The sequence below is a fragment of the Sebastes fasciatus genome, chromosome 12, assembly GCF_043250625.1.
Source record: "Sebastes fasciatus isolate fSebFas1 chromosome 12, fSebFas1.pri, whole genome shotgun sequence".
Classification (NCBI taxonomy): domain Eukaryota; kingdom Metazoa; phylum Chordata; class Actinopteri; order Perciformes; family Sebastidae; genus Sebastes; species Sebastes fasciatus.
The window spans coordinates 23,829,390-23,951,285 of record NC_133806.1 but is presented as its reverse complement, the minus strand read 5'-3'; the positions used below and the strand labels follow the sequence as shown (position 1 = coordinate 23,951,285).

At 40.9% G+C, this 121,896-nt stretch overlaps 3 protein-coding genes and 1 non-coding gene across 4 annotated transcripts; 1 reads left to right on the top strand and 3 right to left on the bottom strand.

The window, feature by feature from the left end:
• Nucleotides 1-739: 739 nt before the first annotated feature.
• On the bottom strand, nucleotides 740-13,489 carry LOC141779415 (terminal nucleotidyltransferase 4A-like). Its single transcript, XM_074654225.1, has 12 exons — nucleotides 12,464-13,489; nucleotides 10,384-10,507; nucleotides 8,311-8,357; nucleotides 7,250-7,370; nucleotides 6,976-7,083; nucleotides 6,762-6,890; nucleotides 5,969-6,182; nucleotides 5,345-5,471; nucleotides 5,122-5,225; nucleotides 3,904-4,088; nucleotides 3,496-3,633; nucleotides 740-3,241 (listed from the first exon to the last, which is right to left on the bottom strand). The coding sequence occupies exons 1-12, from the start codon at nucleotides 13,210-13,212 to the stop codon at nucleotides 2,792-2,794; spliced, it is 2,496 nt and encodes an 831-aa protein (XP_074510326.1). The 5' UTR covers nucleotides 13,213-13,489; the 3' UTR covers nucleotides 740-2,791.
• Nucleotides 13,490-15,449: 1,960 nt separating this feature from the next.
• ice1 (KIAA0947-like (H. sapiens)) lies at nucleotides 15,450-26,869 on the bottom strand. Its single transcript, XM_074654224.1, has 20 exons — nucleotides 26,650-26,869; nucleotides 26,474-26,532; nucleotides 24,924-25,026; nucleotides 24,686-24,762; nucleotides 24,555-24,592; nucleotides 24,342-24,424; nucleotides 24,078-24,154; nucleotides 23,803-23,840; nucleotides 23,627-23,709; nucleotides 23,490-23,526; nucleotides 23,182-23,238; nucleotides 22,974-23,057; nucleotides 22,495-22,859; nucleotides 19,484-22,042; nucleotides 18,851-19,019; nucleotides 18,472-18,632; nucleotides 17,971-18,161; nucleotides 17,371-17,471; nucleotides 17,158-17,256; nucleotides 15,450-16,250 (listed from the first exon to the last, which is right to left on the bottom strand). The coding sequence occupies exons 1-20, from the start codon at nucleotides 26,737-26,739 to the stop codon at nucleotides 16,069-16,071; spliced, it is 4,653 nt and encodes a 1,550-aa protein (XP_074510325.1). The 5' UTR covers nucleotides 26,740-26,869; the 3' UTR covers nucleotides 15,450-16,068.
• A 342-nt stretch (nucleotides 26,870-27,211) lies between these two features.
• trnae-cuc (transfer RNA glutamic acid (anticodon CUC)) lies at nucleotides 27,212-27,283 on the top strand. Its single transcript has one exon. It is a non-coding gene; the product is annotated as a tRNA-Glu (tRNA).
• A 3,813-nt stretch (nucleotides 27,284-31,096) lies between these two features.
• adamts16 (ADAM metallopeptidase with thrombospondin type 1 motif, 16) lies at nucleotides 31,097-88,642 on the bottom strand. Its single transcript, XM_074654223.1, has 24 exons — nucleotides 88,032-88,642; nucleotides 87,774-87,861; nucleotides 84,694-85,052; nucleotides 74,104-74,509; nucleotides 71,144-71,346; nucleotides 68,336-68,419; nucleotides 67,201-67,360; nucleotides 65,345-65,450; nucleotides 64,400-64,537; nucleotides 60,559-60,712; nucleotides 57,409-57,504; nucleotides 53,585-53,733; nucleotides 51,485-51,657; nucleotides 51,197-51,327; nucleotides 50,774-50,897; nucleotides 50,393-50,637; nucleotides 50,058-50,193; nucleotides 48,361-48,487; nucleotides 35,992-36,196; nucleotides 34,613-34,807; nucleotides 34,378-34,434; nucleotides 33,949-34,167; nucleotides 32,678-32,825; nucleotides 31,097-32,579 (listed from the first exon to the last, which is right to left on the bottom strand). Exons 1-24 carry the CDS (start codon nucleotides 88,116-88,118, stop codon nucleotides 32,464-32,466), a joined length of 3,906 nt encoding a protein of 1,301 aa, XP_074510324.1. The 5' UTR covers nucleotides 88,119-88,642; the 3' UTR covers nucleotides 31,097-32,463.
• Nucleotides 88,643-121,896: the final 33,254 nt, after the last annotated feature.

Here is a 121,896-nt window from a genome sequence, read left to right as displayed (position 1 = left end):
AAACTTACTCCCATGCTTCTGTGATGGCATTTCTTTTTTTTTGTAAACATCTTCTCGTTTTTAACTCTGATGCTAAATGAGCTACTTGTTTTTTTGCAACAGTCCCTGTACAACACTTTACAATCAAATGAACATGTCTACCCTTTTTTAGACTATAGACAAGGGTAGATTTCATCTGAAATACAATGAAACCTTAAGCTGGTAAATGCCCATTTAGTTTGAGCAGTTGACGTTTGTACGGGTAGTAGCTCAGAAGTTACAGTATTTGTGCGTAGCGTGTTCCACGAGGAACACAAAATGCCGCTGTATGTGGTCAGTAAGTCAGCATCAATGCAGGCTCGCTATTGGAGGGTTATATTGCCCAATTCCACCCCACCGCTAATTGATTTGGGATGGCACTTCATATGGCGGACCCTCCATGCAAACGGAGCCATGACACCATGAGTTCATTATGATCAAGAGTGCCAACTCCTTGTGGGGTTGAATTAGAAAAACTCTCATCAAAGTGCAAACAAGACTGTAAGAGACAACCAAGTGGAAACTGTATAATCAAAAAACCAAAAGTACAAAGTTCGCCTCTCAAACTTTGGAACCGTAGCATTATTCATGCTTTGCATTGATATACCTCTTTTGCATTTAACCATATAAAAATATCCCTTTCATCATGAAGCCACAATGTACCGGCCAGCACAAGAGTGACCGTAACACATTACAAAACTCTTCACACTAAAACTGGAAATGGAGTTTTAAAATGTTTATTAAAAAAATAGAAAAACTTAAAAAAAACAAGGTATACATCTATACGTCAGTCCTTTAAACTACCCATCCTTAATTACACACATTTGAGCTGGGAGATTTGGTTTGTGGCAATATGACGTAACAAACACATCGCTCACCCCTCCAGACGGCTTGGTAAAAGCAGCACTGAAAACTAGGGTATAATGCTAACAGTATCGTGTTGAGTCCATCGGATCGGTGTGCAGGGTGTTACAATAATCACAGACTTTTAAAACGTACAACCGTCACCTAATTTTGGTTTTGTTAATGGCTCTACCAAAACTCCAGTGACGGTGAAATCTGTGACATCCCCAGCTCAAGTCTTATCATGGTAAATTATTAAACCTTGTCTTACAAGATTTAGAAATACTGACTTTAAATATGGGAGAGGAACATCTCTGAAATGTAAAGACCTCTTGCCCTTTTTATAATTATGAAATTTGAATTTTTAAAAAAAAAATATGCTGTGACATGATGTTAATGTTAACAATCATTGACTGCAGTAGGAAGTCTACTCCCGGAGCAAACACCTACAAGTAAAAATAAAAGCCAAGTTAAACCTGGCAGTGCATATAGAAACAAATAGGAGAACAGAAAGCTGGCTACGTACAGGACACAAGGGCAAATTTGGTCATTTAAGAAGGCAGTTAACCTGTTGCTTTAACAGAATCAAAGGAGATATAAGGCAGAAAAAAAGCACTTTGCTGGTAATAAGTAGCACCAACTATTGTAGAAATGACATGAGTAAACACTGCTGAAGGTGTATTTCCCCCACAAGAGGAAATGCACCCAAATAAAAGTCAAACTACAGAAAAAAAAATACGAGTAGTGGTGGAAAAACATCTGGACAGGCAATTGGCAAAATTTCAAGTGATCATAATGTAATGGTAAATCATGTCATTTTTGGCACATTTCTCATGTTGCTTTACCACAGCTCCCCCTTCTGCTGGAAAGCTGCACACACACACACACACACAGACACACACACACACACACACATTCCTTCAAGGCCCTTAAATCCATCTATTGCACAGATCAATGTTGTCTAGAAATAAAAAAAAAAAAGCAAACTTACAGTGGGGAGAACCCCTAAAATAAAACTAAAAATGTGAAATAAATTAAATAAAAGCAATTATTGCACATGAACGCAACAAACATAAAATAAGGTGGCAATGTTTACAATACAAAAACAAAAATAGTGCCAATGTGAACAAAAGAAAAGCCCTCAGTGACAAAAACAAGAGAACAAATGACCGACACACACACACACAAAAAAAAAGAAAAACACTTGGTACATTCAAACAAGTCATCACAGTTTAAGCACTTTGAGACAAGGTCCGTTTTGTGCTGTCACACCAAAAACATCAAGTCAGCGTTGCGCTGCATAGGTAGAAAGGTAGTGCTTCGCTTCGGTCCAGAGTACAATTCGTAGGTGATAGCCGAGAGGGGAGTTGCATTCAGAAAACCAGAAGAGGCCAAAACCTGATCAAAAAGGCCCAATAAGAGTCAAAGCTTCAAGAGAGACCAGGTTTGATAAACCACTTCAGTACTATGGCACATGATGTTGCTTTTCTAAAAAGGTGTTCAAGTTGCATGGGAACTCAATACTTGACCAAACTCTTCAGCCAACCAGTCGGGGTCTTTAGCTGCTGGAGAGTGACACTGGTGAGAAGAAAATTCCTTGCAAAGTCTGCGCTGGTGTGCATCAAATTTAGAGACAGACCGATGTAACAAAATGAGCACAGTTAAGACTTTAGGCTGTCTTCCGTCACCTGCAAGAGCCTTTGTAGCATCACTTGCACAGTGCTAGCAGAGACCAATCATTCGACACCTTTGGAGACAACTTCAATTGACTTGTGAATTCCAGGACAAAGTAGGTGCGTTTTTCAGAGCCTCCAACGAAAAAAAAACAGGTGTATCATGAATGTTTCAGTTTCTTCAACACCCAAGACTCATGTTGGGGCTAAGTGAGGCCTTCAAAAAACCCAGTGCCAGTCAAAGTCATGCATGTCTTTCATCTGCTCTGGGTAACAACAGGAAGATTGTCCCTCTTCCTGCGCCGCCAGGTGTTACGGGTGTACTGCTGCTGGTTCCTGAAGCCCGGTGTCGTGTTGTGACCCTGGGGAACAAACCGCTGCTGGGGAGTGAAGTTACCTTGAGTGTGATTTTGACCTTGGAGGCCGCCGCCTTGGTTGTGCTTGAAGCCAACTTTGTGCGGCTCGAGCGAGCCTTGGGAATTGGATCTCACGGTGTAAGCGGCGCCATGAGGCCCTCCTCCCATGTGAGGATGCTGGAGCTGGTGGAGCGGGCTGGGGAGAGGGCTCGTGGAGTTGGCGTGCTGGGAGATGTGCGCGGCTTGCGTCATGTGGCGGTGCACGACGTTGATCGAAGGCGGATTCTCGTGGTAGAACCGGCAATCAGCGAGCGAGGGGATGGTTAGGTTTTCTGGGAGCGACATCTGGACCTAGAAAATATAAAAGAAGCAGAATATGCAATGAGAATTATACCAACAGTACGTTTTTGCATTGTTGAAACACAGAGACACACTTTAAATTTTGTTTGAATATTCAATATAGAGTGAAATGCAATGATCTACATGATCTAAAAACGGTGTACTGAGTTAAAAGGTTTAGACTGTCTGAATTGAAAAAAAAAAATTAATGGAGGTTCATGTTTTTTCTGCAACCCATAAAGAGAAGGAGAAAGAATGAAACTGACCTGAGGTGTAGTGTGGATAAAGCCTGCTGGATGTGCGGCCCTCAGGTCAGTAGCCATCTGGATTACTGAATGGACTGAAGCCAGGGTGATGGGGTGCAGTTGGATAGTCGTATTACTGCTCGGGGGAGAATCGGACTCCTGGAAAAAGACAAACACGCAGTTTAACAAAGTTGCACAGACACGAAAAAAATGAAAAATATGGACAAGCAGAAGGTATCATAGCTGCTATGATCACGTTATTCTGACAATGATCTTTGTGAATGCATGAAAACTAATTCAATACACAGGTAGAGGTTAAACACTTTGTGTTGCTGAAGTGGTTGTGAACCACTGTGAACTATGACCTGTGACCAATGAGTCACCTGATCTAGTAAATGTTTGTATGGACAAAATCTCCTTAGGCCTTACTATGTCACTTCCGGACGAGGAGGAGAGTGAGCACGCAGAGGACGATGAGGAGTGGTGTTGAGGGCTGGGGAGGAAGACTGGAGAAGGTGAGGGGGAGTCAGCGCTGAGGGGGGAGGAAGTGTCTCTCTGATCCTCCACAGAAACCAGCATCAGCGTGGCGAGGTCCCGCTCACAGGTCTCCACATCTGTAAGGAGCAAACAAGAATACTACTGTTGGAAAAAAGTCCGAACTCATTTGACAGCATCAGGTACATTATCACATCATTTGACTCTTAAGATGGGAAAACATATTGTCACTTTTCTGGAGCCGTCACAAAAAATTGCTTTGTATTTCGGCACCCATGTCAACAGGTTAGAGGAGCGAGGCTCAGGCGCCGCTCGGCTGCATGTCAGCTGCGTCTCTTCTAGAGATTTAAGGTCTCGCCTATTTTTTTCTGCGTGTCGCATGCGGTTCACAGCAACAACAGACACTGACAACAACATATATTGACATCATTACTACAGTTTTGATGTCCATATCTGTAGAATATGTCACAAACATGAAAAAAACGTTTTATTTTTTTATTTTTAACTCACTTCTTGTTTCCGTTTCAAAATAAAAGCCCTCTAACACCAGAATTCCTTCATTTGTTAACACAAAGCTTTTATTCTGAAGTATTTGCAGGACAGTGTTGGGTAAAATGCAGTGACTTACCAGCATTTAATTGTGGATTATTACTATTATTTACAAATGAGCACATGCGTCTTAACCTTTTTTCTGGCCATTATGAAAGGTAAACTATGTCGAAGGAAACGTCTGGCAGTAGCAGCGCAGAAGTAGAAAACACTGCTGGTGTGGACACCATATGAGAGAGAGACGCAGCAGTTCAGCGAGGTAGCTGTGACGCGCTGCTCATGCGTCCAGTAAGGTAACCCGTGAGAGTGCTTTCACACCTAACCCGTTTGGTTTGGTTAAAACGAACTTGGGTCTGGTTGCCGCAGTTACTACAATTCATTTGGCTGGTGTGAAAGCTGTCAATCAAACCTGATGATGCAGGATGACTGTCCAACCAACGAGTTATCTGTCAGTCTGTGTAACATCATGTTCACTCCTCTTGGTTCAGTTGTAAAAAAGTCAGTTAAAACAGGAAACAGACCAGAACTAAAATGCAACAACAAACATTGTTTCCCCTTAGTCCAGACCAAATTAACTGAACCCCAAGATCCCCACAACATTACCATGATTCTCTAACTTGGGGTACTGCTTGGCTCCCCACTTCTTAATCGTCCATTCCCTGTAGGCCAACACCTCTGGGCTGACTTTGATGATGCGTCCTAAAGTACTGCAACACAGAGAGAGAGAGGAGTAGTCCGTAATGCTGTCAGGACAAACTCAAAACTAGTGCTGAGAAAAACATTTAAAAAAAAGTTAAGAAATCATTTCATTCATTCAGAAACCAACCTGTCGTACTCTTTGTTGGGGTAAGCGCGTGCAAGAGTCGACACTCCGTGACTCAGCACCATGTAGGCAAAGTCAAACACCTGCTTGACTTGAAGGACGCCGTATGAACTCCTGCCCACGTCGTTTCCTGTGAAAAATCACAAAATAAAAAATGATATATGGAGATTAATTTGGACAATACAATATATAAAAGACTGCAACCTGGGTATGCAACTATAAACTCCAGTGAAATGTGCAACAGCGCTAACCATGTAGGCATAAAAGATCCTGATCCTATTCTAGAGGAGTTTGTCAGTCAATTCAAGATTAATTAGGCATAATTTGACTCACAAATGTAACATTACTTGACACAACAGCAACTATGCATCTACATTTTGAAACCAGAACTCAACAATGAAATACAGTGATCCATTTGTCTTCTTTTCTCCACTTTGTTTAGTCTGAATTTGTTTACGCAGTTCATTGCACTACAGCTCTACCACTTTAACACCATTTGCCATGTAAATGCACTAATGTCAGATGCTAAATGGTTTGCTACTACATTGACCCATAACCCTCTATATGGATGTGTGTATTGATCAGGTCACTCTCTCATGTATTCATCAATTCAAATCCCAGTCTGACCTGGCTGTATTGGGTCCTCTATGCAGAGCATGGACGGCCTGTTTTCACTCCCCATGGCTTTGAGCATCTCCTCCTTGGACATGTAAGCCCCTCCATTCTTCACCCGGACGCCGGTCTTCATGTAGTTGAAATCGCGGCCGTACAGCTCGAAGAACTCGATCAGCAGGATGCCCAGGTTGATGTTGGCGCGTCGCGTGTCGATTCGAGGGTGTAACTGTGATTAGAAGAAGTCGTTACCTACACTTTGAAACTAAATCCAGCCAGGTTGAATCGGTTCCCTGATGGACAGCACAGCAGGAGGTATTTAACTCGTTGTAGTGTCACTTGATACGCCAACAAAATATTACATGTTGGCAATAACATCGAACATCATCAATCTGATGCGTCACACATAAAATGATGTGACTGAAATTTTGCAACCACATGAACACAAAACAGTAAACCACAAGTAATTACTTTTTTTGATTTACTTCTATCAAACTTATCCAAAATACATGTTAATATTGCACCACTGAACTCTTCGTGTTATTTCAGTTATTCATTCAGATACTGAGGTGCTATGTACAAAAATTCAGTTTCTAAACACTGAAATTAACTCAACAAAAGTACAAAGGGAAAGTAATTACGTGGTAAATGTACATATCTAGACCAGCACAAAATCCATAATCTGCTATTTTTTTTTTTTTTTAAATTACAATTATATAAATACAAAATTGCAGTGTTTTAAATAGACAAATAGAATAGAAAAGAAGATTTTTTTTTTGGTAGATATAGCATGCATATGTTTGTGTACCTGCAGGAAGCTGATAGCCATTAGTATTAGGCTGTAAGAGCTGATGCCTCCGGTGAAGACTTCATTCAGATCTCTCTGCAGTAAGAACTGCTTCAGGACGAAGATCAGCGGCGGCAGGACAGTGTACTTCTACAAGACGGAAAGACAAACAAACATGAGGAACAACCAAACAAGGCCACATTTGTGTTGAAAGGGTCAAGTATTCAAAGTTTACCTTAAGATAGCTTTTGATGAACTGTGCCGCTTTAACAGCAGTCTCTACGTTGAAGCTGATGTCCACTTTCACCTCTGTTTCATGGTCAGTAAGCTTGATAATTGGCACCTGAGGACAGGTCAAAGAGTCAATAGGAATCAATCCAAAAGGTAGATGCACCATGAACCAATTGACACAAGCTCTTCTGTTAAATCCTTGGTTAGGACAAGACATTGGTTTTGAACCTGTACAAACAAGTAAAAAAGACACTCTCAGCTCTCTCCTGGTGACTTACTGTAGCTTTGTCGAGGACCTTGATGGGATATGGGCCAGCCACATTGTGTTTCTTCAGGGCTTGTTCCAGTTCCTGCAGTGGTGGATGGTCCCACTTTCCAAACACTACCAGGTCAATGTCACTGAAAAACCCCCCCAAAAAAAACAACTTTGTACATTAAAAAGTTTATTTTCCCCAAGTATTCTGTCTACTCGCAGCGCACACTGATGCAGAGGTCACTGAAAGCACAACATACGGCCTAGTTTTATGTTGGGTAACTAATTCCGGCTTTTGGGAAAGGTTGTGCAAGCACAATGTGATAATTTGACAGATTAAGACTTTTGGAAGAACAAGAAACAAAAGAAGAAAAAGGTAATGATAACTGCAGGTTGCAGTCAGGAAATATCCCTTTGTCTCTTTTAACTGAACGAAAGGTTCTCAACAGTTTCTTCTCAAAGATTGTGTAATTATACAAAGAATCTTGATAAATTAACATAGAAAGAAGAAGTCATTTCAGGAAATGAGTTCAAGATGTGGTCATCTTTAAGACCTGGTCCTAATCAATGTTGTTGATCATGGAGTTCAGCCCAAATGAATGAGTGAGTATTAAGTGAATACTTTGGTGTGAAAACAAGCATAACAGCTAACTTATTTCACAACTCCAAAGATCCCTGTAATGACCTCTACACTGATGAATCATTTCAACAGCTGCATTTGGAAATGATTTGCACATCAAATATGTTGAAATCAACTTTTCCCAGTATTGATCAGCTCTAATAATAATAATAATAAATTCGACTTATATAGCACTTTTCAGGGACTCAGCAATTCTCATAACATACTGTAACTATATACAAATGAATTCCAAGCCATGTGGTATTAGTTTTGCTCCTGAACAGTGATACTGAATAATATGGCGTCATATTACTGAAGCCCTCTGACAAAAATGTACATAAACATATTCTACCAAACATAGTGCTCCCACTTCCTAAAAACTAGCATTTTAAATGACACATTTCAAAATTGGCCCGTATATAAAAAGGTCAGACCGTACAAGAAACATATACACAAACAAATCTTACCTCGTTGGAAGATAAAGTCCTGTGCTGAAGCTGCCAAATATCTCCACCTGCAGGGTACAAGACACATTAGTACAAGCCCGATGGAAGACGCAACACATTATCGTACCCATTATTCATTTGACAGCTCATGTCTTAGCTAGTTTGACCTTTGTGTGTGTGTGTTGGCAGCAGTTTAGCTATACTGCTCCAACTTTTCCCAACATGCTGTGGTCCAACCTCTTTTGAAAAGGTGCTACATAAATAAAGTTATTATTATTAAAAGTCCTCACTTATGATTAGCAATAAGCGAATAGTTTGAGTAGTTGTTACTAAGCTTACTAAATGGCCAACTTCATAAATAAATAGTTCACAAAATAATACAAAACTACAGATTAAATACTGCAGATGGCTACGAGAAAGAAACGCATCATACTGAATTGACTTTGATAAGGTCAATCCCAGTTTGGATGGGAAGTTTAATTCTGCACATTAGTTTGAAGTCTCTGAAATACTACGAAAAGCCTAATACAGGCAGTGTTATTTCTGTGTAGTGGTATTACACATTATTTCTGGCTGTGGTCTTATGTCAACTTTAATGTTAAATGACTATTTTCTGTCAGGGAAAGCAAAGCCCACTACAAAAATTAAACATTTTGTACCGCCACAGCTTGGTCTTTAGAGAAAAGTGAAGCCCGGTGGGACTTCTCTGGGCTATGCTTAGCTCAAAATGTTTATAATGTTAACCCCAAAAAATGCTATTTGTTACAAAGTGCACGCTGTCTAACATTCTGTTGGCAACATACAATGGAAAATAATTCACTAATGTTACTTTGAGAGTGCAAGTGACATGAATAATGATTACATCTGGCCGACTCTGTTAGGACGTGCAGTGTAAACTAGGCTGTTGACGGCCTACAGCGTGGCCAAACAGGATACGGGACGTGCAGTAAACCCCCAGACACACTGTCTGCGGAGTATATAAGACAATAACATTGATTTAAACAGCCCATAACAGCTTTGCGAAGCAATAAACTGAAGTCAATAAAATAAATAAAATGTTGTGTTAAAAACACAGTTACATAATGACAAAACCTGCGAATCAAAGAGAATACGCTAACTGTAAATACAACTTAATGAAAGATCCTGATGTAGACATGTATTCCAAAATGTGTTTTAAAGTAAAAAACATGAGTCCTGGGTGAGGACCGGGGCAGTAGAGGCACTGCGCTCCTGTGTACTGTCTCGTTACACGCCGGCTCATTAGGGGTTAAACATCTGATCCAGCACAAGTAAAACCCAGAGGTCATCAGTAAAATCAGATTTTTTTTTTTTTTATAAATGGTAATTCTGCATGCATTTTTAAAGCATTGATTATTTGAAATGAATGTCTACGCTATGTTCCTTGGCCAGTGGTGGCTCAGTTAATTGACAGAGAAGGGAGAACAATTTACTTAAGAAAAAAAAGAAAAAGGTACCATTTTATCAGGTACGTCTGTACATTTTGAAATAATCCGATAAAATAGCCCTCTGATGAGTCTGTAAGGCTGTAATGCTCAGTCTGATTAGACAGCGTGTCAGAGAAGTCGTGATTCAACTCAATATTCTGTCTAACTCATGTATGTAAATAGAAGTTAACGCTACATCAGACACATTAAACACCTCAATATGAAGCAGTCCACTACAACTCCAACACTTGACCAGGGTTGAATGATCACCTCTGACACAGCATCAGCAAACACTTATTTAAACTGATGAAAGTGTCTGAATCATCTATTTTACTGTTACTCAGCTAATGTGTGTTGCTATAGAAAATGTAAGGACCGTGCCCCACTCAACTACACCACCTTGTCCAACTTTGGTAAAGGAGGTTCTGAGTTCTTGATGTAGTAGGAAGCTGGAACTTCCTGAGATTGTTTGGTTTTGAAGGATGATTAACAGCACATCAGAAAAATGCTATTGAATAGGGCAAAAAAATGTCTAGAGACTAGAACGGCCTCGAGAACAGAGCATTGTGGTACACCTCAATCAACCAATCAACAAAAAAAAACCAAAAGAGGTCATAGACTTCACCCCTCCAGGCCTACTGACACTCACCCGTGCTGTGGGCCACAAGTCCTTGATGACACTTTCTATTCTGTTCACAACATCTCTCCTCATGGCCTCCTCCTCTGGTCGCGGCGACATGAAGTTGAAGAAGTCCATGATTTCTTCATGAAGACTGTAAGGAATCAAAGGAGACAGGACACCTGGGATCAAGGACTGAACATGGGGAGTGCTGGACAGTATGACTGTGGACAGTATTGCCGGATGTATTTAAGCAAAATAAAAAGTAAGTATTAGGCCTGGGCCTACTTAAGACTATACCGCTGGTAATACACAAAAATAGTGCTGCAACTAACGATTATTTTCATTGTCGATTAATCGGTTGATTATTTTCTTGATTATCAATGGGTCGTTTGGTCTATAAAATGTCAGAAAATGGTGAAAAACGTTGATCAGTGTTTCCCAAAGCCCAAGATGATGTCCTCAAATGTCTTGTTTTGTCCACAACTCAAAGATATTTAGTTTACTGTCATAGAGAAGTAAAGAAACTAGAAAAATATTCACATTTAAGAAGCTGGAATCAGAGAATTTTTATATATTTTTTCTTTAAAAAAAATGACTTGAATAATCGATTATTGATTATAGTTGGCAATTCATTTAATAGTGGACGACTAATCGAGTAATTGTTGCAGCTCTACACAAAAGGAAATGTTTGCAGCACTGGAAAAACTGAAAATGGATTTGTGCCTCAAATACACCTGTGCTCACAGAAACGTAAGTATTTTGCAAACTACTTTAAATCGGTAAAAAACTAAAATATCTGACTGACATGCAAATTAAATAAATTCAAGTACATACATTAGGGCAAATACATTTAGACCAGAACTGATGATTTTACTGTTTTATGTGATCTGTTAAGAACTAGATGCATATATTCCAACGTACTGAAAGAAAAGACATAAATTCATATGCTCTGTGGTGGATTAATGCACAGGTTGGCCTAGACTGCAGCCTAGGGGGCCCTCATGTTTGCAAGGGCCCCAGATTGGCAGGATTATATTTTAAATTATTTAAATGTACTTCAGAGAAAAAAAACAAAAAACATTACCTCTATTGGCCCATAAAAAAACACAAAAAAAAATTAAGCAGCAATCGGCTGACCTTATGAACCTGGCCCCATGATGTGACCAGGTTCATAAGGTCAATTTGGTTTTCAAATAATAATAATACCTCATCTACCGGACAGAATAGTGGACAAAATGTAAGAAAAAAAAATGTGAGCACAACGGCTGAAAGAACACCAAGATCTACTAAAGAAAATCCCTAATTTGACTAGATATTCCAAGGCTTAGATTAAAGGTTGTCTCAGCGTCTGTGTGTGTGTATATATATATATGCCAGTGCTTCCTCCGATTGGTCAGCTGGTCCGCTGTTAGGATTGGTCAACCGAACCAAATTCTTCGGAGTAGCTCGAACTAGCTTTGAGGGCGTGCCAAAACTAGCCACTCAGCAAATGTGTTACTTGGTGACATCACCATGTTACGGAAGAAAAGGCAGGACTTCAGGCAAGGTGTTTCAGGCAGTTCAGGAGCAGTATTTCGGTAACTCCTTTTGGCGTGGACTTTGAGCTTTGTAACTTTGCAGATCTTTTACATGCACAAAAAACTATATAACGCACTAAATTAAAAGGGAAAAAGCATAAAAGCATAGTAGGTCCCCTTTAAAAAAAAAGAAAAAAAAAAGAATTATAATGGTCTGACATCCTGATGGGAAATAGAAAAGGCCATCCAGCAGCGAGTGTGTACGTGTGGGCCGTGTAATATTCCTAGCACTCTTTTATATATGGCACTAAATTACTTTTTTCCAGTAACGTTAAAGCATGATGAGTAAGGGTGGGTGGGCCCATACATAAAGCGTTGCCTAAGGGCCCCTAACCACCTTACTCCACCACTGCACATGCCCTGACAGTGCATGAAACAGTGTACATTAACCACTGCACATTTTGTAGGGTGACCTGGTGGAATTCCTTTAAAAAAGACTTCTTTTTTAAGACCTCACTTTGGGAACCCTTCTTCCATGATTATAAAAAAAAAAAAAAAAAAAAACTCTCCTCCTATCCTTCCTTCCTTACCCATTGATCCCCGGGCTGTACCTCCTGGTCTTCCACAGGCTACATGATGAAGAGTCTACAAGGTGTCCACTGTAGGACAGCAGCGGGTTGATGCCGTGGAAAGTGTTGGCCCTGTTCAGATGCCTCCTGCTGCGGGTTGACTGTGACTGATAGTGGTGGAGGTGGTGGTGCTTGCTCCCATGCTGATTATTTTTCATCCCAGTGGGGGTGTGGCCGCCAGATTGTTGCATGCTGCGACAGTGTTGCTGCTGAACAGTGTGAAACGGCGGAGGCAGAGGAAGAGGAGGAAGAGGAGGATGCCGTCTGAGGTTGTTCTCGTTTAACTCGTGTTCACCGTAGTAGTGTAAAAACCGGTCGGCCTCTTCTTCTGCGACGTTCAAATTATCGATTTGCAGAGATGAGCCGGAAGGCGAGGAGCTCTCCGAGGCCTCCGAGTCCAGCGAGGAGGAGGACGGTGACAAGGAGCCCTTCCTCCGGACATTCACCCTCTCTAAGCCGCCTCCGACGTCTCGCTTCGGCAGCTCCCCGAACACACAGCCCGGCGGCGGCGTGACGTTCTTGCAATACTCGCCGTGGTTCGACTCCGCGGTGGAGTTTGCATTTTTCTGCGCTGCAAAGTTGCGCTGGTGATAGAGGTGGAGGTGGTTGTCAAATCCCTGATGGGTTTCCCAGAAGTGCATCCACAAGGGAGAAGTGGCAGGTCCCTTCTGCTGCTGCTGCTGGATCCACACGGTCCTGCTGGGATCCATTGGGACTAGTCGAGTGAAGTCGAGAGAAGAAGCGCTTCACGGTGTGCGGTGGGGGATAATAATGGAGAGCAAATGCTGCAGAATTTAAAGACTTTGCACGCACGGAAACAAATAAATTTCTATCGCGGTAATTTACTTGTTATCACCCGAAATGCTTCATGTCCAGAAACTGGCTTTGGTTTTTTTCTGCAAGCGGCTTGTTCCAACAACTCCACTCCCCATGTACAGACAGCCAATATGGCGCACCCAGCAGCACGGATCAGAGACTGCGCATGTGTGAGGGATTTAAATCTGTGAACACACCCATCAGAGACGGAGAGGGGCGGCAAGTTAACCATGCACAGGCCGCACACACACCGGAAGATACACTAGTTAATTATTATTTATTTTATTGAATTTTTTTTTTGCTGAAAGATCATATCAAAAACACACAACAGACACAATTATTACAATTGCACTATACTCATTTTTAACAGTCCCTTCTGCACTTTTTAATAGTCGTGTATCACAGCTGTTACTCTGCAATATATTCAGTTTTAACAGATTTTTTCTTCATCTCCTTGTATTTTTATATCTGGTATATTTTTTTGTACTTTGTACTTCTAACTTTTTTATTGCCTTTTTACTATCATGTTTTGCACTATGGAACTGTGATGCTGGAAACTTGAATTTCCCTCGGGATCAATAAAGTTACTATCTATCTATCTATAAGAACCTCTCAAAACATTTTGAAAAAGACATACTAACAACGATTGAGATATTACTCACATTTAGAAAATCCCAGTTTTTCGGGAAGATGGAATTTACATAATTAATTTGATTAAATATTATATCTATAAAATAATATGGCTTAAAAGAATACCCTCCTTTTATACTTTTAAATATATCGATTTTAAAACATATTTGACTATGATTGAAAACTTAAAACTCAAAAATTCTAAATTGGCAAAAACTTAGATTAAAATGAGATTTTTTTTAGACATTTCAAATTTATTACAATTGTTTAACAGACTCCGATTGTATTTTTATATTTCATCTCTTCCTTTCCTTACATTTTATTTTTTGTATAATTTCTTTTATTTTTACATTATTTTTATACTGTAAAATATATTTGCTGATTTTTCTAGGTATTGACAATTCTGTTGTTTGTATATATATATAAAAATAATAAGGTGAATAAGTAATGGTTGCAAATTGCCATTAAACTAAAAGAAGAAGAAAAAAAACATACACAGGCCGAACAAATGGGAAACTAAACTATTGAATTAACTATTGAATTAATTATTTTTTTCTGAAAGATCATGTACAAAAATACACCAGAGACACAATTACAAAGGAGTACAAATATATTTGTGCAAATACATTATTCACAAACTATTGCTATTTTCCCTTTCTTTTCACATTATGTGCATTTGTCTCAATGTGTGTTAATTTGTAAATTTTTTAAAGCTTTTGCCATAAACAGAGGTTACCACCACCAGCATCTTTACAAACATTATCTCACTAATAACAACCACTAATAATATGCCATTTTAGATGAATACTGTATATAGTCTATTACTAATATCTGTCAAAAAGATTCTTGCATAATCACAATTAAAGAAAAGAAAAAAACAATTGAGAAGCACTTTCTACCTCTGCAATATAACTAGAAATTGCTGATAGAGGTTGTTGAAAAGAAGTGCAACCCTCCCAGTTTGAGGACTTATTTCAAACTCCCTCTCATTACCGTGTTTCTTTTAAATATTAACTAAATTATTATTAATTAATTAACAATTGTTATTAATTTATTTTAATGAAAATGTATTCATATAATTTTACATGTCAGTAACATAGTGTATTAGGTAGAATAGTTCAAATGTAATGTTTCAAATGCGTTTTGGGATTTTATTTTGAAGGCCAGCTAGCCCCGGAAATTGTAGCTTTAATGTGTTAGACCACTTTTCACCATCAGACCGGATAGGAGGATAAAACGGGATAGTTGGGGCAATTTGGCTGGATCGTTAGTCGCTGCTGCTTTATCAACACTTTTTTTTGTGGCTGTTGATATTGTGGTAAATGACTGTGAGCTGTAAGGCATAAATAATCAATTTTCTTTCCAGAAATAGCGGTTTGTAAATGACTTATTCTCATATAGCTGAAAGATGCATATTATTAGTTCAGTATAATTAATTCGTAACCCCTGAGGGCAATTTCATTAAGGCAGATGAGGAGAGAATGCACCAAAACAGACATGATTAGGTTCAATATGTAGAAATTTTAATTTGAAAAAGTTAAATAACCTCTGAAACTTTAAACTGTACAAAACATTTACTGTGGCAATCTTATTTTGCGCTTTCGTACAAACACAGATACCTCATATTTACAAACACTTGAATGAAGAAACATATACAGCAGCGCCACAGTTAAACCAGAACACATGTACATATTTTTACAATATTTCAGAACAATACCTGAGTACAGCAACAAAAAGGCAAGGGAGTTATGCCAGTACATTTATTACAGGGTCTGGACAGCTTAAAATTTTAGAAAAAACAAATTTTCCATGTCTCTAACAATAATAATTGTGGAAACATTTGCTACAAAATCAGAGCACATTTAAATGATGTATTCATTTTAAAGTAGAAGTGCACATAAAAGAACAAAACAAACAACTAAAATGTTTGACTCTCTTAAACCGTCTTTGACACAAAACCCATTTGTAACTGTTCATGTGCCCAAACGGTAAACAGTGCCAGTCAGTAAGGTCAAATTAACTTTGAGGTGCATTGTGGGATTTTCCTTCACCCCGGTCTTTAAAATAGGTACAGACCGACATGCATGTTCATGGGGATTTGTACAGCATGCGTGTCACAATTAGCTCTTGACCTGCCTGCAGACAGAAGCTAACTGGTTGATGCAGCTAGTAATGGCAGGAGGGACGCTCTGAGACGTTTCTCCTCTCCATCCTGCCAGGGCGTCCAGGGCTTGTTTGGGGTTGCAGGGAGACAGGTCGTAGACGCAGTAGATGGCTGCTAACTGGACCTCCCATGGCACGCCTGGGGAGAGAAGACATGACGAGATTAGACCTCTTAATGGAAATACACCTGCTGGATGTCCTTTTCTATTTCACATCAGGATGTCAGACCATTCTAATTTTTTTTTTTTTTTAAAAGGGGACCTACTATGCTTTTGGGCTTTTTCCCTTTCATTTAGTGCGTTATATAGTTTTTTGTGCATGTAAAAGATCTGCAAAGTTACAAAGCACATAATCCACGCCAAAAGGAGTTACTCCCCCCACAGAAACACTGCTCCTGAACTGCCTGAAACACCTTGCCTGAGGTCCCGCCTTTTCTTCCGTAACATGGTGATGTCACCAAGTAACACATTTTGCTGAGCGGCTAGTTGGCATGCCCTCAAAGCTAGTTTCGAGCTAGTCCGAAGAATTTGGTTCGGTTGACCAATCATAACAGCAGACCAGCTGACCAATCAGAGCGGATTGGGCTTTTGGAGAGGGCGGGGTTAATGAGCTCAAACACAGCGTTTCAGACAGAGGGTGAAAAGAGGTGCTGCAGCACAGCCGGTATGAGAAAAGTAAAGCGTTTTTTGAACATTAAAACATGTTCTAGTAGGAACCCCAAATACAAGTTTGAACCTGAAAATAAGCATAATAGGTCCCCTTTAATTTATTTGGCACAATTATGACAAATAAATACAAACACTCAAATACACTTTAAAATGCCAGGGTGAGATGTAAACACTGGAATCTGCTTAAATACACAGGTACGTAGTTGTGTCCCCACACATGAAAAAGATAAACATCCGATTTGTGTTTCAAAAGTCATAATCAATGAAAGGCATGTCTGGGGGAAATTGGCAGCACTCTCCGCCCACAATAGAGGATGTGTATTAGTTACAGACAAACTGAATCGTTCTGTATTCACCAGTGTTTCTCATATTTCATACCTTCAGTCTGTCCATGCCTGCCAAACGCGTTGATGACGTTGGCAACCGTTACCGCACCTGAAACACACCTCTCTTTGATTCCCAGTTGACCGAGGCGTCCTATTTAAAACAAAAAGACGATGACATTCTCAACTGTTCCTTGGTGGCAATCATTTAATTACACATCACTTCAGGTTATGTTTAACACTTAAGCAAATGAACAAACCAACTGACCTATGAGTCGGAGTACAGTGGCGACGGTCACATCAGAGACCGGGGCTTGTTGATCTCTGGGCTGCATCACCCAAGTGTTCATTAATGGCCACAATTCCTTGCTGTCAAAGCAAAATGAACAGATTAGCAGAGGATTAGACAGGATGCTTGCTTACAAAAATGGGTAATTTCTTTAACCAAACTTTACAAAGATTATGACGTCCACCAAGGCCAAAGGCCTAGGAAGGAGGTTATGTTTTCACTAGAGCTGGTTTGTTGGTTTGATGGTTTGTTGGTTTGGAGAATTACTCCAAAAGTCTGTTATGGATTTGAATGACATTTTTTGGAGGGGTGGGGTGTGGCACAATGAACAATCCATTCGATTTTGGTGGCGATCCGGCTTCGGGGATTTTTTTTTAATAACTCCGGTCAACCTGTGCATTAAAACCACAGGCTTTAGGACATGCGCAGTGTAACTGATGCCGCTTATCTTACTCGGGCAGCTTGGCGGAGGTCTGCGCTCTCCGAGTGCCATTCCAGTTTAGATTTAGTTTGGATGACAACTGTGAATTAAATGACATCATTAAGCACCGTAGCTTGAAGTTAGAAAAAGTAACATACCTCAAGAAATAGTCAAAGGTCCATTTCCACGTCTTGTGTGTACAAAGGAGTTGCAGTGTTGAGACATGCTGCCAAGCCTCAGTCCCCAGGTCATGCCCGTACCGACTGTGTTTGTTGAACGACAGGCTCGACCCGGACCGGATATCAGACAGTGATCTGGAGATCAGCTCGTCGATGTCACAGGGAGGACTCTGCAACGATATAGGGAGATGAGGTGTTAGAGGGCTCATTCTACTTCATTTGAGAGGATACAAATGGGAAAGAAGAGATGATGTGATAAAGCCAATGAACTTACTCTAAACTAAGGTCACACAGGTTAGAAATAAAACAGTATATAAAGCAAAAATGACATCAAAAGTGTTTAAAATTCAAAGGGAATTAATAAAAAGGCAATGTCACTGCCATTGAAAGTCAGAGGATGTGCACTAGACAAGCTAGATTTGAGTAAAATAAGAAATGCAGCATAACAAATGCAGAACCCCATCTCTACAAATACTTCACCTTCTCCCAACCGAGGAATGCTGAAAGACAGCCGAGGACGCTTTCTTCTGCTTTCAGTTTGGTGACAGTATGTATTGCCTGGCACAGAGAACTACTGTGTGAGAGAACACTGGGCCATGTTGTCACCATGAACAAAATCAGCTTAGCAGCGTCTGGAAAATCTACAGGGAAGACACAATAAGAAAGAAAAAGCATTAAACAAATTAAAGCTTAAGTGGTGCCTTATGTGGTAAGTACAATGGCTTTGGATGAAAATGAAAATGTATGTGCAACAAAGAGTCTTCGCAGTTCAGGTAAAAGGCGTAAATAACCTCAACAAGTTAAAATACTTGTGCGGTTGAGGCCTTTAAGAAATACAGTTATGACACAAATGTCTAACCTTCAGTGAGGAGGCTGTGGGCCAGGATGTGAGCCTTCTCCCAGTCTCTCTTCTGTCTACAGATCCCTGTGTGAACTCTACAGAGGGCCTGCATGTAGTTTATGCCGAGATCTCCTTTCTCTGCTTTCAGCTTGTTCAGGATGGCCAAAATCATATCATCTGCGTTAAGCTGAAAAGTGAGAAAACATGCACATAAGTTCATTGCACATGGACACACAGACTTTTGAAAACAACACACTTCATCTTATGAGTTATTGGCAGACGTTTGTCTTTACATATAGACCTTTTCATTACCCATTCTTTGGTCCAAGTTTACTTCATGTCAGCTACTGCATTAATGATTGGAGCAGGAAAAACGAAGGAGCCCATTTAAAATCTTCATGTTGTCCAAGTTTGAAAAGGTCTATATACTTTTTTTTGTCAGGAAGCTACAAAAGAGTCGCTTGCTTTATTTGAACCATTGTTGTTACATTAACATCTTTACTTCCTTCATACAAAGACCGCCTGCTGATATATGGGTCTCTCTTTTCTTTATTAAACCATAAGCGAGTTACCAAAGAGGGGTATTCACAACATAAGTACTAATGGGAAAGAGCCATTCAAAACATAAGCCCAATAAACTAGTATACTCACCAAGCTGCTTTGGCAGATCTCGGAGATAACCTCCTTCTCCTCGTCTCTCAAGACAGGCTTTTTAGGCAGGTTACCAACAAACAGGTGGCTCTTGATCACAGGCAACAGATCAAAACACTGGTTTTCAACCTTCTTTAAATAGCCAACTATGAGATTTTGCTCTGCAGGCTCTCCACTTTCCATGGATGGACAGGTTGTCTCATTTTCGAGCAGTCTGGGCCTCGGAGTCTGGGGTGAGAAGGCCTCCTCTCCGCTGTTTGAGGAGGAGGAAGGCATCTGTTTGCGACTGACAGTAGGAGAGCAGTTATCAAGCCTGAGAAATTTGCTGCTTTTAGGCTGAGGCGAACTGTAGGGCAATCTTTTTTTCCCTCTCTTCTCAGTCTTGGTGAAGGCCGTTGGAGTGGAGTTAATAGTTTTAAAGCAAGACGTCTGGCTGTCAGTTGTTGTGGGTAATGTTCCGCTCTCCGACGAACAGATGCCGAGGCCGAAGTTGCCTCGGAGAATGCTCAGAGTTCGGGCGTTGGCAGAGAGCTCTGGGTACATGGTGTCAAGGATCCTCATGGAGTTTTCCTGAGATGGACTGGAGGAAGACGACGGGGAAGGATGCATCGCCGTCGGGGGCAAGCGACCTGGGACGGGCACGGCGTGTTTTGGAGTGGCAGAGCCGAACTGGAGTGGTGATGAGGGGACTCCGTTTGGAGGGAGCGGACTGTTTAGAGATGAGGAACTCAGCTGCTGGGCATCGACAGGCGTGGTAGGCGAAGCCAGTCTCTCCATGGGCGAGGGAAATGAGAGTTTCCCAATAGCCTGCCTTGGATTGATCGATTTGCCCGCCTTTGGAGGTGTCCTCAGCGGGGTTAGGAGACGAGGAAGTGGTGGGCCCATTTCAGAGAAAACTTGGCCTATGCAATTTGGTGGTTGAGCTGTAGTTGGACCTGCCACTGGGCTAGCTTCTTCCTCTACGATCACATGTGGGCTTAGTTTTTCAAGCACTACTGTACATGACTCCACATGTTTATTTTGCCCATTTGTGGCAGCAGCGCTCTTTAATGAGGTAGCAGACCTAACAGAGCGAAAGTTATAATTGCTCCCTTTACGGTTACTTGCGTCTATGCTGTCCTGAAGCACGTCTTCGACAACATCCTTTTCAATGGCACGTTCTTCCTCTAAATTGGGTACAGGCTGTAGAGTTTCTTTGTTCGTTGAAATGTGTTCAATGTTAGCGTCGATGTTACATTTTTCTGGGCTTCGGTGTGTTACCAAAGCCTGCAATTCTAAACTGGGTAATAGACATGAAGGACTCAACTGCCTGCACACAGAATGCATATTTTCTTTCATAGATTCCCAGTTAACAGTCTCTGGGGAGCCAGAAAGGGAAGTCCCAGGATCTGCTGGTATTTCACTGTTCAATGTCTCCATGTCAACATCCTTTTTTGAAGGCGTTTCGACATTTGCTTGACCAGATTCCTGGTCAGCGTGACATTCGTCGTGATCCATCTTCAACAGTGGAGACTTGTGAGGAGACGCGGGTCTATTGTCACCATTTGACTCTGAGGGAGAGTCTGCTACATCAACTCCTTCAGTTCCTTGCGCTTCATTCCCATCTTCCTCCCCGCGAGGTTTTATGGCTGCATCACTTTCAAGTTTCTCTTCAACTTTTTCATTTGAGACACTACTGATGCCGTCACCGATGACGGCGTCAGACAAACAGGGGTTATCGTCTGGCACATCCGTGTCCTTGCCGAGACAGCCTTTATTCTCCTGGGGTTTAAGTACTGCAGCATCTTGACTGGCCTGTCCCAGACCACAAGAGTCCTTATGACTTTTTCCCACTTCTGAACCATTTTCCGTATTTGTAACCTCAGCATCTCTGACAGAGTCAATGAATGTTGAGGAAGTAGCGGAGAAAGTAACTTGCTGTACATCGCCTGTTTCTCCAGAGATTACAGTTGCATCAGTCCCTCTGGGTGACTCTCCACCATCGGGAGTGACTGTTTTAGCACCAGTAACATCACTGGGGCTTGTGTCGACATCCATCTTTGTAACAGTCGCCGACTGATCTTCCTTCGTCTTTTCACTTTCAGAGATGCTGTTGGCACCACCGCTACCGGGATTCACACTGCAGGATGGCTCTTGACTTTCAGTAGTTAACGAGACGACCTCAACCAAAATTGTTATGTCTGATGTGGAAGAAGTAGATGATGTTGACACTAAATGCACAGTTGCTGGCTCTTGCTGAGTCTGCACGTCTTGTTGAAGATGCAGTTCCTCACCGTCTGTGCTGCTTTTGCCCTTCATTTCAGTATCGCCGCTCGACTCATTTTGTCCCAAGTCTTTGGATTCATTTTCATTGGAAACGGGTTCCACTTCCTGCGTTGTGACCACTGGCAAGTCCACCTTCTCCTTTATTGGTAGTGCAGAAGATTTTGGACAGTGGCTTGTTACTGATGTTGTGATGGGTAAGGACTCTTCTTGTTGATGAAGAACAGAGTCATCACAGATTTTGGGATGGTTTTCCTTTTCCCCATCGCTGGTCTCCATCGGTTCCATCTCTGTGTACTGAAAGACAGAAAGAAGAAAGCACAGATTTAAGTGCTTAATTGACCACTTTGGAATTACATTACAGGAGCTTTGGTGTGACAAAGTTGTGCTGTACTAAAAAAGACCCAATCTGTAATTTTTTAAAACACTAAATCACATGTATATTCACAAACAAGTTATACAAGGAAAATCAAGTTTTGTGTGTTCTCAATTAATCATAATTCAATTCACAATCACACTATCCATAGAGTACTTTGTTCAGTTTTGAATTAAAAAATACTATCAAATGAAGTAAATATTTTAGGATAAACAAACTAACTAACAGCATCTTGATCTACATCTATTATTTAAAGAGATAGCAACACAGTAACTTGCACTATCTTAACATCATAAAGAAAAACAGGGAAGGCTGCATATTAGTCAGTAATTTAAAAAAAAGCATTTGCATGACACATAACGTGAATTCTCACCAAATCTAGTAGTGGTGAAATGCAGGGAAGCATTGGTTTGAATAACGCCATTATATCCCCAACAGATACTTTAGAGCTGCCCACGTCAGTAGATGACTCTTCAGTTTTGAGTTCCTTGAACAATTGCTTGCTCATTTTGGGAGTGTTCGTTTGCTTCTTGGCACCTGTCGACTGTGGCGATGCTTGCCGCTTGATGGCTTTCTGCCCATGAGGAGGAGGTTTTAACTGTGTAAAAGGGGCTTTTGTCTGCATGGGGTAGCTGTGGGATTCACTGATGTTGGGAGAGGCAGACTGAGAGGCGTTGTTCAGATGAGAGTGCAGTCTGTTTTGCGGGGAGGAGGGTAAAACCTGCTTAAACCTGGACTCTGAAATTACAAAAATAAAAGAGAGGATTGATATAAATGCGCAAAATGGTGAAAGAAATACACACAAAATTAGAAAAAGTATTCAAAAGACAAGACAGCTTTTTGATGCCTCACCAGGTGAATGCAGCAGGTTTGCAGAGTGCTGCTGCTGAGGTTCCACACATGCCCACAAATCCTGTAGCAGCACCTGGAACCTTTCTGAAAAACAGACACAAACAATCACATGCTGCAGAAGTAAAACCTATAACAGTCTGCTTTTAGGGTGCATGTGATTAGCTCCTCAAATTAATGTAATACAGAATAAATGAAGCTGACTGCATACCTTTGTCAACTTTAGGCTCCTCAGGTGCACTTGCTTGACTTGATGTGCTCCTAAATTCTGTCAAGACAAAATTCAGAAATCGATTAAATTTGAACCTAAGTGTAATTTTATGTCAGAACGAGTCGCTGCTGTTTCATTGATCAAATGAACTTCCTTTATGTTAGGGCCTTTGAAACTTAAGGCTAAAATGTTTGGACATTTGGAAGAAAGTTTACTGAAAAGCTAACTGCTTGAGGAAAGATCTGACCACAGCAAATAAGCATTCTTTGTAACACTGTATTTATAAATGAAGCTGTTAACTTGTTTACCTTTATTCCTTTCTCTTTCCAGTTTCATCAGTCTCACCTGCAAATGAATTGAAGTTACACACAAAGAAAGGTCAGTTCATCATTATTTAAAAAAATACTTCCACCAGTTTGTCGTCTATAAAAGGTCATTACTGCACCTGGAGGTCATCGATATTTCTCTCTAGCATGAACTTCTCTTTGGTCAGTTGCGATATTCGATGAGTCTGTTTGCAAACTGAGTCTGAAATAAGGACAAAAAAATATGTATAACTAAACCAACAAACAAGTGTTGTCATCCTTTTACGTTGTGGGAAATCCAATTTTCAATACCAACCTTCGAGCAGTCTGACTTTATTTTCAAGGTTGTCCTTACTGTTGATGACAAAACAACATAGGACCTTTTATTTTATTTTCCTTAAATTTGTTTTACATGATTTTCTCACAAACATGATGATAATGATAAACAATGAATAATCATTATGTAACATAAAGTTCACCACGGTTTCAAAACAAATAACATAAAAAGACGCACCAGGAGAGAGAAAGACATGACCCTCATTAATGTCGCATTTAAGAAACCACATCTGTAGAGCAAGTGTAAGTTCTTACATGCTTGTTGTCCTGGTGTTCTCCTCTATCAGTCTTTCAACTTGATCTGCTTGTGCCTGAGATTTCTTCAAAGATGTCTGAAGAGGTGAAAATTAAAATTTACAAAGATTATGAAGTTTCCTGAGCTACATTTAGGCTAAATATATAAAAAGCCTCTCCTGAGACCAATGGTTCTCATTCATTGTCAGTTATGAGATTATAGCAAATTCAAATGACTCAAGTGTATTCAGAGAGCACTTTTCTTCTTTTTTTTTTTTTACTTACCTGTGTTTCCAGCAAATCATTTTCTACTGCGGCCTTTTCCCTCTTCAGCTTGGCATTTTCAAGTGACTGTGTTACCGTCAGTTCTAAGACGTTGAAAAAACAAATTGCAAACAAATCAGGGGTGCATTTATCACATGTTTAACAGACTATTATTTACAAGTTATGCAACTCTTCACTGGTAAAAGTTACAGCATGTAAATGAATGCTAAGTACCTTTCACATCCCTTAGCTTGTCTTCAAGCTTGTTATTCCTGACGGATGTGAAAAAAACAATAGTTAACATTTTACCATAAAGATGATAGCATTATAATATCATTATCTGCTCCGTCATAATTATCTCTTACTCTGCCATCGTCCTACTGTTTTGCAGCTTCAATTTTTCCATCTCTTCAGACATCTGTCCATAGCTCTTAAGAGCATCCTATAAAAGAAAAAAAAACACAGTGGGAATATTATGAAAAGGTCAGGGAAACTTAGTCAGAGTTGGGCAGATTTGATGTTGTAGCACCATTAGGAGAGAGATACATGATTGCAATCAGAAGGAATATCCTTTAAATGAGAGTCTACAGAAAATGGGCAAACCTTCTTTTCTTCCAGTTCTGCTTGCACAGATTCATAATCTGCCGTCTTTTTCTCCAATCTGATCTGCAGCTCTTCCAGCTGTTGTTGAAACCTGATTGAGTCACTGCAAAAGAAAACATGAACATGGACAGGAATGTGTTAAATCCAGTTGCATGCAACATGAAAGAACATATTGTCTGTGTGCATGTATTCTTCATAAACTGCATACTACATAAACTAAAGATAATGAACATAGCACCATGGAGTCACTCTGTTGAGCCAGGGTCAATTTCAGTTGTTAAATATTCCCTTTAAAATATTTAGAAACTACAAACACAGTGATTTGAGGATTTTTTCATTGATGAAATGAAACTTTAATTTATGTTATAAATGTATATACAGCTAGCCAGTTGGGGGAAAAAAGAGTAACTAGCTTCCAGTCACATAATAGTCTTGATATTGATGTGTTACTACTATGCTATATTTAGTAAAGAATTTCAAATTCACATGGTTATAAGGTTAAAACTTAGCAGTTTATCTCTTCAATTAGTTTTTTAGTGTTTCACTAAGACATATTCCCATATGTTAAGAAACGTTAGGGAACAAATAACAATAATTAGTAAGCACAGATTATTAGTATTAAAGGTCCCATATTAGGTGTCCAGAAAGGCGCCACCAAATAAAATGTATTATTATTATTATATTGCAACAAGTGAGATTTTCACGTCTTTTATATTATAAAGCAGGTTTAAGTGCTATATAAATACTGTTAAACTATCAAAACGCTCAATATACTGAGAACGACACACAGCCCGTATACAAAAATTGTGCGTCTGAAACAAGCCGTTAGGATTTCTGTCCATTTGTGATGTCACAAATATACAGTATTTACACCATTACACAGTTTTAATCATAAACATTCTAAATGTGTTCCAGTGTATGTGAATAACATCAGCTGACAAGGAAGTAAACATGGACCCAAACTGTTGCCTAGCGACGCAATGCTATTGCAATGCACTAAAACGGAGCGTTTCAAACAACAACGTTTTTTTTTAACATTAAAATATGTAAAAATGTTCTAGTAGAAACAAAAAATACAAGTATGAACCTGAAAATTAGCATAATATGGGACCTTTAAATTGAGCTAGTTTACACCGGTTACCTGCGGGCTCTGCAGAGATGTGGCGCACTTTACACTTACTTTACACTATATACTACTTTATAGACTGCACATATGTACATATTACATTTATTTATTGACATACTGTACACACTATGCTCACCCATTCACTCTGTATCTTTGATATCTCTATTATTGTTTTTATAATTGTTGTATACCTTTACCTCTCCAGTGTTTCACTCTGTTTGCTGATGTTGCTGCTTTGACACCTGAATTTCCCTCTGGGATTAATAAAGGTTAATTTATCTTACCTTATCTTATCTTAAAAGGTGTTTGTTTCCTGAGCGGTGTTATGATATTATGATATTTCTGGTGTCTAGGGGCTAGCTAACTGTTATTTGTAGACCATGTTACCATGGCTACTATTATTATTTCACTATAAGTTACTCACTCAGAGACCGTTATCTTCTGTTTCAGTGCCAGAAACGACGCCACATATTCGGCCAAGTTCTGTAATAAATAAAGAGACGGGAAGAAACAAAACAACAACAAACATATCAGTGTACAAAGACGCTAAAACACGCTGCTTGTTGTTAGTTGACAGTCTGTGTAGAAGCAGTCACTGACCTGGTGCAGAACAGAGCAGTTGTGACAGTTTCCCACCGTCGCCTCCGCGGCTATCGCTGCCGTCTTAGACAGACTGTCCCCCGGCATCATGATAACACAGACTCCACCGAGACACTCACTGCGGTTATGTTATGTTAAATCAATAGCCGGACCATGTCCCGGGGACACTAACTCCTCAGGTTCAAAATAAACCTCACTGTTTTTCGTGTCTCCCACGTTGGACCAAGGACCCCAGCTAGGACCCCACAGGGGTAGCTTAGTGAAATGCCTGTTGACTTAAAATTAAATATTTCTCTCCACTTTATAAGCATTTCCATATTCTGGTAATGCATTCAATTTATTGTGATTAAAACAGATATTCAGTTGCATATTTGATATTTTTTGTCAGCCGAAATACGCTGGATTTTGCTTCAGGCAACTCTTCAGGCAGCTCTTTATGACAAATGGGGGCGTTGCCATGATACAGAATGCGCTACATCGTATACCCGCCAGTAGGGGGCAGTGTCACCTTCACCCCCATATACAATTATAAATACATAAGATTTTGCTCGCTCTGTATCAGTCCCTGGTGGTCTAGTGGTTAGGATTCGGCGCTCTCACCGCCGCGGCCCGGGTTCGATTCCCGGTCAGGGAACTCGTCTTTTGAAACCTGAAAGAGACCTTTCAATCGGGAAGGTGAGCTGTCCCACTAACGTTACCTGTTACCTTCTGAATGAAACAGGGTTGTGTATTGTGTGTCAAATTTCTGTATGCAGTCAGCAGAGGGTACTGTTGTACAGTGTTATCTCTCTCTCTCTCTCTCTCTCTCTCTCTCTCTCTCTCTCTCTCTCACACACACACACACACACACACACACACACACACACACACACACACTGGCTGCTTCCCATTTGGTTTACAATTAGACAAAAACATATAAATATGGGAATGTCAAGTTCCAGATATGAAATCAAAGAGTGTCTACACATAAAAAAAAACAACAAAAACAAAAAAAGTTTTCAAATTGACACTTTTGATGTAATTTAGTCATGAATGTGAAAAGCTTTTACAATAAATAAATAAATAAATGGATTGTGAGATAAATGCCCCAGTTTGCTGTGCTCCACAATGATCCCTATATTACTGTGGCAGCAAGTCATCCACAGCCTGATGATTCTGAATAGCTGAGAGGAAACAACTACACATGCAGGGATTGTTGTAGGTGCATCCTGATGGAAAGATAATAACCCTGTAACTTCAGATGAACCTTCCGAGCGTAGCCTCGAGGCTAAAGAGCCAAATCTCTCCAAACAGATGCAGTCAGAGATAGCATAGTTTCTTTAAAGTGGAAAGGGGAGTGTCGGGCATGCTTTCTCTCTTCCTGTCTCTCTCTGACAGATAATCTCCACTGTTACCTGACGTGGGTTAGGTAACACTTTGGATGTTGCCAGATTTGTCTCGATTCACCTTTGTTATCTACAGGAAGCCTTTGTCTAATCCCTATCTTTGCATAAACAAAATGCTTCATCCTCTTAATCCCTTACTTCTTGTGTGATTTTTTCCTCTTCTTTTTTTCTTTGTTAAGATGCTGTAGCAAATTATACAGAGTGATACATTTGCTGTCTAAGTATAAGTCACTAAAGCAATAAATTATTATTTTAAAGCCTAGGTAGTGAAATAAGATATTAATATTTGAAGAGTAATACAAAAACTATTTATCACAGGGCTAACTCACATTTCCAGGTAATAGTAATGACAATAAAACAGTACTGTACGATACTTCATCATTTCATTATTTCATAGTAGGGCTGTCAATCGATTAAAACATTTAGTCGCGATTAATTGCACGATTGTTCACAGTTAATCGCGATTAATCGCAAATTATCCGCACATTTTTATCTGTTCAAAGGGAGATTTGTCAAGTATTTAACACTCTTATCAACATGGGAGTGGGCAAATATGCTTGCTTTATGCAAATGTATATATATTTATTACTGGAAATCAATTAACGACACAAAACAATGACAAATATTGTCCAAAAACTCTCACAGGTACTGCATTTAGCATAAAAAATATATGCTCAAATCATAACATGCCGTGTCAGTGTGTTGACTTGACTATGACTTGCCCCCAAACTGCATGTGATTATCATAAAGTGGGCATGTCTGTAAAGGGGAGACTCGTGGGTACACATAGAACCCATTTTCATTCAGAAATCTTGAGGTCAGAGGTCAAGGGACCCCTTTGAAAATGGTCATGACAGTTTTTCTCGCCAAAAATTTGCGTAAGTTTGGAGCATTAATTACACGACAACCTTTAAAATCGAAAGTTATGTTAATGACAAAGAAATTAACACTGGAGTATCGCGTTAACTTTGACAGCCCCGTTTCATAGAGAATCTTTTTTCACTACACATTCATATGTGTCTTCCTGCCCCGCAGTCATTAATATTAAATGTTGACACAACAGTGAAACCCACTGATCGCTGTCAGGGTTCAGTTACATGATGCAAATCTTTCTTCTCCAAAAGATTGAGTTTTAACTTGACAGGGGTGCAAAGTGGCTGATGACAGTGCATTCCAGAAACTTGGAAGAGTAATCTGACTCTGTGTGTGTTTGTGGTGTTGCTTTTGTCAGCAAACTGGCATTAATTAATATTAATAAAACTGTTTTGCATCTCTGAACGTCTTGCAGACAATTGCTTGTGAAAAAAACAAAAAAACTGCTGAGGTGGCCAACATTTATTCAGTAATACAGTGTCTACACACACAAACTCAAGCAGACAGACTAACACAGTGCCCACAGCTGACCAACTATAAATCAACTACAGAGAGGTGGTTGACATGGAGGAGGAAAACCCCTTTTTCTCTCTCTCTATATCCACACCTCTCCCTCTGGCTCACTCCCTCTCTTTCTCACAGCATTTTTCTATGACAGCACCAAATACATAGATGCCCTCCCTCCTCCCTACTTTTAACTCTATATATCTCTCTCTTCTCACACTCTTCTTCTCCTCCCTCCCTCTCTCTCTCTGAAGCCCCGAGGATTATGACCATGGTGATTTTGTTTTGGGACTTGTTGAGAAATGACTTAAGAGTAAAGCCCAGACACAAGATGTCATAGGTGTTGAAATGCTGTTATAGCCTTGGTGCTGGTAGCAGTTTATGTGCTGCACTCCGTTGCAGACTGAGCTCAGACGGGAGGTTAGGATTAGGCTATTTCTTAAATCCTATTTTTCTTTTTGTTTCATCATGTTATGATATGACATATAATGCTAATAATAATAATGAATACAAATAATTGATAGAAAAAAGGTGTTTGTTATTGCAGCACACAAGTCAAGTTTACTTGTATACCTCATTATCAGATAGAATGCCCTAATGCTTAAAGGTCCCATATTATGCTCATTTTCAGGTTCATACTTTTTCAGAATTTTGTGTTTCTACTAGAACATGTTTACATGCTGTAATGTTAAAAAAAAACTTTATTTTCCTCATACTGTCTGCCTGAATATGCCTGTATTTACCCTCTGTCTTAAAACGCTCCGTTTTAGCGCATTTTGACGGAATTGCAACAGAATTGCGTTGCTAGGCAACAGCTTGGGTCCATGTGTACTTCCTGTCAGCTGATGACATTCACACACACAGCAACCAGGAATAAACTGGGACACATTTAGAATGTTTACCTTTAAAATTGTGTCAAGGGTCTAAATATTGTATATTCGTGACATCACAAATGGGCAGAAATCCTGACGGCTTGTTTCAAATGCAGAGTTTCTGAATACGGGCTGTGTGTATCTCCCTGTGGATTGAGTGTTTCAATACTTTCAGAGTATTTATATAGGACTCAAGCCTGCTTTATAATAAAAAAAACATGAAAATCTCACTTTTTTATAATATAGGACCTTTAACTTTAGAACCCCTGACTGAGCATCTCAGGAGAAAGAGAAAACATATAAGGAGGGCACATACAAATGCCAGTTTAAACCTGCTCTAATCACTATTTTTATGTTAAAGTGAAAGGTGTCATGGCCCACACAACTTCAAACAAATGCTGGCCCCTGACTGCTGCATGTGTAAACAGGCAGCTGTTTGCTCACACACCTGCTATATCAACTTTTAATGGTGATAAGATGTCATTGTTGGTAATTCTAACTAAACTTGCACCAAGGCTAAACTGTACTACTCCCCTTCATTTTTGAGATAGTGTTACCCTGTGCAGTTTGTTGTTTGCAGTTTGTTGAAAGACCAATCCTTTGTCAGGGCATGATGACAATATCGTGCCCAGTTGCCAAGACTTCAGCCAAAAAAGTATGATTGAAGGGATCAAGTTCCCTTCCTGAACTTGTTTCCAGTTTGAAAGAATATATTTAGACTTTTAAAGTTTCACACCGCCCTGGTAAGATCGAATTCACTCAAACTGACAGCTGAGAAGAATGAATCAAATAAATGAAAATCAGGACTCGAGCCACAGTTGAGATGCTGACGTGACACACATTTGTTTATTGTTATTTAATTTACATGGTAAAAAAATCACATTGAAATAGCCATCGCCTGTCTATCAGTGCTTTTAACCATAACCGATGCATTATCGTTTGTGCCATATCAATGCATGCAATACATGAGTTGTCTATTAAATGTATGTAATGGAAAGATGGAGCAGTGACTCGTCAAACAGCACGTTCATACAATTTTGTGATTAATAAAAGATTTGTACTTGGCAGCGGTTGTAAAATGATCTCTAATAATTGACATTGATGAATTGGGCTTTTGACAACACATTTTCTTAAAAATAAAATAAATGTTTTTGAATAAAAAAAAGGTGCAGTTTGTCAGCATGAAATCCTATGAAACATGATACAAAATGTAAAGGTAATGGGTTTAGGGTTTAGAGTAATACAATGACACATTTATACTGCTTATTAATACAGTCTTCCAGCAACGCTGTATCGTAAAGCCAATAAATAAAACAAACAATACTGTACATGGGTCACACAAATTCATTTGCTCTTTCCTGAAACTTGAGGATTTCACGTTGATTTGGTGACGGAAGACAACGTTGTAGCACCGCTGAGTATGAAAGTCAGTTCACGCAGCCTTGACCCATCTCAGAATAGCTCTCATGTAGGATGCATTTCGTTTTGTTCTTTCCTTTTTTCTTTTATTTCGTGACAGCCAAAGCTTCCTGCTATTGTCCAGCTATTGAGGAAGCCCACTTTGATTATTCCCAGTCTGTTTTTTATCAAGCCGTACGTAGAGTAAAGTTATGTTCTCTTACTTGCTTCTTTGAAACATCCCTTTTCATTATCAGATCCCAGACCGGGGCGTATCATCGCGTGTTGTTGCGTGGCAGTGCCTGAAACCTCGTCAACTGTTTTATTTCTCTGTTGGCCTGCCATCGATGGCCTTCGGTTGACTGGGAGATGTTGGGTGTCCTGGGCACAGATCTCTTCAGTTACATACAGTATATAAACAAAGCTGGGACTTCTCAGGTTTTCAGTTTCTTTTGGATATGTCAGTCCTATTCGCTTTAATCAAGATTCCCATGTTGCTAGCTCCTCCTCATGACTTCTCTCCTTTTTATTTGTACTGTCCTGATCACATTCCTGTGTAGTGAATCAAGTTCTTGTATCCAGATGTCCGGCATCGCAAGGGAGAAGAAAGAAAGGAACCCTCTTTTTTGCACTTCCATTGAAGTGTCCTTTTTGTTTTCAGTGCTCGCCACACGCTTAAAGCAAAAAAACACAGTCTTTTCAAGCATGGACGTCAAATATAGTCTTTTTTGTCTATCTAGCTACCTATCTGTCTGTGTCACAGACAGAGTCACTCTGTAGGATTATAGGTTTGAATTGGAACATGACTGACAGCACTGCTTGCCATAGAACTTGTGGTTGCAGACTCCGTGCTGGGGCACCAGGTGACACCAGTTGAAGTAATCCCGACATGCAAGGTCTGTTGAAAAAAAGCGAGAAAGATAGATAAATGTTCAGACTACAGATTACAAGAGTTTGTATACGAACATCAAAGTAGTACTACATTATGTTCAGTACCTTTCTTCTCAGGTTGCGGGCAGAAGTTGGTGTTGCAGGCCTGGGACATTGCAGGTTTAAGATGAAGGGCACAGCCAGGAGAGGGCTTCCCTTGGACCAGACATTGGACTGTCCTGGCCTGCACTCCTCCTCCGCATGTCACTGTGCACTGTAGAGTATAAAGGGACAAAAACCTTGATGATGGATACTATGAATGTTATGAGCCGCGCTATAATTATCGACTGTGACTGTGACGTCATCCATTGGTTTGTGGACTGGCGTTTTGAAGCCTCAAGTTCAGCATTTTGGCTGTTTGTTTTTGCAACCAGGAGACACTAGAGAGAGGGTGGAGCTAAGTACAACCGAACGCTGAATAAGACATTTATTAGGCGACCAAAAATGTTATAATTAACTTCCGTGAACTGAAAACACATTGTGAAAGGGTTAAAGACCAAAACACAGACAACTCCCAGACCAGACAACGCCGTGGTAGCGACCTGTCAATCACAAGGTAGCCACGCCCCGAAGCATCCCCTGCTTTATGGTCTATTTGACTCTAAATGGGGTCATAATTTACTAAATGAACATCATAATGTATTGTAGAAGACTTGAAACTAGCGATTGAGACCATAAACTCATGTTTACAATGTTTACTGAGGTAATAAATCAAGTGAGAAGTAGGCTCATTTTTCTCATAGACTTCTGTACAATCTGAATTATTTTTGCAACCAGAGGAGTCGCCCCCTGCTGGCTATTAGAAAGAATGCAAGTTTAAGGCACTTCTGCACTGGCTTCACTTTCCAGACCTTGAGGTTGTCTACTGGATATAGCTAGGGCTGTCAAAGTTAACGCAATAACACGTTAACACAATTTTGTTTTAACGCCTCTAATTTCTTTAAAGCATTAACGCGATCGATCTTCCGGTGGTTGCACCCGGCTCAGTTTTAAAGCACCATACGAAACCAGAAGACCTGAGGATTCCATTGGTACCAACCATGTCATGCTAGCTCGTCAGGAAAGAGAGTAAATAACGCTACCAACTTGCGCTAAATTTTGTCAAATCTGCCTTTAAGGTACATTTTGAATAGATAAAAAAAATTTGCGATTAAATATTTGTAGCGAATGACAGCCCTAGTTATAACACATTCAATTCCTCTTCTCTTGTCAATCACACAAGCGTTGATGAGCTTACAAAGTAACCATCAACAAAGCAGAAAGTCTGCAAACATAAAATGTAACACGTTGCTCCTTACATGGTTCAGCTAAAGTAATCCTGCTCTATGTTAACGTACCTGAGACCAAGGTGATGAGTGCCATTCTGCACGAGGCGGCGGAGGTTGAGGGAGAGGTTGAGGTGGATGGGTGCGATGGTGCGTGCTCCATCGGTGGACGGGTGGGGTAGTGCGGACGGGGCACTCGGACAGGATGCAGGGCCTCTGGAGCTCCACTGTGGGCTTGGGGACATGGTGGCACTTTTTGGCAGCAAGCTCTCTGTACTTTCCTGCAGTGTCCTGTATTATGAAAAACACAAAATATTCATGTAAAGCCAAAAGATGCCATTGTGTAACATGACACCCTGAAGAAAACTACTCTTTATTGAAGAGGTGAGAATTTAAAACTGTGATTTTTGTCTCAATTAATGCCTAAAGTTACTAATTTAATAATTAGGAATGAATATTTTGCTATATTTGAGTAAACATCTTCACATTTGCAATACACACCTTCTCTGCACACTTGATGAAGCGTGCCTGAGAGCCACGACCGCATGTCACCGTACACTGGACGATCAAAGAAGGAAAGGAACAGAGAAGAAGTGGAGAGAGAGAGAGAGAGAGAGAGAGAGAGAACGTATTAACATTAGCTAAACAATTATAATTTGACATACTGTATCACTAATACTGTGTTTATCTTTGTTACATATTGTTTCATCAGTCTTTATTACTGAAGTTGACTCACCTCTTGCCATGTGGAGACAAACCACTGGACTTTACGTTGTTTCGGGCAGCGTTTGATGAAACAGGATTCTTGACTGGCGGGTTTCGACAGGCCCGTGCACAAACTGTCCGCCAGCGTGTGCGTCCGGGCACCCGGGTCGGTGCTCGTACACTGCACCGTCCTCTTCTTCAGGCCGCTGCCACACTTACGAGAACACTGGCAAATACATGGAAAACGTGACGATGATTTTCAAAGTGTGAGGCAGGCCTCCCCAGGGGAGCTGAGTTTCAGGGGAGGTTCATTAGGTATTATATTAGTTATCAAAAGAAGATCACACAGAATATCCTGAATGTGTGTGATTTGGTTGAAGAGATATTTCAGAGATACAGTAGTTTTAGGGAATTTTACTGTGTTTTTTCAGTAACTAATAAATGCCGTAGGACAGACCTTTTTTTTATGTATTCGGTGTAGTCCGAAGTTATGTTAATATTAGGCTTTCTTGGTTCAATAGTTGAGTGTCTATGGGATCAAATAACATATTTATGATCCCATAGGCATCCAGGAATTGAGTGGAACTAATCAAGTAAATTAAGGGGGGGTGAAGGGGCATCTTTTTCCAAGCTTTGTCTATGAGGAGGACCACAGTCTCAGACTTTGTAAACCCCTGCTTTAAGCTATACCTTTCTCTTTATGACTGGTAGATCACAGTGACAATAAGCTTTCTTTTAGTACATTCATCATTTTAGAGGTAGCCGGGCCACCTTCTTTTTGTCAAAATGAATTTGACGTAATGTAGTTATTAAATGTATAAAGCACTTAAACTAATGTCACAGAAAAAAAAGATCTTAACAAGCCAACTACGCACAGAAAAGCATTTCCAAATGACTACTTCCATATATTCACATTCTCCATACAGTGACTTATTGTGCTTTAATTCCTCAATACTTCCTCTGAGGTAGTCCAACAATGTCCCCCAATATCCATTCTGGTCCTGTGCACACATCTGATGGCACGGCCTAAATCAAAATCTTGCACTACATCCAAGAAACGGGGGGGCTGTGACGCACTACACTGTGCCACAGAGAGGAAGTGAACTGGACACCATTTGTGGCAGGCAGTTAAGGGGTATTTGGGGTAAAATGGCAGTTTAACAGTGAGACAAGTCATCACACACAATGTATAGGAATTGGACGGAGAACAAAACATGGGAGGTCTCAGTGGGCACATTCATAGTTTAAAGCCACTGAGATCACGGTCATAAAATGTGGTGAAGCCATCAAGGCCAACAGTGTGTAGAGCTCTTTAGGCTGAATGGCGAACGTTTTTCCTGCCTTTACTGACTTACATCAGTGTAAGCATATTGAAACATGACTTGGCAGATCACTTTCACACATGCTTACCTGTGACCACGACCCAGCGGTCCAAACTGGCGGACAGCTGTGCGTGTTGCAGGCCTGCCTCCTGGCCGGGGTGGGCGGGGCACAGTGGGAGTCGGCCACGGCGTCTACGTCGGTCTGGCTGGTCCTCTGGACGCACCGGGCCTGCCGTGTCTGCTCCCCTCCTCCGCAGCTCCGGCTGCACGACCCCCACTCTCCTACAGACCAGCTGGGACAACACAACACATACCTGCTGAGTCAACATGCAAGAGCTCCTCAATCACTTCTTCAGACAGGCCAGCGGGAATTCACGAATGACACGATAACTGTACAATGACAGCGGTTGGAGAAGACTCCCCTGTGTCGTATGTAAGCCACTTCTCTTCAGCTTATTCTTCTCCAGGAATAAAACAGAAGGGACTGTAAAACCCAGAACTTACTCTATGTGTAACAAAAGCTTAAATAGCTCTCTCGTTTTCAGTGGTTAAACACCTTTTCACAGAGAAACCTAACTCACTGGCAGGCAATACCAATAATGTGAAAATAAAAATAAAGATGAAAGTCTAGACATTTTGTTTTGGGCTGACTGGCTTCACAGCAAGTCAGAACAGCCGAAACACCAGGCTTTTAAACTGTAACTTAAACCCCGCTGCACAGTTTTAAACCCCCTCCTTGCCTAAAATCAGCCCTCATCACCACTAAAACTAAACATCACCCCATATCTCTTTCATAATTACCTCTATTCGTACTGTGCACTCCTAACAAATACGTTTAAGCATCCTTCATATGGATTCATCTGAGATACAACACCCCTCTGATCCTGATGAGTGCTCAGTTCAGGACAGTTAATGTTATTTTTAGGGCTTTTTTCTCCAACACTGCATGCAGGCAGACCACACGTCTAAGTCGCCTAATCCCCTGAGCCTCCTATCCCTTTCTCTCTTCCTCAAAGCTTCATTGCATCCATCCCAAGTGACCCCAAAACTCAAGGTGCAGGCAGCTCAATCCCTCATCACACACTCTGTCACCCTCTCGCTACACTTCACCCCAATGTACCCACCCAGCCTCCTAAGATCTACCCCAAACAACCCAAAACACACTGCTGTCAGCACACACAGTTGTATATATTAACAGTCTAAACTTTATTTGTGGTAATTTGGTGCATCACTTGCCTGGAATGTTGTATAAGGAGGATGAGAAGAGTTTCGCTCTGAAGGGCATTATACACGCACTATGGAATCTAAATAAATACGGATGGAGAAATTCCATCTGGTTTAATATGTGTCACGGCTTGTCGGGATGAAGGGACGCGCTGTGGTATCATCAAAGGATGATTTGAGGTTGAATGTGGAGATGAACATTTCTATTATTTAAACATTTAACCGAGTGATCAACACACACGCGTAACATAATTTAACATGCTGACATCTTTGGCGCCGAAATAGGAGCTAAATCCTCACGGAGTTATTGAATACATAAATAAATGGAAGGAAAAGTCCAACCTAAGTCACAGCAATTTTTTAGAGCCACGGCGTGTCTTATTTGGACACATTTCGCTTGCATTATTGGCTTAAAGGGAGAGGAAATTCAATACACCTACGTCTTAATTTGTATTTCTCCATAAATATGTGCAGGATTTCCATGAACAAAGAGAATAAAAGCTTGTAGTGGTTAGCTGATCATCATAGATTTATTTTGTGAGAACATTTACCTACTTGCTACAGTATGACATCATACTGGCATACTTAAAGCTGCAGTGGGTAGAAATGGAGCAAATATGATTAAAAAAAAAGTTACTTTTATAAAACGGTCATTATATCCTGACAGTAGTGCATGAGACAGGTAATCTGAAAAAAAAATCATGTGCCTCTGTGTCCTCCGGTGCTCCTAATGGCATCTGCAAGATTTCACAGACCGGAGGAAAACAAGCAGTCAGAGCTGATCTGGAGTCGGCCGCTCAGCTGCCGTCTATGAGAGCCGGCTTTCAATCACTTGCAAACGGTCAAACTAGGCAGCGCTGATCAAATATGAATCAATTCGGTTACTGTAATGCCTATTTCTCGTGTCAAATGTTTTCAGAAACATCTTGTAGTGTACTGTTTAGCTGTAAAATGGGAAAGTTTGTAACCCGGCAGCCATGAGATCTGTTGAAGAAATACCAAGCACCGCCCACCAGCCAGAGCACAGCCAATAGGGACACTCTCTCTCTCTGAAATGACCTGTGATTGGCCAAAGCCTCCCGTCACGGGCTCGATTTTTTAAAGCCTGAAAACAGAGCCATGATGAGGTGCAGAGTTCAGAACACTTGAATTACAATATGCTGAAAGGTTATTTTTTTGCCCAATGATGCCAAAAATATACTGCCTACTGCCACTTTAAGTCACAGCAATTTTTAGAGCCACGTTGTGTCTTATTTGGACACATTTCGCTTGCATTGTTGGCTTCAAGAGAGAGGGGAAATTCAATACACTTGAGTCTTAATTTGTATTTCTCCATAAATATGTGCATGATTTCCATGATGTAACACGCAAGCCTGTAGTGGTTAGCTGATATCATAGATTTATTATGTAAGAACATTTACCTACTTGCTACAGTTATGACATCATACTGGCACACTTAATTAAGTCTTATTTTAATCTCTCTTACATCAAATCTTAGATATCAGTTTCTGCACGGTAAAGTAAAATATAGCCATCTGACGATGAAGGCTCTAATGTGGTAGATGATAAAGGTGATATATTAGAGCTTTAATTAATACTGAAGGGCATTTACTTATACCATGGATTTATCACCACGGTGACCTCACTGGCATGGCTGTATAATATACTGATTAATGCCATATCAAGTTATACACCACCTTGTGATCTTTGCCTTGGCTGTTATTTGTAGGTGGGGGGGGGGGGATGTTGGAGGATGAGTAAGCGTACCGTTCTCTGGACAGAAGCACGGGGGGATCAGATGTCCTGTGGACAGAGTGTCAGATAGCCTCTGTGGTCTAAACGACGCTGACTAGATGCTCACCGGAGGCATTAAATAACTTCGGGGCCAGTGTTTATGGCTGTGCCACTGTGTGTGCGTGTTTGAGCTTTCAAGTGTCAGTGTGTGTGGGTGTTTCTCCGCTTATATCAGTGTACGTCCACGCTGCGAGAGAGAATGATATCATGCTCTAAATGTGAGGCATGGGCATCGGAAACCTTTTTCCATGATGTAATGCCGGTTCATTCCAACTTGCCGGGTGCAGACGCAGCAAAATGAAATAACTGCGGGGCCTCAGAATAGTAGCAGAGATGGACTGATGACCACAGATAGCTTGTCTAGTCTAGCATGAATGTTTTGGTCGGCCCAGCACATGTTTTGTGTCTCTCGGCTCACAGTTTATGCACGAGGAGGCTTTGAAAAGCTTCCCCAGATGCTTGGTGAAAAAAAGAAACTAGGACAATATGTTTCAGTTTAGTTCAATCAAAATGTTCTATACCGTACCAGGCATTTCACAAAGGTACAATTGTAATCAGTTCTGGTTGATTAAACCACGAAACAGAGCTCTCATATAGTCGGACACACAAATTAATGTGATCATCAGAAACCCAAACACTACAGCGACACTGTAACTATATTATATGCATGTTATGAGCGTTTAATATGAAATCTGAGCGCTGTATATACCACACTATACAGTGCTGCAAATAACTGAGTGTAAAAGCATGGAAATGAAGCCTGGAGGTTAGAAGATAGAATACCTAATATGAATATTGTGCAGGTTTTCTGCTGTAACATGGGAATTTGGTTGCTTTAAATGCTCGTATTTAAATTTCAAGTCTGGCAGCATATGTTGTTACAAAGCTCGATGGGTCTTCTTGAGCCCACTAAGAATTCACAAAATCATAATGTCATAAAATGTTCCTCTACTTGAGAAAATAATGTAACAAACATCTGGATATTTAATCACCTTGACAACTATTCATTTAATCAAGAGATGCAATTTAAATAATGCAATAACAACACCCTACTTACAATAATCAGCGTTGATTTAACATCCTCAATTAAAAAAAGTCTCTAATACATAAAAATCACAAGTTTTAATGTGGTATCATGACTTTACCTAAAAGACAGCTTAGTTTAGCTGCATTTTTTATAAATTCATAGATTATCTGACAGTTGTGTAATTATCAGTTCCCAAAGACCTCCACGTAAATATATAATATACTCAAACACTCAGAATCTGTCAATCATATTACTGAATTAAAAAAAAACGTGTAGGGCAGCAAAGTAGCTCTAGAAGTGTCTTCTTCCCATGCTCCCACGCACACATAAACACACATGTGTGCACACACACACACACAGAAAGACCTAAGCAGCCCCAGCTGTAGATAATGAAGGAGATAGTAGACGAGTGTTAACAGTTGTGAGATTACTTTACAGCCACCATTATCACTGCTTCCTCAACTCAGTGTAAACACACACATCCATTAGTGAGTGAACGCTGATAGGGGCGGTGGTGTGTGTAACTTTGTAAGTGGTGGAGAGAGAGAGAGAGAGAGAGAGAGAGAGAGAGAGAGAGAGAGAGAGAGAGAGAGAAAAGAAAGCAAAGTGGAAAGAAGGAATATCAGAGAGGTGCATCAACATCTACGATTATTTATAGGTGACTTTTTAAAGATATTTTGAGACAGACAGACAGACAGACAGACAGACACGCAGACAGAGTGTGTGTTTGTCATAAAGCCACAGCACCACAAATCCCTGGTGAGAGATTGGAAGTGCTGCGACCCCGAGCACAGCAAAGTTTGAATGGCAGCTATCCTTGGCTGACTGCTTGGTGGAATCAGTGTGTGTGTGTGTATGTGTGTGTGTGTGTGTGTGTGTGTGTGCATGAGGTCACAGAGAAAAAAAGACATCACATCAAAGTGTCCAGGCCATTAGGGTTATGTTTACAGCGGAGCCTGAAGCCACCCAGGTAATGGACACTGCAGTGGAGGTCGTACAACCAAGCTCTGTGCAGTGTGTGTGTGTGTGTGTGAGAGAGGTGGGACAGAAGGAACTGACCTCAAAGGCTTCACCTATGCCTCTGTGTGTGAGAATGTGAGAGAGAGAGACAGAGGGAAACAGAGTCAGACAGTGGGACAGACAGAAACCGAGGGGGGTAAGAGGACAGAGAGAGGCCGTGCTCCCTTTGCAGACAAGTGGTGTGTGTGTGTGTAGAGGTTTGGGGGGGAACGAAGCATCTGTTGTACCTACAGTATCCCGAGACATGAGTAAGCAGTTAAGTGCCGACTGAAACATATGGAAGTGAGACAGTCACTGTCTCTGACTAGCAGATAATGACACACTGTAAATGTGCAGATAAAGCTTGAATTGTTCGGCTTCTCGGTGTAAACCCCTCAAACGCTGTGAGCAAGAGTTCCCCCATGTCCTCCCTAATTTATGCCCTCTCTTCTCTCCTGAAATGGTTCGTTTCTGACTCCACTATACGATCAGTTTACCAATAGGAACATAATTCAATTTTCCACTGTAAGCGTGGCATAGAAACACGATACATGAATTTGGTTCACATACATATATGTGCACGGTAATATGTGCCGTTGTGTTATCTGATTTCTACAAGGGTATAATTGACAAACCTAGTTGAGACCATTCACTGAGTGTTGTTTCAATATACTGAGATTTTATAGAGTGCATAAAATGAGCTATTACAGCTCTATATATGACAAATTTTATGGTGAAATATTAGCTTTTACTGAACCCGGTGGTTCTCAATCTTTTTCAGTCATGACCCCTTTGGAGGCAGAACAAATGTCATGCTCCCCCTCGACGAGTAAATTGATTTATCAATCAATAAAAATACTGTAACAAAAAGAGCCAAATGAAATTTCCATGTTTCTCATTGATTTCTGTTGTGTACAGTAAGTGAAACATGCAAGTTAACTCTCCTCAAACTGCCAGAGTTTTTACTGACTATATATTGGCAGTTTCTCGACAGTTTCTTTACATTTTGGATTTATCTACCATGTTTGCTTGATGGGCATCACTAGTTTTTCCTTTTCTTCAGTGTCCAAGGTCTTTCTACAACGGCCCAAAACATTTCCATTAGGAGAAACGTGCTGCAGCTTCAGAAATGATGCCAATTCACAAACACATGAAAACATGAAAACAAATACAACAACAGAAATATGCTCCAAAATAAAAATAACGTGCAGCAGAAAGCCAAAATGACGGCAGTCAAAGTGAACGTGTTAAACAAACATTCGTTTTCACGCCACTAATTTCTTTAGCACTTATAGCAGGTTTTAAAAGATACTGCTATCATATGAAACTAGAAAACCTAAGGAATCCATTGGTGCCAACCATGTCATACTACCTTGTCGTGAAGGAGGCTAATTAACACCCCGTACTTACGTTAAGTTGGAAAAACTGTCATTCACTGGTCATTGTCAAAGGCGTCCCTTGACCTCTGACCTCCAGATATGTGAATGAAAATGGGTTCTATGGGTACCCACGAGTCTCCCCTTTACAGACATGCCCACTTTATGATAATCACATGCAGTTTTGGGGCAAGTCATAGTCAAGTCAGCACACTGACACACTGACAGCTGTTGTTGCCTGTTGAGCTGCAGTTTGCCATGTTATGATTTGAGCATATTTGTTATGCTAAATGCAGTACCTGTGAGGGTTTCTGGACAATATTTGTCATTTCTTCTGTGTTGTTAATTGATTTCTAGTAATAACTTTATGACTACATTTGCATAAAGCAAGTATATTTGCCCACTCCCATGTTGATAAGAGTATTAAATACTAAAGTCAACACAATGGAAGTTCTCCAGGCCTCTAGGGGGGGTGCACTAAGTGGAACAGCTTGATTTTCAACCCATGAGAGAGAGAGAGAGACCAGACCAGAGACTGTGTGTTGTTTTTGGAGCACGAAGAAAAGTGGAGGCGACATAAAACGGTACGTGTTCTTTTTTTTTTTTTTACATTTGGCCTTATAATAGCTGTGTAAATCTGTTGCCCTTTTATAATATTATAAAAGACTCAGTTGACAGTGAAGCTTCCTATTAGTTCAAATGTGTTTTCGTTGCTGGGCTTTAATTCCACATTATAAAGCAACTAAAAAGTGTTGTTTTGTAAAAGAATCCTTGGTAACAGTAATTACTCCACTACAACCCAACAGTTAATAACGTCGACTGTAGGTGGAGTACAGTGGTAGCCATCCTAACATAACATTTGGTGATCTCTTTCATCCAAAGTGCCTGACAACTCTATGAGTGCAGACGTTTTTAAGCCTGGGTGGGAATAATCTGTAAAGCTGGCACTAATGCGCTCTGCTCACACTACCAGTTTTTCTCAAATATAACAGCGAAAACAAAGCGAAGCAATGACTACATCAAATTAAATACGACACATTGGTACAAATGATGACACAATGAACCACAACCATGGCATTATTACTTAAAACGTCTGCCCTAACAAAAGCTCTGGAGGGACGTGACCTCCTTTTCTGATGACTTTACTTCATTTATATATTTCCTGTCAACACGATCGCTACTTTATGTCAGTGAATATGAGACAGCTCTGTGGTCATCATGCCGGATTTTTCCTAGGATACCTGTTCCAAAACGGAGACAGACACAAAATGAGCGAGAAAGGAAAAAGAAGGCACTGACGCTGCTATGCGGAGGAAAAAAATCCCCCTTTTGAACAGCTGTTGGTTACTATAAAACATGAGAGAAAGGGTAACGTAACTGGGATTCCATGATTTCAGTGCGGAGTGATTACATAACAGTGGTGCCCCGTATAATACTGTGTTGGGACGCCACCAATGGAATGCAGATTAAAGAAGAGATGACTTCATGAGCAAAGAGGGGGGATTTCAAAGTAAAGCATCCGGAACAAAAGCGGAGGGAGATATAGTGTGAAGATGAATCTGGAAATGTGTGCATCAGTGTTTACTGTAATAGATTTTTATTGGAGTTTTTGACTTTGGACTGTTCATTGGGTGGGGTGTAGTAGAGAAAATCGTTCCTTGGGAGTCTTGATGAAAGGGTGAGAGAGTTTGGGTGGGAGTGAGCTTCATAGTAACCAAACACCACCACTGTTCCTCTCTTGCCCTGCCCTGTCTTCTTCCTGTGTGTGTGTACCAGACAGCAGCTGATGGCCAGCCATTCTGCTCTTGGCAACATGATGGCAGCATCAACAGCATCATACACAATGACTGCATGTATCCTGTATATTTCACTTTATGTATACTTTATATGCATATGACAAACACTGTATTGCAAATAAAACAAAAATCCAGTAATTTTGTATTTCATTGCTTCTCAAACATTAAAACTAACTATATTATATTACATTTCACGCATTTAGCAAAATAGAAAGTGACTCATAACAATAGAGGCACTGATGCCTACAAGGCCTTATTGTGCCTGTCTCTGGCATGGCCCTCTAAAAATCGAGAAATAATGAGGCTACTTAAAATATTTTGATAGGCTTGACTTGGCCACAACAGAACAAAACAGTTTTTACATGCAGGGGACAAAAAGTCACATTTGAACATGCAACAACAGACATTTTTCTGGACATCCACATGCGACGCTGACCAAGATGAGGTCAGTGTCTCGGCTAAAAACCGCTCTCTGCTTGTAAATCAAGGCACAACTTTGTCAGCGGTGTCCACTTCGTTTGCAAGAATCTGGCTGATATTTCAGACCATTGCTAAGAGCGTACGTGGGAATACTCAGAATAGAGGCACGGAGGAATTGACGCCTCAACAGCAGCTGTCAAAATCCTCGAGATAAATGCTCTTGTTATTGCTTTGGAGACAGACATCTACTGTACTCTATAACTCTCCTGCACTATCTTCGGTAGTCCTGATAGAGGATCGGAGTTCTACACATGCTCTGTTTCGGTTGTAGTCTGCTAGCCTATGTTTTGTTACCTTGCGCGGCAGCTGGATTCCCGCAATGTGACGAGATCACACGAGAAATCGCAGGATCATATATCACGCAAAAATCCATCTTGTCAGGCTTCAAGTAATGTGTTTGTGTCCGGACCAATCAGAGTCCTTTGGCAGCTACGGGCGTGGTTTAAAGGTGTGTGACGACACAGAGATGCGACTGTTCGTTCTGAACAACAATGGCAGCTCCTAAAGAGGTTTGCATTGATGCTGCAATGGCATCAGTTATATCAGAAATGTATCTTCATTGAAAGAAGAGCAAAGAACGGCACTGAAGGCTTTTCTCAATGGAAAAAATGGTTTCTCTCTTCTCCCGACTGGCTTCGGCAAGAGTTTGATTGACAGATAGTTCATCCAATCACCTGCCAAGTATTTTTTTTTTTTTTAAGTTCCTGCCCTTTTCCAAACAGTTTCCAATGACAGCTTCTCAGATGGTTGCGTGTAACAAACCATCTGGCGGGTCAAGCTATATGTTTTGTGCCTGGGCTAATAATTGCAGACAGTGAGCTAAGTATATAGGAAGTTATAAGCCATAACTAGAGGTAATATATGGAGTTATTTCATACAAAGTGTATGATAATTGACAATTTGCTCCCCCCGAAAATTGACCGTCCAATTATAGCTTAGCAACCTTAACAAGGCATGGCAGACCTGTCAAGCTTTGGATGGAGGCGCCCTGCATGGGTCTGTAGTAAAAAAAATAAATACTTTATACATAAAAAGGTTGGAGGTTGGTGTCTTTTTTTAGCCTTTTCAAAACCAAAAATTACAAAGAAAAGTGTAAGAAACGTGTTTATCTGCTCTAATATCAGCTCCAAACATTAGCATGTCTGGTTAACTAACTGACTTAGCTTTAAAAAAAAAAAATCCCATTTTCATCAACAATTCTCCCTTCTCATTAAAACCAATGTCATCCCAGGAGTGTCTTCACTGATTTGTTTTTCTGGCCAGGGGTTTTACCCTTCGTGACACTGTCCAGAGCAGCGGAGACAAGGGAGGGACATTTCCCCCGTGTGTGTCTTTATATGTGTGTGTGTGTTCACACATGTCCTGCCTGTCAACGGGACGAACCACTCCCTATGATGTCCGCAGCATCGGACCACGTTGACTGATCTTTGATCCTCTGCCTTGGCTCTGTGTGTCAGGGGTATAGACAGTGACCGAACCGACTGAGCCGAGCCAAGATCCCACAGAACCACACCCTGAAAACCGCAGAACCATTAGTGGGTCCCGCTCCCACTCTCTCTCTCTCTGTCTGGTATCATCATACATCAGAGAAAATGTGCTATTGCCACTCTAAGTGACAGCGCTGACATTTTACAACATCGAGAAAAGGCCACAGCATCCTGGAAGTAAACCTCAACATATGATAACATTTCCTACTTTGGTTCCCAACTAGAAAATCAATCTTGTTACTTGTGATTCTGATGATCATCAAGGTTTGGAGGGAACCAACATGCCCCATCAATTCAGCTGGCAGTACATTTTGCATTCAGCGCTGATTCTTAAACTACACGTTCAAAAGTGATGTCTCTGGTGGGTCTTGATAGGGCCAGACAACTGCCGTTTTGTTATGAGCTTGAGTCCCACAGCGATGTTACATGTGAAAAAAGGTTTACAAGTCCTTGGCCTGCTGAATGAAACAAACACAGAAGCTAACCATTCCTGACAGCTGGTGAGGTATCATGCTGAACTGGACGAAGACACAAAGAGAATATCCAGAACTTCCCCGTGTCTCTCACATGTGTTTTGGCCAAAATGTACGTTTATTTTTCATTACATGAATGGAAAATGTCATCATAATGGAACAGGTGCTTTCGTGGGCTGGGAAAAGGGTGGACAATACAGCCAGTGCTGCCTGACACCCTTCATTGACTTTATTATTAGGAGATAGTGTGGGAAGTTGGGAAGAGTTGACTCAACCAATAAACAGCCCTTTTTGACACCGCATGTCAAGAAATTACAGAACAGATGTGTAGGTGTTGTAGACCAATAACACATGGCGCTCAGGAGGAGTGACGGAGGAGGAAGGTGAAAAGGACAGAAGGTAGGAAGACGATGAGAGATGCAGAAAGAAAAAAAAGGATATACTGTTCACAAGAGAATCTCTTCACTAGCGTGGTGAGCTTGAATAACTGTATCAGCCTATTTGGCTGGTGGCCCCTAAAGCCGCCTCCTCAAGTTCCAAACATGAACGTGCATGCACAGAATGCTGAGCGGTAACAGCCAACAATGTTTTTGGCTGTCACATAGCCTACGGTACACGAAATAGCCCTTCCAGGGTACGCCAATTGAACAATTGAATAATTGACATACCCTGAAGTCTAGAAGTCTAGATGGGCCAAACTCTTCTGTCTTTTTCCATCCAAAAGTATGTATCAGGAAAATATGAGGATATGTCTGCGCCGTTCAAATACCGTTTCCTAATGATGTCCAGATTGAGAGCCAGAGTATAGATATATTGATGAGGTCATTCCCAAACGTTCGAGGCCACAAATTGTCGTTGACATTACTAAGGTTTGAGTTGAATGAGTTGTGATCACATTAAACTCTAATCTTAACGGCGTAGCAGCTTTGTGAGGCTGTGCTGTGGCACAGTGGTCCCTGAGCTAAATGCTAATGTCGGCATGTTAACATGCTCACAATGACAATGCTAACATACTGATTTGGAGCAGTTATGTTTACCATGTTCACAATCTTAGTTTAGCGTGTTAGCATGCTAGCATTTGCTAATTAGCACTATACATAAAACACAACTGAGGCTGATGGGAATGTCAACAGCTATGTACTTATAATCCAAAGCACTGGACAAATGACTTATTATTTAATTTTGACCTGATGATGACAGTGGATAAAAGGTTTGGCAATCACCAAAGTGATTACAGTTCATCCCGAGGCTAACACGGATGTCTGTACCAAATTTCATGGTAATCCGTCCAATAGTTGTTAAGATATTTCATTAAAAATCAAAAATGTCAACCTCATGATGGCGCTAGAGGAAAGGTTAGGAGATCACCAAAGTCAGTAGGATTTATCCTCTGGATACCATGAATATTTGTACTAAATTTCATGGTAATCCATCCAATAGTTGTCAGGATAATTCACTAAACAAATACAATTTCAAATGTGCTGGTGGCCCTAGAGGAAAAGTCACCAACGTTTCTAAGATTCGTCCTCTGGGGACCATGAATACCTGCACAAAATTGTATGGCAATCCATTAAACAGTTGTTTAGCTATTTCAGTCTGGACCAAAGTGGTGGACCGACTGACCGACATTACCTTTCTAGAGCCATGACGCTAGCTTGGCTAAAAACAGAACCAATTGCAATGGAGGACCCTTTAATTCCATCACAAAACTACAGTTACTGAGTAGATGCATTTGCATCATTAACCATCACTACTATGACTAGCAAACACAACACACGTATAAACGAGCAGAGGGTCTGACCTGGCGGGACATGGTTGGGTGTTGCAGGGCATCAGTCCAGTAGCTGGTCTTGATCTGGGGTTGCAGTGCGATGTATTCACTTGCACTCTCAAGTCTTTGTAGCACGCTGACTTGGTGTTCATCTGGCCTGTACGGGTGATATAGCAATAATTTCAGGCACATCATCGTTGAAAGGAGAATATCATTTCCATTTTGACTTACACTCGATTCTGTCTGCCACTTGGCTACAATAAAATAACAGTAAAACAAAACTGCAGGCTCATATTTACAGTGGTGGATTAAATAGTTATGGTATTATAGATGATTGGCACTGATTTAGAGAAACACCAGTGTTATTGAGCTTGATGGCTCATTCTTGACCTTGGAAACAACAGCTTGACAAAAAAGTTATCTGGATCTTAGAACAAAACAGCATTGTTTGAGAGTCATAGTGTGTCAAGCTGCTTGTGAGGATGCTATCAAATGTTTGCATATATTATACCTGCAATATGTGACACCTGTTTAATAATTTGAAAACATTTGAATGCTATTACGCTGAAACTCAAATACCTTCTGGCTAGTTAAAAGAATGATGATGTAACATATGAAAACAATACTTTCTGTAGTTATTTTCTCAGTGACTAATAAACAAAAGAAAGAAATACCCTGACTTGTGTTTCGGATGAGTTCTGGAACAAATGCAGATCTGACAGTGTTGTGTGATTTATGAGAAACCTGAATCCCAGCTTCACAGATCAGCTGGCTGGTATTTGGCCTCAGGCATGGTCAATCTGCACATCCTAACTCATTCAGTCACACTCTTTAATAAAGCAAACTACCCCCAACCCGTCGTGGCCTACAATCAGGACACAAAGAGGTGGAGGTGGTTAGGGTGGACCACGACAGACCAGGGTGGGGAACTTTAACCTGCAGTGTCAATCAAAAGGAACTCTACACTGGGGGCTTTGTTCACACTCATGAAGGCAAGCGAGTGCACGCACACACACACACACACACACACACACACACACACACACACACACACACACACACACACACACACACACACACACACACACACACACACACACAATACACTCGTACAAGCACTCACAAAGAGCAATGTGTATGATAAACACACTCTCACGCGTCTACTGACTTTTGTCTACTGACCTGCAGCCTCAAATCACCATGCCAGGGTCTGCCCAGGTCATTACAACAACTTTGCATATGTGTGTGTGTGTGTGTGTGTGTGTGTGTGTGTGTGTGTGTGTGTGTGTGTGTGTGTGTGTATGTGTGTGTGTGTGTGCGTGTTTAATACTAGGCCTCAGGTGGTACAAAGGTCACTGGTCGAAGTCATGCATGTGCGTGCTTGCTTGCTTTAGCGTATCTGTTTGTGTGTGTGTGTGTAATAGCAGGTCTCCAGTAGAACAAGAAGAGGTCCCAGCAGTCCCAAACAAGAGCTACTAATGTCCCCTCGGTAATGATGGGAACGCTGCCCTCTCCATTTAACCTGCAGCTAAAAGCCTTATTACAGATCTGAGAGGTCAGACTGAGTTTCAGATCTGAAGGTGAGCTCTTCTTTTTCATCCACACAATCGACTTTGAGATCATTTTAGAATGATATCTACTATACTTTGAACGCATCTATCATTGCAGCTTGAAAAAACAACAACAACATTGTTACACAATGCTACGTCATTCAGGCGTACACTTACCTCCGGCACAAGTTGCTGAGCATTGGGAGCGTATGATGGCCCATGTATAATTGTGTTTGATGTGGTTCCTTTTCTCGTCGGCTTTCTTCAGAGTGTATTCCCAACGTACACCTGGGTTCCAGCCCTGCAACAATATCTACAGGAAAGAGAAACGTGGTAAGAGCGATGAGACAAAGGACAACACGAATATTTAGATGCAAGTAATCATGGGAAGTAAAGAAAGTAAGTCGCAGGAATGAAAGAGAGATTGTTGCACCAATATATACATACATTGACATGTTAAATGTATACATATCAGTCAAAGCAGTACTTTCTGTGTCCAGGCGATCCCTTACCTCTATGACTAGCGTCTCATTAGTGGGGCCAGTTGATATGAGGCTCTCTGGTCTGTTGTAGGGTCTCTTGTACTCAAAAATAGCTCCAGCGATGGGGTGTCGGCCTGGCCAGTCCACCGTCCAGTGTCCGTTCAGGTAGTAGCGTCTCTGGGTGTCCCTGATGGCCAGGTAGGAGCTGGACGTATTCAGTTCCATCACACGGATACTCCGAGCTCCTGCTGGGATGGTCACCACCCCATAGTACTCTGAGAAAGAGTGCAAAATATGAAACAACACATATTGTAGCTGTATATAAAATGATAAAAGGTAAGAAAAATGCAGTTGGGATAAAGAAATAAATCAGTAGCTTTTAAAATGAACAATTTAACGACTATAACTTACGGTTAGTGTAATGCTGCTTGGTGTACTGTCCTTTGTAGATCTTGCAGGTGGAGTTGTCTCCTTTACACACCCCGCAAGCATCAGGCACAGCCGTGGAGCCCAAAACACGGTCACAGCCCACTCTCTGTGGGAGAAAAACATTATTGCTTGTACACATAAAATCCAATATACTTTAAAATAAATTGCATCAGTTTCTGAAAACTACCGTCATTTATCCCTTTTCATGACATTTAAAGTAGTAGTGAAACAGCACGGCAATGTTCTCCTACTGCTACAGTATATCCACGCTCAGACTTTATAGCTCAACTTCAAAGACTTCACGTATGATATCATCTTCAAAAGAAAATCCAACACTAACTCCAAACGCTTTGAAATCAGTCAAACCGTGTTACTGTCTCACTGCTTGACATTTAGAAGTGTTACCTCACACAGTCCGTCAATGCAGACATTAGTGCTGTCCTGTGAGCAGAGTGTCCCATCCTTAACTTTGCCGGCCAGGGCAAAGAAGAAATCGTAGCCTTCAGCAAAGCAGTACAGCTTACACACATCTTGATCTGGGAGGAAAAGGTAATAACCACAGGGGCCACAAGCAAATAGTTTACTACCATGATACGGCTCCTTGGTAAAAGCCTCCCCTTAAAATTGCTCTTTAAATCTCTTTTTTTTCTTGAGTCATTTGAAAAATGAATGGGCCAGGGACAGTCGTCTCACCGTCCACTCTGGTGTACGGCCTCCAGCTGTAGTACCATCCTCTGAACTGTTTGCTGTTGAACTCGGCACACTGCTGCGCCCTGTAGTCAGTGGTGTTGTGGGGGCAGTCCTCGGTGTTGCAAAGTTTGTACGACCTGGAGGAACCCTCGCAGAACTCCCCTCCGTATGCAGGTCTGCAGAGAAGGATTGAGAAATCTGTCTCTGTTTGTTGCATAATACTCAGATACTCAGTATTTCACTAGAATCATTTTCTTGGCAATGTCCTGATTTCTTTTCATGTGCAGGTGAGTGATGATATGTAACACTTAGAAGAAAATATCCAATTGCAATGTGTTAACATGAAATTCCGAGGAAGAAAAAAACATTTCATCTGAGTGAGCAAAAAATGTGTTAAATTACAAACAACAATTCTGTGTACTGGCATGACTAATAGGTGATGCTTACCCTGTATATGTGGCTGTGTGTGAGTGTGCCTTTGTGAAGGCTCTTCCAATCACAGGTGTACATCCCCAGGCTATATTCCTTAAAATCCCTTCCACGGGACAATTACACCTTCTATAAGCCCTCTAATCACATTGTCACTTATCTCTCTCCCGCTCTCAGATTCCCTCCTTTTATATCTCTGCATTTCATCTTTCGCTTTTTTAATCCCTTCTCTGTCATCTCTCCTACCCCCCCTCCCCCTTTCTCTCTCTCCCTTTGCTTGTCTTTGTCTACCTTACCCTCCGCCACCATCTCCCTCTCTTTCTCCTCATCACTCTCTGTCTAATTTAGCCCGCCACTTGTCAGGATCTTGGCATGACATGATAAAGGGGAGGCCCCGGCATTCGGGATAGGGCCCCTTCACTGACTGGCGGAGCAAATAATCCTGAGTGACTGATGAGTATAGGGACTAAGTGAGCAGATAAGTGATGAAGCGACAGACCCATGTGAGCGATCCTCACTATTTTAATCACGTGTCTTAATATACTCTTGGCCTTGAGTCAAGCAATCACAAACAGCACAGACCATCTCCGTAGCAAAACATAAGTCACTTGAGAAACCTTCAGTGTGTCCCTGAAAATTAGGACAGCAGCAACAGTCAGCTTTGGCTGTGGGTTTTACCCTTGTTTTGAGCTTTGTGTTGCATCATTTCAATATATTTTAATAGTTTGAAAGGTTTACTTCATATATGTTTGGTGAAATGTACAAATCAACTCCGTGTTGACAGATTTATTAAAGAAATTGTAAGACATTTTGGAAAATACTCTTTCACTTTCTTGCGTCCGAGAGTTAGATAAGAAGATAGATTGCTAGAGCCAGGAGGTGGTTAGCTTAGCTTTCCATAAAGACAAGATTCAAAAATCAACAGTTTGTGATTTAAGTTGGAGTAACATGTTAACCCATTTGTGCACAAAGACTTTAATTTAGTATGATCAGGAAAAATGCCACAGCATTTGTTCTGTTAAAAGTCTTGAAATTTGGTACAGAGATACTGGGCAAAGTATCTAACAGTACAGGTTTAAAGTTTTTAGATCACATGAAAAATCACACTTTTATTAATAGTCAAAGTCACGATTGTTGAAAAATTAGGAAAAACGCGAACATAGTGTATATTAAGTATTTTCCATGTTAATTTTACACTGCATATTTGTGCATATCTTTGATATTCAACTTCTTAAGAGTTCATAGGCACCAAATACTTGATTGTGCTCCTTGTAGTTTCTGAGACACAGACATTTTCTTATCATACCATATCTAGTCTTTGTGGGATTACTTTTTTTCCTAAGATATAATGGAGTCTAAACAGTCGTGCCATGTGCCCAAATACTAGATATAGTATGATAAGAAAAACTCCCTTTTCAGCCAAATGGTTTGACCGATTTTTAAAATTTCTTCACATTTGTGCTTAGGCCAGAAAACACAAAATTCCATTGCGGGCACAAATGGGCTAAGCTGAGATGACAGTGGTATTTGTTCTTCTTATCTTAATCTTGACAAGAAAGCAAACCATTTCCCAAAAATGTCAAACTATTCCTCTAAAACTGATTGCCACAGTATTTAAATTGTTGCTAACATGCACTACTCTACTTTTTTTGTTACTTTTGTGTCTATCTCTACCTTGGGTTGTTGCACTGCCTCTCTCGATAGGTGACTCCGCTCTCACAGCTTCGTGAGCAGGCAGACCAGGACGACCACTCTGACCACTGGCCGTGCTGAGGCCTCGGGCCCTCGTCGCCCTGTTTCACACACTGGCCCCTCCGACACCACTGGAGAATGAGAGAGAGAGAGGAGTTATGAGTGGAGGGGAGGAGAGGGAGGCAGAGTAAAGCATCATAAAAGTGTCAAAAACATAGAGACTTTCCAGCGGACCCTGCCCTTTATCTTCTTTATGATGACTGTCTGTCAAACCATTGAAGAGGACGGTAAGAGATATAGCTTTCAGGTTTAACTGCCGTCAGAAAGGTCGTGGTCCGGTCCTGGTTACATACTCACAATCTATCAGTGAAACTCCAGTTGTGCTGCGTTTTGGACAGCCTCTACCTTGAGCTGTCATCAGCTAGAATTAACAGAGCTAAGCCAAACACACATCTGAAATGTGGAAAAAACTGTCTCAGACCTGACAAGGATATTCTCCTACAGTGATAGTCTGTCATATGTGCATTTCACATTGCCCTACCCTGTATTTAACATTTGCTTTGTTTCCCTAATTCCTTTTTTTCCCCTTAATAAAGCAGTAAAAGTAAAAAACAACAACCATAAAAACATGAAACAGTTTGAAATACTTTGGCAAACAATGCACAAATCAATAATGTTTCTTCACTGCTGAGAAACATTTTTAGTTCTAAAACAAAAGAATAAATATCTGCCAAGGCACTGAGCTAATTTAACTTCTGTCCAGGGTAAATCAACTTATGGGTGGGGTATCAACCTTTTTGTGACTTGTTTATTTGTATTCATATCTGGCGTCTACCTAAATTTTGAAAGAAGTAAACCAGAAACAGCAGATTTTGACTACACATTTCCAAATGTTAACCATTTTTCTCCCACTTTGGCGAGGCAAATTCCCCTCACAGTCGGTCCTGGGGAGTGTGCAGACAGCCATGTAACACAGCTGCTTCTTTTTACCCTACAGAGAGGAGCTTCAGTGGGGTTTACAATTACCTCCTCAGATACCACCACCCGTCTGCACAGGAGCCATTCTGACCAAGTGGCTTTCCACCCGTAAACACTGCAAAATGTGTTCCATGATGAGGCAACCAGGCAATGCAGGAGAGGAATATCTAACTATAAAGCCAAGAATCTCTGTCTGCGGGTACGTCCTTCGCATGTCTGGAGAACCGCTCATCCGATCGACTTCGCACTTGGTGGGTGTATTGCTGGGGACCAACGGGAGTGCTTTGTCGAATTTGGTGCAATTTGGACACGTAGTTCAATATTAATAAACGTTGAATAAACAAGCGCTCTGTGTGCAGCAGCGGGGGGGTGGGGCTTCAGGACGGAGAGTGGATGACCAACTGGACGCAGACTCGAACCAGAGTGTATTTCACCTCTGTGGCCGTGAGTAGGCCGCGGATGTGTTTTTCCACTGTGAGTAAGACTGTTTTCCCCCGGTGTCAGACTAATAACGTTACCGCCAGCAAAATACCTCTGCTAATTAAATCCATGCACTACTTTACAACCGCAGTGGTTACGTCAAAGCACGCCACTAATACGCCTATTTGGAAATTACCTCTGCTAAGTGTATTTCATCGATGTTTTTGACTGTGAGTAACCGCGATCTTTTCAAAATGCAAAACACTCCCAGGTCGCGGTTACTCCCGCGAACAAGTGTATTTCTGACCGCGAATAGCCGCGACTTGGGTGTGTGATGCAACTATGCATGGTAGGTGTATTGCTGAGGACCCAATGAAGCACAGTGTCGAGTGTGAAGTTGGTTGTATGAATGGTTCTCAAGAGAGCGACACCACAGGCCGAGCATTCAGCCCGTTCGGGCATGTTTTGAACGGGCATTGAACAAGTTAAACTAAACGGCAAATTATGTGAATCCAGTTTGTCTGTAAAGTGTACTGCATGAGATGATGGAGGTGCTACAGGAAGCTCATGCCTCATACTCCTGAATCAAGTTATAAACTGTATGTCATCCAATCACGTTTTCCAAAAAATGAGCAGTACTTCACTCAAAATCCCTAAATGCAACGTGAGAATCTAGACTCACTTAAAGCAACATTATGTCACACGGCTGTTCCCGGCTGGCACGGGATTGAACTGGATCTGTACATGTCAAAATCAAGATGACATCAGTCACCATATACTCAACTGCTTGCCTCGGAGTGATCTCAAGAACCTTTGCATGCACACACACACACACTGTGCACACACACATGCATTATTATTATTGATAGGGTGGCATATATTCAGCTGTTCTCGCTTTGTGTGTGTTCATGCCTGCCACGAGACACACTCTAGCACACACACAGTCTCACACGCCCCTCCAACTAATCTCGTGGTCCCTGACTTAAGAACTAGAACAGCTGATTTCCCCTCAGTTTTCCCCCTGCGGCCGAGTGCCACGGATTCCTAAGTGAGCCTGTCATTGTTTGTGTTCAGTTAATTGTCCCGTGGAGGGAGAGGGCGGGATTAAACCATCAAGTTCGATATATTGAGAAGCAAATGTGGATGAGGGGCTGTCAGGGGAGAGAGGGTAAGAGAGAGAGCGAGCCTTGGGGGAGAATCATCTTGAAAGAAGTAAGGGAAGAAACAAAGAATAAATAAAGAGCACAGATTGCTTTTTGGCCCGGGCCCCAATGGCATATTTTCGCCACGTCAGCAACAAACCAATTGCAGCTGCTCCCCGAGGTAAAATAATGGAGGGGAGAGTGTGGTACCTCTATCAAAGAGAGGGATTTACTGACGCTGCACTCAAATGAACCCAGATCTAAAAACACAACAAAGTAAATCCGACCTCTTTGCTTACAAGTTGATTTATTAGTCTGCACTGGGACAAAGGAATTGGTGTGTAAAAAGACGTCGTTAAAAGAAGTGCAGTGTCACTCTGCTCAAGGCCTTTTGTCTTGAGATGGCCAAACTAAGTATCTGCACTACATAACACTAAAACACTCAATAAATGTTGCTTTTATAACAGTATCCCCATCAATTTCGCCTGTTCACCTTATAAATTAATATCACTCTTTGTTTAATGCGATTTACACTCTCTGAGGTCAGCGGTATCCCTTGGAGGAGGAAACTATGTGAGACTCTTTACAAGCTCTTGTACTAAATGTCACATGGCTGATAATACTAAGCAGCACAGTGAATAAAAAAAAAACCACAGGGTCAACTGATGCCTTAAAGGGAAAATCAACTCTGAAATTGAATTCACTTATTTCATTGGTGTTACTGTGCAGGGCTGTCACTTTTAATGTTCCTTGTTAGAATTATGCTTTTGGGCATATTTTCACCAAAACTGCAAATTAATGTGTGTGAGAAACTCTTGTTTGGTGCCTTTCATTTGTGGTTTTATTTGGTGAGATGTTGCCATGGAGCAATGCGCTGGCAACAGTCGAGTAAACAGAAAAAAAAAAAAATCACATGCTGTCCTCATTTGACAAAAACAGGCGTATTAACAGCAAAATCATGTTGGCTCCTCTGACTAAAATGGAACAGAGTTTATCTTAGTGATGGTATTATAAAAGGGTAACTCTAACCCCTGAATGGATGGTGCATTAAAAAAAAAAACATGATTAAAAACATCCTGAAGAAGGAGGTGTCTATCTGCTGGGAATGTCTTTGGTATGACCACTTGAATTGCCTCAAAGGCGATGGATAAAAAAAGTCCAATAGTATTGAAGTTGTTCCCACCCCGACAAAGATTGTGAACATATCACCCAACACCCTCTCCACCTCACACACACACACACACACAAATACATGTGTTAAGTCACCATATCAGGGCCGCAGGCGGAGCCTTCAGCAGCTGGCATGAACTTGGTCTCACACTTCCTCCCAACACGATGGCACCACAGAGCCTTGCAGATATCCTGGGACAACATGGGAGAGAGAGGCAAAGAGTAAACGACACGGCACCGCAGCTAACATGTTCTCGTGCTCAGTATCCCTCTCACAACAGCTGTAAACAAAGCCAGCGATGGGAAGGGAGAACAAATTATGATAACATTGTTATATTGCCACTAGAGAGCTATTAAAACATGTTGATGGAAACTTGCTGAAATAGAGACGGTCTGAATAATGATCATCTGGCGAGCGATCAGTGTGCAGCAACCTTGTATCTCCAAAATATTTATTATGCTTCAGTAGCTAGGATAACATTTTATCATCACACAGACAATGAATCAGTGATAATAAAAAAAATCCATTGTTTCCGCAGCAGAATGACAAAATGATTAAATGAAAAAAAAAAAGGCAATCAAAAATTTCATACATTTTCTGTGCCAAACATCTTATGTTCAGAAAAAGTGAAACCTGCACAGGATATAAACAGAGATAATGCTATACAATTATGTGCATTAAAAGGGCACAAATTGACTTAAACTTACATGATGTCATCATGGCTGTGTTTCTCAGCAGCGGGCTGAAAGATTCAGATGGGAGTACTGGGTGGTTTCCCTGCTCACGTTGCCTGAGAAACATGGCCTGCTACTTTTTAACATGTCCACTCTATTACTATCTGAATGACTATATCAGATTTTGACAACTCAGTGCAGATGTTGACAGGCACCTCGGCCTCGGTTTGTTGCTGCCAAAAGCCACCATGGAATTCATCCCAAGGCTTATTTGTCCAGCTGTTTTGCTTACTCAGGCCTTTTGTAGCAGTAAAAAATGGCACGAAGTGAGTGATGGAAGGGAAAGACAGAGAGAGAGAGATGATGGACAGAGTGAGACAGAAACTGAGTTAAAGAGAGAAAAAGGGAAAAACAGCCATACAAATTATTTTTGCTTTTCGCTAGCCAGCTCTATAACCACACGCACCACGGAGAGTATCATTTGGCTCCTCCAGCGGTACCTTATCTTGACAACGCCTGTCAAAAAGTTTCATGAAATATGAATTCATTACACAATGAACTGCACCGCTGAGGCCGATTCCTCGTAGTGTGTTTTTTACGAGTAACAAGTGTCTGGAAAGACAGTGAGCGTGAGTGCTGCTCGGGGATTTTTGGATCCCGTGCACCTTGCTGCTACCAGGTGCACGGACACAGACAGTGCAGGACCGCAAACAAAACCACGAGGGAGCAATTTTCAAATATCTTATAGCTGAAATAATGCATGGATGTTTCAATGTTTAGACGATGCGGGCTAAGTAGGATACCATGTGCTGATATCGTGGGTTCCAATCCAGCTAATAATATCTCAACCCCAACTCCGTTTTTTCCACCATGCTCTTCAATAAAACAGAAAACCTCAAAAGTAATCTTGAAGAGAAGGAAGAAGAAAAAAAAGACATTTCTTGTCTTTGTCTTCTTGCCAGTCCTGTCCCCTATTCCAATCCATTCAGGGTTAGTAGTTTTCCCACCGCAGTCTCTAGCGCATATTCAGCAGTTACAAGGTCATGTGGCATCATCCAGAAAAAGTTGTGTCCCCGTCTGGTGCTACAGGAACAACGCTGGTTGAACCATTGCCAAAATAAATAAATAAACTGGATAAAAACATGGAGCACACAATAAATCCCTAGGTGGCAGGCAGGTAAACTTGATCGCAATCAATGGCAACATAAACGACCATAAGGGCGGCACACAGCAGAAAAATTGAATACCTGAATTTCTTTTGTGAAATGTTGTGTTTTGAATGTCAGGGCCACCGTACACAATTGCACTTAAAGTCTTCTACTAAGTGGCCAACTGCTATACTCTTACAGTTTAAAGGACCAATATGTAACATATTTACTGTAATAAATCATAAAATGACCATGACATGTCATCAGAGATTAAGGAAACATGCTGGATTGAAATACTGGCTTCTCTGACAACAATGCTACAGCCAGTATGTTCTCCTTTTTAAATTTCCATTCCTGTCTGGAACGTCTGTTTTTGTTTTGGTGATCTTGTCCGCTGACCATTTCAACACCCCGTTATGAAGCAAATTGTCATACAAACACAGCCTTCTGCAGCCATGGAAGCAAGAAAACAAACTGGATCGACAGAGATAACATTGCTGTTAGGTTCTACCCGAACCAGAAAAGCCTCGGCACATCTCTCTGTGGTCCGTGTGCAGCTGGCTTATCAAAGCAGCGAGTATTTGAGACACACAGCCGGTGAAGTGATTCCGTCTATTGTTGCTTGACAGAGACTAACGTGGCCGTGTCTAGAAGGTAACCCTCAAATTGCGAAAACGTGCGCTAACTGCTATCAGTCACGCCGGAGGAGCGGACGGGCCACGGCTCCAATGTTTTGAATTTGGACTGCTGTTACCCATTTTAAATGCTAGCTGTCAGTCCTATAAACTGCTCCTTTAAGATTTCTATCTGCCTGGAGGTGGCAAATTTATTTTGGGTTAATGAGTTTGCTGACAGAGTCCATGTACACACAACAGTGTGCAGGGCCGGACTAACCTAATCTTTACAGTGCCATTAAACACTGAAGTAATCTAAACCCTAACTGGACTCAGGCAGGGTATCTCAAACAGCAACATCAGCTGTAATGAGACAATGGGAGAGCAACAAGGAGAGATTCCCATTGGCAACGCTCCAGTGTATATTTAGTCATCTATCCCAGTGAGTATATCATGGGCAGAATTATAACTCTCACTGTTTATTTTGTGTTTGCGTGTGAGAGAGAGAGAGTACAGTATACATGCACATGAGGGAATACAACCCTAATCAGTTTCTCTTTTCCTTCCCCTTTCCTTTGTTCTTCCTTTTTTTCCTCTACCTCATTACCCCCATCCCGCTCTCAATTTCTTCCTCTGGTGTTTTTTCCTCAGGAACAATTGCCACCACATTGTTTTAAACTAATTAAGCACTCAAGTTTTGAGTGGATGTGCTGGAGAAATCCCCAGGGAGAATTAAAGCACGGCATGGGATTTTTAACTCATTTTGACATTTGCATGGGACGGCATAATTGAGTCAGAATCAATTTTACCTTCTTAAAGTCGAGGGTGCAGAGTTTGGCCTTCTCCCCGAATTGCCATTTACACTGCGTGTCTGCGTCGTAGAGCTCGCCAGGCAGCTTCTCCGGGTACCGATACTCCTTGACTGCTCTGGGTTCATCTGATAGGCACACAGCCTGGGCAGAACTGGAGGAGAGGAAGGGAGAATAAACGAGAAAGTAATGGAAAAGAAAGAAAATGAGAGATGAGACGAAAAGAGAGGACAAGGGGTAAAGGGGGGAGAGTGAAGGTGAATAGGTCAGCAGAGGACAGGAGAAGAAAGGAAAATAGGGAATAAGACAGTAAAAGAAAGCAGAATGAATCATTCATCTTTAAACAACTGGTGATATACAACATGCATGCAGACATAAACAAACATAAAATGTAAGGTAGCTGGTATATGAGGCTCCGTGCTGTGCGCACAGACATTCCACAACAGAGAGCATCAGTCCGTGATGCTCCATTGTTTCCCACCTTGGAGAGTACCATAAAGTGTTGCCACGGTAACATAACAATTTGCCAAACTCAGACCCTGAGAGTAATGGTTTTAATGCATCAGAGGCTCAGACATAAAAAAGTCCTTGCCCATATCGCTCATATCCTAACACCAGCGGGGGGTTTCCAATGTTAACTGATATCACTGGTAACTATACCGAGATGTTTTACAGCTCATACGCTGCAGTCGGGGGAATATAATACAACAATATGGTGGAAAGAGCATGAAAAGGCAAAATATGTTGGAAAGGTTCATCGTGTGAGTGAGTGGTCATGATTGCTTTAGCAGAGTATATGTATGCGTGTGTGTGTGTGTGTGTGTGTGTGTGTGTGTGTGTGTGTGAGAGATCTTCTATCGATTTATGGGTCCTATGTGTCTACAGAGAACAATGGCTGTTCTGCAATATTCAGATATCCTACATTATTCACATTATAAGGTTTCTGAAAAAGACATTACAGTTACAGTGTACACACCTCAACAGGCGCACAAGTAAGGCCTGTGGGCTGGGCACTCACTCACACATGAAACTACAAGCCCAATGTAGCACGGAATGGATTCCCTTTAGAGCAGCTTTTCGTATTCGCTGATGCCACTGCAAGGCCAGGTTTAGGACGACATGTTCCCAATTCCCAAAATTTAAGCTGTAAGCACTGTACGCTACAAGGTTATCATCAGCTAGGGATAAAAAAAAGATAAAAATAAACGGTTGTACGCCTCTACCAACCAGTCAAGTTCAGTTTACATCCATGTCTGTCCAAAATGTCATCACTTCCTCATTTTATCCTGTTAGACATTTTGTGAAATTGTCATAATTAGGATATGAATTCTTGAGTTATGGCCAACAATGTGTCAGTGGGTCAGTGACCTTGACCTTTGACCACCAAAATCTAATCAGTTCATCCTTAAATCCAAGTGTATGTTTTTGCCAAATTTGAAGAAATTCCCTCCAGGCGTTCCTGAGATATCGTGTTCACAAGAATGGACCGGATGTATGTACGTATGTACGTACGTACGGACAACCCAAAAACATAATGCCTCCAGCCACGACTGTCGCCAGCGCGGAGTCATAAAAACTAAAATAAATGAGAAAAAGCACCCATTCTTTTCTAGGATTCCCTGCAGATATCCTGACTCATCTCTTCCAAACAAAAAATATTGTGCATTTTATATTCCCACGGTTTGTTGGAACATCAAACACAAAGACAACAAAGAGATGTTATGTGGCAAGTGGTAAAGTCTCAATGACATATGCCAATTACAAGACAAGAGGATCAGTGGGCACAGGTGGATTCTCACCTGACAGACACCTACTGTATCATAATATTTGCTTACAGTAAACACGTAGCTGGAGCCAGCAGCCAGTTAACTTGGACAGGGTGAAACAGCTAGCCTGGCTCGCTCCGATGTCACAAAATCCACCTATAAGCACCTTTAAAACTCACCGATTAACACGCTGTTTCACATTTGTTTAATCCGTACAAAAACAGAAGTGTGAAGGTACCTGGCTAGTTGGCAGGAAGTTACTGTTCTGTACTGTTCAGACCAAGAAATAGTCTGGCACACACACCCCTAATAAAACAGCAAATTGTTGTTTTTACACCTCAGTGTTTATACAGATGGATTTCGTTCAGAAGCAGAGCGAGATATAAAGTGTTAATCTGTGAGTTTTAGATCTCAGGCTAGCTTTTCCTTCCGTTTCCAGCTGTGATGCTAAGCTAAACTAACCATCTTCTGGGTCCAGCTACACACTTATCGTACAGACTTGGCTTGATCTTCTCTTGGCAAGAACACGAATAAGCATATTTTCCAAAATGTCACAAGAGATACAGAGATGTTTCCTCAGATGTTGACTATAAGGTAACCAAATGGGCCAAATAGTGTCATTTGTGGCATGTGTGACCCTAAAGGAAAAGAAATGGGACCTCAAAAGAATCTTGTTCACTGACTTTCTGATGCCTTTCACCAGTGCTCACACAGACAAAAACAACTTCAAGTGGCTTTGAAGGGGATTTCGCTTCCCCTGCCATGAAAGTTGTCCATCCATTTTAGGCATGACAAAGAGGTCCGATAAAGCATGTGACTATACATAAAGCGTTGGCACGGCCCTCTCTGTCATAGCTGACTGAGGAGAGGCAGATTTAGAGCGAGTGTGATGTAAACTCTGTTGGCCGACACAACGCTCCCCCCTCCGTAAGCAGATGAAGGTAGAGACATTTAGGAGTCTCGGTTAACTCGACGAGACACATTTAGCCAAAAATCATTTAAATATCATAACATTCTGTTGATTGCAATTAGGAAAACGTACAGCATTTCAGCATTTTTATCATTCGGTGATTATGCAGGAAGACGACCCCTGGTTGTTGCAGTGGTGCAGAGATCCCCTCCACGTGGCCTCAGGGGGTGACGGGAGTTTAATATAAGGCTGACAGGCCTAACAAGGGTGAGGTCACCCTGGCTCTAATAACTCAGCGAGGAAATACACTGTCTGTCTCCACCACTCTGAGAGGGGAGACCTGACAGTTCAGTTAACACACTGGTAAATTTAGTGGCGAGCACTGGCTCTGAGCTATCTCGTTTCAATCGCGCACACACACATGCACAGACGCATAGAAACACAGCCAGACACATGGACGCTATGTCTGTGATGCTTGTTTTTCCTCACTTGGATGGGCAGGCTTGCATGCATGAAAATGCAGTTATTAACACACACATGACTTTCTGCCTCGCACACTTTCACTCACACGTACGTTGACGCATAGTACGCAGTCTGTAAAACAACACTTAACTGGAGAATAGCAGCACCACATATCACATAGTTACTATGTCAGCTATATATTCCAGCGTCTCACACACGTACGGTATATATACAGTAGGCCTGTTTGTGCTCGCAAAATAAAGCCCATAATAGTTATAACATAAGTGCAGTTTTTCACTTGGCACTCTTCTGATCAGAGCAGCATTTGTAACTGATATATCTGCCGCTGTCGTCTATCAGTAACACATGTTGAGTAATACAAACACAATGCATGTTAGAAGTGGCTATCGCCAGGGGAACTCTTGCTTTAATAAGTCGGTTTTTATAAACTGATACAGTGCTTTATGTCTTTGTTGCATGAGCACTCAACAAAGGCTGGCATGAGGATTTACTCATTACTCATCAGTGTGCCATATGGATGTGATGGAGCTCTTCTGTTTTTGAGAACTTAATGAGACTCTTCAAGCAGTTCTACCCATAAATATCATTATTAACAATAATTGCTTCTTAAATCAAATCCTTTTTAGCGTTGTTTTAGCGCCACAACAAAAGCACAGCAGTAATAGAAAATGTGGCTGCTTACTTGAGGAAGCGGCTGAGGTACTGGCGGCTGCAGTCCGACCAGGAGAAGATACCGTTGTGACCGGCTAATGTGGGAGACATGATGTTTCCTTCTGACTTCTTACAAACGTTCCCTTCGCCGTCATGGACCATTCCAAAACTGAGGAGTAAACAAAAGGTATAACGTGTTTTCTGTGTACAAGTTATGGTGGCGGTGCTCCAGAGTAATAGTTTCATGTTATTTAATCCAAAATAGAAGACAGATGGCCGTACCATGTAAATGTGGTTGTAGCAAGGGTGAGCAACAGTAGGGCTGCCCTTGACCAAAGAAATTCTTAGTCGACTAATAACACTCGTACGATTTTGTCGACTAATAGATTAGTTGATTTAATCGACAGATCTGTAAAACTGAGTTTCTTCACAAAGAATCACACAAAAGCACCATTTTAAATCTTGTGTTTACCAGAAATGTGCTCATGTTTCTTAGAAATAAGTTATTCAGCATGAAAAAAACATAAAAAACTACTAATCGACTAAAGAAATCTTAGTTGACTAAGACCAAACGACCGATTACTCGACTAACAGACTAAGAGGGGGCAGTGCTAGCCAATACAAACCACAACATTGTATTACATATGGGAATTTTTGCACAAAAAATGCTTGAAAACATCTTTTGTGGTCCATGCTTAAATCATATGTTGTTACATGTCAAATGTGCATTGGAAAACAGCATTTTTTGTCACTATTTTTCAGAGCATTTTATGCCTTTAATGGATAGCTGACGGCACACAAAAGGCAGTAAACAACGGGAGAGATGGGAAATGACATGCAACAAAGGCCCCTGGCCTGACGTGAACATTGTGGTTCATGGTTGGCGCCTTAACTTGGCCACCAGACATATAATTGTCAGCACTTTCTTTTTTTTTTTTTGTCAACATGCACTCATAAGAGGGATGGAAATCCTTACTTGTGTCCGGATTCATGGGCGATGGTGAACGCCAGACCCAGGCCTGTGTCCTCATTAATGGTACAGCTCCGGTACTTGCTGCACATCCCACTAATTGGAGCAAAACCTGCAAAAAAACAGTGATGCAATTTCACAAATTTTACATCACACATCAATTATTTCATCAGCGGCAACTCACTCAGTTCCAACATAAACTGCAATTGATTGATTACAATGTCCACTGTCAAGCTGTGTTTACTTTAACTTTAACAAAAAATTGTTTGTGACTCCAAAAAGATTCTCTCAGATGGGAAGCACAAAAAACTGAACACCACAGTCTGAGCTAGTTGTGGACCGCATGTAGAAGAAACATCAAACAACGGAATATAACTGGGTTAAAACCCCTCCATATGTTAAAATATGGGACTCTGTGGAATCATTCCTCGATCCCCTGCTACCTTTCACTTCACTTTAAAACATTCTTTATCTGTCTTCACTTCTTTCTCACATCTCTCATTCTCTATTAAACTCCCTTTTACTATTCAGCTCCCTCGCTGTCCATTCTTCTTCTCTCTCTCTCCTCCACACACACACATGCACACACACACACGGCCCCCCTGGCTCTGAATCAAAAAGGATAATACCCATGGGGGCCTCCCTTAATGTTTTTGTCTCGGTGTCTCCGCGGGAGAATTTAGTCTTGTGTGTTGTTATTTTACGGCTCCGAGTCATTCGCCATAGAGCACAAAACCCCTAAAGTAATGTTCTCATGTACATTGCTAATGTGAATAATGACATTAAACACAAGACGGCAGATTGACTGTGTGAACTGCCATTTAGTGCCTTTTTTTGTGTCAGGAAAGAGGCACATCGTTGATATTATATACTGGTTTTGAAATATGGAGGAAAACATTGAGGGGTAGGGCTGTAACAGTAATGCAAATAAACTGTGTTATATACTAGCTGGTAGCACTAATGGTCATTTGGCCTCAAACCTTTGGGAATTAGTCAGAACTGACTATTTTTTTGACTGCGCACACACGCAGAGAAGTACACACAGACCTTTGAACTGGGCCTTCATAGCAACGATTAGGACTAATGCTAGCCTCAACACTTTGAAGTCAAAACTTAAGTCAGGGTTTTTGAAGGGAGTGTGTGTTTTCTCGTACGTATGTGTGTGAGTGTGTGTCTCTGGGACACACAATGGGAAGTTTTTTCTCACAGTGCGGAAGACAACAATGTGTTCGCATGGTCATTACCACAAACAAGCTGTTGTTAGTTTGTTAGATGGCTTTAAACTCACGATGACCGAGGATGTGTGTGTTTAACGTAGCTTGAGTTTGGTCTGTACAGATAATAGCTAAAGAGCACTTTTTTTTAATGTTCTGTGATTTAAGTGAAAACATAATTAGCATGTGTCATTTTCTGACCTTATAGCTTATATTTCTCTGATGTTGCAATCTGCAATAATGAAGCTATGAATATGTTTCAGATGTGCCCTTTTGATAATGCTTTTTAATGCCCATAACTGTTCCACATTAATATATATATTCAATGTGTTATACTGTGGAGCTGAAAACATCTGGTTTAGCTGATTTGAACCTCTGTCACATCGTGTGACAAAGGACGGGGACACCTTCCCAGAGAAAGACACATTTCTATTAAGAGCAAGAAACAAACACAAAATAGGGACAGATGGCGTTTATGTGCCTTGAGTGTCATGAAAAACACTTTCCCACATCATTATTTGAACATTTGGATCAGCATTTCCTCTTTTCCTTGCTTTTTTTTCTGGAATTTATATTGCCTCAAATTACTCTTTCAGGCTTTTTTTGTAACTGCAGAATCTACTTCACAATGTTGAGGACGCAGCCTACCGAGAGTGTCGCAGGGTTCGTTCTTCCAGGAGCAGATGTCGAGTCCTGTGAGGAGGATGGCGTGGTCGTGGTGTCGGCCCTCTCTGCCTCCCAGAGTGGACTGCCAGTGGCAGAAGCTGTTCAGTGTGTGGTCTGCATGGTGGTTGATCACCAAGCCATACTGTGAGATGAAGCAGATAAAAAGGAGGTAGGAAGAGAGACAATATTGTCTTTAGGGAAGGAAGCTGTGAGCTCAAAGTGTTATGGATTTAAATGGTGGAAAATGTCAGTCAAAGTAAATGGCATTCCCCCTTCCCTCTGCTTTGAGAAATATATAGAAAAAAACACTTCATAACTTCATAGAATGAAAGAAGACAAAAAGCTATTACATTTATTGCTGATTTTTTTGGATTGCTAGATCCTTTACATTCAATTACCAACATCATTAGACATATAAAGGCAACATGAAGATGTGAGAGGGGACACTGATCAAATAAGTGTTGCTGCTAGGAGGACAAACGTCTGGGACATTTTTGTCATTTTTGTCATTCCTCCCGCTGATAATTGCCTCTTAAGGAAGATTGAAATCTATTAACATCGCAGGTGGCTGGAAACCAGAATCCGTTCTCCTCGGCCTGCTTGACTCTTTTTCTCCATCAGTGGCCCACCTGTTCCTCTCTGCTTCGGTCAATCTCCCCTCTTTTTCTCTTGTACTCAAGCTGTCCTTCCATCTCCCGTACTCTCAGAAAATTTCCCCTCCTAAATCTGGCAAAGATCCAAGGAAATGCACACCCTATAATTAACCACCGTAAAAGTCCTCAGCAGTTAGGACGACCCCGGGAAAAATCTGGGAAAGACCTAAGAGATCTGGACCTTCAGGCATAAAAACGAATAAACAAACAAATGCCTTCCCTTTGTGTCTGAAGCTCCATGATGTGCACAGCTAACACAGAAGGACACACACTGTTATTGGTTTATTACTTTAACCGCATGAATCCAAAGCCCATTATGAGAGGGATTTTCAAACCGTTCAACCCTACAAACCCATTTTAAAATGTAGCCATCAATCATAGTGTTTGCTGTTTCATAAGCTGTATGTTTTGGACGTCTTAGTGTTTTTTCACCTGACAATGCTTACAGGCTTTGAGTTGCTCACCTGCTCTTCATCCAGAAGCACGAGGCCAACTATCACTATGTTGATGTTCCCCCCTATTGTACCATCTTTGAAGAGACTGGAGACCTAGAGGGCACACAAACAAACATTATTACATATCATTAACACCATTTGTTTACTAAAATGCTTTCATCTGTCTACAATCGCCTTATCAAAGTCCCGTCACAATGACAATGTTTGCAGTTTGTTATCAAGGTAATACTAGTACTCGCTCAAAAGCGACTTTGACAACAGACTTGGCAGTTTTGGCTACAAGACAGTCAAGGATTCTTACCAAACACAGGCAGTGTTATCCAGTGAAACCTAATGTAGTCTCTTGGGTGGGAGAGGTGAGCATACTTGATACTTTTGAACACGTGCTTTCAGAGAGCGTTGGATGGCTTGATTAGGTCAGTAAAGTGACATTTGAAGTGTTAATCTGTCTTCAGACATGCAAACTTCTTCAAAAAGGTATCTGGACTGACACGATCACTACAGTCACATGCACAAAATATTCCAGTTTTTGCCCTAATTCCAAAAAAGACAATATTCCTACTATGCTGTTTACAAGGCTAATGAAAATGAATACTCCACTAATCTTCCCGTTTACATGCAGCCACGCATACTCCGATTAACATTAACAGGTGGCAGAATTGTTCGACCGTGCGGACACAGCCTCCTTCTTTCATTCCTTCAACCACCTTCTTGAAAAGGCTGGCGAGCAATATTTGCGCATTTCCAAAAAACCTCTATAGTCTTTCATAAAGTTTAAAAGTAGGTGTGTTTCTCCTTCCGACCAGAAATGTGGGCTTTTTCTTTTGTGCATGCATCTCTGCAAACTGTTGTGCTAGTTGGTTTGTGTACAACGCACAGATCTGGCTGTAAACAGGTAAGACGCTATGTGTCGCAAACTGCCGTAAAAACCCAAATTGAGAGGCCTATTCCGAATGCACTGTAAACATGTCCAAAGAATAAGGCCTAATTCAGAATATCATGTAAAAATGCTGTTTACATGACCCGCATCAAATTTGGAATATTGTAATATTCACTGAGATTATAATGGATATTTTCATCTATGGGTCATGCTTACTAGCACTACATTAAGTCTTGATATTGACATGGTTCTATCTATATATTCTTGCACCATGTAGACACATATAATAGAGAGGTCTATGTCAAGTGTATGAGACAACACACCTTGACATTCCTGTGGAAATAACACATCCCCCTTTTGATGGTATCAGCGCGGTATGACAGCCACAACCGCTGTTTTCAATTCAGCTTCTTGTACTCACACGGATATCTGACCATCAATCATAACACTTTGGGCTTTGAAAGTGGACTCCTGATCTCTTGCTCTTGTTCGCTCTCTGTCTTTCTCTCGGGCCCTGTGAATACCTCAGGTGCCACTCACTAAGCCTTCTTTTCTCCCCCCCCTTCAGGAACACTCTCATTCATTCCTTATGTTCCTGATGTTTGGTCTTCCTCTGCACTGACTCATGAGAAGACACATGGCTGTGGTTTGTTACCAAATTCAAGCAGATATTCAGAGGTCAAAGAGGCAATCAAAACAACTTACTTACACTAAGTTCTCCTGGCACACCAGTGTTTGACAGAGCTCCGGATATGCAAAATTGAACCGATACAGTGAATCACTGTGTTTTCACTGCCTCGTAGAAGAAACAATCACCAGTTTCCATAGAGCTCCGGTGTTTTGTGGTACATAATGTACAGTGTGTTTTTTTAAAATTGGTAATTAACGTCTTTGAAGTCTTTCCACTCTGCTGCGAAAAAAACATAAATCTACGCAAATGCTGGAACGGCATATCAGATTGAATTTTTAACAAATATTAAATAACCCTTTTGAGAGCCACTAGAGCTGGCAGGTGGGGGCAGGAGGTTGCTTGTTTTCTATGAAACTCCATACTGTATTTAGGTGACTCCTCCGAGGCGGGCTGTGACTGCTCCAACTCGGTTTCTACTAGAGGGAATTCTGTTTTCAAAATAGACGGATTATCTTTGGATTTGTCAGTCAGTCATTAAGTAGCAAAACGAGCGTGACGGAATTTGCTTGCAGATCAGCTGAGAGGGACGGGCGGCGGACACTGTGAGCGCCGCGGCGATGATCTCACCCAGGTATCAGTTTCATGTTTTTAGATGTGCTCTCTCTGATAAGTGAGAATGGAAGACAGGGGTGTCAAGTCACTAAACCCTAAGCTATGGAAAACTTGAATTTATGTATGGCTTCCAAATCAATTTCTGCTGATGTTTGCCCTTACATACATGACCATTTTGAAGTCAGGCTAAAGTTTGGCAATGGTATAACTTGTATCGATGAGAGGAAATATGCCGCTGCAAAACTAATAGGCTTTGTTGGATTGCAAGACTCTCCTTCATTACGTAAAGTTGAAAGACATGGCGTAACCAGTAGAAAACGAGCCGTTCATTGTTGTGAAATAAACCCCGACAGGGAGTTTGCATCGCCCTGAAGGGGTTTATTTCACAACAATGACCCGCTAGCTGTACATTATACCACTTATTACACGGCTCCTTACTTAATAAATCAATAAATTGACACAAAACGGTCTGCCATCAGAACTGTGCCCATAGCAACAGTCTGTTATACATAGCAACGGTCTGCTTTAAAGAAATAACAGACTGTAGAACGCTGTGATTGACCAATCAGAATCAAGTATTCAACAAAGCCGTGTAATAATTGGTACTAAACAAAGTATACCATCTCCGATAAAGTCTATACATTGTTTTTTTTTAGCTCATCTAACACTGTACTTATAATTAAGTTTCCCTCACCATATTAAGCACAGTAAGAACATATGTGGTAATGTTCTCTTGGCCGTGGTTGTCCATCATCTTCCTGTCCACCACCACCAGCGTCTCCACGTTGAGCTTCTGATTGGCCTGGTTCTTCATCGGCGCTGCTCTTTTGCTCCTCGGGACGAACTTGTACTCATCTGGGAGGATAAAGACATCCTCTTCTGGAGGTTTGGGCATGTCTGAAGAAAAACAGGATAAAGGATGAAAGGAGTGAATACATTTTTGAAAGACAAAATATGCGGCACACAACAGAACAAACTGAATGAAACTTTCTGAAACACACTGTGGCTGCAGAGGCAACATGAGTAGAATCAAACTGCTGTACAGTATAGTGGGCTCTAAGTGATTGATGAAAGAAAAAACAATATAATGCATATAATAGCAAGTTATGACGTCCATGACAAATATACAACCCTTCCTTCCCATAGCTGATTATACGTTGTGCAATATTTAAAATGAACCTATAGCCACCAGCCTAACGGCCAACTTTGCCTGTGTTAGTGTTAACCAGCGATTCTGGCAAGTAGCTGACAACCATTGTGGATGATTAACTATACTCTTACTTTCATGAACTGATGTCATGGATAAACTGCAAACTGAGATTTTTTTCTGTTGTTGACACTGGCACTCTCAGTGTTATGCTACCATTAAGTAAAGTGTGAAACCGCAGTATGTGGTTGTACATTAGCAGCGGCTACAGCAAGTCAAATGTTCTCATATGCAATTGCTATTACTATGACATTATTACAAGCAAATCCATTTTGCTGTCAGTGTTGTCATCAAAGAGATCTCTGAGCAATTTCATATTTAGTAGACATAACATAATGCTATATAATGATGGTCAAGGGCCAATTCTTCAGTAGTAGATGCAATTCATTATTAATCCCTGTTTTAATCCACTTTGAAAACTTTGTTAATAAAGGTAATTTTGAATGTGACTGTCATGGATAAGATAAGCTTTTTTTTCTCTAAAGGGAAGTATTATACAAAATGATGACATAAATTGTAATTAATAATTAAAACGACATCAAATACCCAGCTCTGTCCTGTTTTTAACTTTACTTTTGAAGCCGGGTCGCCTTTGGGAAAACGCGTCTCACATCCATTCTCACTTTTACACTGTGACATGAGGTCAATAGTACGCACAAGTCAAAGCAAAGCACAGCCTTAAACTAATATAGCTTGTGACATTATCGCCTCAAATCTTCACTTCCATGTTTCCAGGTTATCAAAACCTTCACCGCCCGGCTGCGATAAACTACAAAGGCTAGAAAGTTTGCTTATGTAGGCGGACTGCAGGTGAGCGACCAAAGTGCCTATTTGACTAAAAACATGGCACAGGTGTTCAGTGATGTCATGCTATGGGAATGTAAACATCGGTGTGTTTTCACAGGGGACAGACAGCTGGGGTTCTGCAGGGTAATGATGGTGGTACCAGTCCAATGACCCCCGTGACACCGGCAATGTTAAATGATCTCGTGGTAATTCCTTGAGAGCAAACATTTGTCACGGCGTAAAGTGAATATAAAACATTTCCCCTTAACCTTTCACAGGTCATGTCACTAAACGTCACCAAACATGTCAATAAGGATTGAGATAATATATTCTTCAGAGGAAACATTAAAAACAAATCAAAACCTCCTCAGAAAGCTTCCCAGCCTCAGGATCAGGAACTTTTCCAAACATGTTGATTTGCCATCGTGTTCAAAGGTTACAAAATCCTTAATCAAAAATAAAATACATGATCCACCCTCTTGTTAAGTAAAACACACACCTTGTGCTCTCTCTTTAACATAACAGGAGCCAATGATGTGTTAACATTAGCACAGAATGTGTTCATTTTAATGTGGTGTTACAAATGATATATCATGTGTCTTTCATGCCACATTAGTGCTATAAGTTCCTGTGAATTTTGAAGCACTCTGTGAATATATGATAATATTTGGCATTCATCGCAATGACGTCTTAAAACACATTCTTATTCTCTGGCTTTTAACTCACTATAACAGATGCCTTTTTATATTATTATCCTTTGTCTTCTGTGTTTTTACTGTGTGGTTTTTATGGTTTCTGCTCTATTTTGATTGTACAGCACAAGTGTTGTTGATTTCTAAATTAGGACTGGATTGGAATATGGCAACATATTAGTGGTGGTGTCTCTGTGTTTCATCTTACACCAAACCAACCACAACCCTGGGAGGCTGATTGAGAACAGAGTTAACCAGAAATGCCAACAAATAGAATTACTATCATATGTTCAATCTATTTTCTTTTCTCAATGACACTGTAAGTGATGTGATAATTCTCAGAAATGTGGCTTAACGTCTTTGAGTTCAAACAACTAATTCAGTTATATCTGGAAATTTAAGAATATTATGACAGTGCCCTAAAATGTGCAATGTGAGACGTGTGTCCAGGTGGGGGCATTTTTGTTTAAGTGTCAAATGTTAACCATTTTCATTTCGAGGGACTGAAAGGGCAAAAATTACTACACAACATTTTTTTTTCAGAATAAAATATGTCACATAATCTAATTTTTCGAGTTAACGTAAAAAAATAAGATCCAAAGGCAACTAACCCTTAGGAGGGAGAATATATGTGAGTAAGATTAACCTCATTATAAAATCGTATTGAGTTGTTGAAGCATTCAAAAAGACATTTTGTATCATCAGTGCAGAAAAGATTCATGCAATGTTTTTCTATTTTTACATCTCTCTATGTCCTACATTGATTTGTAGAATGTAAACAGAAAACTAAAGAAATGTGTGTTACAGTACTTACACTCTGTCTCCCTGTTTACTTGATAAATGCATGGGAAGCAGTTGCAGGAATGTTTAATGCATCTCACCATGAAGAGGTGCTATATGAGAGTGCAGTTTATAAGAATAACGCTGCATGCTACATGTGGATTAGAATGAGAAATTGCCCTTACATACATTTCTTCCGTCTCCCGCAGAAGTGCTGCCTCTGCTTCTCCCCGTGTCTGTGGTCACCGTCGTGGCGATGGCTGTTGCGGTTATGGCCACCGTCATGATGCTCCGTCTGGTCGCCGTGACCGATGTGCTGCTCTTCGTTAACTGCGTAGGTGTAGGCGGCGGGGTCCGTCTGTGAGTTTGTGGATCTCTTGGTGACAAAGTGCGGTTTGTGATGAGTTGAATCTGGGGATCTCTTCTGAAGCACCCGAGGGTCACGACCTCTCTGCTCTGACCGGGTGTCCCTCTCGCTCTTGTAGAGGACGTGCGGCTGGTGACCGGAGGGTGCTGTGAAGTTCTCTCTCTGGGCGAGGCTGCGGGACACGGGTCTCAGGAAGTAGTCAGCATCTTGTGTTCTGATCAAACCTGACTAGAGGCAAAACAGAAATTCCTATTAGCTTTACAGCGCTGGCTCGTAGATCGTAAATTTCTAATATTTTTTTTAATCTTTATACCTAATTGCTCAGCCTTTATTCATGTAGATACACTTGTGTCAAATAAATTTAAAACCTACTTGTAGAGTATATATTGTTGGTGTCCAACACTTCAACAGCTGACCCATTCTCTTCTACTCAAAAAGTGTCCCTGCAGTTGTATATTACTAATGATCAAAACAATACCCTTCTCCAGCTATTCGCTTAGCTTTCCAATGTGTCTCTGTCAGCAATTAGTCCAGATTTGACTCATGGGTCAGTGCGAACCTGACCCCCGGAGGCTCAATTACTGGCCTTGTTTCTTCATGTTCAACATCTGTTTTGCTGTTCGGGGTCAGACGTTATCTCAGCGAAATCTAAATAAGACTCGGTCAGATAGAAAGAGTTTCAAACAAAAGAGCTGGTGTGAGGATGAAAGGAGGTGGCATCTCTCTTGTAAACAATGTGTGCATTCACGGATCTCAAGGTTCAGGCATCCGTTGCTTTAATATTATTCCCATTAGAAAGATCACATCAGAAACCTAGCAAAAGAAAAATAGCCCCTAAAGTCTTATCTGAATATAATATGTAGTCCTTAGATGTTATGAATACTTCTCACTCTTTGAAATTCCTCTTATGTGGGGGCCCCACTTTAAGTACCAGTGCCTTATGCTTTTGGTTTTAGGGGATAAGTTATGGGAAAGCCCATTATAAATCTTTCAAGGTTCAGCACAGGTTATCTTCAAGATGACCTTATTCTCTTTCTCTCTCTTTATCTCCGTCTGTCTCTTTGGGAAAGAGACAGAGACATTTCCAGTCTTCATATTCCATTAAGACACTTGGAGATCACTTTCTCTTGCTCTCCGCCTCCCTCTTTGTCTCTCTCAGTCTCTCCAAACACGCACCACATCTGTGTTGACAGTCAACTGGCGCGGAGTGTTTGGACTGTAACTGCTCTTGGCAGAAATAGTAGTTTCCCTAAAATACGTTTAATCGACTAACGTTTTTTTTTTGTTTTTTTTCACTGCGAGTTAAGTGTGAGGTCCTTGGCTGACAGAAACAGGCTGACACAGAGGCAGTCGTGACACTGTGGCTGGCCCAGGGTCAGCGTGTATGTATATGACAGTCTCAACACAGTACAAAGGCGATGTGTGGCTGGGAAGACAGAGATTACACACGTACAACTGAATGTCTGCCTGTGTGGATGTGTATAGATTTGTGCGTACCTGAGTGTGCATTCAAGTGGGAGTGTGCAATTAATCAACCTTGTGGAAGCAGACCTCTATTGGTGATGTGTTTGATGTTGCTATAATGATCTACGCAACTGATTTTTCCCCATTTCATCATCACTTACTGTCCCGGGCCTCAGCCTCCGCCAGCCTTTTCAACCACAGATCAGGAAATCGGTGGAACAGAGTTCTTGGAAAATGCTGCGACTGTATGTAAAAATGATGAACTCTGCGAATACATGCCAACACAGATGTGTAAGCTGTGACCGTAATGCCTTTAGAGTTTACAGCTTTCATCACGGAGTGTGGCAAAAAAGAAAGTTATCATGCATAGAAATATTATATTATTGGTTTTACGGCAGCCAAATTGGCTCAGTCGCTCAAATGTTATAAAAATAATTAATGGTCAGACTTGGCATAATCTAACAGCAGAAAAAGAGAACAAAAAGTCTGCATGCATCTGTATGATTCCTGAACTGCAATGAACTCATAGCAGTCTATTGTTAAAAGCAGGCTACCATGTGGGGGAACGCTTGCTCAAATCCCACTGTTAACTTGTATGCCCTTACCACAAGCCTGTGGGGAGCAGTTGTTGTTTACAGGTGTTTCTGCGTCGGATAATGATCATTTCCCACCGTGCAGACAGACAAATGATAACCCAAAACAGCAACTTAGAAATATATTTGGAGACATATTTACAGCTGGAAAACACACTTTTTGGCCCAGTACTTATTGAGATGAATACAATCTTTTAGGGGCCTTAAAAAACAACAACAAAAAACAAAACAATGGAAGCTCCATAGTGAAGTCTGAAGACAGTGTGCATGTTTTGCGACATCAGCATCTCACCAGCACTGTCATTTCTATTCTGTGTTAAAACCCTCGCAGCTGTGGTTTCGCTCATGACAATGCTGCAACAAATTCTATGAGGCAATTGACCCTGATATACACTCCAGTTTCCTTTGGGGAATAAAAGAAAGAAGAGGGTGTGGGATCAATTATTGGGGAAAAAAGAGAAAGAGAGAAGAGAGAGGCTTGCTGATGCATGACCACCTTCCACTGTAGCTCGCCTGCCAACGGTCAAGAAATAATCCTCGCCGGGAACGCGGGCCAGGATCGTTGGTTACAATCGCATGTGACAACCTGTGCATGATCCTGTCATCTGCATGGCACCCGCCCCGGCGCTGTGTAATCACGGGCGATTGTCATAATTTGGTTCCAAGGCACGGTGAGGCCTCGGACCTGAACTGAGTTGCTGTCAACCTTGAAAATTTCACATGCTAAGTACTTAGTCTGTCTGGGTGGGTGCTTTATGAGGGGGTGGGGGGGGGGGTTGAGCATTGGGGTATTAGCGTGGAGCTAAAGCAGCTCTTTGGGGAAAACGGGTGCCATGTGATAGTTAAGAAAAAGGTTTCTGGTGATTTGGTATCTTGATCCTAACAGTAGAGAGTTGAAGCTTTTGGAGGAGGGAAAACAATATTGGTTTTGTCATGAGGGGTTATTTTTGGTCTGCTCAAAGGGAGATGGGACAGATAAAGAAGAGGAAAACCATGATGGAAAGAGACAATCATATGACTTACACCTGCAGCCTGTTTAGTTAAGAGTTGTTATAGAAACTGCCATGTTCTGATATATATATATTTATATATATATATCAAAGAGTAGTTTTGGAGTTGACAGCGTCATCTGGCTGACATTCAGTCTTAAGAAGAACTATGTATTTACTGTGAAGATATGTGCATAGCCGTATTACTCACAGCAGGCTTATTTTCAACCGCATAAACTCCATCTAACTCATGTGGTAAGAAATTTCCAAACATGGCTTTGCTTTCAGTGTTGTATATATATCTGCGTATACGACACTTCACTATTCAGAGCAGTATGCAGATATGTGCAGTATGTATGCAGCAAACAATTAGTAAAGTCATCCAGAGGTAGCAGTTCAAAAGAAATGTGTAACAATTCCACTTGAGGCATTTCAACAAACACGAACGTCTCGATAGCTATGACTGCATTTCAATGTTCACTGTCTCTTCCCTTTCAGCACCACGTGCGTATGTTACACTCAGGATACAGTTTCTGTATCTGGTCTTGTTTTGTCTTTTCAATATCAGTGCTGAGGTTTTTTGGTCTTTTTGCTGTCATCATGTTCGGTGAAAAAATAGATTCAGTTTGTTATACTTTATGTCAAAATATTGTAATTGTGTGACATGTTGCACAATTATTCCCAAATAGGGTTCTGGGGATCTTCATGGTATCCTTGATGAGACTCCATCCCACAGCAAAATAAGGGATTTACGAGATCACTATGTAAGCTTATTTTCAACCGCATACAGCTATCGCTCTCTACATCCTGTTCATAAGGATGTACTGTATGTAATGAAATCTAAGTAGATCCTTGATTCCACTCTCCTTGCAATAATGTCCATTTCTATACAACTTCTAATTTGTCTCTAACAATTCTTATCTTCTCAAATCTTGGTTCTTTATTAAAGTTGTTGTCAAATTAAGGGTTTTCATGCTCAGGGATGAGCTACTGGTATGTTTGAGGCTCCATCATAACAAGATACACGAGTCTCCACACATCCTCTTGTTTCCTCTCATCTAAGTCTGGAACATTTCCCCTCAAGCTAGATCAATGCCCCTTATTGTTTAATGAATTCTGTCTTTATGCTTTTGTCTTGTGCTTGAGATATTCAATCCAGATGTTTATATTGTAATTTTTAACTTGTGTTTGGTAGGTTCTGTGTTATTTTTTAAGGATGGAAATGTTATATCTAGTGCACCGAACAAGCTTTATAGGCAGAAAACCAGACTAGAAATTACAGAAAACCATACGCAATAGCAGTGTGCAATGAATTCAAAATGTTTCCGTCTTAAACAAAGCAGCATGCGTCTTCTTTGTCTTTTCTAAGCGAGACAGTCAACATACCCCACAGATAATCTTTTTATGATGTCTTCAGCCTGTAAACTGGGCACAGTCTTTAAACTTAAGCTTGGCGTCACACAAAACAACACGCGTCCGCTACATCCCCAGAGTATGTGTGTATATGTAAGTCACTATGTCTTTCCTAAATAGCCAAAGTCATCAGATTACACACTGCGCTCTACGAGGTGCAAATAGCAGTCATAAAATGCTGAAACACTACTTGGGAGGGCGTAAACAGCTGGACTCTTTGGAGTCAGACGCATCCAGACAAGCAGCGACAGGAAAGGTAGGAAAACGGAACTAAGGGGGGGGGGAAGCATTCAGAGTATTACAAGGTGCACCTGACGGCGTATATGGCTCTCTCCTTCCTTCTGTCTACCTCTCTTTTAGTTGCTAATGGAGACCATAAGAGACCCAAAAAAACTACTCCGAGTTTATATTCATTGCTTACGTTTTTGGTCCAAGTTTGCTTTTTCAGTCCAAGCATATGACAAGTATGTCTGAAAGCTTAGAGGGTTTAACACTGTAATAAATAATAATAATCAGATTTGCTTAGTTTTGTGTATTCTAACCAAAAAACAAAAACAGCAACGCAAGAATTTCAAAAACAAGTGCCATCACAAATCTATTCTTCAAAAGCAAATTTGCAAACAACCTTTCTCTTCTTTTCAACTTCTCTTTTGACTGTTTGGTGTATGTTAACTGGTTCCATGATGGCTGCATTTCTAGCAGTTGAAGGCGAAAGCGATTCAAAACTTTGGCTCAATGCTGACAGGGCTTATTGGAAAATTGCGAATGATACTCTGACATTGCACTTCAGCACTAGACACCATTTCTTAATCAATTAGCCGTTTCACTTCACGCTGTACCTCCGTCATCTGTTGGCTAGCTGTCCACAACACATTACACCAACTGGATTCATATCAATTTGGAAACAATACATGTTCCAAAGTGACTTAATCCCGGTCTCTGAGACGTATTCACATGACTCTGTACCTAATCTGCTTTGTATGACTGAGAAAACCATGAGTGATGTTTAGGAAAGATCTTTTGATTGATCTTACTGTATGTTTTGAAAATTGATTATAGAAACCCGCCAAGACCACACTGCCTGCTTTTCAAAGCATCATCACATCAATAGATCATCCCTCATATGTTCTTGGAAATCCCAGACGTGGGACGAGCGCGCAACATTCTATTATTACGACTACTACTAGGCCCGAGGCGAGAAACACACCCGTCCTTTTACGAGAGGAAAACACATGACCTTCCAAGTGATTTGTAGTGGGAGGACATTTAGCATTTCCCTTCGGTACAAAAGAAAAGGTGTGCATTAGAAGTCTGAGTAAAAATTAGATTAGACAAACAGATACTGATATATGTGAAGCTCAGTACGAGGTACGACGTACATTTAGAGGCAAAAAATAGACAGCTAAAATAGCTGAGGTGTTCTCTCATAATATTTACAGAATAAGTGAAGCAAGCAGGTAACTGTTTCAGTGGTGTTTTTGAACTAGATGCTAACATCAGCATGCTAACATATTCACAATGACAATCCTAACATGCTGAAGTTAAAGACGTGTAATGTTTAACACGTTCACCACCTTCGTTTGGCGTGTAAGCATGCTAACATTTGCTAAAAAGGTACAGTTGAGGCTGATGGGAATGTCTGCAAGTATTTAAGTTGTTGTTTAAGTTGAAAATGTTGACCTGGTGATTGCGCTAAATGAGAAGTTAAAGGAACAGTGTGTAACATTTCTGGTGCTTTTTCTGTTTCTACAGTAACCCAGAATGGACAAATCAAACACTGGCTCTAGAGAGAGCCTGTCGTGTTTTTAGGTTACCTGAAGGTCACCGTAGTTCTCCGATACACTTTTGAAACTGCGTTAATGTGAGCCACAAAACCGTGGTACCGCCAGCTGTCGTCTGACTTCCGTTGCTCCTTATTATGTTAAGAATTGCCTCTGAGCGAGGCGAACGGCATGACCACGGTTTTGCACTCGGTGACTCACATTACTGCAGTCTTGGAGAAGGAGGAGTGAGTGGAGGGGTATTCAGTTGGTTGCAATCTGCAACCACACCACAAGATGCCGCCAAATCCTACACGCTGTACCTTTAAGGGATCGCCAAAGTCAGCAGACTTTATCTTCTGGGGACTATGAATGTCTGTACAAAAGTTTGTGCCAATCCATCCAATAGATGTTGAGATATTTCAGTCTGGACCAAAGTGGTGGACCGACGGACCAAACATCCCTAGAGTTTTACTAGCATGACTGAAAATCACACAAGATGTCATATGTAGGGAAAACAATAGTGATTCATGGTGTCAGAGTTAAACAATGCACGGCACTCTACTCACCCCTCAACTCCCTCACCCCCATAAAAGCCAGACTAAAGAGGATTATGCCGCAGCATAAAGTCGACACAGAGAGGGACCTACTTTATGATCTCCCGTTCCACATGTGTGTCACTGAGTCTCAAACCATTTGGCAGGTGAACAGAGTCAGTTGGACTGGCCTGCTTCTTTTATTCCGCCAATTCCTCGCTTGTAAGTACGACATTTTTACGGTCGAACTCCCTACTGTCATCAAAGCGAGGCTAACCACTATATGGGCTGCCAGAGGAGGGGAGTTGAAAAGGCAATTTATACATAAGCTTTTACAACGTAACACTCCTTACAAGGGGGTTTTCAGCACTTCCAAATGCCAGGGAGGGAACAATGACCCGTATAGCATTCATCTCTACAGTATATCTCTCTCTCTTTATCCATCTCCCTGTCTTTCTTCCTTTATCTATCTCTGCCTCCATTGGCAAGCCCGAAAAAACACTAACATGCAGAGTGTATGAGCTAAACACATAGATATTAACAAACTGCAAATGGCCAACATTGACAATGCAGAGAATGTATGTTTACAATATCTCACTGAGTCCTAGCTATCCTCCTCCTGACTAATGACAAAACAGAATGGCTGATAGCAACATCAATGAACAGCGTAATTTCCCTCTTTGTTTGAAGAGACCTATTACAACACAATCACATTCAACAAACAACCCATGCTGCATACATAAACACAATGGCAACATATATTAACAAAAATAACAGGACCAAAATGTCCCTGATGAATTTTGACACTAGAGACCAAACTTCCTATCACTCCCATACTGGGAAAACATGTTTTAAAGGAGCTGTCCATTTGGATTCTGCTATAGGGTCCATTCTGAAAACATAATTGCCTTATCAAGTAAAATTTCTCAATCAATGACAGAGCAAATACGGGTGATGGGAATGACCTCATCTGAGCGGTATCATGCTGCAGTCGGTGCTCTCACTGATACAGCTATTGATCCGAGTTCCTACGGTCAATATTTAACTGCCTCTTGCCAAATAGGAACTTGACCAAAGTGCAAGGTCTCTCCTGTGAGCTCACAGGTGGCCTAGTGAACTTTGTTACCAAGTTTTGACCGGTCGTGGGCATATAATGTGGAACATCTGGAGCACACAAAACATAGTGTGTGTAAATGAGTGCATGCCGCACACATACGCAACAGTTAGATAATCAAGGAAAACCTTTTTAAAGACATAGCTGGGTTGGTACTACAGCTAGATGAGTTCAAGTATTACACTACAGCATAGATACAAAAAAATTATATATTAACAATACACTATTTCTAATCTATACTGTATGAATCATGATTTATTTGAATGTAGAAATGAATGTAAAAACTCCTCTTATATTCAGTAATCAGGTCATGTTGGTAAAACTATGCAGTTCAGCACTTTTTTGAAAAATTATATCTATCTTTGGCGTTCCCCAGGAGTCTAAATACCACTGTCTGCCGATGTAGCTCCGCAGTTCCCTAATTCACATAAGAAAAAGTCAAAGTCTCATTGATGCACTGACCCAGTCCATCGTACTCAGCCTCAGTCGTGAGAACCACATTTACAGTCCGTGCAACCCCGGATCTTTTGGCTGAATCTTTTATTGGGATCTGGTCTGACATGCACACACACACACGAACACACAAGAAGAAGAAGCATCCCTGGAGATATGCAATTCTCTGACTCTACTTTTAGAGGGCGATTCTCAGACACAGCAGTGGACCACTACAATAAAAGATATAAACAGCTAACCGGCAAAGACAGGCCAGTGAAACACTGAAAATCCATGCTACAGTGACAGTGGACATACTAGTTTTTAGCGCATTTGTTTTGGCCAAAACTGTGAAAAGAGAGCAAATTATACTACATGACGACATTTGATTTTCTTTTCTGCTTTAACAAGGTCCTCCAGATGCAAAGCTTTTAAAGGCCACAGACTTGAATGCTCTCAGACTTTTTTCAATCCATGAACTGCAAGATTGCACTCACATCTAAGTGCAAATAAGTAACATTACATGAGTTTCTCTTCCTGCTGCCTGGTGCTATGCACTCTGTCTCTCCAGTGATTGTTTAGTTATAAATGAATAAATGTGTATGTGAGTTCAAGAATGAGAGGATTAGTGTGCATTCATAAAGTGCTTTGTTCTCTCGTTCAGACTGCTAAGAGGGCTAGTATAACACTTGGGGTCTCACCGGGCTGGAACTGCTTCACTTAGGCTTAATGTCATTCTTACAGTAATGTTTCCTTTATAGAAGAGGAGGACCACCGAGGCAAGAACTGATATTCAGCCAACAGAACCCAAACAAGTCCAGGTGTGCTAATTGGCATTTGTACTTTTAGCAATATCAGCCAACATCTTATATTAATTATCTGAGACGAGTTGGATGCATGACATGAAAAATGGTAGAAACAAAAATAAAATGACCCATAAACACCACAAAGAACAAATACAGAGCTTGTCTTTGGTTCACACACTTCAATCCAATACAAATGCACCATGTGCTTCTGTTATGATCTGATCATCTCAACACCAATAAATCTGCTCCTTTTTGGATTTGGATATCAGCTCATTAGTTGTGTAGCTTTTAGTATGCTGTATATCATGCTAATATGAACATTTTTAACAAGTAAGCTTGTAATCAAGTTGCACCCCACCCTCGCTTTTAAGACAATTCAGTGCAATTCAAGTTTCTATATACTGTATTTTGAAGTTTGCACACAGTCAGTTCCCTACTTATGGTGCCAGCTGTTAGATCTGCAAATAGTATTGCTCGTGAGTTGACAACCTAATAAAATCCATGCAAAAGGTGCCACTTAGGGTTAAGAAATATTAAATCAACTTAATATCTGTGAACTGTTCTTCATGTGTCAGCCATGAAAGCTGATCAAACAGTGTACTGTGCGCTAAATAAGCAGATGATCTACCACCAAAACATTGTTTTGGCATGTTTTGGCATGCATGTGTCTGTGATGTTCACAGACTCGACTTTTCCATTCATTAGTTATTCATTAGCTGATTTAGGCAAACGTGCAATATCCACAGAATGAGCTCGGACTAATGAAGTGCGGCAGTCTGGAGGAAGAAACTACTGTGCATGACTTGCCAACTACAGCCAATAGGTTTTTAAGTCAATTTAATTAGAGTACAAGTCGATTTTCTGACCGGACCTGACAGACAATGCGCTGACGCAAGGTCTGTGTGAAAGGCAGCTTCACAGTAGCACACTGAAAGGATTGTTTGATGACTGTGTAATGTATGATAGAAAAGAACAGAGCCTTACAATGACAAAATCATTTACTTCTACCTGGTGTCCACGCTAATTCAGCATGACAAGTGTTTATATTAGTGGTCCCAAGATGAGCTAAATTTCTTAAAAGTGTCTCTAAGGCTCACTATTTATTCTAGGTCAGTGAGTGCAATTACAGTACTCACTTGGGAGATCAATAAAAATGCTGCCAAAAAAAAAACGTTCACATTAACAGACCTTGGAGTCCTTTTCACTCACGCAAACACACACTAACCCAGATCAGACTTATCTACTCCCCCCCCCTTTCTCATCCAAACCCTCCCGCAACCCGACTCCGTGCATGTTCAGACTCACCATCCCCGTGCATGTGGACAGTGCCACCGAGGAGTTGACCTTTGATCTCAGCGACCCCTGGTAAAAGCAGAGGTCGTCCTGGTGGTAGGCCCTCAGGCTCTTGGTGCCGTTCTTTCCCAGGACCTGGATGGTGAAGCCAGGTGCAACCAGGCTCTCCGAGGCCTCCCTCAGCTCCATGTGGAAGTCCTGCCCCAAGCCGCTCAGCCGGAAGTGGACCGTTTCGCCGCCGCCGTCGGTTTTTGATGAGCCCGCATCTGGGGTCAGGGATCTGCGTCGCCTCCTGCGCTGGTGGTGGGCAACTTCGTGAGAGATGTAGATGCCTTGGTGGCTGACCTCATAGGGAGATACAATCTCATATTCTGGATGAGAGATAAAGAAAGACAGGGATGTTTGCACAGTTTTGTGCCAAGTGAAACACTGAATTCTAAAGCAACGGGAACAGTTAGAGAAATTAAAGGCAAAATTTACGCTTTTGATGTGGATATATTAAATGAATAGAGATGTCATGTGATCAAACAGTGGGAGACCGACTGCTGAGAGAAAGCTACTATATCATGAACTATATTTTGTAGATGCAGCTTGTCAAAAATTAAACACATTGTCCTTGTGGTCAGTCCTTACTAATTCAATCTCTCAACATAATTTACTGTGGTATAGAGCATGCTGTGTCAGCTACTTCCTTGGTTGCACCATGAACTGAATAAAAAGCGACAACCTTTTCCCTTTGTAAAGTTTTCTTGACCTCGCTTTTGCTGGTGAGGGTCAAGAAATAGTTACAAGAAAAGGGAGGGGTTTTAGACAATTCCAACACAGGCCCTTCAGCGGAGAGTGAATCATGTTTGACCCAGTGTTTTACTACAGTTTTTTTTACTACAGCTCAGGCTGAATAACTGCAGGTCATAAAGGGAGATGGTGGCAGGTCACCGGCCTGGCCTCTCAGACCAGTTAAATGTCTAATGGCGTTGTGGTCGGAGAAACAAACGGGCTTTTCTCCAAGGGTCAAATCAAAAGAGGAGCTGACTCTTTCAGCTGCATCGAAATTGGTTTTCCAGAGGAAATCATGACAGTAAACGCCGCTCCTGTCCATCCTCTGAGTAAGAATGGGCTGACCTACTAAAGCAGGGCATCCTGTATAAGGAATGAATCATTTCATTGTCTTGAAGTCTTTGGATGCATCGCAGGGTGTCGGAGATCATGTCTGCTGCGTGCCCTCCCCCCCAAAAAAAATATTATAAAATGCAACAAAATGTGTGATTAGTTTCTGCTTAACTGATGCAGGGAGAAACTTTACAGGGTGTGGTAATAGAGGGTGCCTGGTGCTGTGAGACATTACACACACACCTTGAAGCACTATGCTCTTGATACACTTTAGGTCTATGAGTAACCACCAAGCAAACAAATAAAAGTGCCATTGTTGATTTTGTGTTATAATGGCCATTGCAAATGTGTTCAGTCTTGCCCTGGGATAATGATACGTGGTCAGTTTATCAGCTTAAAGTGCACAGAAATAACAGCAGCCTTGGACTTACAGTCAACAAGAGCCAGTCTCAGTTACTGTACAGTATGACCCGCTTTAGCGAGCCCGAATAATGAGTAAATATAGCACGGAGACAGACATGTTTTGGCAGTGGCAGAAACACGCAGGGTGACAGACAGTGTGTCATCAACTGGCAGTGTGAATGTCTGAGGTTTGAACTTGGCTATTTGGTGCATCTTGAGGCGGACTTAAAGCCCCTAGCCCACAATATGACATACGCTTATTAGTGGATGCATTTATTTAAGGCACCTTGCGTTACCACGACTGGATATGTTGGCAAATCTCCAACACTACTTGAAGTATTACAACTGAGATCTACCCCAAAGAGGTACAGGACTGCAAAGAGCAAACACATACTTCAAGTCTCAAGCATTTTCTGTGCAGACACTAAAGCACTTAGGGCAAAACCAGAAAATGGTCTTCTCTATCTTTGGCGTTTTGTCCACCTAACCCCCCAACACACACTCACAAATTTACACCTAGTCAACTGTGTTTGTTCCGCCCTAACTCAAAAACCAGCTGCAGTGACCCATGTCTGACAGTATACAAACACTGAGTCTGCGGGAACGGAGCGCATACACACACACACACACCTTGTCTGATGGACTGAGACAAGATCCTGCGGTGGTTAGTTTGTTGGTTTAGTGGCTCCTGAGTGCCATTAGTGCTGATAGGGGGGGTCTAACCAATGGGTGCCTCGGCTTAAACTTAACAAAAGATTGTTGAACTCTTCCCTTCGCCCGCTCTAACATAGCTGTATGGATGTTAAAACACATCAACACTGACAAATAGTTGCGCTGGCTATGAGATGATCTGAAACAGAAGTAAGGGCTTCCCCCTCGCTTCTGTTTCGGATCATCTCCACATGTGCCCGAGCGAAAGGAGAAGTTTTGATGTTTTGTTTATTTGTTTACGTGCCTGTTTTTCATGGTAACAAAAACAACAACAACAGAAAAACAAAGGATCTTAAGGAGGGGAATGCACAGCCAAAGCAGCTGCTGACTCAGCACACCACATGGGGTTAGATCCACAAAACAAAGAACAGATGAAAGTCTTGCACTCAGTGCTCACACTAATTAACTGAATTGCCCAAGCAGCTATAACAGGCTTTCCACTGAAGGCTCTCCAGTGTGTATACTAATATTGTGCTATTCAGCAATTTAGATTAATGTCACATATTTATACTTTTTCTATTAACTCCTTATTGTTCAAGGGCTCCACAAATCAATGCAAAAGTGTTCCTTATTTTTGCTGTGGACCCCCTGTTTAAGCTCCAGTGCTGCAGCAGCAGACAGCTGATGGCTCTGTGTCAGGGTGTAGGTCGCCCCCTAGTGGTGAAGAGAGGCAACACACCGCGCAGGTGAGCTCACTTTAATGCTGTTGGCTGGTTAGAGGGATGCAGTAAATGACTTTATCTTATTGTACCGAAAAGCAAAACGTGATCATAATGCATCCCCCCCACACTAAAAGAAAAAAAAAGGCACCATAGTTGCAGAAACACAAATGATGAAATCTGCAAAGACGTTGAAGTTCTCATGCATACCTGTGTGTTGTGGTAAATTGAGAGATCGGAGCAGGGCCGACGCTTCTTGATGAGATTCAACACTGTCACCATTATTCAAAAGCACGCTCTGTAAAGGAATGGAGATGCAAAATGTGACTGTGCATCCTGCAAAAAAATATCATGGAAAATAACTCTCTGCTCTGTCATTTTGGAAGTGTTGACAACTTTATGAGCTCTGCATGCATGCATGTGCGTACAGGCTGCAGGCGGAGAGATAATGTGGACTGACTGACTTACTGTGCTCAGAGTGAAAAAGCAAAAGAGATGGAAGACGAGCCGCGTCCAGGTTCTCCTCCACTCGGCACTAATCCGCAGGAAAGCCATCTCTCTGGTCACCTTTACGCACAAGGTCTAAATCACGCGTCCAGAGAGCTCCAATAACGCAGTCCACTCTGCAGAGCTTGCGGTGAACGAGGAGGCATCAACGAAGTTTCAGATGCAGGCTTCTTCTTCTTCACTCACTTTGTGCCACTTCTTTGGTTTCCATTCATTTCCAAGCACAGTATTCCGATCGCTTGAACTCACTCAAGTCCTCTCTTCCAGGCGAGTCATTTTCTTTTTTCCCCCCCCTCCACTCAGACAGTCCGACCAGTATCCAAAAAGTCTCCCTCTCTCTCTCTCTCTCTTTAACACACACTCTCCCTCTGCCGCTCCCTCTCTCTCTCTCTCTCTACCCAGTGACCCCCGCGGACCATTTTGACTCCCACTGAAATCATGTGATTGTCTTTTAAATAGGCTGCATGCGTCTCGTCTTGGCAATAAGCACACTTCTATGAAAGTCTGCACTGTGAGTCTGAGTCTGTTTTACCCCCCCCTGAGGGAGCACTGACTGAATACAAGGCTGCTGACTCCTGTGTGTGTGTGTGTGTGTGTGTTTTGAGGAGGGTGTGTGGGTGGGATGGGATGGGGGGGTGGCAAGTACTGCCTGTAAGCCAATCACGTTGGACACCTGTGCTGAGAGATGCTGGGTTTGTGTCCATCTCTCAGTGTAGTGGCAGCTTGCTCTAAACCGTCCTCGCCACTTCTAGCAGGATGTAAAGGTTTCTGACTCACGTAGACTACCATGTCCAACTTTCACTTGCCTTCTGCAGACACTCACTCCTTGGTCAGCTTCAAAGATGAGGCTCATATAGTGAGTGAAAAGTTTATTCCACGAAATATATCGACATGACAAATCTTGGACTATCAAAAACGGACCAATTCCGCTGGAAAATAACTGAATCTGTGAGATCTGTGTGATCTGTGTGATCTGTGTGGTCAGAAAAATTGTTGCTCCCCATCCTGCTCCACTGAAGCCTAACTAGCATTAACCATACTTAAAGGGACACACCCACATTGTCCAATAACAGGACGACTAGAGGAGCACATCTTAACAGGGCAAAACACACATCATTGAGTCTATATAGATCAAAGCCCATTCTATTACATGCCTAACTGACCTAAATTATACTGTGTGTCAAAATGTTTTGATGGCATAACACTATGTACTTTTTAAATGATAATCAAATGCAAAAAACTGTAAATAATACAATATGGCTCTTACACTCAGGTTGAAGGAGGATGTATGTGAGAGGAACAGAGTCAGCAGCGTGTGATAAAAAAATCAAAAAGAGAAGAAGAAAACAGTCTGTTTGCTTGCAGGGCAATGAAGTAATTACATTTCCCCTCTTTCCATGCTCTGGAAGGAGACTGCAATAACAAGTGTGTGTTAGGTTTGTTCCACATCAGGTAGTTTGAAATTGATGATGCATTTCAAAGTAGAAAGTATGCATGTGTGTACAGGAATGAAAATATTTATTTGAATTCTGTAGTCTGGCTTTTCGAAACCCCCAAACGTGATCTGGACATTACACCCCTCCCTCCCCCCCAAACAAAGCAGGTAATCAGTAATTTGTGATGGATTACAGTCTGAAATGTAACCTTTGACCCCGTTTAATCCGCTCGTCATTCTCCCATCTCTCCCGTATTCCGCAGCTGCACTGATAGGCAGCGTGCCAACATTTTCCAAACTCTCCCCACAATCATTCATGGAAGTGCTTATAGGAGTGTGGGAGCCAAAAGGATCGGTTCGGGAGCGCTTGTTTCATATTTCTGGAGCATTTCATCCTCCCCAAAAGAAAACCAGATGAGCGCTCCGCTGTGCTGCAGGAGAAATAAAAATGTGTGACGGTTTACGGTGTGATCTTTCTGGCACCGAGTCAGAATATCTGGATCAGAGTGAAAGGAATCAGAGGTGATTGTAAGCGAGCCGGTCTATGAAGTTCCACCCCCCTCCAGCCTTTTTTAAGCTATAGCCTCTGTTCCACAAGTGTCAATCTGCAAAGGATTTTTATAGGCTTCTTTTATTTCTACAAAGCTGAAACATGCAGAAGGATGGGCTTTTATGTCTTGAACGTCTTACCATTTTTAACAATTATTTTGTTAGTGTTCCACGGCAACATATCAAATGGGGCTTAGCCACAGGCAGGTGTCCAGCAAAGATACCCATTTAGTTTGAGATAAGGAAAGAAAACACCCGTATCGTATGTCCGCATTTTTCGAGAGAGAGTGATGAGAGAAGACCTCTATGATAAATTACACTGAGTGAAAAAGTGGGAAAGGATTTTCTCTATGACGCTCTGTCCTGAGGGTTTGTTTGAGGTGTTTGATGCTTCTTCCGAATGCTCTGTGTCATGTTAAATCACCGATAGTGTCACACATGAAGGATGTATTTGTTTTGAAAGACAGGAAGGGAATAAATGAGCGAATGCTGCGAAACCAAATGACCAACTTTCCCCTAAATTCAACTCCCCACATACAAGAAGTGGGCTAAAGTAAAATGTAACAACACTGTCATCCTGACAGTATTACGCTCTAAGCCTATAAAACTGATACATATACAAAACTGACTTCCAGATTTCTGCCGAAGTTTTGCCAATTCTGGATTTAATCAGTGATAAAATGCCATCAATTCCTACCATATGTTTGGAGGCTCAGGAAATCTTTACAGTGTCAGCTGCTGCTGAACTTATATCGCCCCTCCTCCTCCTCCTCCTCCTCCATTAATACACAGACACCCCATGTGTGCACACACTGCAATACAATACTCACTCTGCACCTGAAAACATACTGCTCACATATTTCTGCGTGAGTCAATTCTTCATATTTGTTTAGCAGATGCACATGTACACAGCTCATTGGAAAGTTTTGACCTTTGAAATGGTCTGACAGTGACGTTATTGTGTCCAACTATGAAAAAGTCAGTCAGTAGTGAGCTTCATTGTGAGGGGTGTGCAGGTAGGCCTACAGCAGATTGAGAAATAAAGAGAAGACCCTCTATTGTAGTGTATTGTACTATGTCCGAACTGAGCTGACCACCACCAGTGATCTGACCTCTGAACCACTGAGCTCCTGTATGCCTCTCAGTCTGCCTGCCTGTCTGTCTATAGCTCGTCTATTTGCCTGACTGCCTGTCTTCAATATCATCCGGGGATGTTCAAAGCACAATAGCTGACACACAAAGGGAGCTCTTTCCATCACATGTGTATCTGCACACTCTGAGGCGTGTAGTCTCACACATACAGTGCATCAGATGCAAACATTACTGTTCACTACAGGAGGAGTTTGATTTGTATACTGGCCTGTTGAACTACATGCTGCTTCGTTTCTGACTGTCACTCATTTTGTCTGCTATTCGCGCTCCGCACTCCTCTCCCTCTTTCTCTCCTCCTCTCCCTCCTGCTTTGTACCTGTAGACCGTCAGCGCACCACGCCCCTCCCTGCTTGATGGTATGATCCTCGTCTGTCATCACCTGATTGGTTGCACAGACGTCATTAACACAACATTCAGTCATGGTACGTGTCCACAGGGGTGTTTTTTATCGGGAGGGGACGCGACGCTTCCCAACATTGGACGCTTGGGGTGCTGTCCCTAGAAACAAGGCACTCGGCTCCTGATTGGACGAACGCTTTCCCGCCGTTGGCTGCTGCTCCCAGCTTTCAAACCGGAACCAGTATGGAGGCTCGTTTGGAAACTTTCTTCTCTTACTTCACATAAATAGTTAACTGAAATGTGTTTCTGAAAACATTTGAGGCGAGAAATAACCCATGCAGTTGCTGAATCTGTCTTTATTTTGGCTCGACAACGTTTAGTTTAAAAGATTATCGGAAGTTTCGAGAGGCGGCGAGTCGCGTCGGACGCCCGTGATTTGCATAAAGTAGCCAGGACCTCAACTTTATGCAAATAACGAGCGGGCGTCGTGACGCATAGTCTCTCGAATCGCGACGCCACGCTACCAGAATGCATTGCGCGGCTGCTTGCATAGACAATGAATGGGGAGCGTGGAAAGCACGGAGCCTGTGGACACGTACCGTCACAGTCAGTGCATGGAGTGCCAGTGGCGCAGAGAAGATCATCCTATCATTCGCGCATGAATTAATAAAAAAAATTTAAAAAACGGCTCTCGGACTGGAGCCGGCTCTTATCGTTCACTTAAAAGAGCCGGCTCTTTGAACCAGTTCGTTCGCGACCAACACATCACCATTTCTCACAAGGTCAACAAACATGTCACAACTCTTGAACTTGGTGCTAGCGATTTATGCTAGTTTCTTCATGCTCACGTTACCGGATATACGTCATTATGCAGCGGAGCTCTGCAGCGAGTCTCCTCTGCTCTCTCCGCCCGCAGCCGGAGAGAGCAGAGGAGACACCGGCACCCGGTCGGTAACGAGAAGCCTACATAAATCTCTGTAGAGCTCTGTCACTTCACAAGACACGGAAAACCTCTGTTGGTCTGGAGGAGCTGCAGCATTTATTTCTGCACAAACGTCCCCTGTACATTCACTAGATATTCTCAGAGCTAAACTAACTCTTCTGCAGTGTGTAGTGAGCGCGCGTTCACGTCTAGAGGTGGAGCGAGCTGAGCTGTCTGAGTGAAGGCGAGCAGGCAGAGGAGGAGGGTACAGCGGCTACACGCGAACGCGCATATGCGAGCGCGCATGTGTGACGACCCGCTACATTTATGCGCTTACAAAGTTACAAACAGTCCCTTTAATAATAATAATAAATTGGACTTATATAGTGCCTTTCAGAAACCCAAGGACGCTTAACAAAGGGGGCACACAAAATCATACTAATAAATAACACAGAGGAGAAACTATAGGTAAGTAATTATAAGAGTGATGTGTAGGAAGAGTCAGCTGAGATCATAGGCCTTGATGAACAGGTGGTGCTTGAGGTGTTTTTTAAAAGTGTCCAGGGATGAAGCATTTCTTATTTCAGGAGGGAGAGAGTTCCAGAGGACGGGGGGTCGCAACGCTGAAGGCTCTGTCGCCGAATGTTCTCACCCGGGTGTGGGGGGTGGAGAGCAGAACCAGTGTCAGAGGATCGTAGTTTCTGGGATGGAGTGTAGGGGTGGAGAAGGTCGGTTAGGTACTGAGGGGCAAGGGCATGGAGGGATTTGTACGTGAGAATGAGGAGTTTAAAGTTGATGCGGGACTTGATTGTAAGCCAGTGAAGGTGGATGAGTGTAGGAAGGGGTGATGTGCTGTTACCTGGGAAAATTCCAAATGACACAGATGGTGCCCAAATGTACCCAAATGGCCAATTTGAAGATTCCGCAACAACACTCTATACAAAAACATCTCCAACTTCGCTCTGCTTCACATTATTTAGCATCAGTCTCTGTGCACAGGTAATATTCAGATGTTGCGATATGGTTTGCAAGAGATTTTGGGCTGAAACTGCATCGTTCCAAAGGGTTATTCACTCTAAAAGTGTAACATAGCCTATATACACTGATGCTTACACCTTTGCCGAAATCTCACAAGTGTTACCTTTATAAGATTATTCAATCAGACCTTGTTGTTGCAGAGAAACACTCTATTCATTCTGGGCATAGGACCTGAGCCAGAGGCCTATGGTTCAAGAGAATTGTTTTAGTGCATGTATTCCTTATACATGCACTAAACCATTTCTCTTTATTACAGGCATCTGCAAGAATTTATATATTTGCATGTTTTTGGCTGTTGTAAGAGAAAACGGATTTTAAGGGAAAAAATCAACATTTTGGGAAATAAGCTTATTCAATTTCTTGCCGACTTCTCTTCTGGCAACAGGTCCTGGCCAAGATATACTGTAGTTTGGCACACAACCCCTCTTTAAAAAGACGAGTTGTCATTTTTACATTTCAGTTTTTGTGTGGATCAAACAAACGAGACACAAGATGTTAATCGGTGAGCTTTAGAGGTGCTGTTAGGTGGATTTTGTTACATTTAGACGGAGCCAAACTAGCTGTTTCCCCCTGTTTCCAGTCTTTATGCTAAACTAAGTTAGCCGGCTGCTGGAAGTATAGCTTCCTATTCACCATACAAATATGGTGGTATTGATTTTCTACTATAACTCTCAGCAAGAAAGCAAATAAGTGCATTTCCTAAAATCTCAAATTATTCCCTTAAAAGCCTCACAATGTGGGTCTTAAAGTTTCTTTCTGCTCTATAGTCTCTCCAGGTAGTTTTCACTCCATGGTCTAATTTAATTAGCTGTCTAAAACTGTCATCAGGGCAACATGTGTGTGAGAGTGCACGAGAGTGTATACGCTTGTGGCGAGCATATGTGAGTTTGTGTGCATGCTCTCTTATGTGATTTATGTGCGTATGTGTCTTTGTGCGTTAGTGAGCGTGAATCTGTACGTGCGTGTATACGTGTGCATGTGTGTGTTTTGGTCCTTGTGTGTGTGAATGGTAAGCTGACAGCAGCTGTAAAATTCCTCTCTGAGCATCACAGAGGGGAGGCTGATGGGAGCTGACAGGGAGCAAGAGTGAAGGGAGGTGGGAGAGGAAGATGAAGGTGAGCGTGGAGCAGGCGGAGACTGTAGTTCTGCCAGCCAGTTTGATGATTGAAGGTTTAGTCTGGCTTTGCAGAAATGCTGTACTGCTGTCGAAGAATACTGATGCCTTTACTGCTATTGTCTCGACCTTATCGAGTATACACCTTGGATGTATCAGCTCCAAGTGAAACAACTGTTTCCCCTAAATATTTGCAGATGGCGCTGAAAGTCTGGCTTTTGGCCACTGCTGGACTGATTCCCAGTTATCCATTTATCAATCTTACTTTCAATTTTAGAAGACTAATATTTGTTTCATTTTTGTGTAATGTAAACTACTAGTAAACAACAGCGTATTTGGAACATTTCACAAATGAATGAGTTAGGCTTTATGCTGGTCCTATTTGTTTGAGTTTCTGCATGTTAGCAGAGACGATGCATTTCCATGTATGCGGTAAAAGGCACATATGAGCTCCACTGAGGGTAAAGGTAAGGGGTTAGTGCCAGTTTGGCTGGCTAAAAAGAGGGTCAGACGAGAAAGTGTACTAACTTTCAACCCTTTATTTCTACTTTGTCAAACCAAGCAGATCAGGAATCCCTTCTAGGGAACACAGGGACTGACTGAGAATAGTTGGTTTGGATGCTGGTGGGACTGCAGAGGGTTATAGAGGTAGAAAGAAGACTTCCAGAATTTACCTGCCAAAATGAGAAATCCTCTACTGTGTATAAAAATGGCAGAAACAAGTGTTATTTAAAATAAATCATACCCCATAAAATTGTCTCATTTTTGAGGATGCAATCCTCTCAGCATTTGAATACTCGGTTCCATGTAATATAATGGCTCAATGATATGCTAAGGTTCATGAGCAATACTGAGAACGAGGGAATTTGAATTTGCTTCAATTTGAGAATAAAAGAACTATGACTGATCGTCAATCCAACATTACTTCGCAGCATTTAATTTCATTCTCACCAGTAACAGTTCTCAAAATCTCGATGAAGGTTCACATCACCTACTGTAGCAACCAGAAGCAATTGGATACACAGTGAGTGCTGTCATCTATATTATCTAAGCCATATGGTTTGTCTTTAGCAGTGTGACTGGATACTAGACTACATATTATAGCATTAACACAAAGTCAGATGTGTGAAGGATCAAAGGACAGGACAGTTGCTCTCTTCAAATGGTATTTGAGCTGAATTTGCGGATCTGTAAATGGTCATAACGGTTTTCCTTCAGAAGAATGACCCAAAAACGTTAATGCACATTATTCTTCAACAACATATTGTACTGTACTGTATGCCGCCACTTTTAAGCACTAAATAACTTGATTTTTAGACCTGTGAAACAATATTACTGTAGAGTTGTTATCCCTATAAATCAGGACAGTTGTATTTGTGGCCTACAACAACAATCAGTAAAATCACAAAGGCTGGGTAGTTTCAGTAATGTTGCACAAAACAGCAGATTGTTGGTTCACCAGCACTCCAGTGGAAAAGTTGCACTGGGAATACATTACTGTACTGCCTCACCCCTCCCTCTCACATAGCTTCCACTGAACTAGATAATGTATTGGACGCGGCTGAGCGACTCAAGCATCATTCTTCATAATAACCACTGATTAGTGAAGCTATTGTGATGGCCGTGCTCTACATCAGAGACGTGTTGCAGTGTGTGGGAGGTCTCGTCCTGACCCCCGTGAGCAGTGAGCGATAGTTCACATTGGGACACGATACTGGACGAAGCTGACGTACTCCAGATGAATCTGATTTATAGTGGTAATCATCATGTTGATCTATCGCTGTACAAGCAGCGGTTTAGGCTATTAATCCAATCAGTTGCACGTTATTTTCGGCAACAAGTGTCCTATCAAAACACTGGTTATATGCTTTGAGTGCGTGAAGTTCTTTAATTATGGAGTTAATGGTTTAGGTCACAGATCCCTCCTGTAAGCAATTAAGATAATCACTTTGTATTTGACTTTTAAACCACTGAAATACATAACTGCAACTTGCATACACAGATTCTTTGTTTTCTTTTATTTTCTTTTTGCAAGGTGCTCCCTTTACATTACAGTTAAAGAGGTAATATTAACAACCCCTCTCTCTGGGTTTCGAGAGCCCGAGATGAAAATGAAGGGTTGAAGAATTGCGCTAATTATTGGTAGTCAGCTGTATGTGATCGCTGGGGCAGAAAGAGCATCTCTGGAGGGGTGAAACCTAAAAACAAAGTGGCTAGTCTTATGACACTCTGCAGGGGTGAGAGCCTGCTAAAGTTCACCACCTCTGTATTGTGTAAGCAGCCCGGTTATAATAACTGCCTTCATCTTGGCACAGAACAAGACTGTAAAGCCAGTTTGAAAGGGTTTTGAATCAGATATAACTTGCAGCGTGAGTAATAAATGTGTAGGATGTGCAGTAAACGTGGCTTAATCATTCTCATTGAAAGTCTTAATCTCCAGAAGCTTGAATCTTTGCACAAATCTAGGATAAATGTGATGCCAGTTTCAGCAGCTCTGCCAGTCTCACCTTCAGTACTGTACAACAGCTCTATTTTACACTGCCAGACCTGTAGGAAAGTGTTTCTCTCTCTGCACTCAAACATTTGCATGTCTGCAAACTGGTGGCGGGGTTTCACCCTGTGGGAACCGATGTCTGGCCAAGAGTCTCTGACCCACACACAACCCACCAGTGTCCATAGTGTGGTGTGGAACGGAACGCGCTGGCGGGAGGAAAAGAACAACAGTCCTCATTTAGCTTTAAGCTACGTGTGCATGTTCATACTGCCGAATTCCTGCAGAGTCAAGTAGAATTTATATAAAACCTGTCAATGTACTCGTTTCTATATTGTTGATAATGCGATGAAATGTGCTGCAAGGGGTTCATGCTTTCTGTTCCAACGGTACTTAAATCTAGATTTCATATATAGAATGGGGGCATTTAACAAAACCTGACCTCTGACCTCTCCCATTTGCGTGATAACTGAATGGAAAATCTCCTTATAGTATTAAATCGGCATCAGATAATAATCTTATTACATACTTGATGGACATTTGCTGCACTCCTTCAGTACTGATCCACAGTTGAAACTATGCAGAAACACTTGCAACTGTACAGAGTACATGCACAGTGTGTGGGCTTATACAGTGGCTACCACTGTAACTTCCACAGAACCTCTGGAGTTCCCAGGTACCAATGTGGGTCAGCCAAAGTATGAATAAGGCCATGTTTAACAATGTTAAATGAAATAGCTAGGTCAGGATAGTCAATAATGATATATGAGATAAAGTATTCCAGTACAAAAGTTAATTAGCAAGCCTTTGAAAGAGAACACCTACTCAACTTTAGGATTTATTTAGTGCAACTACTCAGCTCTTTTAGATGTTAGTCCCTTACAAAGAGTAAATCACATTTCAGATTCCACATTGTGCTGGCATACTTTACACTTTTTACTCACCTGATCTCAGTAACTGTATTTCAATCAGGAAAGACTCTGAACTGATTTATTACAAAGTGCACAAATTATGAATAGCACATTTCTTTGGCGATTTAGACCCGATGTGAAATAATAAAGGGGAAGTGAAGCTGTAGTAGGATGTAGAAATATTCCCCCAAAGAACATGGAATAAATACATTGATTTATTACCTATAAATATGATGTTAAGAAGTGCACGCATCCTTACCTTACAGCATCTGTGAAATTTAAAAGAATAAAGTTAATTAGGAAAACAAATTATAACTCACGTGGTATGAGGTAAAGATAGAACATGATATGGATATAATATCAAGACCAGGTGATTGTGTTAACCTAAGAACAGTGCTAAGTGGAGTTGAGAAAGACCGTGCAATATAAGGTCGCATGCGAGTGTAATAAGTGGGTTAATGATATACATGATGGCAATTAAATTATGAAGGCACGTTAGCCTACTATGAATGATGTTGAATCAGACTAGTGTAATGTGAGATCTCGATAGACCATTTAAATGAAAGCCTAGTGGACCATGTTGAAACGCCGGTCATGCTGACCATGAGACACGTGAGTCTCGGACCTTATTGGGTTGATGATGAGAGCCGCTTGAGACGCAGGTCATCCTGACCATGAGACACGTGAGTCTCGGACCTTCTTGGGACAAAAGTCATGTTGATTATGAGAGCCGCTTGGAACGCAGGTCATGCTGACCATGAGACACGTGAGTCTCGGACCTTTTTGGGACGAAGGCCGTTCTAGTGTTAAATAAACATTGCATAGTGTGATTAATGAAACGAGTGAAATAGTGTGAATAAGGTTGTGCCAGTGTAGCCGTAGTCCTGAGAGATGAAGTATAGTATTTGAAGAAAGCACAATAGAATAAATAACCACCACCACCAGTTATATGAATGACTTACCGAAATCAGGTTTTAATGATCTTTGATTTGCGAGGATGGTGTTGACGTCGGGGCGAACGTAGGAGGTATAAGCAGACTAAGACCAGAGCATTTAGAGAGGTCACGATAGCCAGAACATTAGAGAGTCACGATAGACCAGAGCGATAAGGAGGTCACGATAGACCAGAGCAATAGAGAGGTCATAATAGACCAGCATATAATAATAATAATAATAATACATTTTATTTAGTGGCGCCTTTCTGGACACCCAAGGACACCTTAAAAAGATCAATTAAAACATCGACAGATAAAACAATATAACAACAACAGGACATGACAGAGACATAATTGTACAGACACATAGGATGGGTGATGATGAGTACTAGAGAGTGAATAAGAATAATTACCTTAGCTGTGAATAATGGAAATAGCTGAATATAGATATATAAGAGTGTAGGAGTATCCAAAGGTAATGAATTGATTGTAATGATCTGAATTAATTAATCTGAAGAGATGATTTGATAAATGCCGAGGTCAGCTGTACAGGACCCAGATAAAATAGAGGGACGATTAGCAGCAATGCAGCAGCTAACTGAACACCACCACCAGTTATATGCATGAATATAGTTATATGCATGAATATAGAGGATCTGCTGTTATTTGTGTGAAGGTCGTGATGACTTTCTGTGCGAGGAACGCGTGATGCTTCCGTTCGATCTGACGTGTACTAAACATTTTGCAAAATAAAACGTGAATATGTAGTAATAAAGAACCCATACTTGAGAGATTAGCCGGAAGGCCAAGATTTGCTTGCGATACTCCAAATGAATTAAAATGAATAATACCTGATGAATTCCGAGGTCAGCTGCAACCGGAACCAGCCATAAGGGACGATTAGCAGCATGCAGCCGCTAAACGAAAACCACCACCAGTTATATGCATGAACATGAAGATCTGTTGAATGACGCCGAGGATCTGCAAATTGCTGTTGCCGCTGAGATAGGTCGTGATGACCCTCTGTACAGATGAGAGAGTGATGCCTCAATCCGAAGAGTTTACCATTGGGATGCCGACGATTGAGGGACACATGAACCAATGTAATTGTGCTCCGATGAAGGCCCCGACATGAAGCCCACGAGCCTATGATGAACGCTGGAGCCAGAGGGAGGCTGGCGCTGAGACCGTACCGTTATATTCTCCCCCAAAAGAAACCCCACGGATGACGTGTCCGTGGAAACTGAGACTGTGTAATTTGTTTGCTCGTGAAGAAGAATGTATGCCGTTATGCCACTGCACAGGTGTGTGTGATGTTGAGATGAGGTCAGCCATGACTAAACACTGTTTAAGTTGGATCGTGTGATCGAGCATATGTCAGAAGGCGACGCGTCCCCAGCCATATGTCCCAGTTGAACCGTAGCTGCACCATGGTTATGAGTTGATGCCCGAGGTGATGTTGTTTCCACGTCGAATGCATTCGTCGAATGCATTCGCATTCCCGGCGTCGGAACGCCGAAGCTTGTCGCAGCCATCGCATATATATTAGCCAGAAGGCTTCGTTGTTTCCGCGAGGCACTGGCCTTCCTTTACCACGATGTGACTTTTATTTATTTATTACGAGCATGGTTTTGAATCTGCCTCCAGCTGCCGTCCATGAGAGCTACGAGACGTTCATTTTGCCAACACCTACCGACTTTCAGACCAGTTTATGATTATATGAATCATATTCTGTTACTGTAATGCCTACTTCTCTCTCAAATGTTTCATAAACATTTTGTAGTGTACTGTTATCTGTAATTGTTCCCAACGCATCTGCAAGACCTCACTCGGGAGGAAACAGGCAGTAAGAGCTGATCTGAGGTCTGCTGCCCCTCTGTCGTCTATGACCCGGCTGTCATGAATCAATATTCTGTTACGTTAATGCTTATTTCTTTCCGCATATTTCTCAGATCATCTTGTAGTGCACGGTTTAGCTGTAAGATGAGAAGGTTTGTGACGCCGCCGCCATTGTGAATTTGGTGAAGGAACAGCGAGTTCTGTTCACATGACCGGAGCACGCCCGATAGGAACGCTCTCTGATGAAAAGACCCGTGATTGGTCAAAGTCTCCCGTCCGGGGTTAGATCTTTTAAGCCTTAAAATAGAGCCATGAGGAGGAGCAGAAGTCTAGTTATCTCTCAGAACACTTGCATTACTATATGCTGAAAGGTTATGGAATTGTTCCCAATGCAGCCAATACTGACTCTGAGTTTTAACTGATATGATGACTATAATGTATTAACTTGCATTGAATTTTGTGAAGCCTTTACCTTAGATGAACGGCTTGAGGTAGGATGAACGTAGTGACGAGGCGGCTGTGATGAAGAAGCCAGACGCTGTTGAAAAACGCTGATGAGGCACTAGCCTGAGCATATGAGCTGAATGCATAATGTTTGCTGGATTTACCCGAGACTGCGAGTGCGATGTTTGTAGCCTGGAGTAGCAGATGATGCTGTCTGAGCAGTGAACCAGAGGGAGAAACTCCTCTGCTGAGGATCAGACGTCGCTTGTTATGCCACGAGACTGGATTAAAGTACGTGAACTATTTGCTGTTTGCATCGAGCTGTTCGCGTCCGTTTGCTGAATGCTGACACTGAAACTGCATAGAGGAGAAATGGTTTTTTAAACTTTTGACAGCATCATGTGATTGGTTGAGGGAGATATGGCAAGCTCTGATTGGTCGCTGAAAAGAGAGACGCCCATAATCAGCTGACATATTAATAGCCCATGAGAGAGAGAGACCCAGAATGAATGAGGATGAATGAGCTTGCACACCCAGTCTTCCTGTCTGAATTTACGCATGAGCTTCATTTGTGCATCATGAGTTCTAACAAAGCCGCACAACAGAACTATTCAAAGCTGCACTGAGTGAACGAACTTACTGATGGATTAAAATTTCCTTTGCTGGCATATGATGCTGACAAACTTGAATTCACCACCAGTCACCAAACCAACAACCCGCCTCCCCCCCTGGGATAATCAAAGTATGGAAATCTCACAGACCACCCACGAACACACACACACACACACACACAAACACACGGGAACTGCATGATGCAGATTGCCTGACTGAATGTGAAGTTCTATTAACTTCTTTTAGACTAAAGACTAAAATATCAGAATAATGGTGAATAATATGGCAGTTACCACACTTTCACACACATGCACACACACTGCACATGCACAGACGTTGTGCTATAGGTGGCAAAATGGCCTAAATGACAATTAATATATCTTCCACCAAGACGCCAAGCCTGTATTTTTTTAAGTCTTTAACCATGGCTCCCATCCACGGCGAATTTTCAGCCACGGCTGCAGGGAAAATGCCTCGTGTGGTTGCAGGAACCCTCCACCTTCCTTCTATGAAGGGCTTGCTTTATTCTTTTAGTAATGCTTAATTTCTTCAAAGTGCAGACAAGCTGAACAGCATTATACTAATGGGCGTTCAAGCTCAGGTTTACACACAGCAATGTATTAGTGTCCATGAATGAGCCTGTAAGAGATAGAGCATGCAGGTGATGTGTAAGGCCATGAAGGAGGATCATTAGGGTTTTTAGGGAAGTCAAAATAAATAAGACATCAAGAGAGGTCATGTAATTCCCTGCTACTGAGCTACTGACAGTGTGAAAGCGTATTTATTTTTCCTCAGAGCCCCAACTCTCATCTTTTGAAGTATGCATATTTAGTATTTAAGATAAATGATGAGTATTTACCAAGGCAATTGAATATCATTTTAATCATCAATATAAACTGCTCCATTGACAGAAATCACATATTTGGAAGAAGTGTTCATTCCGATGCAGAAGCTCAAATGAGTCTGCAGGTCTCCTTTTCAGCCATCTCTATTATAAACATGATTGGCCGGTGTCCTCACCTAGGTTTTGCAAGCTTATGGCTGGAAGGTCACAGGTTTGATCCTCAAATTGGCAGGATCAATCCGGGCAAGAAAAGTGACAGAGCTGCACTGAGGTGCCCTTGACCAAGCCACTTAATCCCCACTTGCTGTACTGAGCAGCTTCCAGGTGTGAATGCGTGTAAAAGGGAGCATACCCTGGTTAAAAAAAATATGTGTGTGTGGACACACCTTCATCCCAGTAGCTCATCCAATGTCTAACAGCAACACATAAAGTACAACAACAACAACAACCACTCCACATGCAACCAGACAATCATCACAGGTCACCACCTCCGTCAGCACACGTCCCCATCAGTGACACAATAGGTGACCATCTGTAGCAGGGAGCAAAGCTTTATTTTGGTTGTGAGGTTCAAAGGTCCTGAGATGCAAGTTGACAGAAGCTGTCATGGCTGCCTGAGTGGCTGTGTCAGTGAACCTGAAAATATTTGTTTGGAAGCATCAAACACGGAGAGAAACCAATGGGTGAAAACTACGGCTGTAGAATGAAAGCAACTGAAGACATGTCCACTTAGTGGTTAGATTAAAGGGTGGGGTAAAGTGCCCCATTTGTTCTTCTCAGTGTATTGTTTTTTTATTTTGGCAAATTCTAAATTGGTCGTAAATTGACAGTTTATTTACTTGAAATGCACAATATGAGGGAGAGAAAGACATACAGTGATATGCAACAAAAATTAGTGCCTAACCCCTGTGGTGGCAGTTTCTGTTAAAACAAGACACAAACCAACGTAACAACTTGTCTTTCAGTGAATTTAATAAAAAGGCATACATTAATAACTAAAACATCTGCAGATGGACTCACGAGCACAGCCACCTGTTGTGGACTGTGGCAAGTGAGCCCCGAATACAAAGAGTAGTCAGTATTTATACATTTAAAGCATAACATGAAGATAAGTGCAAAGAAGAAAGGAAGAGAAGGATATTATTTTATTCTTATTTTATTCTAACGTTTTATCTATTCTTTGTTATTATACTGTTTGTCTCGCACCAAAAAGCCAAAGAAAATTCCTCGTGTATACCCCTTACACCTGGCAATAAACACCTTTCTGATTCTGATTCTGATTCTGATTCTGAGAAAGTGTATCAATGCGTCAGCACACAGCAGACAACAGAGCATCACAAGACATAACAAGTATTTCAGCAATCTGTTGTTTGCAGTTACAGAGATCTAAAATGTCAGGTCACTGTCCAATGGTGACGAAGTTGAACATGTGAGGCCCTGAGAGTACAGTGTTAAACTGCAGATATGAAAATTGCCATTACATTCCTCCCTTTGAGCATTCTATGCTCACTATAATAATTAACATATCTGATTACTACTAGCACCGTTGTAATACACAAAATCAAAGTGTGAAGATACTATGTGATTTTGATTTAAGTATATGAGAAAGAAGGAATTAAACTATCTCAGACAATATCATCATAAAATGGTGGCGTCCACCCTGGAGGTGGAAAAAGGTCAGGAATGCCTTTCTCCAGCTGTGGTGTATGTACATATTGTCCAACAGTAGATTTGATCAAAGAGGCAATCATAGCTTTAGCACAAGGAAAATGCATAATCAATTTAACAAGTCTGATGTACTCTGTAACACATATAAGATAATGAAAAAAAAAAACTATTATAATATAGGCATAGGAATGAAAATAAAAATGAAAAATAAAAAAAGATAAAAAGATGGCCATGTATTTTCTCCAGGTTTGGTCAGTTTGTCGGAGAAGTTGTGCAACAGGTCTCTGTCGTCCCCCATGCTCCTGCATTAGTATTATGTCATGTACCCACCCCGGTCGTCAAAAGTCTGTGTCAATGGTCTGGTGCAGTCTGTTAGGTCCAATGTTGGAGGAGATTTAGAGCTAGCCTCAAATCAACAAAAGCTTTTTCTTCTAGGTGTCCAGACAATCTTATATTATTGTGTAAGGGCAAAATGTGTCAGTTTCCCACAGCAGAGAATCAGAGACCCTGTGAAAATCAACTTTGGGGTCCGCTGTTTACGCCCAACCTGTAGCATCATTACACCTTTTAGTCTAAGGTCCCAAATCTTGCCACCTTTCATCCTTCGATTTGACCAGTGAGACGTTGGGATCAGAGTGTGGTATCTGAAATAGAGACTGAAAAAGTGTGTCAGGCAGAGTCACTGAAACAGCCAGTCAAGCTTGAGTTTGTCCTTATCAAGGCTCTCTCTGTACCATTTGTTTTCAAACTCACTGTCTACTCCAAAAAGAGATAAGCGAGTTGCATTGCAAGTCATGTTTTCTCATAATATCTGTGTGTGGCTGTGGAGAGAGCTGTAGCTTGGTTTATGAGAGTGTCATTAACAGAGTTAAGTGCAGTGTTTGGGATTTTCCATTGGTAGGCATATAACAGGTCCTCTTTACTATATTTGAAAAAAGATGTTGTTTGCTAATTCTGGTTACAACTATGCCCTGTGGTGTAGATATCAAAACTATCCCCAGTAAAACAATAAAATCTCTCCCCATCAGGTTAATCGGACAGTGTTTTGATAACAGAAAAGAGTGTTTGAAATCCCCCTCAATGTTATCCCAGCATGGTAGTGGAACTGTGTATCTCTTTACCACAGATGATGTCTTTTTTGGCATCTGTTTATACTTATACATTTAAAGCATGACATGAAGATAAGTGCAAAGAAGAAAGGAAGAGAAGGATAGAAAGTGTATCAATGCGTCAGCACACAGCAGACAACAGAGCATCACAAGACATAACAAGTATTTCAGCAATCTGTTGTTTGCAGTTACAGAGACCTAAAATGTCAGGTCACTGTCCTATGGTGACGAAGTTGAACATGTGAGGCCCTGAGATTATCTAAAGGTACAGTGTTAAACTGCAGATATGAAAATTGCCATTACACCCCCAAACCTCATAAATAAATTGGTATTTTCCACAAACTATAAAATCCCTCTTTTGAAATATTTCACAAGTAGTTGATTTGTTTGACATAACAATGAGAAATAAAACCATCACCCATAAATTCTCTATGTATATATATTTCTGCTGTCACTATTATGACTTTAAAAAAAAGGGCTTCCTTTGGAATGCTTCATGCCCTCTGACCCCATAGTGCAGCGAGTTTACATATCCATGTCTCCACTAGTAAAAAACACATTCCTACCTTCGATCTGGGTCAAAGTTAAAAGATGACAGAGATCTGATGCTGACAAGCAAGACAGATCTGACATTCAGATACAACATTTCTTTTTAGAAGGCTGAGAAAAAAAAAACCTGTACAATAAAATATAACCACGCGATATGACACACAGATGTCAAGTTATTTATTGCACCAACTTTTGATCTGTGCTTCCTTGAACCAGTCCATTCGAAGTAATGGAGCCTTTTGTTGAGTTCCAACCATTGTTTATGTTCACCTTAACTGCTATACCTGTTGGGAACATTTAAACACATTGATGTGCATTGCAGGCATGAAATACGAGGTGCACTGCTCTGTCTTGATGTAGGGATGCCTGTATACGTAGAAGTGCTGGAGGCATATTCCTGCTGACACAAAGTTGACTGCTGTCAGTCACTTAGCTAGTGTAGCTAATGACATTATGTAATAGAGATCTGAAGTCTTGTCCTCCTTTTAGGCAACTTATTGTTTTTATTAGCCTCTGCTACACAATTTGTACAGAGGGAGTCTTTTATCAGTCTTTCTTTCATCATAGAAGCTAATACTGAGACTATAAGGTCTCAATGGGTATCTGGCACTGAAACTGCTTGTAAAATTTAAGAACCTTGCCATTTCGTCACAAACTTGCATTCTGGCAATTCCACAACTACAGCTTCCACTTCTCTTAGATATAGGAGCAATATCAAACCCTCATGAGAAGTGAAGCTGTCGAATGGTCTGGTAAAACTCTCATCTGTCATTCTATGATAGCCTATAGTCCATCCATGTTTCCTGTTTAGATAGATAGAAAGATAGATAGATAGATAGATAGATAGTAACTTTATTGATCCCGAGGGACATTCAAGTTTCCAGCATCACAGTTCCATAGTGCAAAACATGTTAGTAAAAAGACAGTAAAAAAGTTAGTAGTGCAAAGTACAAAAAAATATACCAGATATAGAAATACAAGGAGATGAAGAAAACTATTAAAACTGAATATAGTGCAAGGTAACAGCTGTGATACACGACTATTAAAAAAGTGAATATAGTGCAGAAGAGACTGTTAAAAGTGAGTATAGTGCATTATTATCTGTCCTGCAGACCGTCCTCCTTTGTCTCCCCCCCCCCTTTATGTAACGTAACAAATGTTTAGTCCATGTTGTGTTACTTTTTCTGTTTGGACAACTGGGAAAAGAAATGGTGTTGTAGTCTGTTTTTTTCCATTTAAGGTTGAACATAATGCAGCTTGGAGTGATCATTTGATTTTTTTTTTAACATAGATCCAGCTGGACAGCGAAACAATGTGAAGAAAAGTGCCTCTCACTGCAGAACATGATTCCAATGTGCTTAAGCTTTTAAGCAGCGTGTAGGACTTGGCGACATCTAGTGGCGAGGTTGCAGATTGCAACCAGCTGAAACTTCTCCCGTATGCCAAGCATGTAGGAGAACTACAGTGGCCGATCGTGAAGAAGCGAATGGCCCCATCTAGAGCCAGTGTTCGGTTTGTCCGTTCTGGGCTACTGTAGAAACGGACTCTGTGAAGAGGAGTTGCTCCGTATGTAGATATAAATGTCTCATTTTAAGGTAATGAAAACACAACAATTCTTAGTTTCAGGTGATTATACATTAAAGAAAACATACTTAATATTATATCCCATTTCTGCCAATAGATCCCTCTAAATGTTAAACACTGTTCCTTTAATGTATTCAATAATATTTAACCAGGCAAACTGACAAGAGCCTTTATTCATGGAAACGGCCTGTGAAAGTCACACATAATCATATCTTGACCTTCTTCATTGGTGGACATTTGGAGCAGTGAGTAAGACAATTCTCTGGAGACAGGAGCGTCGCCAGCTGTGGGAAAATATGCACCCCTCGGAAATCTTGATAAATGGTGTGGGATGTACAAATTGCTTACACTTGTAGAAACATATTGAACAAAAGTATTTGAGCAACATAATTGGGTTGTCTGTGCTCCATTTGAATCAGATGTTCAGAATTCATATTTGATCAGTTCACAGCTGCACTGCTTGCTAATTTAGCATCATGATTAGCATCATGTATGGTATTGTACTATGTGTCATAAGCCCTCACCTCGTGTCTTTTGTCTCTTATTATTTTCTCATCAAGTATCTTATCTTTGTACTCATCAAATATATTCTAAATGAAGCTGTGCGTTATATCACAACTAATAAAAAAAACTATGAAAATAATACCCATGTTGCAAAACAAATATATTCCTTTAAAGGTCCCATATTATGCTCATTTTCAGGTTCATACTTGTATTTTGTGTTTCTACTAGAACATGTTTACATGCTGTAATGTTAAAAAAACAACTTTATTTTCCTCATGCTGTCAGCCTGAATATGCCTATATTTACCCTCTATCTGAAACGCTCCGTTTAGCACATTTTGACGGAATAGCAACAGAATTGCATTGCTAGGCAACAGCTTGCGTCCATGTGTACTTCCTGTCAGCTGATGACATTCACATACACCGCAACCAGGAATAAACTGGGACACATTTCGAATGTTTACGTTTAAAATTGTGTCAAGGGTCTAAATATTGTATATTTGTGACATCACGAATGGGCAGAAATCCTGACGGCTTGTTTCAAATGCAGAGTTTCTAAATACGGGCTGTGTGTATTTCCCTGTGGACTGAGTGTTTCGATACTTTCACAGTATTTATATAGGAGTTAAGCCCGCTTTATAATAAAAAAACATGAAAATCTCACTTTTTTATAATATGGGACCTTTAAGCTGTTTAATGATTTAATATATGGGGCTAATGGCTGGCTCTGCCTGCAAACAGCAACTTTAACTACTGTACTTGGATGCTTTGTTTCCTCAGCTAGGCTTAATGCAGTCTCCGCATTTGGGATATTTATTTTAAAATATCAATTTATACCATCTCAAATCAACTATGACACCATAGTTCTGTTTTTTCTTTTCTTTCCATTTGTTTGGAAGGCAAGCTTTCACCTGTTTCTGCAAGATGACAAATGACAGGAACTGACATGTGACCTTGCAGTTCAGGGTCAGCACCTTAAACCCCTGAGCCACCAGGCCACCCAAGCAAGTGCTCTTCAAAAGGCCTGATGAGATGGTATATGGTAATGTGATGTAGTTCCTGTTGCCCTAGTAATAAAGTTAAACATTTTGCATTGTATATCCAGCAAAAAAGACATTGGAGAGATTTAGAATTGACATTGAGTATTCTTGCACTTTCTGTGAACTAGAAGAAGAAACAACATGCCATTTGTTTTATCAATGTATGTATACCAGAATATTGTGGGTGGATGGTCAACATTATTTAAGAAGGAAAACTGGGCAACAATTCAATTTTAGCATAAAGACATTTTATATGTTTGAAGGTATTGAGAAAAAATATATTATATGATTTGTACATTTAAATCTATTTTTGGGGAAATTCCACATTCACAAGAAGAGATGTGTGGACTCCAAACCAAGTTTGAACATTTTTATCAAGAACTTTGTCAATATAGCACCATGATAAGAAACATTAAGAATAAGAAGGCAATTAAAAGTAATTATGTGTTTGATAATTTTTTTTATGGACCGATGAGAATGTATTGTGAATTTGTAGGACTTTTTCTTTATATAGATGTATTCTTCATTGTTTTTATTTATTTAATTCTATTTGTTACTTTATAAATGTACCCCTGACATGAGCAGTTTTTATGGATGTACTGTTGATGTACTTATATTTTCTAATAACTGTGGGAGACAGTTCAACATGTTTGTGATCGTTTTATTGGCTGCAGTTTTTAGTCCTGCCTACTTGTGCAGCATTTCACCAATACACAGCTTTCCAGGAACTTTTTTCCAGGAAGTTAGAATCCCACATGTCAAACAATTTGTTTCAGATGCAGTTCACTGTCTCTATTCTTAAACATGCTGAATCAATCACAGATGCCCATGCAGTGGCTGAGCAAGGGACAGTTTGATTCTGAATTAGCTCCTTTCTACATTGAATGCCAAAAGGAATGGAAACGTTTAGCAAATGGGGAGTCCCACACACCTTTTACTAAATCAGCTGAAAGGAAGACCACTATCCTGTGTTTTCAACCAGCAGTGTGTGAATATAACTGAACTTTAAAACATTTGCAGACTGCTAAAAATGCACAGTTTGAACTGGCCATCAAGTCTCTGGTAAAGAGGGTGAAATAAGCCAAAAGGGAGGACTTCTACAAGAGTAGACGTCTTCATGAAGATTGGTATGGACTTCTTTCAAGTGACAACAAACAGTGAGCACTTTTTTTTTTTGTAGTTTGTATGGTGTATTGTTTGTGTTGTTGGCTGCCTGTGCTTGATGTGATGTTGTAACATATTAAACTATCAGTAGGCCTATAGCCTATAGCTTATGTCTTATGAATTCCTTGGAGAACCGTGGCTTTTTGTGAATGGTGTTTGTGTTTTTGTGACAGGGCATAAACTGTTGTAGCTTCAATATCATTTAGGGGCCTATGTCAGGGCTGCCAACTTTTCAATTTAGTTTGGAGTGAGATCCGGCATTTTATGAGTAGGCCTTCTGTGACATTAGGCCTACCCACCACACCACTCCTCAACCACCAGGAATTTTGTTAAGCAGTTCAGCAGCCCAACTCACAAATTTAAAGCATTTAGAGATGAAAAGCAAAGTCAATAATCATGGTCAATGATGAATAAGTGTGGTTGATCAGCAATTTGATTAATTAGCTACTTAAGTTTACTTTAATAGTTTGTTGAGTAAAGAGATAAAACAGCTGCTGATTCTGTGGACAGACAGGATGGACATCTGAAACATGATGCATCACTAATAACCTGTTGAATAAAACACCATAAAGTAACCTCAGTGCTAGGGCTAATCAGCCTGTAATTAAGTATCAGATATGTCAGCTAAACATTAATACACGCGTGTACATAAGCTGCAGCGCACATGCACTTATTGTTCACTAAAAAGTGTAAATTATGTGCGTCTCATGGTCAATGTCTGAGAGTTGGCAGCCCTGCTATGTCTTTTTTTGACTCAATATGATAGGGAAAATGTGCCTCTACTGTATATGTATGACATACATCTACAGAAAGTAGGCTCTGTTCTCCTGAACCCTAGGATGTTTAGCTTGGATTTAAGGCCTACTAACTTTATTTAGAGGTTTATGGCATAGCCAATACATGTCTAAGCTCCTGTGGGGACACCATGTCATTTGATTTATTTCTTTTTGTCTATTTATTACATTTATTTATTTCCATCTATTAACTTTAACCGTTTCTCTAACATTTTGTTGATGTTTTTTGTAGATCTACAGATTGAGCTCCTGCCGCTCCAGGAAGATCAACAAAAGGTAAGTGCCTTTTTATTTTCTTTTAGATCTATCTATCTATCTATCTATCTATCTATCTATCTATCTATCTATCTATCTATCTATCTATCTAACTCTGATTGGTGGTCTATGCTGGACTTCTGGACTTGAACCGGCCACCCTCCGGCTCCCACACGATGTCCCTCTCTCCATCTATTATCTATGCTCTATCTATCCCTCATCTCTCTATCTATCTGCCTATCTATCCCTAATAACTATCTCTCTAACCATTTTGTTTAAGAGATAAGTGCCACTTTCATTTTCTTTAAGTCTGTGATGTGTTACCTGTCTATTTCTCTGATTAGCTGTCATAGCCGCCGTGTCATGACGATCATCTATCTGCTTCTATCTAATCAGCTTAAAGCAGTATTGGTGCAATAACACTTTCTTTTGACTTTATTAATCCCTCATTGAGTAAATAAAATGTTGCACTCTTGTAATTATTCATCACACGCACACACATATGCCTGAAATACACACATGCACACACAGGACCTATAGACATGCAGTAGTTGTGACAAGACACCGAGATAGATTGATACGTTTTTAAGCCCAATGGGAAGTTTCACTGTTACAGCATCTTAGCAAAAAAAGATAAAAAAAATATCTTGCAAAAAACTGTACAATACTTATCAATACAATAACTTATCTCTCTATCTATTTAGTGTGAAAGATAAGTGCCGTTTTTATTTTATTTAGGTGTGTGTTTGTGCTTCGTCTGGTGCCCTGGTTGTGACCAACTTACGGGCTGGAGGTTGTAGAGAGTTTGGGAGGGGAGAGGGAGGTAGGTAGGGGTTTCATTTGGTGTTGTGGGTAAAATGTTCTAAAGAAATGATAATGTTACAATTTCAGAATCTTTTACTTTTTTTTTTTTACAATGGAACTACATTTTTGTTATAACAGAGAAAGTAAAGTATCTAAATAGTTACCTTTGGGTACGAGTACCGAATTCTAAGTACCGGTATCAGTTCAAATATGAATGGTACCCAACCTAAGCTGTAGGCACAGTAAGCGGGAGACGGCAAGTGTTTTTTTCAGAGACTCATTTACACATACCAAACTCGAAAAAGTCTCCGTAGAAAAAACATTTGTTCATTAATTTTTTGCTGGCAGTAGTCAAAATCCCAAACTGCTTTGTGTGAACCGTGAGTGTCTCAATCAAGAACCCTAAAACATTTTCATTATTTCATCTGTGTATCAAGATGTCTGGACTATGTTGTTTGGCTCACGGTAATGTTTGTGTTATTAACGCTAGTCTAATCCAACATTGTATTCACTAAAAGTGACACAATGCAAACATCAACACAAAGAGTCAAACCAGACCAGACCCAGACGACCAGTCAGTCAACCAATGCTGTCCCCGAACAAGCCTTTCCTCGTATGAAAGGCAGAGCATTTTTGTGTGGGCAGTCCCCAAGTAGTTGTCACTCTGTCCATATAGCTGCGACAACTAAAAGCCCATTATGTGAAAATGGCAGACCATTAGTCTCCTGGCATGAAGATCCTTTCACTGCAGAACCCACATAAAGGAAGCCTGCAGATTCAGCAATGTGAAGAAAAATGAGACCTTTAACACGAGTGGAAAAAAGGGGGGAGGGCGGGGAAAAAAGACACTGAGAATAAATCTGCCCTGTGTTTAGGTCTGTGACAAATCACAGTGATGCTATAATGCTCCACTACTCTGTAGAATCTATGAGCAAAGTAAAGTATTTATCGAAAAACTCCTTGACCAAAGCTCAGGAATAGTGATGTTTGTGCTCATGATCAAAGAGACAATTTTCCACTTCCCAAATGAGTTATTGTGACTCTGTGCCATCTCAATGGTTACAGTCACAGAGACTTCCCTCAGACTGAACAATAGATCAGTTCTCCCCATTGTGAGCAATGATAATGGGCCAACTGTTTTGTTGCTTCCAACAGTCTGTGATCACGAATGTTGCGTTTCAACAGAGCGTGCACTATACAGCACAGCCATTGTCATCGACAAGTTTCTGATCTGTTGTCACGCTACTGCATGTGCTTCAAAAGTCAATTTAGTTCACGGTCACAAAATGCTAACAGAAATTCCTCAGAAGTAAGAAGTTTTTATCATACTTTTGTAGTTTTATACACTAAAAAAAAAAGTGTAAAATAACGGAAATTTTCCGGCAGCAGGGGCGCTAAAAAATGTCTGTTATAATCGGAAAAATACTGTCCGTTAATTAACATAAATAAACTGTAAAAAAAACAGTAATTATCTTTATATAATTAGCCTTTATTACTGTAATTTTACAAGAAATATTTTAATTTTAACATATATTTATTGTTAGAATAGTCATACACCGTAAATCTAAGACCATTTACATATCAATCACAAATGAAACATGTAATTTTACGTTGCAAAAGCCCAAATTTACATTAACTCAGAAGTTTTGCAAAAAAATCTGTATTTTTACAAGAAATATTTTTAGAATTTTGGAATTTATTTTTAGAAAAATGATCAAGAAAAGCTTAAATACAGATAATTACAATTGTGATTACAAAAAATACTGTAAATCAAAAACCATTTACATATAAATCACAAATGAAACATGTAATTTTAAAAAAAAAATTCTGTCATTTTGAAATACAGACAAAAAAATTTAAAAGTTCTTGAAAGAAACTGTAAAAAAATGTTTGTTTTTTTAGTGTAGTCTAACAACAATACAGAACAATGAAAACACCTGCAATCTGTGTAGGAGAAATTGTGAATTCAGACATTGTCCCAGTATTTGGCCTGAAAGTAAGACTGAATGTTAAATTTTGTTTTAAAAAAACAACAACAACAAAACAAATACTCTAAACCCATATGGGGAGTTCCACACCGAAAAACAAACTCTGTCTGCATATGTGGTCTCATGTTAAGGATGTGATTCTGTTTCACGGTGCCAGCATGTGCTCATGCAAATGTGCACGTGTGTGTTTTTCTGTTTCGGGGAGACCCTTTTGCTCCCATGGCTCTCATTTATCCACTGACAACTGCTTTTCCCTAATCCCTCTCATTGGAAACAGCTTCCCCTGGTAGCAGCTGCCCTGACTATGTCGCAACAGAGGCACGTTAGCGCTCGTCCAGTCCAATTTGGACTCCGATATTAGTTTGTCATGAGCATACAACTATGCAGAATGTAGGCCTATAGCTAATGCCAAATAAATAGAGGTCAACAAAGATGCCATGTAGTCATTTCAGGAGATGCTCTCTTTGTCTTGCTACTGATTTATAAAATTATACAGTTGTCACGTTATGACACTAAGGCTAAAGGCTTGTTATTAATTAGCACACCTATAGAGGAATTTTACAAGTTACAAGCCTTCATTTCCAAGTGATTACTGTGAGTTATATACACATAGTTTTCAAAAGTGGTTCACTTGCACCCCATAGTCCCACTGCAGGAATCAGTGTTACATACTTTGGCAGATATTCTGGTTGTTAGGCTATATGATATTACAAATATCCTGGGAGGATAAGCAGAATCCAATTTGTGCCAGCAGGGACTACAAAAGCCAAGGAGTAATAACATTTATGTCCCAATTTTACTTATTATGCCATGATTTTAGATAATGAGAGAATAGAGCTTTTATCTTGAGATGACTCTTAAAATTAATCACATTCAACAGTCTTCTTCTGCCCTGTTGTTACAACTGTATTTACAAAAAATTATCTATTTTGTACAACCAGTTTCCTTCCTCCAATGTTTTAATTATTTTAAAGAAATGTCAAGAATATGATTAAGAAATCATTAATACCATTAGTTTTCCTCTTCCGTGAAGCATCCTGTATTACGTCAGTCTATTTTTAAAAAGCACAGTTGTCACTACACCATGGCTTTTCTTCCATCCTGGATCGCTGGTTGTAGATTCGATACGGACATCAGTTCGACTGATGTACTGAGGAAGGAATGGGTTTCCCTGTGATGTATTTCACACTTCACTTGCCAAATGACGTCCGTTTTCTCACCAGTTGTTTTTAGCAAGTGTCTGGATTTCCCCCATTACATTATTATGCTATTTGGGAGAATAACAGAGCCATGTGAAAAGGTCTAGACAAAGACACAACACCTGTTGTGGCGACTAATGCCACTCGACAGTTATCAAAAGGAATCCTATGTCTTAACAGGTGCTTTCTCAAGTTCTCCTTGTTCCTCAGGATGTTGATTTATCAGGCATGGAGATTCCTCTTCAAGATGCGTCAGATGTCGAGATTGCTCAAAAAACATAGATTATAATTTCAGATGTTTAAGAGATGATTTGGTGGCTATGGAACAGTGGGTGATTTGTACACCAGCCAGACCCTTGTACTTGAACCCATATCACTTTATCCAAGATCTCAGGGGGCTAAAGCTGCAGCCACCTATTATTCATTCGTCAGATGGCATGAACAGACGTTTCTAGTCTCCATTTTTCCACTGTGCTTACTTTAACTTTTGTCACACCTAACCTTGCATTTTTTTATTGCATCCACTCTTGCACTGCCTCATTTCTGTTGAGATACTATTAGGATTTTTGAACAAGTCATGTTTACCCAAAAAACAACTGAGTCTTGTAATACTGTACAGTACACTGTGTCTGCACTTCTTCAATCAGTTTGCATATGTCAAAGTGTGGATTACACTCGGAAAGTGAGACCTGACCTGAATCTTGTACCTGAAGCCAGGATAAATCCCATAATTGACATTTCTGCCATAGGTTTCCTATGTATAAAATAAAAGTAAAATAAAGCTTGGTCTCCACTGAAGGAAATGGTTTTCAATTTACAAAAATAAACGGGTATAGTTCAAATAAAAATGAATCCAGTACTAACTCACGGATAAGTGATGGAAGAAGTACTCCGATCTTTTACGTAAGTAAAAATAGCAATACCACAGTAGAAATACTGTTACTGTTAATAACTTTACTTGTGTAACAGAACAAAAGTATTTGCATCAACATATACTTTAAGTACCAACAGTAAAATTATTCATTGTGCAGAATGGCCCATTTCAAAATCAATTATATTATATTACTGGATTATGATAAGTGATGCATTAATGTGTTCATCACTTTAACTTTGCAGCTGGTTAAGATGGAGCTAACTTTAATTATACTGCTTGGTAGCTTAATCTACAATAATATATCATATTTTTTTAGTGGATTGATTTTGAGTATTAATCATCCAAATCTGCAAAGTTTCTAGAAACTAATATTGTAAAAAAAATGTAGTGGAGTAAAAAGTATATAGTAGCATAAAATGCTGAAATACAAGTACATCAAAATTGTACTTAAGTACGGTACTTGCCCCTTACATTCCACCACTGGATAACGAGCTCCAGTGGCACACATGGAGTGTTTTCGTTCCATAAGCATCGTCAATCCGTCGGCAACAGCATCATTCCCAACAAAATAGCACGTTATGTTATACTTCCTATATTTTCCCGGTACCCCCTGACCTCTCAGTAAGCACTGCTCTAAGACACGATGAAACTACAGCAGGGCTGCTGCTGCTGCGAAGAATCTTAATTTCAGGGGTTTTATTTCCTGTATTTATATTTATGCTTTTCCTATCTGGTTACATACATAATGGGCTTTTAGTCTTTGCGAGAAGATGAATTCAATGTTTTGTTCTATGGCTTATCTACATTAGATCCGTGGCAGATTCGCGATCAACCCGAACTTTGCGGCAGCAGCAGCATGTTGGGTGTTGCGTGCAGCTTGAACTTTACATTTCACAGCTGCACTTAATAAGATAAGATAAGATAGAACTTTATTAATCCCGAAGGAAATTCTTGTGCCAGAGATTGCTCAAAAATACAACAAGTTCAAGTGTATAAAATACAAATGTATAAAATAAAAAAGTACTATTTCTAGCACCAGTGCCTAATAGAATAACAATTAAGTAAGATCCATTTAAAAACAAAAAAGGTTAAGTAAGCTAACAAACAGAAAAATAAGTAATATTGCACACAATGAACAGAGATATTGCACATGAGAATGTAAAAAGTAGTATTGCACATGATATTGATATTATATTTGTACTCAGTGTCCGGTGTTTTCAGCTGTTAATGTTCAATCAGTTCCAACTTTGACCTTGTTTGTTGGTGACCCATTATTACGTAATCAATGAGATGATACCTGCCTGTGACGAAAAGCATGGAAACAATTTTGATGCACACATTAGATGAATTTAAAAAAAAAAAAAAATAGTGTGTCCAAGAAACCAAGCCTTTGTTGACTGTTGGCTGTCTCACATCACAAACACAAACCTGAGAGATGATCTACATGCTCTAACATTCCCTTTTTTAGCACAATGTGTCTTCGAAAGTGATTTTTCAACTTCTCCACACTGTTGCCTCTAAGTGATCCCCGCATAGACTCACACTACCATGCTCTCCAGTCTAATTCTATGGGTGCCCGCTGGGAGTGCTCACCTCTGCCAGGTTTCGTGAATCCCCACAAACTTCATCTATCATACAAAGGCTGGCATTGTCAGGGCAAAGGCTCCTCTATGACTGGCAGGTATTGTGGGAAAGTGACACTGGGAGAAAACTGTTACATTTCTTCGTGTTTGTGTGAGAGTATCTGTACAAGTGTGGATGTCCTGGTGGTGGCATGCTATTGTGTGACAGGAAGGGCATCGGGGAATCCCCATGGAAAGTTATTAATGACCCAGGGAGGGGAAGGAAGAGGAAGAAAGTGTGAAATGGAGAAACAGCAGAAAGATGCTGAGAATCAACTAGGCACAAAATTTGGTATTCCAAACATCTCTTCAATCACTCTTACATTGTTTAGGTACCCGCCCTTCATCCCTCACTATAAAAAGCTGCCCACTCACACACATCAATGAGTGACTTGCAGAGCTGTTACAGTTCATTAGTCATTATTGAAAACATCATTAGACTAAGCTGATTACAAATCAGGGATGGGTGTGTGGGGTAGCCGTTTGCATGGTTTAATTCAGTCATTCGCTAATAGTCGAGGCTTTGTACTTCACTATTTGAAACAAGGTTGGTTAGAAAAACTCTTCACTTCACTGGATACATCCAGGATTATGTCAGCGCCTCAGTACTGTGACAAATAGCAACAGTGTTCAGTTGGACATGAATTCATTGAAATTAATAGTGGTTAGTGGTGATGATGTCACAATCTACCGATAGATGCCCAAAGAAGTGGAGTTCCTGAGCTTAATTTAATTTAATTGTTAACAGTTTATTGTTGAATGGGATTACCAAAAGAAGCACCATATGAACTCTGGTCTGAGAATGTTTTTTTTGTAACCAGCAGCACAGGCTGCAACTCTAATAAAGACTGATCTGGCAGCAACACTAGCAAGGACAATACAGGCTTCGGTGTTGGTTGGTTGGTAGCCAACAGAAACATTGAGTTTCACTATTTTTACATGAAATTTAGATTCTGCATATTTGGCAGGAAAACAAAAATACCTGATCCAGTAAACTAAAAGTACTATAACAGGTTGATACGCTCCATTTTCTTGTTGACAAGCAGGTTTGAGCATTTGCAACTTGTCTTCTCGTTTTACCTAATAATTAGCAAACCTTAATACCATATTAACCAATTAGGGTCTGGTTACCTTACATGGTGGTGGTAGTAGAAAAAGTCAAAACTAGACTGTAAGCAGATAATCGGCATTTATTTTTTGGTCATTATTAGCAGTTCAGGCAAGTTATGGCAATATACTTTGCTCTGACAGATTAGTTATTGTCCTTTTCCAAGGAAATTTGTTGCCACAGTCTGTATACAGAGCATCACATAAATACATAGGCCCATGAATATGTTATACATCACAACATAACTACATGAAATACATCCGATTCATCCGTTTTATTTAATATAATTGAAATAATGTATGGCTACATAATATTGTATACTGTGTATGGATGTTTTCCCTGCAGTTAGACCACCTCTTATTATGAAAAAGGGTAAACTGTGAGTGAAAGTAGTGCGCATGTTCCTCTACCTCCCGTACTGTACAGAGACGGAATGGAAACTAGGATGCAACCACCACATTTCATGTTTTTCATTCTGCAACAAGCAACCTCTGTCTAATGAATGGAAACCTTTGCGTGATAATCCGAGGGTGCATTTCAATCAACCTAATTAGGATGGTAACATATCTAGGGCCTGCGCCAAATGTTTGAAGACTGACAGCCTCGCTCTCTGTGCTTGGTTATATACAGTATAAGGCATGAATGCATGCACACCCACCCCCATACACACTCACCTACACACACACACGTGTACACACACAGAGCCATAATGACTGAAAAGGAAAGGGCGGGCTGTAATTTTGTTTTCAAAGGAGAAAATATTATTCTGTGATTGTAGGATAATTAGAGCTGCTGTATACTTAAAAAGACTGACGAGATGAATGACCGGCACCTGCTTAGATGTCATGCAAGCGTGCACAGCGGGCGTATGCATATTATTTGCATGTGCGGTTTGGAGATTGGTGATAATGCCTGATACGTGCCCTCGGTGTAAACTTATCTGTTAAAACATTTCCACTTTGGCATTTCAATTTAGTCTTAGTCATGTGTTAGTGATGAGGTTTTGATATTTGAACCAAATTACAGGCGAGTCAATCATCCAACACATATTAGCAGTTTGTATATGCATACTATACTATTTTTTTTTTTTCTTGTGGGTTTATATGTGATAAAGTGAGTCTGAGTGATTAGCTGTTCCGCATCTGGCCACCAGAGGGCGTAAACACTGAGAAATGCTGAGAATGAATTATTCCTGGGTGATGTTTGCAGTGGTTGCCGGCATTTTGAAATCCTCTAATTTTCCAAATTGTACTTCCTTTAGTTAAACATGTTTCATTACAACATCTGAATCTGAGATCATCTGTGTGACGATTCACAATTACCCAATTTTAGATATTAAAATGAACATTACTATAAGCTCCAGTTGGTATTCCTTCTGTAAATTTGATTGGTTATTTCCAGAGCAGGGTCTATTCCCCTCTTGCACTTATAGCAGCAACACTATATTCACTGTTCACAGTGGGCAGGGGATGTTAATGTGTTGGTAATATCAAACTCTCCCCAGGAAGCAGGAGAAAACAATTTGAGCTGAATGGGGGGAAATCCCTTCACCGTTCTCCCTGCGTGCGACACATGCTTGGTCCGTAGGGCTGAAAATTGCAGGGATAGATTCCTTCCATTTCTGCTATAGATCCTGTGAACAGCTGGTCAGGGTTGATCTTACATTGAGAGCCCCCTGGAGCCACATAAGGCTCCCTGTGGGTGCACATAAAGCTGCATCCACAGAAATATAAGCCTTAGAACGGATATCAGTGCAATCTTTCTCAGGTCATTAAAGTTTGAAATATGTAGACAATTGCACTGCCACTTTTGTACACCAATCATCCCATGCCAGGAGAGCTCCTTTATAGAGCTACACACAAAGGTCTGTGCAAGGATATGGCAGATTTGGATGTGTGACATTTACAATCAGTGATGGAGATAGTCAGAATTCACTGGAGGAACCGTACTATCAATCTTTACTTATTTCCATAAATTGCTCAAAACTATAAATGTTTTGCTCCGGTACATTTTCACACAAAGAAGCTGTACATAATCATAAATGATGTTTTTACATTCATTGATTTTTGATTTTACTTGAATTTAAGGTTGAGAGCTCAACAACATTTTAACAGTTAGATCTACACAAAAATGAAATGCATATTACTAACACAAATTAGTTTTTCCCTTTGGGCAAACTAGTATAGATATCTCTTGCATGAGATCAAAAATGTTCAGACCAGTTGGAAAACTCATGATCTAAAAGTAGGACCTATGGCTATATGTTTGTATTGCCTGGTGGAGTTACAATCGGTGGTGGAAGAAATACTCAGATTTTTTACTACAGTAAAAGAAATACCAGAGCCCAACAATAATACATTTCAAGTATAAGTTTTGAATTTAAAATGTTACTTAAGTAAAAGTACAAAAGTATTATCAGCAAAATGCAATTAAGGTATGAAAATTAAAAGTCCTCATAATTCAGAATGTCTCCTTTTATATCAATGCTGCCATCACGAATTGGCCATAACACAGCTATGACAGTTTTGGAAAGAATGGCCCAAAAAAGGCAACCGGAGTCGGGAGCAGAGAAGAGAAAAAAGAAGAAACTGAGTGCGGGAAGACTCTTGTGCATCGCTTGCAGGTATGTTTTAAAAATTCTTTCAGGCATGTATCAACCATTGGGTAAACTGAGTAAAGTCCCCGGTAACCGGTGGGCTGCTGTGTCTGTGGGTCGGTCGATTGTAGGCCTAGGACTGAAAGAGTGTCAATATGATGATGGACCAGATGTGGTACCGTATAATAGCGTCATTCTTTCAGATGTATATTGAACTTTAATTTCGCAACTGGATTCTATATCTGCATCATTTCACAATCCGTTTGAAGCTTAGGGAACTGTACGTTGTGCTGCTAGCCTTTAAAAATGTGAAAATCAGATACTTCTGCTTTATTAGACCTATT

Coding starts and splice junctions, on each gene's coding strand:
- LOC141779415 (XM_074654225.1), bottom strand. CDS start 13,212: ATGGATCCCAGCAGGACCGTGTGGATCCAGCAGCAGCAGCAGAAGGGA. Junction 8,358..10,383: donor ACTTGTGGCCCACAGCACGG/GTGAGTGTCAGT, acceptor TGTACCCTGCAG/GTGGAGATATTTGGCAGCTT. Junction 3,242..3,495: donor TTATCCACACTACACCTCAG/GTCAGTTTCATT, acceptor TATATTTTCTAG/GTCCAGATGTCGCTCCCAGA.
- ice1 (XM_074654224.1), bottom strand. CDS start 26,739: ATGATGCCGGGGGACAGTCTGTCTAAGACGGCAGCGATAGCCGCGGAG. Junction 26,533..26,649: donor ACTGCTCTGTTCTGCACCAG/GTCAGTGACTGC, acceptor TATTTATTACAG/AACTTGGCCGAATATGTGGC. Junction 22,043..22,494: donor TTTCACCACTACTAGATTTG/GTGAGAATTCAC, acceptor TCTGTCTTTCAG/TACACAGAGATGGAACCGAT.
- adamts16 (XM_074654223.1), bottom strand. CDS start 88,118: ATGGCTTTCCTGCGGATTAGTGCCGAGTGGAGGAGAACCTGGACGCGG. Junction 51,328..51,484: donor GCCGTACACCAGAGTGGACG/GTGAGACGACTG, acceptor TTTTCCTCCCAG/ATCAAGATGTGTGTAAGCTG. Junction 34,168..34,377: donor TCATCAAGTGTGCAGAGAAG/GTGTGTATTGCA, acceptor TTCATAATACAG/GACACTGCAGGAAAGTACAG.